Source organism: Hyperolius riggenbachi, chromosome 4, assembly GCF_040937935.1.
Source record: "Hyperolius riggenbachi isolate aHypRig1 chromosome 4, aHypRig1.pri, whole genome shotgun sequence".
Lineage (NCBI taxonomy): Eukaryota > Metazoa > Chordata > Amphibia > Anura > Hyperoliidae > Hyperolius > Hyperolius riggenbachi.
The window spans coordinates 263,609,994-263,754,172 of NC_090649.1; the positions used below are offsets into that span (position 1 = coordinate 263,609,994).

Below are 144,179 nucleotides of genomic sequence, written 5' to 3' on the forward strand. Positions count from 1 at the left end.
TGTATTCCTGTTTCCTGAATAAATAACGTAAACATTGGAAAAAGCCTGAGGAAGTCTATATCCGGTTTGCGGTGTGGAGAGTCAAGTGATCTCACAGTCTGTGAGACGATGGTGTCGAAGCAAGGTGATAAGAACAGTTTATAACAGTGGTGCCTGAAATCCTTCCCTGCCTAACTATACAGGCAGACGGGGCCGGGGCCGACGGAAAATGGTTTCAAGATATTCCACAGCAAAACAAGCGGAATAGACGGACGCGGACTGTAAAGCTTATCAAGCTGATACTGATAAGCTGGTGTGAGAGTGTGCATTGCGTGAGCCAAGCAAGCACACGACGGGCTGCTGCAATTCGTGGAAACCAGCGGCGAACCGCGTGGATGTTAAACTTTGACTGAAAGTGCACATCAGTCATAGCCAAAACCGGGTCGCAGGTGACTGGAAGCTCCGAGGCCGGCTGGCAGCTGCCGCTGGAGATCGATCCGCTGAGCCAGTGTGGGTACACAGAGATGGCTCAGTAATTCCAGGGGGTCCACTCAAGGTTCGTGAAGTTGCCACAAGCTGGGCGAATTGGCAGGCCTACGAAGTCCTCTGCTCAGGCAAGTTGGATTTACGTTGTTACGTTGTTATATGGCATTATATGTGTTGTATTTGGGTGTTATAACAAGGAGAGAATGATGTGTTAAGGTGTACAGTCTGTGTTAATTGCAGCGGGGAGGCTGCGTGCTTCATTTTTTTTTGTGTGTTGTTCCTTTTTCTGTGTTGGTTTTGTTTTTTTTTCTCCCCGTCCAGAGACTGGGAGTGATGCCAGCTGTGTTTTCGCTTAGCAGAGAGCTGCCCGCGGAAGAGATAAGGGGGGGCGGCTGTCGAGCAGGTGGAGGGGAGAGAAGAAAGAGAGAGAGGTAGCAGAGTAGACAGGAGAGAAGTAATTTTTTCCTTCGGTGAGCTGGCGTTTTTTCCCGAGCCCGATCAGGGTGTTTTTTTTCCCTCTCTGTCCATAATGGAAAGCGTAGAGAGATAAGTAGGCTTATCTCGTCCCAGTCAGAGCTGCTTCAAAGGCTTTAAATGTCGGTATCTGTTATGTTGTTTAGCCAGCTCGTCTGTTGTTCGTCTCAGTAATAGCGCTGTAATAGTTCTGAGTTATGGCTGAGATAAGCTGCAGATGAGTTGTGGAGAGAGGGGATAGAGGGAGAGAGATTCCTACGTCTCTGGGGATCCGTATGTCTGATTGCAGTTCGGATTACAGCTGAGACGTGAAGGAATGCTGAGGCTGATTTTTGTGCACTGTGGATAGATGCTGTGTGTGACTAGGCATGTTTGTTTGTATTTTGTTCTCTCTCCTAGGTCTATAGGACGAGAGGCTGCTATGGGAGCAGCCATCTTGGCTGGCAGTCCAGGACTCAAAATGGCGGCAGTGGAGAGAGCCCGCCCCCGTGAGTCATGGCTGGGGGGATCCACGTCACGTCAGGCTGTGCTCGCGGCTCCGGGCAGAGCAGCTGGAAGGAAGGGGGGTAGAAATACAGAGACGTTCTCCTGTGTGTCTCGGTTCTCAAAGTATTTCCCCAGAGTTTTTCCCAGAGTCCATGGACAGGAATACCAGAATAGGAAGTGTTTCCCAGCTCGGTGCAGGGACACACGTAGCAGTGCAGGTCAGGAAAGTGTCTGTACTGTGTTGCTTATGGGATTCTTCCTGTAAGTGGGGCACCTTAATGGGTGGTGCAGCATGAGTTCCCAATAGAGTATAGGGGGGGACAGTGCATCAGGGGGGTGCCGGAGGTGGAAAAAAAAGGGAGTTGACCAATACGGGTTTCCGTCGCCGCTGATGCAGAGCGGTAACGTTTTTTCCGGTTTTTGTCGTGGACAGGGCCAGAGCTTGACTGAGAGGTCTATGCTGGGCTGTTTTTTTGTGGGGTTTTTTTTTTGGTTGGTCAAATATGTTTCCAGCTCCTGTCAATTGTAGCACAAAGAACAAGGACTGACAGCAGTTCATGGGGCAATTATACAGATGATAGAATTGCCGTTTACAGAGTGACAGTGTATCAGTACGGTGTTTGCCAGGTGACTACCTCCCAAGTGGGCATTCAGGGATCTGCATACAGGCATGTGACGCTGGTATGCTTAGCCCTGCACCCTGTGTAGTTTAAGTGCAAAGCGCTCCTTCCTGCAGGGAGGCAGCCATTTTTTTTTGTGAAGTCTGGGGGTAGTGGCACGGCAAACATTGATCAGAGGGTAACTTCTAGCAGAGCTGGTATCGCGATGAAGTTCTAGACAAGTAAATGCGATAATGAGTAAGAGCATTGCAGGCTCACCTGCAAAGCAGCAACAGGTGTGGCATCCGTAATCTGTGCATGCGACGGCCGCGCATGGACAGATAGGGGGGGATGTGGAGTGAGCTGCAATGAGGTGAGAGCTTCCAAAGGGGAAGCGAGCTTCCAGAGGTGAAGTCCGCGGGAGCATATTTTAAACAGGTAAGTACTGAGGATAGTACTGAGGTAGGGGGGTGAAGTTTAACTCCAATCTACCAATAAGAGTAAACAGAGTTCATGAGAACCATAAAGCAACGAGATCAATTACGATATATATTGATCAATTTAAAGGGTAAAGAGTACAAGCCGCAGGGCGAATCCCAAATCATTAATAAGAATTGATTTGTTTGTATTTCGATTTCAGGTGTTTGGCAATATGGAATTGAGACAGCTGCAGTGCTGGCAGCAAAGATGGAGATGTCAGTCGGATAAGCGAAAGGTTCCAGATGCCAATCTAAGCTTGGAGGAACACGAGATTCCTGAAATCGGAAAGAGACTAAAACACGAGATTCCTGAAATTGGAAAGAGACTATACCGCGAGATTCCTGAAATCGGAAAGAGACTAACAAAACTGTCGGAGCAAAGCATAATGCAAAGTGCTAATGTTTTTCTTTCCCAGGGTGGTGCTTTTATAATGAGGAGTACCGTGCTGATGGCGATCCTAGGTTGCCATTTCGTCCTAGGAGAACGAAGAGAGGACATTCTCATGTATAATAAGGGGTTAATGAGAATGCAAGGCCCAAGCATGTTAATGTTGGGTGACAAAGGTACTGATCCTTTCACACCTCCCTCCGCTTGGCACAGATGGACCATGCAGGGACGGAGGAAAAGAGCACTTGTGCCAGGAGAAAGCAAATTTCATGGCACAAGGTGGGTGAAAGGTCTGAAGGGTCAAGTGTGCGGGCAGTGGGAATTTAATGGCAGTGTAAATCTGCTATTGAATGCCACACTCCCAGAATCAATGCACCGATCCAAAGGTTTGTTAAAAGGTACATTGCAGTATAATGGGTACATGCAAAAGGTGGAGTGTGTGATTCAGGGGTACCTTGTCTTGGTTATGCAGAGTGAGATGGTTCCAGATTGGAGAGGAACGAGCAGGAGGCGTCAATTCTCTTACCAGAGAGACGCAGGGGACAACATCACACTCTGGAGCTACCAACAGAGAGTGCCTCTGAAACAACTATACACACGTAAAGGCTGGAAAACCAAGGGTGGGTGGTTCTCGAAACAAGAAGTAACAATCGAGATCAAGCCACATTTCCAGGTGACAAAGAGGGTGGGGAGAGCGGTCCCGGGGGAGGGAAAGCCAACACAGGGAACCCATCCACACTACACGGGTCACAACAGGGGACGATATTACACAGTCCCTATGCAGCAGCTTATCCTCATGATAGTTGGGTAAGTGAAGAGGTACTCTTAATCGAAAGATTGCAGAGAGTACAGTCTTCCCGACCTCAGGTACATATTGTGCCTCAGGACGTAAGGGGGGAAGAGGTCCAATCAGGACAGCTGGGGACATATTTTGTCAGCGAGAGATTGGACAAGGGGAGGTATAGTAACTTTTCTGGAGAAGGATCTTTTGCATGGCATCTTCGAGATGTTTGGGTGAACAAATGGAAACGGTGCAACATTCCTTTAGGCACCGCCACTTCCTTAGTTCCCACCTCAACACATGTCTTACACCAGGACCTGAGAGGTCAACCTTTTTTGGTGCTAGACGGGGAGGTGAAGCAAGTAGAGTTGTCCTCATGCGGGCAATTCTTGCAGAAGTATCTGCGTTGGCCGGGGCAAGCCAAATTTAGTGAAGAAGCCTGCGGGTTCAATAACGCAGACTGCGAGGCTACCATTCAAAAGTTCCACCCTGAAGCCAAACCAATAGTTCCGGTGGCTGAAGGAAGGGTTTGGTTTTTTTAACATAAGGTCTAGTGATACATTCAAGGTATATTCTCATAATTGTTCCGATAAGGGGGAGTTTTCCAAGGGGAACATATTGTGTGAGTGGAGATCCCATATGGATCCTGTCATCCAGGCTGGATGACGTTGTTTCTCAAATTGTTACGAGAACTCTAAAGGTCAAAGTTTCACGAGTAGTTCCCGTCCTGAAAGAGAACACGACATGGGACAAAGGGGAACAGGGTTTGATCCAAGACGGCCACATGTTGTTACAAAGGTTAAACAAACAGTACACTAAGTTAGAGGTAAGATTTCACCATGATACAGGTGATCTTAACGAGGTAGAACACAAAAATGAGCAGGTGAGTTCCAGTCTGCCCTGGTGGACAAAGGTTCCGGTGATGTTCCAGGGACACTCGGACGGGGCATCTGCAGTTCCAAAGTTCTTTCTACACCCACTGGTCGTCTGGATGGGGATGACAACTTTAGGCATCGTTATCCAGGTGAGGTTGCGGGTTAAAATTACGTAAAATAAATTAACCTGGTCCAGAGATTGGTGCCTCATAAACAATCTCCGGAACCAATAGTTTAAATTAAGGGATATACAGGGTTATGGGTATAGGTTTAGTAGTACCTAGGAGCTGATTGTATAAAGGCGCTCTTTTAGAAGGCACCTGGCACTGCTCCGTTTTGTAACAACCAAACGAGTTTCACTTTTCTGTGGTCATGCAAGTTTGTGAGTGATACGCAAGTGACGCAAATGCTGAGCATGTGGTGTTGAGGGACTTAGAAGTAGGGCTTTCCCAGAGAGCCTGGTTACAGGAAGACCAAGAGGTCTTGCTCTCTCTCTTCCAGGGGTAACCACCGAGAGCAGAGAAGTTGTGTGAGCACGAACATCGAAAAGTGAAACATAAACGAAAGAAACCAGGTACTGGGAGGTTCAGACGCTGGGATCTGCGGGTCAAGCCGTTTTAGGGGGGATTGTTATAATTTAAGTAGGCCTCAGTTATTTGGACTGAGTTAGTCAAAAAGGCTTGATGAGCAGACCTGCCCTTTAAGGGGATTTTCTCTGAAGAGAGAAAATCTGCAGTTCTGTCAGCAGAACTAGAACATACCAAGAAGCTGTTCTGAACAAGGCCGCGGGTCTCTCTGACCTGGGCATGTACCACCACCAGAACAGAAAACATTGGCCATGTTTACAAAACATCCACATTCCTGTAAGTAAAGGAAAGGTGACATTAAATATTAATCGAGTAGGCGTGTAGGATGACACCACGAGTAGGGTCCACCAATAAACTGGTTTAGGGGGTGGCGAAGGTGATGTCATATTTAACTCTTTCCTAGTCGCTATTAAAGGTGGAGGGAGCTATGAGAGCTCACTTCTGCTCTTGACTTTCACGCTAGCTCGCCAGGCTGACTGGGACTTCTAAGCATGTTATTCCTTTCTGTAATCTGATATAATGTATGCTGTACATAGTTAGTCTAGATGTAACATAGAGTAGATACAAGAAGACCTGGGTATCTTCAGTAGGATAGATACTCAAGTAGCTGTAACGCAACATGGAAGTCTGCTTTGCCAGGAGATGAATGTATCTATCTGTATTCCTGTTTCCTGAATAAATAACGTAAACATTGGAAAAAGCCTGAGGAAGTCTATATCCGGTTTGCGGTGTGGAGAGTCAAGTGATCTCACAGTCTGTGAGACGATGGTGTCGAAGCAAGGTGATAAGAACAGTTTATAACACTGGGGACAGCCATGTGACACGGCTGTACCCCTGGGGCACAAAAGATCGAACGGCAGTGATAGGCTGAAGCCTACCACAGCCGATTGCTGTGATAGGCTGGCTGGGAGAGGGAGGGAGATTGGCTGGGGGAGGCAGAGGAAAGTTTTTTTTTTTAATATAAAATAGCAACATAAATATTTATTTACAAAAAAATAAACAACTGGGGACGATCAGATTTTAGCTAAAATGGCCACTGCAGCTTTAAGGCCAAGCTGCAGGGCCGCACAACACAGCACACGAGTGATCCCCTCTTTTCCCCCCACCAACAGAGATCTCTGTTGGTGGGGGGAAAAGGGGGGGATCACTCGTGTGCTGTGTTGTGCGGCCCTGCAGCTTGGCCTTAAAGCTGCAGTGGCCATTTTAGCTAAAATTGGCCTGATCTTTAGGGGGGATATAATTTAAATGTTGCAATAAATGGGACAAATGGGTAAATAAAATGTGTGGCTTTTATCCACAGTTTTTACATTTTATTTTAAGAATATAATAGCCACAAACTGAGAAATAATGACTTTTTTAATTGTTCTTATTATTCCTATTAAAATGTATTTAGAATAAAATAATATTTAGCATAATGTACCACCCAAAGAAAGCCTAATTATTGGCGGAAAAAACAAGGTATAGATCATTTTGTTGTGATAAGTAGTAATAAAGTTATTGGGGAATGAAAGGGAGAAGCGCTGAAATGTGAAAACTCCTCTCCTCCATAAGGTAAAAACAACCCGCGGGCTGAAATGGATAACACAGAATCTGATTCTTACATGGGAATGACTCACTTGTAATGTTTGACTCATGTCTTTTCAGGAAATGCTGCACAACTGAAGGTCATTTTATAGGAGATAGTGAATGTAGTATTTACAGTATGAATCAAATAATTTGTGTGCAGATCATAATGTGGGCTCTGCCAGTGTTGCCAACCTTTACGTTATTTTTTACTGACAAAGACCTAAAAATTTACTGACAAAGGATTTTTTTTACTGACAAAATCCGCCTAAAAATGGGCATGGTCAAGCAACAGAATGTGGGCGTGGTCATGGGTGGGGCCGAATGTACATGACTTTACTAATGCTTTAAAAAGTCTGCCGGGGAAGTTTTTGCTCTGCCATAGTGTTTCTCCCCAAAATACATGTAATCTTACAGCATTTCACCAAAAATACACATAATCTAGCAGAGGTTCTTCCAAAATACAGATAATATGACAGCAGCGGTTCCCCAAAAATAGGTAGCCAGGTGTATAGGTGTCCCCAGAATAGATAGCCAGGTGTATAGATGTCCCCTGAATAGGTAGCAAGATGTATAGATGTCCCCAGTACAGGTGACCAGGGGTATAGATGTCCCCAGAACAGGTAGCCAGGGGTATAGATGTCCCCAGAACAGGTAGCCAGGGGTATAGATGTCCTTAGACAGGGGCGTCGCTAGCCCTATTTTGGGGGGCACGTGCCCCCAATCTGTCCCTGGGGTGCCCCAGATCTCTTCCCCAGGGGTGCCCGGCACTGCCCGCTGTCCCCTCCTGGTCGCCACTGTCCCCCCCCGGCTGTCCCCGCGCCAGAGCTTCAGACCTCGATCAGCGGCGACCAGATACAGCGGGCGCTAGGACCTAGTGTACACCGCTGATATGCGGAAGTGACATCACTTCCGCATATACAGCGTGGTGCGTCCGGCGCCCGCTCTATCTGGTCGGGTGGCCCGCGGCGCCGATCGAGGTCTGCTGGCTGTGAGGTAAGGGAGGGGGGGCGTGCCTGTCACACACTAGCTAACGGGGGTCCCTGTCACTCACTATCTATCGGGGGTCCCTGTCACTCACTATCTATCGGGGGTCCCTGTCACTCACTAGCTAATGGGGGTCCCTGTCACTCACTATCTATTAGGGGTCCCTGTTACTCACTATCAGGGTCCCTGTCACTCACTATCTATCGGGGGTCCCTGTCACTCACTAGCTAACGGGGGTTCCTGTCACTCACTATCAGGGGTCCCTGTCAGTCACTATCTATCGGGGGTCCCTGTCACTCACTATCTATCGGGGGTCCCTGTCACTCACTATCTATCGGGGGTCCCTGTCACTCACTATCTATCGGGGGTCCCTGTCACTCACTATCAAGGGTCCCTGTCACTCACTAGCTAACGGCGGTCCCTGTCACTCACTATCTATCGGGGGTCCCTGTCACTCACTAACTGGGGTCCCTGTCACTCACTAACTGGGGTCCATGTCACTCACTAACTGGGGTCCCTGTCACTCACTAACGTGGGGTCCCTGTCACTATCTAACGGGGGTCCCTGTCACTATCTATCGGGGATACCTATCACTCACTATCTAATAGGGGTCCCTGTTTCTCACTAGCTAACGGGGGTCCCTGTCACTCACTAACTGGGGTCCCTGTCACTCACTAGCTAACTGGGGTCCCTGTCATTCACTAACTGGGGTCCCTGTCACTCACTAACTGGGGTTCCTGTCACTCACTAACTGGGGTTCCTGTCACTATCTATCGGGGGTCCCTGTCACTCACTATCGGGGGTCCCTGTCACTCACTATCGGGGGTCCCTGTCACTCACTAGCTAACGGGCGTACCTTTCACTCACTAGCTAACGAGGGTACCTGTCACTCACTAGCTAACGGGGGTCCCGGTCGCTCACTATCTAACGGGGGTCCCTGTCACTCACTATCGGGGGTCCCTGTCACTCACTAACTGGGGTCCCTGTCACTCACTACCTAACTGGAGGCGCCTGTCACTCACTACCTAACTGGAGGCGCCTGTCATTCACTAGCTAACCTGGGGGTCCCTGTCACTCACTACCTAACTTAGGGGGCTACCATATTAAGGGGGCATTCTGCCTATTTATGTGAAATGCTGTCTATTTACGTGCCTCATGATTGCTGAATTTGTCTTGTTGAGAGCCTTATGATTTGTTGGGGGCCTCAAGATTGCTGAATTTGTCTTGTTGGGGGCCTCATGATTTGTTGGAGGCCTCATGATTGCTGAATTTGTCTTGTTGGGGCCTCATGATTTGTTGGGGGCCTCATGATTGCTGAATTTGTCATGTTGGGGGCCTCATGATTGCTGAATTTGTCATGTTGGGGGCCTCACGATTGCTGAATTTGTCATGTCGGGGGCCTCACGATTGCTGAATTTGTCATGTCCGGGGCCTCACGATTGCTAAATTCGTCATGATGGGGGGCCTCACAATTGCTGAATTTGTCTTGTTGGGGGTCACATGATTGCTAACTGCGAGACTATGGGAAAAGCTGAATCCTTATCATATGAGACAATAGCATTAAACCTACTTTTTTAGCTTTTTAAAACAGAAAATAAAACTGGGAGGTTCTAAAAAATTGAATACATTTTTCAGGAGTAGGATGGATGAAATTGTTTATCTTCACAGTTTATTTTCAACTTGGATTTTCCATAATGTTCATGTATGAGTTAAAACGTTTGTACAGTATTTAGTTTAAACTGCTGTTGCTACTTTGCGATAGATAAGTGACTTTTGTTTGCATGGTTTGCAGTTTGGCACTCTGCCTCCAAAAGGTTCGCCACCACTGTCCTAATCTAATGGCCCACCATTGCTAGGTTCATGTAAATTTGTCTCCACCCGTTACCACACCTACATTCTGGTCCATGGCCCACCCATTTTTCGGTGCGGCGCGATAAGCGTGCCGCACAACGTGATCCTCATATTTTTGGCATGCTAGCTGCAGTGTGCTGAATTCTGCTGCCTACAGTATGTACAGTATATGCTGTTCTCTAGTGCCTGCACTGTGTGCTGATCTACCTCCAGTGTGTACAGTGTAAGGTGTTACTCTGTGCCTTTACTGTAAACCAGCTGTATTGTATGCTGATCCCTGCTACTTTCAGTATGTACAGTATTAGCTGTAAAGCCTGGTACACACATACAATTTTGATTAGCCAATTTTAGCTCTGTTCATCAAATTCATTGTCTGTTGGCCCACTTACTGCACGGGGGTGGTAAAATTGGTGGTCAGTGATTGACCAATCAAAATTGTATGTGCGTATACATCTTTAATCTATGCCTATACTGATTGTAAATTATCTAAATAAAGGACAGGGGGCTCCATCCAATATTTCGATGGGCAGGCCCGTTATCTGTAGCTTACACCGCTGCTAAGTTCATGTACATTTGGCCCCACCCATGGTCACGCCCATTTTTTCGCCATATACCTCCCCACCTGGTGCCCACAGGTGCCCCCAATCTCCAAGGACCCTAGAAACGCCCCTGTCCTCAGAACAGGTTGACAGGGGTATAGATGTCCCCAGAACAGTAGCCAGGTGTCCCCCCAGCAGGAGGAGAGCAGTGCAGAGAAAAGGGAGCAATCATGGGCAAAGCAGTGGGGAAGGGGGGATGTCTCCCCCCCTTCCCTCACCTTAGGGCTCCCCCTCCCTCGCTCCCCCCTCCAGAACTATGTATTGTGTGGCAGCTGGCAGCGGGCGGGGACTTGCCTCTGTCTCGTTACAAAGGCACGGGATGGTCTCTGCATTGGCGCTAGTCTGGTCTGGTCTAGACCAGAGCAGTGGCACCAGAACTTCTGGCGCTTGGAACGAGACGGAGGTAAGTCCCGCCCGCTTCCAGCCACCGCACAATACTTACCGTAGTTCTGGAGGGAGGAGCGAGGGAAGGGGAGCCCTAAGGTGAGGCAAGGGTGAGGGAGACGTTCCCCCTTCCCCACCATTGTGCCCACTGCTCTCCCTATTCTCTGCGCTGCTCCCCTCCTGCTCACAGGGCGCCCTTATAGACGCTGCTGAATTCCTTACGGAATTCACGGGCAGCTGAATTTGTATTAAAATGTATGGTATGTCCGTAAATTTACGGGCTGTTGGCAACACTGGACTTTGCCATGGGCCACTGTGAAATGGCAGCACCAGGGAGGTCATTTGGACCCCTGAGTATAGATATAGCTAAACTTCAGCTTCCACAATTAGTTGCAGCAGTGACATTATTCAGTGGTGGGAGCACCGGTCATTTATTATGCAGTACTGCAACTATGTAGCCAAACTCCATTTGGTGGCAGAGTGGCAGTAGCTGGCGCAGTTCGTAAACAGACAATATCGATGAATGCTATAGGGGAAGGTAAGTGTTAGCTGTAGGTAGTGGGGGATTTGTGTAAAGGTGGCCACTAAAGCTGGCCACTAACGGTCCAATTTCTAGCGAAAAATCGTTCGAGCGATCAGAAATTCTAATCGGACGAAAAATCGTTCACTACACCATCAACTAACCAATCATTGCTTCCTATGTATCACGACCAACAAGAAAATCCAAATTTTGGTTCGACGACAATTCAATCAGACGAATTTTTTTATAATCGTTCATTATCGATTGTACCCATCAACTGAGATTATTTACAACCAATCCGATCAGAATTTCTGATCGCTCAAACGATTTTTCGCTGGAAATTGGACCGTTAGTGGCCAGCTTTAGGCATTTGTGGGAGGGTAATTAGTGTTAGGGAAAGGTAGGGGTGGAGGATAGTGTTAGGTGAAGGTAGGTAAAGGATAATGTGAGAAATAGGTTAGGGTAAGTGATAGTAGTATATCAGTAAAGTTACCAATATTCTTTTATCGTGTATATCTCACACTCAGTTTAACATGTAGTGATTTTAAATGTACGCTCTACAGTATGAGCAATGTTAGCAAAAGAATGTCTAAATGCAAGTTTTCTGTAACATGGCTGCATGCATACTGTAAATATATAACATATAAAAGCTGCACTCCAGGCCTGAAGAACAGTGTAATTGGTAACCTGACAAAGTGCACCACTATTGACAAAGTAGTTATTGTCGCTCCTGGGGCCTGCAGGTGCCTCTGTTACAATCCTTTTTCCCTGATGCTGTGCACATTGCCTAGCAACTGGGAGGGGTGATCAGCACACAGGACGGTTGGAACTGTGTCTCATGCTCGATGTCACCTCCTTTCAACCAAAAAGATGGCTGCCCTCATGAAATCAAACATTTGCCTTTTCTTTTAAAACAGAGTGAGTAAGAGATTATATTACCTACCTATTTAAATTAACATAACTAATGTAACTTAATGACAGTATGTTTGTTTAGGCTGAAGTTCCTCTTTAAAGAGAACCTGAACTGAAAATAAAAAGTCAAAATAACCATACACAGGTCATACTTACCTCCTGTGTATTCTACTATTCAATCTCTTTCTCCTATCCTGCGTCCCATATGTCCACTGTGATCAATGAAATTCTCCGTCCTCCATTTTAAAAATGGCCATTACCCCCTAACATCTTCCTGGTCAGCACACTGATAAACTGTAAAATCGCCCACTTGAGCCATAGGGAAACATGGACACTACCTTGCACATCCAGTTATAACTGACAGCTGCTGATATATAACTGACAGCAACTGGTATATTTCAGTTCTGACAAAATATTGTCAGAACTGGAAGGGATCACTGTAAGAAGAAAATAGTTAGTTTCTTAGAGGAAATGACTATTAGGTTAGTATGTAATATTAATTTGAGCTACGTCATGTGTTTATTTTAAATAATTTTCCTCGCTTCAGGTTCCCTTTAAGCAGACTAGCAGAATTAGTTAGTGGTATCAATACTGAGGAAAGCAACGATAGCTAGGTATGGGGGAAGGTTAATGGTAACTACAGACATTGGTGGGAGGGTGTTAGGCATAGGTAGAGTAGGGGGATAACATTAGACGTAGGTAGGGGAGAGGTAATGTTAGAGTTAGGTTAGGGTAAAACAGAAGTTTGACGTCTTAAAACAGAAGGTATTTGCAATTATTCAGGTTGGAGTGAGCTCTGAGGTGTCCCACAATACATCACTGCTGAATATGCAAATCATCTTTGTTGTCCCTGATAGCTAAACACACCTCCAGAACTGATGGAATGCAATAATGAGACACCTTGCTGGGCCATCTGTAACTCCAGGTTCGGGTAATTGATAGTAGAAAATTGGTAAAATTACCAAAATGTCTGCTAAAAATTGCTCCTGAAATGATTTAAGAGTTAAGAATACATTTTGGTTTGTGCATGGATTCCATAATTTCTTTTTATAACTACAGTTGGATCTGGATCTAAGCTTTCACTTCAGACTACAATAATACACTGAACTGCCTCAATTTCAGTAATAAAAAAACTGTTAACATTGGGGTGTTTAAAAACTATTATATATATACTGTATATATATCCTCTGTAATAAAACCCCTGTGTTCCTGCGTCACGCTGTCCCTGTGTAGCTGGGTCAGTGCTTTTTGCTACTGCGCATGTGCGCAGCACGGACCCAGACAGCAGTTGGAACTGGAGGACGGGGCCAGTTAACCTGGGCAGGCGTGTGCGTGGGCAGACGGGCGCATGTGCACGAGCGGAGAATGCGCGCTTCGGTGTGGCGGGTGCATGCATGCGCGCGCGAAGTAAAAAAAAAAAAAAAAAGACCAAGAGCCTGCTTTTTAAAGATGGTGGCTCTTACTCAATTAACTTTTTCACCTGAGCATCCTCAGGAGATCATATTTCATCTTCTCTTTAAAATAAAAAAATACTTTCATAAAGGTATTGTTCTTGCTTGCTAGTGGTTTGAAAGGCATTTTATTGACAAGGTGTGAAATATCGCCTAGGAGAAAACTCAGGAGAAAGTGTTAATTTCAAATGGGCTGCTGTCATTTGTCATTTCTCTTTGTTTCAGTTAGAAAGCTAGTTAGAGCCAGGGGCGTTTCTAGGGTCCTTGGAGATCGGGGGCACCTGTGGGCACCAGGTGGGGAGGTATATGGCAAAAAATGGACGTGGCCATGATGTGAGTGGGCGTGGCCATGGGTGGGGCCAAATGTACATGAACTTAGCAGCGGTGTAAGCTACAGATAACGGGCCTGCCCATCGAAATATTGGATGGAGCCCCCGTCCTTTATTTAGATAATTTACAATCAATATAGGCATAGATCAAAGATGTATACGCATATACAATTTTGATTGGTCAATCACTGACCACCAATTTTACCACCCCCGTGCAGTAAGTGGGCCAACAGACAATGAATTTGATGAACAGAGCTAAAATTGGCTAATCAAAATTGTATGTGTGTACCAGGCTTTACAGCTAATACTGTACATACTGAAAGTAGCAGGGATCAGCATACAATACAGCTGGTTTACAGTAAAGGCACAGAGTAACACCTTACACTGTACACACTGGAGGTAAATCAGCACACAGTGCAGGCACTTGAGAACAGCTTATACTGTACATACTGTAGGCAGCAGAATTCAGCACACTGCAGCTAGCATGCCAAAAATATGAGGATCACGTTGTGTGGCGCGCTTATCGCGCCGCACCGAACAATGGGTGGGCCATGGACCAGAATGTAGGTGTGGTAACGGATGGAGACAAATTTACATGAACCTAGCAATGGTGGGACATTAGATTAGGACAGTGGTGGCGAACCTTTTGGAGGCAGAGTGCCAAACTGCAACCCAAAAGTCATCTTATCTATAGTCTTATCTATCGCAAAGTGGCAACAGCAATTTAAACTAAATACTGTACAAACGTTTTAACTCATACATGAACATTATGGAAAATCCAAGTTGAAAATAAACTGTGAAGATAAACAATTTCATCCATCCTACTCCTGAAAAATGTATTCAATTTTTTAGAACCTCACAGTTTTATTTTCTGTTTTAAAAAGCTAAAAAAGTAGGTTTAATGCTATTGTCTCATATGATAAGGATTCAGCTTTTCCCATAGTCTCGCAGTTAGCAATCATGTGACCCCCAACAAGACAAATTCAGCAATCATGAAGCCCCCAACAAGACAAATTCAGCAATCGTGAGGCACCCGTCATGACAAATTCAGAAATCGTGAGGCCCCCAACATGACAAATTCAGCAATCGTGAGACCCCCGACATGACAAATTCAGCAATCGTGAGGTCCCCAACATGACAAATTCAGCAATCATGAGACCTCCAACATGACAAATTCAGCAATCATGGGGCCCCCAACAAATCACAAGGCCCCCAACAAGACAAATTCAGCAATCATGAGGCCTCCAACAAATCATGAGGCCCCCAACAAGACAAATTCAGCAATCTTGAGGCCCCCAACAAATCATAAGTCTCTCAACAAGACAAATTCAGCAGTCATGAGGCACATAAATAGACAGCATTTCACATAAATAGGCAGAATGCCCCCTTAATATGGTTGCCCCCTAAGTTAGGTAGTGAGTGACAGGGACCCCCAGGTTAGCTAGTGAGTGACAGGCGCCTCCAGTTAGGTAGTGAGTGACAGGCGCCTCCAGTTAGGTAGTGAGTGACAGGGACCCCAGTTAGTGAGTGACAGGGACCCCCGATAGTGAGTGACAGGGACCCCCATTAGATAGTGAGCGACAGGGACCCCCGTTAGCTAGTGAGTGACAGGTACCCTCGTTAGCTAGTGAGTGAAAGGTACGCCCGTTAGCTAGTGAGTGACAGGGACCCCCGATAGTGAGTGACAGGGACCCCCGATAGTGAATGACAGGGACCCCCGATAGATAGTGACAGGAACCCCAGTTAGTGAGTGACAGGAACCCCAGTTAGTGAGTGACAGGGAGCCCAGTTAGTGAGTGACAGGGACCCCAGTTAGCTAGTGAGTGACAGGGACCCCAGTAGTTAGTGAGTGACAGGGACCCCCGTTAGCTAGTGAGAAACAGGGATCCCCATTAGATAGTGAGTGACAGGGACCCCCGATAGATAGTGACAGGGACCCCCGTTAGATAGTGACAGGGACCCCCGTTATATAGTGACAGGGACCCCACGTTAGTGAGTGACAGGGACCCCAGTTAGTGAGTGACATGGACCCCAGTTAGTGAGTGACAGGGACCCCAGTTAGCTAGTGAGTGACAGGGACCCCCGATAGTGAGGGACAGGGACCCCCGATAGATAGTGAGTGACAGGGATCCCCGTTAGCTAGTGAGTGGCAGGGACCCCCGATAGTGAGTGACAGGGACCCCCGATAGATAGTGAGTGACAGGGACCCCCGATAGATAGTGAGTGACAGGGACCCCCATTAGCTAGTGAGTGACAGGGACCCCCGATAGTGAGTGACAGGAACCCCCGTTAGCTAGTGAGTGACAGGGACCCCCGATAGATAGTGAGTGACAGGGACCCCCGATAGATAGTGAGTGACAGGGACCCTGATAGTGAGTAACAGGGACCCCGAAGAGATAGTGAGTGACAGGGACCCCCGTTAGCTAGTGAGTGACAGGGACCCCCGATAGATAGTGAGTGACAGGGACCCCCGATAGATAGTGAGTGACAGGGACCCCCGATAGATAGTGAGTGACAGGGACCCTGATAGTGAGTAACACGCGTTATTATGCGTAAAACCTCATTGGGTTGCACTCACGCGTATTGTTATGCGTATTCTTGCGTAAAGATACTGAATGACTATTAAAGTGTAGAGATGCACATATTTAACCTTTTAAGAACTAAATAGCAACAAGTATACTAAACTCAGCAATCATCTTAAGAGATACTAGCCATTGATTTATAAGGGAAAGTTATTATACACTGTTTATGTATAACTGAAACTGAATGTATATTTGAAAAATCAACAGTATATTTCTCATTGGACTGCTGTAATGTAAAAAGTAAGTTTATTTTTATATTGTTTTAATATGTCTTGGCATATTGTTAAAACATTTTTGGAAATTCCAATAAAAAATATTGAAAATGATAGTGAGTAACAGGGACCCCCAATAGATAGTGAGTGACAGGGACCCCCGTTAGCTAGTGAGTGACAGGGACCCCCGATAGATAGTGAGTGACAGGGACCCCCGATAGATAGTGAGTGACAGGGACCCCCGTTAGCTAGTGAGTGACAGGGACCCCCGTTAGCTAGTGAGTGACAGGGACCCCCGATAGTGAGTGACAGGGACCCCCAATAGATAGTGAGTGACGGCGACCCCCGTTAGCTAGTGAGTGACAGGGACCCCCGTTAGCTAGTGAGTGACAGGGACCCCCGTTAGCTAGTGAGTGACAGGGACCCCCGATAGTGAGTGACAGGGACCCCCGTTAGCTAGTGAGTGACAGGCGCGCCCCCCCCCTCCCTTACCTCACAGCCAGCAGACCTCGATCAGCGCCGCGGGCCACCCGACCAGATAGAGCGGGCGCCGGACGCACCACGCTGTATATGCGGAAGTGATGTCACGTCCGCATATCAGCGGTGTACACTAGGTCCTAGCGCCCGCTGTATCTGGTTGCCGCTGATCGAGGTCTGAAGCTCTGGCGCGGGGACAGCTGGGGGGGGGGGGGGGGGGCAGCGGCGACCAGGAGGGGACAGCGGGCAGTGCCGGGCACCCCTGGGGAAGAGATCCGGGGCACCCCAGGGACAGATTGGGGGCACGTGCCCCCCAAAATAGGGCTAGCGACGCCCCTGGTTAGAGCCAATCTATATATAGCTTCAACTGTCCTTTTGCTATTTGGTTCCTGCAGTATTTGCTCTATGTCTATGTGTAATAGATTAGCAAATAGGTAGTAGGTCATAATCTCTCAAGTACAGCACATGACTTCTGTATTTATATACATATGAGGAGGAGTAAGGTATGTCTAGTTATAGAATGATTAATTCAATTTTAGTAAATTTTATCATCTGCCTATTTTCAGAAAAAAAAAGTTTCTTCCCCACTTTAGCCAGTGTGGCATCATGGTTTGGTAGGATTATATTGCATGTGCATACTTTAAGAGTAATATACTACAGAAAACAAATGTGCTGTACATTGAGAAGGCAGTGATGGGGGGGGGAGGGGATGGAAGAGCAGAAACACCTACTTAGTGCATCCATTACTATGGTGCCCCCATTTGTTGCTCCCTAGTGTCCTTCATTAGTTACTCCCTCATTATGCTTACCCTCATTAGTTACTCCCTCATTAGGTACCCGCCTAATTTGAGTGCTCTCCATTAGAGCTCTATATTATACTGCATCACTCATAGTACACACACACACACACACACACACACACACACACACACACACACACACACACACACACACACACACACACACACAGACACACACACACACTCTCTCTCTCTCTCTCACACACACACACACACACACACACACACACACACACACACACACACACACACACACACACACTCACACACACACAGACAGACACACACACACACACACACACACACAGACACACAGACACACGCACACAAACACACACACAGACAGACACACACACACACACACACACACACACACACACACACACACACACACACACACACTGTACACACACACAGACAGACACACAGACAGACAGACACACACACACACACACACACACACACACACACAGACACACACACAGACACACACACACACACACACACACACACACGCACGCACGCACGCACACACACAGACACACACACACACACACACACACACACACACACACACACACACACACACACACATACACACACACACACACACACATACACACACACACACACACACACAGACACACACACACACACACACACACACGCACGCATGCACGCACGCACACACACAGACACAGACACAGACACACACACACACACACACACACACACACACACACATACACACACACACACACACACACACATACACACACACACACACACACACACACACACACACACTACACTCCTGTATTTCTCAGCATTGAGAACGCCATTTATCCTAACTAATCTCCAACTCCATCTGACAAACATTGAGGAACCTGCAGACACTCATTGTTGTACTGCTCTCCAGCCCTTTGATGCACACACTGCCTTCTGCTGCTGCCAAATATTTCAAATTTTGACTCATCAGTCCAGAGCACCTGCTGCCATTTTTTTCTGCACCACAGTTCCTAGGTTTACGTGTATACTTGAATTGCTTGGCCTTATTTACACGTTGGAGGTATGGCTTTTTGGTTTTAAATCTACCAAGAAGTCCACTTCTGGCCAGACTTCTCTGGACAGTAGATGGGTGTACCTGGGTCCCACGTGTTTCTGACATTTTGGAGCTAATGGCACTGCTGGACATCTTACGATTTCGTAGGGTAATAAGCTTGATGTGTCTTTCATCTGCTGCACTAAATTTCCTTTGTGCTTCATCAAAAGAGCTACCTATGAGAGTTGATGCTGGTTTGAAGGCAGAAGGTAGTAACACCAAATATTGATTTGATTAAGATTATACTTTTGTTCACTCACTTTTAATTTTGTAAATTGATAACAATAAACAATCATTATTAATATTTCTGAAAGCATTCTTTGTTTACAGCATTTTTTCACACCTGCCTAAAACTTTTGTATAGTACTGTGTGTTTTATAGTACTGTGTAATTATTATTTATATAGAGCCAACATCATCTGCAGCACCTCACAGAGTATATAGTTATGTCATTAACTGTCCCTCAGAGGGGCTCACAATATAATCCCTACCATAGTCATATGTCCATTTTAGGGGGAAGCCAATTAACTTATCTGCACTTTTTGGGATGTGGGAGGAAACCAGTGCGCCTGGAGAAAAACTCATGCAGACAAAGGAAGAAGATACAATCTCCTTGCAAATAGGCTGGGTTTCAAACCAGGGACCCAGCACCGCAAGGCGAAAGGGCTATTCACTATGCCACCTTACAGCCCAGAATGGAAGCTAGTGAGAAATACAAGAGAACATAGAATGTAAAATGGAATACAATAGAAGATAGATTGTAGCACAGAAGGAATAGATAGTAGAATACATTTAGAAAAAGATAAAAATAGGTTATGGCATGTACAGAGGATGAAACTGAAAACATTGAATTTCAAATAAAAAAAGAGGAGAATTTAGAATAGAAAATACAATATAATGTAGAATGGTAAAAGAAAATTATATAGAACTGTCAACAGAATATAGAACAGAATGGAAGAACATAGCAACATGTAGAATATAACACAGTATTATATATACAATAGAGCATAGACTAGAATAAAATACAGAAAAAATAACCAGAATATTGAATATAATAGAATATAGAGAGGTGAAGAGAATATAAGTAGAACAAAACAACACATACATAGACTATAATTAAAAATATGCAATGAAATATACAAAAGAGTATATATAATCATGATAGGTATTTACCATTATAACCTTAGAGCAGTTATCCAGAGCCTTTCGTCAGAATCTTTGATTAAGCTACCAGCTGAAACCTGAGTGGTGGAAACACGGTGTTCCACTTTAGCTCCAGTCTTCATTGCACCTGTCCTGATAAATCTTCTACACAGAGTAGAACAAAATATAGAATGGAGAAGTAAACATAGAACAGAAAAATAAATATGCAATAGAGAGACATGGTTTGAAATACAGAATATAATGTGGAACAAAACAGATTGCAGAATAAAATATACAATAAAGACTAAAAATAAATATGCCCTGGATAATAGAATATTGAATGATAAGAAGAATACAGAATGGAGAAAATCATGCTTAAAAGTGGTTGCAAGATGGCATCGTGTCAACTCGTTTCAAGTGTTTAAGCACAGATTTCCAGTTCCTGCTTCGTGAACTCATCTTCTACTCAGTAATAAAATAAACAAAACCCCTGTGTCTGGCATCAGTCCTGGCATAGGACGAATGCCTGCCTGTACTGTTGCTAAATCAAAGTATTCAAAGTCTGTACTCCAAATACTTTGAATGGTGACCGTGGCCGGGCCCAATCCTTCTGCAGGATTAAATAATCTCACAGTGCAGGGGCGTACTCCTACGTAGAGATGTCCCGAATGGTTCATACTCGAACTTATTTGCGCGAACAATGCGGGCATCAAATCGTGAACTTTATGCAGGTTCGACCCGCCCACTATACTACATCATTTGGCTAAACTTTGACGCTCTACATCACAGTCAGCACAGACGCATTGCAGCCAATCAGGCTGCACTCCCTCCTGGAGCCCCCCACCCTTATATAAGGCAACAGCATTAGCCATTGTCTCACTCTGTGTGCTGCTGTGCTGTATTAGTGAGAGAAGGGTGAGACATTGGAGAGATAGGGAAAGTGATAGTTAGGAGGTCTGTTAGCTTGCCCTTTGCTGATATTTGTTGCTGAAAAGCACCCCCCAAAACAGCTCTTTTGAGAGCTAATGTTCTTGTGATTTTATTTTTTTTGTGTGGCCCACTGACACTGCATATACAGCCCTGTCTGTCACAGCTGGCCCTAGCTAATTGATATACTGTGCCAGGCCCAGCACATTCAGTGCCTAGTGTGACTGCTGCACATTGTATTCTAATGCCAGTCCATGCATACCTTTCACTGCACCTGTGAGACCAACCGCACGTTGTTTTATATACCAGTCCGTGCATACCTTTTCACTGCACCTGTGCGACCACACGCTGTTTTATATACCAGTCCGTGCATACCTTTCACTGCACCTGTGCGACCGCACGCTGTTTTATATAGCAGTCACTGCATACATTTCACTGAATCTGTGTGACCGCACGCTGTTTTATATACCAGACACTACATACCTTTCACTGCACCTGTGTGACTGCACATTGTATTAGTCAAGTCAGTGCATACCTTTCACTTCATCCCACCAAATATGGACAAAACAATAGGCAGAGGCAGATCCAGAGGCAAGCCACCCGGCAGGTCCTGCTGTCGTGATTTTGTGCAGCCCTCGACCAAAGTACAGTGTTCAGAAGAAGGCACGTGCCATCAACCTCCAATATTGTCAGGACGTAGTTGACCATTTAACACAGAACACCTGATCTTCCTCAGCTTCTGCACGGAAGCGTGACATATCTTCCTCCTCCTGCTCTGATTCTGACACCCCACCTAACACTCCGTCGGCAGCCATCATCAAAGTGCCATCATCCCAGGGCTCAGCGGTGTGGAAATTTTTTTGTGTGTCTGCCTCAGATGAGAGCAATGCCATCTGTACTCTATGCCAGTGAAAATTGAACTGGGGAAAGACCAAAACCCGTGTAGGGACAACAACCTTACGAACACACATGATGAAAAAGCACAAACTGCAATGGGATGACGGGATGACCACCTGAGGAAAAGCAGCACACAAAAGCAAAGCCACACACAGCAGTGGAAGATACCAGGCCACAATTATTTCTCAAAAAAGGCGATACCCAAACTGTACCGTGATGTTGAAAGGCAAGTGGTGTCATCTCTGGCACACAGCATTGGGTCAAGGGTCCATCTGACCACGGATGCCTGGTCTGCAAAGCAAGGTCAGGCCTGCCTGAAGACTAAGTCAGTCCCCACACACAGCTTTTCTGCCTGCAGGCCGCTTTACTGCCTTCTTTGCCACCACCAACAGGGTCCAGGACTCCAGGAGGATTCCTGAATATTTAAGGCCGCTGCTAGCAGCGGCCGCTATAATAATTTTTGTGGTGTATATACATGCCTGTCTAATAAGGCATGTACATGTGTCAATTCCCCTTCGTGATCGTTACCTTGCTGTGGAGAAGGGGCTTGCGTATCATAATGAAGCAATGACCGGCTATATGAGTGTGTTGGGGGGTACACCTGACCCAAGTTAATAAGGTTGTTGCTTCATTGTGGACAGACCAAATTCATTCAGCTAGTCACTCAGTTACTGTTGTTCTGTCATTGAGCTATCTCAGCCCTACCATATGAGCCTGAAAACCGCCATCGCCTGCACTCTCGCCATGGTGCACACCAGTCCAGCACGGCCATCACTACACAAAGAGCTGTTTGCGGTGCGTTACACAGTGAGTTTGGTCTGTCAGTGTGAAGCAGTACACTAATTACACTACCTGATTGATGAATACACACGGAAGATGTTTTAAAACACTTTATGTCTCCAATTTAGCAATGCAATGTGATTTCTTTCCTTAAAACCCTGCTGTGCGTCAAATCCGGATTTTTCCCCGTGACTTTTGGTGTGTATCCCACTCCTCCAAGCCCCCTCCAGGTGTTAGAACCCTTGAAACATCTTTTACATCACTTTTGTGGCCAGAATTAGTGTTTGTAGTTTTGAAAGTTCGCCTGCCCATTGAAGTCTATTGCGGTTCGCGATGTTTGTTGGTTCGCGAACTTTTTCACAAGTTCGCGTTCGCGGTTCATGAACCAAAATCCATGCGTTTGCGACATCTCTTCTCCTGCATGCTGTGTCTGTCTACAGTGTTGAGTTCTAGGGATATGTACTGCATCATATCACCCAACACTGGCAGCTGGCTGATGATGCCTCTCTTTTTTTTCTGGCACCACTCAATACTAAAGACTTTGGGACACACTGCTTAATTATGTATGGAGGACGCTCAGCCTAATAATTTAATGGAGGGTCACATTGCCTAGTTTTGTAAATTGGGGGTTACATAATGCCTAATTATATTATTTGGTGGTTACACAATGCCTGATTGTTGAGACTACCTGCCTAATCACGTCTTTTGGGGGTCACACAATACCTAATGGTTATATGCGAGGATGACACACTGTCTAATTATGTAAATTGTGAGTTACATATTGTCTAATTACATTATTTGAGGGCTACACACTGCCTAATTTTGGTTTCAGACTATACACTGCCTAGTTATGTTATTTGGGGGCCACATCATTTCCAATGGTTATGTGTCAGGTACTCCCTATTTATGTTATCTGAGAGGATATTCTGCCTTATTAAATTGCTTTGGAGGAAGGGGTACTTTGGTTAGTTTTTTTTTTTTTTTTGGGGGGGGGGGGGGGGGTATGCTGCCTATGTATGCTTTTTTTGAGGGACTTGCTATCTAATTATGTTGTTTAAGGGCTCGCTCTACATCATTATGTTTTTTGGAACATACTTTACCTAATTATGTTGTTGCAGGGACATGCTGACTAATTGCCTAATTATGTTGTTTGGGTATATGGTGCATAACTATGTTATTTTAGTGGATTTTATGGTGTTAAGAGGATATGCCTCTTAAAATATGCTAACATTTGGAAATGGCTGTATATATATTACATATACTGATTGCTGTCTAGTTTATGAAGAGTCAAATGGCTGTCTGTATGGAGTTTGGACCTATTTTTCTTTCTTTATTTTTTTTGGGGGGGGGGGGGGGGAGGAGGAGGGGGGACTTCATCCAGTTTTTTTTTTCTGTGAGAGTAGTGGGGTGCTACTGATTTTTATCTATATCCTTGCTAAGTTCACAGATATTATTTGGCTATATCCCCCTTATGTCTGACTCTTGACCATAACCAGGATCTTCTGCGGGCCCTTCTGGTACCACTTTTCAGTTACCGTTCAATTTTTTTTCTGACTACATTTTAGACCTTTATACTAATATCAAATGTTAAAATCCACTTCAATTTATTATTGATTAGACATTTTGTCTAATCAAGTGCCTAATTAGCCGAAACATTTGTTCATTGTATGGCTAGCTTTAGTGTCAGCAGTTTCTGGCTGTCAGTAGAACATAAGTATAAGCATCTGGAACTACTACCTTTTCTTTAAAGTGAACTTGAGATAAGGGTGGGGCACTATTTTACTTATCTGAAGCTTCCTCCATCCCCCTGTGGTCTTACAGGTCCCTCGATTTCTTCCTCTGTTGTACCACTGTGCCCCTCCAAAAGCTCGCCAGTCACGGCCTAGTGGACATGCGTTGCCCCATCTGCGTTCCTCCTCGACCATGTTCCTGGCTATGTGACCTACCACACATTTGCAGTAACCCGCTACTGGTAATTTTTTGGAGGGGCACAATGGAGTGAATCAGGAGGAATCCAAGGGACCTGTAATGCCGCGGGGGGCTGGAAGAAGCCCCAGGTAGGTATGATTGAATTTGTTCCCCCTGTCTCAGGTACACTTCAATAAATTCATGACAGTTCTTGCTGCTAATGCGGTGCACATGTCTGCAATTTTGCAAACTCCATAACCTTTCAGCAATACTCACAAAGCATTATTGTCCATATGACTATGTATACCCTGTAAAAACATTGTGGACGATGTTGGCGCTATATAAATACTAAATAATAATAATATTATGAGGGATGCATATATTTTACAACTAAAACTAGATCATTTTTTTTAGAAAACCAGACCAGGTTGCAGGGTGAGTGACTTATATTCTTTTTCATCTTGGGAAAACCTTACTAATTTAGTCCTAGCGTCAGTTTTTGGAAAATACTACATCTTTTTTGCATGATGTCAATCATCATCTACTAAAACTAAGCAAGCAGAAACCATGGCAGTTCCATTTACATGCTTTTAAGCCACACTTTATTCTGCATGTGTAAAGGTCCAGTAAGCTAAACAGCATTCAGCTATTTCCTGGCATATTTAAGCTAAAGATATACAAATGTTTCATGTTAAATGAAGCTGAAACTGCTACTTAAATTAAATGTAGCAAAGTGGCAATGTAATTACATAAGAATTTGCAAAGAAGTTAGAGAAAGCAGAGAACAGAAAATGCTCATTTTCACTAACCACCTACGAGGTATCTTCCCATGGTGTATGAGTCTATATACTTACTTTTAGGGATGATAGGGTTTCTGTTTCAGCTTAAAGTGACACTGAAGCGAAAACAAAAAACATATGATATTGATATAATGAATTGTATGGATAATTAATAGAACATTAGTAGCAAAGAACGACTCTCATATTTTTATTTTCAGGTATATAGTTTTTTTTTAATAACATTTCATCATTCTCTTATATTTGCAGCTTACAAACTATACTCTGCATTTTAAACTATGAAACAGAGCAGAACTAATGACCCTTTGAACTTCTATGCAGTGAAATCTTATCTGAAGTTTTCATTCACTGTTTCTTTGATGTATAAGTGCTTCAGAAAATAGCATTGCTCTCTGACTAAATTAGTTGGAGAGCTCAGAGACGCTCTTTTGCATAGATAACAACTGAAGTTTCTTAACTCTTCCTGTACTGGAAACAATATGAGACCCATATCTTTGCTACTAAAGTTCTATTTCATAGCTGTTGGGTTTGAAGCGAATAAGGATCTTACTGGCAGTCTCCAAGCTATTTCCACAGCTTTAGTCTCAGTGTTAGGACACAACTATAAAAAGCAAATTACTGTTTTTGTTTCAAATTCCTTCATTCATCCTAATCTTAGCTTTCACTTAGATGTCGATCTATAAAGCCTTTTTTAGGCTTTCAAAAAACAAAATAGCCATACAAGAGGCTGCAGATGAAAGCTGCCATTCGCTAACTGTACTGTGTATCAGTTCAGTTCCAGGGCAATGAATCTGAACCTACTCAGCTTTGTTGCAAAAGAGGTCATTGGTCCAGAATTGCTTTACAATGTGTAGGTCAGAGAAGCTGAGAGGATAGATTTAAACTTAACTGTGTATGCTCCTGTAAACATAAATTGTTTAAGTACAGCTTGTATATACACAGGTATATTTTGGCAATAAAAAGACACTTAAGCGCAACACAGTCCTTTCCATGGGATGACAATCCTCCTTATACAAACTCCAGGTATATAACGATTTTAACCTCCACCCCACCCAGTAGGAATACGACTCACCCTCTAGGGAGACCAACAGATTGGTCTATACACGCCTTGGGATTATTCCCTGGCCACTCCCGACCACCACGATCTTAACTGCTTCTGCAGGGTTTATCACTGGGATCCTCCTTTAGGATTATCCTCTTCTAGTCAAAGTTATGTGGATACCTCCAAAGAGATGCTCAATATAGCGTGATACTGTATGTAAAAACGTTATTGCTAAAACATATTGCACTTACAATTTCCTGACGTTTTCAAAAGCATGAGTTAGTCAGACGGGCTCTCCCCCATTTGTGTTGGCCACTGGGGGGCTGTTCCAAGTTCTTTGAGGCTGGTACCGGCTGTTGCGCGCACAGCCGCCCCACTCCTCCTTCACATTCGCTCAGATCCCCGCACTCCATTGCCACTTCCGGGTACCGCCCGACTAGTTTTGTCTGTCGACTCACCAGGAGCTGGCACCCAGAGTGGCCAAAAGTGCTTATGACGAGATGACTTCCCTCCCTTCCTGTTTCCGCCTTCCAATTGGAATGCCGCATTCTCGAGTGTCGGCCGCCCAATCAGAATGCTGCATTCTCGTGCATACACTTAATCACTGTATGCTATCATGCTCTGCGCCTTCTCCGATAATTTTAATTGCCAGTGGCCTCAATACATAGTGTACCTGAATCTAGTTTATGTCTGCCCACATCAATGCCCTCAGATCCCTACATTGCTATACCATCCCCGTACCACAATCTGGATCCATCTAGCATATACATTCTGATCAGCACCCTACACATACAATTTCAGTCCGGCCACAGGCGATCTCAGAATTTCAGCCCCACACTGGCAATATTGGTGAGAGTCCGTTTACATCAGTTTGACACATTACATCAGAATTAAAAATAGTAAAACATAAAAGTATAATAAAAAACCAGTATACACATTCTTGCATTACAATTTAAATCACATTATCAGCTACATCTCTGCCAACTACTCCATACCCCCACGTTATTCCCTCAGGAAACATACCAGATCGATGTTTATGTTCAATCTCCCCGGTCTAAATGTGCCTGCCCCCTCTTATAGATATATTTTGTCTTCTCCTGTGATATCTTTCTAACCATGTCTGTATCCCTCCACGCTGACCTTATCTTTTTCAGTGCACAAAAGGACATTAATTTAGGATCAGTGGATCACATGCATGTGTTTGTGTATAATGTGTGGGGACACTATGATTGTTTTTCCCTTTTTGTATATTCCTAGAATGCTCCCCCAGACACTTCTTAAGTTGTCTGGCCGTACTACCTATATATTGGTATCCACAAGGACACCATAAAATATAAATCACATATTTGTCATTACATGCTATAAACTGCATTATTTGGATTTTTTTCCCATTGGCAAATGACGCTACCGATTTAGTTTTAATTGGGTTGCAGTCCCTACATGCTTTGCATTTACGGCGTGGGAAGAAACCTTCCTCCTGCCATCCCTGCCTATCCCTTTGCTTTTTTTTTTTTGGGGGGGGGGGGGGGGGTGAGGTCTACACAGCTAGGTACCATTAGGTCCCTTAAATTGGGGGCCCTGCGATATATGATGAACCCTGGATGGTCAGGTATGAGGTCCCTTAGTACACGATCTGTGCCTAGTATGCCCCAGTGCTTTTTTATGATTCTTTGAAAGTACCTGTACTGTGAGTTATAATTAGTTATAACAGATAGTTGGTTCTCTTTATTCTCCTCCCTTCTACCCACACCATGAACTAAGTCCCTCCTATCCCTTTTTTTTCTATCCTTTCTATTTCTTTATCCAATTCCTCCTCTGCATACCCCCTTTTCACAAACCGATCCTTCAGAATGTTACTCTGTACCTTATAGTCCTCCTGTGTTGCACAGTTTCTCCTCATATGAAGAAACTGTCCCCTGGGTACACTTCTTATCCAATTTGGATGGTGGTTCCTATTGGTGGGTATATACCCATTTCTATCAGTAGGCTTAAAGAGGAACTGTAACGAAAAAATGTCCCCTGGGGGGTACTCACCTCAGGTGGGGGAAGCCTCCGGATCCTAATGAGGCTTCCCACACCGTCCTCCATCCCTCAGGGGTCTCGCTGCAGCCCTCCGTGCAGCGGTGACATCAATATTTACCTTCCCGGCTACTGCGCAGGCGCTCTGACGGGTGTCGGCTCCGAAGTAGGCGGAAATACCCGATCGCCGTCAGGTCTGCTCTACTGCGCAGGCGCAAGTTTCCGGCGCCTGCGCAGTAGAGCGGACCCGATGGAGATCGGGTATTTCCGTGCCGAAAGCAGCCACAGCGCCCCCGCTGGAGCCAGCAAAGGTAAATATTGAAGCTACAGTCGGCTCTGTCGCCGGCTGTTCGGAGGGCTGCAGCGAGACCCCCGTGGGACAGAGGACGGCGTGGGAAGCCTCATTAGGATCCGGAGGCTTCCCCCACCCGAGGTGAGTACCCCCCAGGGGAGGTTTTTGATTTTACAGAGTCTCTTTAAAGAAGCTTTTCTGAGATCATTTCATTACCATTTTTTATCAGTTCTAAATCCTGGAAGTGGATTTCCCTGGGATCAAATTCCACAGTGAGTGTTATATTTTGGTTATTCATATTCAGTTTAGTGATAAACATGCTCAGTCCCTCCTCCCCTCCCCCCCAAATTATAAACAAATAATCTATAAATCTTACCCATGTTTTTAGATTCCCCTTCCCCCCCATTGATAAAAGATTCTTCTCCCATAAACAGGTTCACCAAACTTGGGGCATAGCTAGCCCCCATGGCACATCCTTTATGCTGCTTATAAAACACCCCCTGGTGCCAAAAGTATTTTTTTTCCAACGCGAACCCCAATAGTTTAATTATATATTCAATCTGATCCCTGGGTATATCCCCATCCTTTTCCATATAATATCTAACTGCCTCTTTTGCCTGGTCATGTTTAATATTTGTGTACAGTGACGCTACGTCAGCTGTCACCATTAGGTCTCCATCTTCAATCTTAATATTTTCTATTACCCTTAACATGTGCTTTGTGTCCTTTAATACACATGGTAACTTAGCCACCAGGGGTTGCAGAAATTGGTCTATGTATTGGCCTAGTTTGTGGGTAACAGAGCCTGTTCAAGTGTCCAAAAGTTACATTTAATACACATATAATTAATTAATGTATTCAAGTATTACATTTGATTACATTGAAAAACAATATTAACCACTTGAGGACCGTAGGCTTAAACCCCCCTAAGGACCAGGCCATTTATTACAAAATAGACCACTGCACACAAGTGATTCCCCCCCCCCCTTTTCTGCCCACCAAAAGAGATTTCTGTTGGTGGGCTTTGATGGCTCCCAGGATGTTTATTTTTTGTTAAATATTTTTGTTATTTATTTTTAATACATTTCTGCCTTTTTTTAAATTTTACAACCCTCCCTCCCCCTGCCAGCCAATCAGTGCGATTGGCTGTCAAAGGCTTCAGCCTTTGGCAGCGGATTGCCTTTGTGCCTCTGGAGGGGACAGCCGAGTGACACTTCCCCAGTCCCCAGCACAGTGCCTTAGATCGCAGCGCTGTACACTGTTGTTAGACGGCGCGTTTCGCTCTCTAACAGTCTCCTAGCGTCGAATTGCCGCTGAGAGACTGATGGCGGAGTGGAGCTCCGTCATTCATGTAGAGATGCGCGCGCATTGGTGCGCTCGGTTACCTGCAAAACACACCCCCAGGTCTGCAGACCGATCAGCAATAGGCGGTCCTGGGGCTGCCGCTTCACCCACGCCAATTGGCGTGGAGCGGTCTTTATCAAGTTAATGTCTGGGCTAATTGTCAGGGAATCATGCCGTCGTTGACACTGGCTTCAGTTGCAATACTTTTCTTAGTCTTAGAGGGATTGAAAATGGCCCAGTCTAGCATGCGATCAGTCACTCCCTGATCTAAAATTGATCAGGTAGGACTAATACTATAATCTCTTCCACTCAATATCAGTTTGATTTCAGCAGAAAATATGATTGACAATTAGTGAACAGTGATGAGCAAAAGTGCCAATATTATTTTCTCATTAATTTCCGCAACAATAATGTTGAAGGGATACTGTCGGGGGGTCGGGGGAAAATGAGTTAAAGTTACCTGGGGCTTCTAATGGTCCCCCACAGACATCCTGTGCCCGCGCAGCCACTCACCGATGCTCCGGCCCCACCTCCGATTTACTTCTGGAATTTCAGACTTTAAAGTCTGAAAACCACTGTGCCTGCGTTGCCATGTCCTCGCTTCCCCTGATGTCACCAGGAGCGCATGGTGCAGGCACAGACCATACTGGGCCCGTGCAGTATGCTCCTGGTGCCATCAGCGGTAGTGAGGACACGGCAATGCAGGCGCAGTGGTTTTCAGACTTTAAAGTCTGAAAATCCAGAAGTGAACTAGAGGCGGGGCCGGAGCATTGGGGAGTGGCTGCGCAGGCACAGGATGTCTGTGGGGGATCATTAGAAGTCCCGGGTAACTTCAACTCATTTTGCCCTGACCCCCTTACAGTGTCCCTTCAAATTAGATTTTTGTGCGAAAACGCCATCAAAAATAAGTTTTATTTTTTTGTGTTTTTCGCACTTTTCACAAATGTTCATGGTAAAAATATAGTTGTTGTTTTTTTTTGTTTTTTTTTTGCGGTAAACTTTTCATGGTAAAAATATAATTTCCTACATTTCTGCTGTAAAATATTGATTTTTTGTGTTTTCATAAAAAATGCTAAATTACAAGAACGTTTTTTGTGAAAATTTTCTCAAAATCAAAAATAGTATATTTTATACGTAAATTTGCAAACAACACTGTTAGTGAAATTGCTAGCTTTGTATCGCTATCGCTAATTGCTTAATACAGTAGAAAAGCTATAGGCCATTGAAGCCAGCTTGACCTGGATATTATAATGTGCTTGCTGTCCAACCTTTTAATCAATAAAGTAATAAAAATGAATTAACAGTTTAAAAATCAGGCATGTTGGGTGCAATATCTCACTGGCAAATTAGATCAAAATAATTGACTCAACCAGAGGTCTAGAAACACTTATATCTATGCTAAATGTCATTTTGCCTTCTTATAGGGGCTCTATGGTGAAAAATGGTAAAATTTAAAATATGTGCAAACATAGATAAATAAGAAGTACATTTTTCCAGAGTTAAATGAGCCATAAATTACTTTTCTCCTATGTTGCTGTCACTTACAGTAGGTAGTAGTAATCTGACAGAAGCGACAGGTTTTGGCCTAGTCCATCTCTTCATGGGGGGATTCTCAGGGATTTATGTATTTCCAAAAGCACTTAGTGAATGGCAGTTGCTCTGTGACAGCAACATAGGAGGAAAGTAATTTGTGGCTCACTCTACTCTGGAAAAAACGTACTTCTTATTTGTCTGTCTGCACATATTTTAAATTTTACAATTTTTCGCCATAGTGCACCTTTAAATCAGAAGGTATTTGTGATGATTCAGCACTCAGCTGGGCAGCGTGTGTGTGTGTGTGTGGGGGGGGGGGGGGGACAAGCAGCTTGTTCTTAGATTAACAGGGGAAGGGCTGTCCCTTGCAGGAGAGGCACTCCTGCAAAACACCCCCTCTGGCATTAGGAATGCAGCTTTCCCACCTGTCAATGGCCCGGCTCTGCCTCTCCTCCACCCCTTCCACACACAGAGCCAGAGCTGTATTGTCGTGACCCCAGGGTTGCTGATTTTTTTTTAACCAATCAAAACTTGCCATTGTGGGATGCAGTGCAGTGTGTTTTTTCTTATGAAAATTTGCTCGGATTTACTTTAAGTGAGCAAGTGTCTTTTCCCACGATGCATCAACCCTGAATATGCAAATCATCTCTTTATTCCCCTGGAAGCAAGGCTGCACATCCAGAACTGCAGATGTTTATTGAGCCTGCAGCTAAAAAAATGTCCTATATCCATATGCAGAGGTGCTTGGATACCCCTAATCACAAATTCGAGTGATCATGAATTCGACTCTGCCCACTTACAAATTGACTCGTGATCACGCGTAGAAAGGGATATCTGACTCGAGTGCGGTTTTGAGTCGAATAATCGCATGTAATCACAAATCACGAGTGGTATTCGTGATTAAAAACCTGCCGACTTTAACGGTTAATAGCAAAGCCTCCTTACATGCCAGAAACACCAAATTTGCCAGAACCGTGAGAACAAGAGGAAAAAAAATGTCTCAAAAGACCTTATAGTTTTTGAGAAAATCGATTTTAAAGTTTCAAAGGAAAAAAATTATACATTTAAATGCGGTAAATACATTAACTGTCATTTACCACATTTACATGTATACTTTTTTACTTTTTCCTCTTGTTTCCACTGTTCTTCTTAACATATCTGGCAAATTTGGTGTTTCTGGCATGCAAGTCGTCTAGTTTTTAATCACGAATACCGACTTGTGATCTTGAGTAACTAGTGATCATGAGTCGGGTAATGAGTGCAATCACGAGTGCATTTTTGATCAGCATTCGTGTTCGAGAGCCAATCACTAATGCTGATTACGACCCTGTGATCGCAAAAAACGGAGTTACTCGTGTTCACAAACTCATGATGAGCATCCCTGTCCATATGATGCTTTATGTTGGTATGTAACCCTGCTCTTCCAGAACTGCTGTGGTGTCACACTGCCTTCTTCCCTATAACATTCTGGAAAACCAGTTGTTTATTCTGCTCACTACAGAACACACAACAAACATTCTGCAGTGATTCACCTTGTCAGCAGTAAAAATGTCACCGTCTGTGATAAATTTAAAAAAAAGTAAACCATGAGGCCCTCCTATCAAAATTTTACGGGGTTTGGATTTTTAAGAATATTCTGCAGTTGTCAACATTTTTAAACTCTTGCTTGGGTCCTGTCATGCAAGGATTGCTTAAAAACATATATAAAAATGTTTTAAACGCTTGCAGGGAGAAAACCGCTTGGCTAATGAAAGTGAATGGGATGGTGCACACCAGGGCGGGTCGTTTTTTCCACAAATGCAAACTCAGGGGCGGCAGCATTTTTTAGATTTCTGAGGCATTTCTGCCTCAATGTTAAAGTATAGGAAAGTGGAAAACCGCTCTGAAAAACACTAGATCAGAGCAGTTTTCCAGGCGTTTTTGTTACAGAAGCTGTTCAGTAACAGCTTTACTGTAACAATATTTGAAATGTGCTACACAAAAACGCTCCAAAAAATGCTAGGCATGTTTAGAAAACATGCCTAGAATCGCTCTGAAATCTGCTTCAAAAATCTCTAGCGGTTTGCAGATCTGCTAGAGGTTTTTGGTGTGCACTGGGCCACATACAGATATGACTATGATAGGAATTAGATTGTGAACCCCTCTGAGGAACAGCTGAGTGAAGAGCCAATACACTCTGTATAGCACCACGGAAGATGTCGGCGCTATATAAATATTTTTTTGACTGACATGAATCACAATGTAATGCTGTTTTAGGATCCTGAAAAAAATATAATTCTCAAAATGACCTGACAGAAAAAAATGTCATGTGACTCATATCTAAAAATAATCATGCACCTAAAATAAGAATGCAGAGCATTAACAAAGTCAATCAAACTCTTGGGAGCAATTATTTTTTGAAAAGTAATAAAAATAAGATGTATGGTTCCATCTTTTTAAATGTTTTCAACCAAAATCAGGAGTCATGAACTCTACATCTTACATGTTTTTTTTATTAGCAATAAGAAAATGAAAGGTCCTCGTGTATTTTATTACTGGTGTGTGTGTGTACACAGCATTGGTGAATTATGTGAACATCATCATATATATATGAAATCATCATGAAGAGAGTTCTCCCACTGAGGTGAAGAGACTCCCCTTTCTTTAATAACTTGAACTTATTTACAATGCTGATAACATTTTTGCTTGGTTGTAAAATTCTCTTCTAAACTATACTGATTGTAGCAGTATGCTATACTGGAATTTAGCCACTAGGTGTCACACCACTGTTATTAAGGATATAGTTTTATGTTGCGTTTTTCATCAGCGGGTACTACTGTGAGATCAACATACAATGCGAACTCTTTGCATTGCTTCCATACTTATTCCAGATGAGATGAACTCACACTGATAACAGCTAAAGATATCTGTTTTTATTTATTTATTTGGAAAAAAGCACAGACAAAGAAAACATTGCAATATGTGAAATTTTAAGAATTTATTGTGTTTCTGACTTGCACAACATTTATTCAACACCTTTCATAAATTCCAGGAATTCTGCAAAACATAAAAAAATAATATTATTTAAAGGCATGTAAGTTGAAAACAAATTACTTGACATGTGAAACTACAATGGCCCAGATAACAGATGAAAGGGAAAACTTGTCATTTTTACATGTAAACAATAGGCCATATAGAGAAGAAAACCACTAGGCTAGGTTCACACTGAATCTGTTACAATGTGCATGTGGAGTATTAAAACGGTTTCCAAAATTATTTTCTTCCTGTAACGCACGCATCACAAAGCATGGTACGTCTCATCATTAATTTGTAATGCAGGCATTACGTGCCTGTTGTCTAGTAGAGCAAAGCTCGATTCCCGTTATTATGATGGAACCAGAAGCACCGTGCAGCCAGTGACATAACTAAGAAGCTTGGGGCCCCAGTGTGAGTTTAACATGGGTCCCAACCACAATATTGATATGGAGCCCCAAAATCTACTTAGGACAGTTTCAATGTCAGAGAGGTGTAATCAGACAGTAGGGATGGTCGCTGGATTCCGCAGAATTATAAATTCCGCGATCCCGGTCGGAATTTGGTGATTCCGGTTCCGATGCAACGGAACGGAATTGCTATAGCTCTAAGACGAAATTTCCGCTGAAAAATATGAAATTCCGTGGAATTCAAATTTTTTTCCCCACCGAACTGATTTCTGCCTAATAAGAAGAATTTCTCCTCGATATACTTCCTCTCTTCCTCCCGGAGGGAGGAGGGTCTCATCTTCCAGGGAATTGTAGGATTTCAAAAGCCAGCTTACATACCTTGGCTGGGAATTTAACCCCGGTCTAGTGCTTGGTATGCTTGGTAGGTAGCTCTCTTCACCACTATACCACCACCAACACTACATGCTGAAGCCAGCCTAGCATGTACCATTATGATATATCCAAGAGAAAAATTAGCTTGCTTAGGGATTTGTAGGATGTCCAAAGCCAACTTACATACGTTGGCCAGGCCCAGGAATTTAACCCAGGCCTACCGCTCTGTAGGCTGCTATCCTAACCATTAGACCACCAACACAACACACTACAATGCTACATGCTGAAGCCAGCCTAGCATGTACCATTGTGATATACACAAGAGAAAAATGAGCTCTCTCTCTCTCTCTAGGACTTGATGCCATTGAACTTAATTTTCGCGTACCACAGGTTGAAAAGCCCTGCCCTAGGCCATGTTCACAGTGGCCTTTGCATTCCCTGTGACAGCAGGAATGCAACATAAGGAACTGGAACAGAGGCAGTTCATGTTATGCTTGCATCAGGTATGGTGAAGCATACAGTAAAAGAAATATATGCTCCACTCCTATTGTTAATGTGCATGTTAACTGGTAACACACTGCATGCAGTGCGTTACCATTTGCACGCTGCTGTACTGCAATGCAACAGCTGCACTGTGACTGTCGCTATAGGTGGTACATTTATGGCCAGCGTTACTAAGCAACCATTATGCAGCAAGTCTGAAGGAGGCTTAACAGTACAATCCATTTTTAAAGAGGGTCTAGATACTCTTTAAAGTGTACCTGGGATGGGGCAAAATAAAACATTTATATATATCTTGGGCTTCCTCCAATGCTCCTGGCCATGGGAGCGCAACGGGGGTGCGTGCATGTGTGCAGTATGCCCTGGACCAGAGGACTTTCCAGGACAATTTGCAGAGGCTGCAGGCAGCAGAGGATGGCAGCTAGGGAGCGATCAGGCCCCAGGTATGCATACATCTTTTTGTTTTGCCCTATCTCAGTTTCTCTTTAACTGTAAGTTTTTAAACTTTATTTTAAAGACACAGTTGGAAAACAAATTATTAAAATACAAACAACAGTCTGTGAAATTCCTGAAAAATGTCTCTTTTATCCTTTTTTCTCTCTAAGGACCATAATATTCAGCAGAACAGCATTGCTTTCCACAGAATAGCCTCAGCATCGCGGTGTGATCATAAGCTCATGGCTAGCCCCCTTTCAGCACAACAAAGAATTAAGTGGAAATATATGACTCTTCCAGCAACAAGTGCTTGGCACAGTAATACTCAAGAGAAACAAGATTTTTTTTTTAAAAAAGTGCTGTAGATTTGTTTATTTTGCTGTATGATACATGAGAAACAAAAACAGCTCATGCATTCAGTCACAGCACAAACAGTTGCTTAGCAACAAAGACATCCCTTCATGATTTGGGGAAGTAATATGTAATTATGAGTACAGAACAAAAATATGAACAAGATGAACTTATACTGCTTTTGTACCATTTTGTTCTGTTTCATATTTTCTAGATGAAGCACTGTTACAACTTAGCGTCTTAGAATAACACCAGAAACAAGCATGTGGCTAATCCTGTCAGATCTGACAATAATGTCAGAAACACCTGATCTGCATATGCTGGTTCGGGGTGTATGGCTAAAAGTAGAGGCAGTCAGGCAGAGGATCGGCAGGATAGCCAGTTAACTGGTATTATTAAATAAATATGGCAGCCTCCATATCCCTCTCATTACAGTTGTCCTTTAAGGCAAAATAAAAAATGAGTTTAACTTACCTGAGGCTTCTTGCAGTCCCCTGGACTCATCCTGTGCCCAGGATGTCCCACAAAGATGGTAGGTTGGCTCCAGTCGGTGGCTACTGTCCATGCACGGCCCTGAGCCTGATTATGCATATGCGGTCGGGAATGCTCTGCACATGGGTACTAGCGATTTCCGCTTACTGCACATGTGCAGAACGCTACCGACCGAGATAGCGTGGTGAGGATAAATGTGTCTGGCTAGCTGGAGGGACTAGGATGGATGTTGAGGGCAAAGGATGGGTCCAGGTGGCTGCCTGCAAGAAACTCCACATAAATGAATCTGCTTTTTTAAATCTTGGAAACTAGCACTTAAGCTAAGTACGCACTATGTGAGTTGCTTAAAGGACACCTAAAGTGAGAGAGATATGGAGGCTGCCATACTTATTGTCTTTTAAAAATTTCAAATTGCCTGGCTGTCCTGCTGATCCTTTGCTTCTGTTACTTTTAGCCAGAGAATTACAAACTGATCACATATTTCCCCAAGAATTTGTCCCAATATTAAATTATGTAAATACACTAATTACCTCTGCTCAGCACCAGTAACACTTTAGCCCCATACACACATTCAACAGCGGTCTTTTATGCTTTCACAACTTTTGTTGTGAAACAAGTTGAAACACCTAAAAAAAAGTATTTTGTTATTGGTCAAAGAGCTGACCGCAGAGGCCTGCTACTGACGGTCTGACCAGGGGCGGGGAGGCATCCGCATGTGCAGATAGCGGTGCGCCTCACCCCGTGTGCAGGCCAGCAAAGACATTGCAAAACATGACTGGTGTGGCTGGGACTGATAGTCCACACAGGTTCAGAATGACGCGCGCGCGCGCTGAGAGGCAGAGTTTATATGACAGCCAGAAGAAGGTCAGCTGACCAAGCTGGTCAGCTGACATCCCCACCACTTTTCATTGGTCCAGCACTTTAGGGTGGCGCTGGAGAACGCTTTAGTATATATACTGGGTGCTGGTCATTCTCTGGTTGTCTGTTGTTGCGATCACTACGTGGTAGCACTCAGGCCTTGTCTGTTTCTGTGTTCTAGCATAGTTTCCAAAGGTGTTGACATCAAGGAGTTCACACCTTAGCATTAGGAATATTGAATTGTATTATTTGTTATGACCTTCTGCCTGCCTGACTATTCCTCTGAACTCCGATCCTGTACTTTGCTATTTCTGATATCCTGTTGCCAATCTCTGCTTGTTCCTGGACTCTGTACCTGCCTCCTGATTCTGTACCTCATTATTATGATTCTCCGTTGCCTGACCCTGCCTGTTATTGGATTCCGTATCTGCCTTCTGATTCTGTACTTTATCTATCTGTGTGTTGACGACCTGGCTTAGCCGACCTCGAGAACTAGCCTTACTGTTAGAGGCAGTTCCCAGATCTGTTAGTGACACCCGCTCATTGGTGTCACTCACGCTCTGTCCTTCCCACATTCTGCTTAGCTCCTCCCCGGGAGAGTCTAGGCTTACGGAAGGAGCATACTACTGTGCAGTATTCCTTACTGCCTCTGTACCTACTCCTTAGGTACAGTCTAATGTGTTACTGTTACACCCAATCACTCACTTCTCTCTCAGGTGTCCAGAGGTTAGTAGATATATCTGATTATCGGTGATACTGCAGATCATCAATAATCGGGTATATTCTGCATTCTCGGTGATACTGCAGATCACCGGTAATCAGACCCTCTCTGTGTTACACCGATCGTTACATTATGCTACTGTTCTCGATGCCTAGCAACTGGGAGAGGTGATCAGGACACAGGACAGTTGGAACTGTGTCTCATGCTCGCGGTCACCTCCTTTGAACCAAAAACATGGCTGCCCTCATGAAATCAAACGTTTGCCTGTTCTTTTAAAACAGGGTGGGTAAGAGATTACCTATCTATTTTAATTAACATAACTAATGTAACTTAATGACAGAATGTTTGTTTAGGCTGAAGTTCCGAATCCTCTTTAACTGTTTTTACTTGCTTCTTTTAGCCCACACAATAATATTTTACATAAGCTATGTGTTCGGTATAAGGGTAAAGTAATTACTCACCATCATAATCAATTCTTTCATCATTGTTTTTATCTCCATCGAACATTAGTTCTTCAATGTCATCATTTGTAATGGTTTCTCCGGTTGATTCTAGCATAGCTTTGAGCTCCTCCAGATCAATAAAACCATCTGAGTTTCTAAAAAAAAAAGTGTAGAGATCCTTATTTTATGTATTTTGCCTCCTGTTCTTTACATAAGAAACTAACTTTTTAATGATAAAGCAACGGAGGAAACATGTACCATTTTTGCTGACAATTTCTACCTGATCTGGTATTTGACATGAGCATTAGGGATGGTCATTCAGATTCCGCAAATGTGAAATTTCCGCATTTCCGATCGGAAATTGGCATTTCCCTTCAAAAATTGGAAAACAGCAATCGGATTTCTGTGGAAATACTGCATTACCGCAACTCAGTAATTTTTGCCCAGTCATAGAACTGCACTGGACCAATCAGAGAATGAAGAATTTTACCACGCAAATCTGATTACCGCGGTAATACTAAACCAATCACCAGACTCTGAGTATTCCCCAGTCTTGGGATTAGCCTAAAATTTCTGAGGTATTCTAATTACTGGGGGAAAACATCTGCATTCTCTGATTTTTCCAATACTTCTGCGTCAACTCGAAAGTATTTGGCCAATCAGGGAATGCAAAAAAATTAAATGGAATGGAATCGGAAATCCGTAGAATCAGTAATTGGCATTGGTGGAATTGGGAATTTCTGTGGAATCGAAAATCGGCATTTCCAACCATCCCTATTGAGGATATATTCTCTAAACTGCAGTAAGCAGAAAAACATATGTAGAGTCGATTAGTAGAGTGTAATGTTGACAACTTGGCAATTGTAATTGAGTCAGGCCCAGTGAGAGTTGCACTATCCAAAATGTAACTGGCCCCACTGTCACTCTCCTTAGACCTCTAAGGAAAGGGGTTCAGTAGCAGAGCAGACACATGCCCTGCGACATCCTGATTATGAGGGGTGGTGGTGAATGACAGCTAAACCATGTATCCCAGCTAACCGGCAGTGTGGCTCAGCCTTGCTGAAAAACCCACAGGGCAGCTGCTGTCATGTGCTCACAATTTTCTGATAGCATTTCTGAACATGTTTACCTCTAGTGGTAATGCAGTAGTGGGGTATTAACCCATAGCATTAATTAAACTTTTACCTGGAGAGGGGCTTTAATCACCATACTGTATATTACTGAGAAAAGGTTTACATTTTGTTACAATTATTTCATTTAATGCCAGTTAGAAAATATTATTTATTCTTGCCTTTTTTTATTTTTAAAATTAGCATTCTTGAGAATCTCAAAAATGGCAGCGCTTATTTCATTGACTGACTAATAACTATTCCTATAAGAAAACAGAGTTCTGAACATTTAAAAGCTTCAACACAACTGAACTGGGACAGCTTAAGCCCAATGCTTGCCCACCAACATTTATAAACATAATCATTCATTATGACTCTCCATGTCAGAAGATGGGGGTAGTTTTCTCAAGTCTCCCCTTACTTGTCAATTATCCGGAATATTTCCATTAATTCTTCTTCTGATCTTCCAGGTTTCTCGTCTTTCATACATCGGACCATCATAACCAGGAATTCATCAAAGTCCACAGTGCCACTTCCTGCATATAAAATATTAAGCTATTTAAATGCCAAGTGCAGCTTCTACACATACTGCATGTTTTTGCAGCACAAATGATTGAATTACTTAATTACCATGATCAAGAGTTTGGGAACATTAAAATGCAAAGCAAACACCGCACCAATCATTTACGTTAGCAATTTTAATTCTGGCAGCATAGAACATAGTGTCTGACAGGAAAGCTAAAAAAAAGGTTTACACTTGCCTGACTGTATTATATTATTATAAAGCAACAAGCAATTCTGAAAGATGCTCTTCAATGGAGTTCACATACAGGATAAATCTACAGGAATTAGATTGTGAGCCCCTCCGAGGGACAGTTAAGTGACAAGACAATATACTCTGTACAGCGCTGTAGAAGATGTCGGTGCTATATAAATACTAAATAATAATAATACAGAGAGCTGTTAATCTGCGCAGCCTGTCATACTTGTCACCCACTGATCAATGGCATGCATGTTGGCTATAACAGTGCCCGTATAGTGCTTCTTCTCAGAAATGTCACCCTAGCAATTGAGGCGGTGTTCCCACTACACATTACAGGTGGTGGTGCATTGTATTGCAGTGCACATCACCTGTACGGCTGTGTCAACCCTTCCTTAGGAGATGGGCCCTCTGCCCATGGGGATCCCACAGATAAGTGGGTTTAAATGAAATTGTTTGCTGGGGAACCTAATGGTTTATAGTTATACTGCTGTTCCTGTGCTCTGTAGCCTTCCTACAAGTACTAATTCCCCCAAAGTACCTTCTGCAGATACTCTGTGACATGCATAATTTTGGGGGGTAAAGAAGACCCTTCCAAAGCCTGTATAATTGTTTTAAACAGAACAGTTCATGGACATACTATCTACAGGATCTTCTCAAAAAATTAGCATATTGTGATAAAGTTCATTATTTTCTGTAATGTACTGATAAACATTAGACTTTCATATATTTTAGATTCAAATACACACAACTGAAGTAGTTCAAGCCTTTTATTGTTTTAATATTGATGATTTTGGCATACAGCTCATGAAAACCCAAATTTCCTAACTCAAAAAATTAGCATATTTCATCCGACCAATAAAAGAAAAGTGTTTTTAAAACAAAAAAAGTCAACCTTCAAATAATTATGTTCAGTTATGCACTCAATACTTGGTTGGGAATCCTTTTGCAGAAATGACTGCTTCAATGCGGCGTGGCATGGAGGCAATCAGCCTGTGGCACTGTTCAGGTGTTATGGAGGCCCAGGATGCTTCGATAGCGGCCTTATGCTCATCCAGAGTGTTGGGTCTTGCGTCTCTCAACTTTCTCTTCACAATATCCCACAGATTCTGTATGGGGTTCAGGTCAGGAGAGTTGGCAGGCCAATTGAGCACAGTAATACCATGGTCAGTAAACCATTTACCAGTGGTTTGGGCACTGTGAGCAGGTGCCAAGTCGTGCTGAAAAATGAAATCCTCATCTCCATAAAGCTTTTCAGCAGATGGAAGCATGAAGTGCTCCAAAATCTCCTGATAGCTAGCTGCATTGACCCTGTCCTTGATCAAACACAGTGAACCAACACCAGCTGCTGACATGGCACCCCAGACCTTCACTGACTGTGGGTACTTGACACTGGACTTCAGGCATTTTGGCATTTCCCTCTCCCCAGTCTTCCTCCAGACTCTGGCACCTTGATTTCCGAATGACATGTAACAGTTGCTTTCATCCGAAAAAAGTACTTTGGACCACTGAGCAACAGTGCACTGCTGCTTCTCTGTAGCTCAGGTCAGGCGCTTCTGCCGCTGTTTCTGGTTCAAAAGTGGGTTCATGCTTCCATCTGCTGAAAAGCTTTATGGAGATGAAGATTTCATTTTTCAGCACGACCTGGCACCTGCTCACAGTGCCAAAACCACTGGTAAATGGTTTGCTGACCATGGTATTACTGTGCTTAATTGGCCTGCCAAATCTCCTGACCTGAACCCCATAGAGAATCTGTGGGATATTGTGAAGAGTAAGTTTAGAGACGCAAGAGACAACACTCTGGATGAGCTTAAGGCCGCTATTGAAGCATCCTGGGCCTCCACAACACCTGAGCAGTGCCACAGGCTGATTGCCTCCATGCCACGCCGCATTGAAGCAGTCATTTCTGCAAAAGGATTCCCAACCAAGTATTGAGTGCATAACTGATCATAATTATTTGAAGGTTGACTTTTTTTTGTTTTAAAAACACTTTTCTTTTATTGGTCGGATGAAATATGCTAATTTTTTGAGATAGGAAATTTGGGTTTTCATGAGCTGTATGCCAAAATCATCAATATTAAAACAATAAAAGGTTTGAACTACTTCAGTTGTGTGTATTTGAATCTAAAATATATGAAAGTCTAATGTTTATCAGTACATTACAGAAAAGAATGAACTTTATCACAATATGCTAATTTTTTGAGAAGATCCTGTATAGGTGTAGACTATTTTTTAGAGAGACAACTTCTAGACAAGAGTCTTCTGCTTGTGTTCTGTGAACATCTTAATTTTTAAATACCCCTCTTTGGCCTTCTTCCTCTATTCTGAGTCTGGTATAATTTCATAATAAGAACAATTGAGGGACTTTCTACGTCTAGGCATTGCCTATCAAAACCACTTCAGGAGTCTTCTGCCTTTGCCTTTGTAACTTGTCTAATTCTTGGTTAAGAGGACATATGAAGGACTTCTGCCTTTACTCAGAGTCCTGTACATTTTTTATTCAAAAACAAATTAAAATATCTTCTGCATCTGCAGAACCCAAATAAGCTGTAAATTGAAGGATTGGTGCCTTTTCCATGTTGCCCTCCAAGCTTCTCCCAGTGTATATAAAGACTCTCCCTTTCCTTTTATTACACATTGTCCTGCACACATGTTGTTGTCTTTCTGAGCAGCATTTTTAGTTACCTTTGGCTGCTATACAGGCTCTCCAGAAAATAGACAAAAAAATGAAAATAGGCATAGAAAATAAACACAAACCAGAATGAGATTTGAATTTAACTCCTTAATGAACTTTGAGTTCAATTTGAGTGAACTGTTCTCCTCCCATCACCCTATCAGTGAGTATCACAGGGGCACAATGCTAGGTCCTCTTCTGCGCTCCATGTTTCTTTGCAAACACCGAGTACTGATTTATGGGGCTTGCCTTCACATTAATACAGTGTCCCTGTATTTAGGTGTTTTTTTGGATATTCTGAAAAGTACTGTATCTAGCTATGCATGGATACACTTCTTACCTGTATTTCAGTGCTCCTCTCCATTCTTGTAGTGAAAACTGGTAACATACAGTATACTGGTAACATACCTTAAAAAATAAAATCTGGAACTCACCATCTTCATCCACCTCATCTATCATCTCCTGCAGCTCCTCAGGGGTTGGATTTTGTCCAAGCATTCTCACTACTTTGCCCAATTCCTTTGTACTGATGCACCCGTCCTCTGCATCTTGTACAAAGATGTCAAAAGCTGCTCTGAATTCTGTGAAAAGTAACACAAGGCATTGTCACATAGTTAGCTTTACAGCAAATGATAGCAGTTTAGCCTTGTTGGCTTTTAAGTTGATAGAGTATAAAGTTGGTTACTTGATTTACAATATATACCCCGGTTTGGCAAAACTATGAGTTGGTGGAGTTGGGTGGGTTAGATATCGGCCAAATATGGAAGGATCTGGGAGTGGAAAAATTGTCAATGGCATGGGTGGGAGATGGTCTCGTGCCTCTAAATTCAATAACACAAATGCTTCACTCTGTTCCTAAGGGTGCTCTTCAGTTCCAATACTTAAGATTTAAACTTGCAATTAAGAAACAGGCAGAGACATATACGTTTAGTTTTTAATCATCCCCAGTATTTAATATGGTGGCCCAAGCAACAACTAAACAAAGTCTTATTTCCCAATGTTATATTATGCTACTTGATGATTTCTACTGGAAATTTCCTCTGAAGTGTAAAGATCTGTGGGGACAGGATATCCCGAATCTTTCGGATCAAGACTGGCTGGAGGCTCTACAGGCTATACCTCTGCTATCAGTAAACGCTACCCAAAAGTTCACACAGCTCCAGATAATCCATAGGACACACTACACACCTAAACATTTATTTAGATTTGGATTGCTTCCCTCGCCAGTCTGTCCTAGATGTGCTAGAGACCACGGAGATCTGCTTCATATGCTATGGAACTGTCTCAAACTTAGAAGGTACTGGGACGATATTCTGAATGCTATAGATCAAGTCTTTAATATAAAGATCCCACGTAGGGCTGTGGTCTGTGTGTTAGGTTTGTTTGAGGATGGTACTATATCTGATCATACCAGAACTGCAATTTTAAGATCGTTATTTGTGGCTGGAAAATTAATTCTTCAAATGTGGAAAAACCCCAATCCTCCTACTTTAAATATGTGGATATTGCAACTAAATGCCTCTATAAAACTAGAAAAAAATATTTATATGCATAGAGGAGCTGTTGGAAAGTTTGAAAAATATATGGTGCAACTGGCTGGCTGCACATGATTATGTAGACCCTGATCTTGTCAGGCATCAGATCTTGGCACGTATTGGTTTATCTAGAAATTCTAATGTAAATACAAGATGATTACTGTTCGTATTTATCGGATTACTATGTATTTTATACTTCGTGTATGGAAGCCCTTACCTTCTACTGTTGCACTTGACCTGTGAGACCTCAATAAACTGAGATTTGTTTATAAAAAAAAAAAAGAGTATAAAGTTTCTCTGCTCTACTCAGGGCCATTTCTTGTAATAATGGGGCCCCTGGATAAAGTAAACCCAGGGGCCCCATCACAGACACTTCACTTCCCCCCTCCTGACCATAACAGCATTAGGGCCCCTTTCTTGCAGCCACATTTCCCCACAGGGCCATTGAGCTGGCAGTGCCCCCTCCCCACTCACCCCAACTTAATTGTAGTCCTCAGGGCCCCACAATGTCTTTGACATAGTAGCAACTCACCTGTCCCAGTGGGCATGCTCCTCTGCCACCCACTCCTGCGAGGACAGGTGAAATGCTACTCTGTCAAAGATGTGGCAGGGAAGCACAGTTAAGTTGGTGGGGAGACACTTTAGGGGCCCCTACAGGCTCTGGGGCCTTGGGGAAATTGTCCCCTTTGCCTCTATGGTAGCGCCGACCCTGGCTCTACAGTAAATATCACATGGGATATTTATTTACTGCATTCAACTCTTACTACAGTTGAGGATTTTTATATGCTGTTGTGAGAAAATAAAGACAATTTTACAAGAAAACAAAGGCCATTCTATACTTATAATTATTTTAGGTAGCAAATATTTGAAATATGTGATGTTTTGATAAAGTAGAGGGAATTTAAGACAAAAAAGCTGTATATGTAAGGAGATCATTTTAACAATTACCATTTTTTTGCTCCTCTGTAAGTTGCTCTACCTACAAGAAAGGAAAAGTGATGTTAAAATAAAAACACATTTTCTTGCCTAAGTTCATATATTAACACTATTATATTCAAATGGGTCAGACACCTTGAATGTTAGTTTCAAATTGTTCACAGGATTGGTAGATGCTCTAGGTTCCAGTCAGTATACCATAAATGCAAACAGGTCTATAGTGCAAGTTCATGTGTGCCAGAATGCTGCTATCTGTTCTGCTGGAAGGCCGGAGTAAACAGAAGTGAGACACAACAGAGTCATAGAATCAGAGTCATTTACTAAAGCTGGAAAAATTAGCAATAGGGATGAAGTTTCTGAAGTCTATGAAACTGCAGAATATATTGCAATTGGCAGCGATTGCAAGCCCCTCCCACTTAGATGGCTTACCTCAAGCAAATGCTAGCTATCAATTACAGGCATTTCTTTCAACATGAGGCTGGATGTTCTCCTGTGCTTTCACTGGTCACCTGGGTCACAAATACGCAAAAACAGCGCTGGGAAATTTGGGCGCAGGGCAAAGCTGAAAAATGGCTCACCCTGCTCCTGCAAAAGTCCCAGCGATATTAATTATTATTCTCCCTCCAGGACACCATGGACTCAGGGGAGAGGCGTAATTTGGCTGCCAGCTATTGCTGGCAGCCGGATTACGCTGTTTTTATATTAATTTGGGTTTCATCTTTTGACGGCACCCAAATAACTGGCTGAGTGCCGCTATAGCTGTAATTCAAGGACCACTATTGCGAAAAAAGTAGACTGTTAAAATCTGACCGAACTGACTGGCTTTGGGCCAGTCCACCTCTTCATGGGGGATTCTCAGGGTTTTCTTTGTTTTCAACAGCATTTCCTGAACAGCAGTTGCATAGTTTAACTGACAGAATAGTGTGTGAGTGAGTAGGGAGTCTGGCTGGTATCTTACTATTTTGGCAGTTTAACTGCTTATTCAGGAAATGCTGTTGAAAACAAAGAAAACCCTGAGAATCCCCAATGAAGGGATGGATGGGCCCAAAACCTGTCAGTTCTGTCAGATTTTAACTGCCTACTTTTTTTGCGATAGTGGTCCTTTCATATTGCGCCATTAGTGCCTGTCTCGACCTGGGCCATATGACATTTCTGTTGTAGTGTGATCCACATCAGATGTTTATAAATAGACTCATGTTTCTTTTTGTGATGCATTATGATTAAATATGGAGTATGAAGCACAGAGTGGTGCTACACCTATTACAGCAGAGTCCCCGTTATCCGGAATTCAGGGAACCAGAAGTCTCAATTAACCGGCATAACCGGCAATTAACCAGCAACATCTAGCAGCCTTACTGCACCTCCTTGTGGGCTTCTAGCGGCTTCCAGCGTCCATGTACGGAAGCCAGCGTGTCACCTGACCCAGGTGTTGTTTCAATAATTTACATTAACTTCATCGTGTTTAAAAAAAGTGAAATTGTCACTGTAATGTTCATCTTGTAATATTTGTTAGGTATTTTCATATTTTCTTGATATTTTCAAATAAATATTTTTTTTATTTGCCTTCTGAGTTGGTGTCATCTGGACCACTGTTATAATAGCATTTGGGAGTAAAACAAGAATTCCACCTGTTGTCCACCCATGGGATGAATAGAATCAGCTGTGCTGTAGTTTATTGTGTTGTACTAGCCTTGCAGTCAGATGCCTTCAGTAGACACTGAGACTCAAAGTTCAGAAGACATATGCTGCTTGTTAGTGGTTTTGTATGTTAAGTAACATAATCCTTATTGCTTGTGTCCTATTTCTGTCTTAGCTATTTCTGGGGGAAGGCGGAAGATAACACATTTGATTGTTACTACTTCTAGCAGTAGTCACAATGGCATTTAACCTTAGGCCTTCTTTCAGGCCTGCACATAGAAACTTCGACCAAATTTAGCTCAGCATTTGCATTGCCTTAAGTAGACATGAAGTTACAGGTACCAAGCTTACTGATCTATTTCTGATTTATATCACTGGTGAAAATATATTAAGTTTTTAATAATGTAATACTTGGAGCATGCAAAGACCATCTAATGCAGGAATAGAAAATAGAAAAATATAGCATCAGAGATAAGCTCAATCACTGTTGCAAAAGTATTTAAACATGATCATATCTGATCTATTTTCTCAGTTGCAGCGAAGAGCTGAAATGAATCATCATACATTTATTTCTAAAATTATGTGTTAGTTATTGTCACCATTAGCAAATGGCCACAGTAACCTTTTCTCAAAACAAGGCAAATAACGAACTTCACATTTTATGTATTCAGTGTAAATCAGGATAGCAAATTAAGGAACTTCTCACAGTGAGGCTATAGACAGAAATAAAAACATACAGATAGTCTATTTTCAATTCTTCTCCTTATTGCTTTTCCTGTCTGAGGCAGGGGCAGGGGCGGACTGACAATTCATGGGGCCCCCGTGGAATAGGAGATTATGGGGCCCCCATACCAGTGTTTCCCACCTTTCACGTTATATTTTTACAGACTAAGATATAATAATTTACTGACAACAGTAAATATGTTATATTGTGATATTTTATACTGATAAAAACCCTTGCGGCGCGCCAAAAATGGGTGTGGTCACGCAACAGAATATGGGTGGGGCAAAATATACATGACCTTAGCAGTGGTGTAAAAGGTCTGCCGGGGAAGTTTGAACTCTGCCATAGTGTTTCTCCCCAAAATACATGTAATCTGACAGCATTTCATCAAAAAGCCATGCAATTTTGCAGAGGTTCCTCCAAAATACAGATAATATGGCAGTCATTCCCCCAAAATAGACGTTATCTGGCAGCAGCGGTTCCCCCAAATACACATAATTTGGCAGCGGCTCCCCAAAATATGCATAATCTGGCAGCGGATCACCGAAAATACATGTAGCAGCAGTGGTTCCCCCAAAATACACAGAATCTGGAAGCAGCAGTTCCCCCATTATACACAATCTGGCAGCGGTTCCCCAAAAATACACATAATCTGGCAGCTGTTTCTCAAAATACACTTAATCTGGCAGCAGCAGTTCCCCAAAAATAGTTAATCTGGCAGCAGTTCCTCCAAAATAGGTGCCCCCAGTATAGGTAACCAGGTCAAAATGTATCCCCAGTGGAAGTAACCAGGTCTATAGGTTTTCCCAGTGCAGGTATCCAGGTCTATAGGTGTCCCCAGTATAAGTAGCCTAGTCTACAGGTGTCCCCAGAATAGATAACCAGGTCTATAGATGTCCCCATTTAAGATAGCCAGGTCTATAGATGTCCCCAGTTAAGATAGGCAGGTCTATAGGTGTCCCCAGTATAGGTAGCCAGGTTTACAGGTGTCTCCAGAATAGGTAGCCAGGCCTATAGGTGTCCCCAGTACAGATAGCCAGGTCTATAGGTGTCTCCTGTATAGATAGCCAGGTCTATAGGTGTCTCCTGTATAGATAGCCAGGTCTTTAGGTGTCTCCAGTATATGTAGCCAGGTATATAGGTGTCCCCAGTATATACAGCCAGGTCTATAGGTGCCCCAGTGTATGTAGTCAGGTGTATAAGTGCCCCCAGTATATGCAGCCAGGTGTATAGGTCTCCCCAGTATATGCAGCCAGGTGTATAGGTGTCCCCAGTAAAGCCAGGTCTATAGGTGCCCCCAGTATATGTAGCTAGGTCTATAAGTGCCCCCAGTATATGTAGTCAGGTGTATAAGTGCCCCCAGTATATGCAGCCAGGTGTATAGGTCTCCCCAGTATATGCAGCCAGGTGTATAGGTGTCCCCAGTAAAGCCAGGTCTATAGGTGCCCCCAGTATATGTAGCTAGGTCTATAAGTGCCCCCAGTATATGTAGTCAGGTGAATAAGTGCCCCCAGTATATGCAGCCAGGTGTATAGGTCTCCCCAGTATATGCAGCCAGGTGTATAGGTGTCCCCAGTATAGCCAGGTCTATAGGTGCCCCCAGTATATGTAGCTAGGTCTATAAGTGCCCCCAGTATATGTAGTCAGATGTATAAGTGCCCCCAGTATATGCATCCAGGCGTATTGGTCTCCCCAGTATATGCAGCCAGGTGTATAGGTCTCCCCAGTATAGCTAGGTCTATAGGTGCCCCCAGTATATGTAGCTAGGTCTATAAGTGCACCCAGTATATGCAGCCAGGCTTGTAGGTGTCTTCAGTAGGGGAGACAGCCAGCGAAGGAGGGCGATTTGCATAGCAGCGGAGAAGGGGGGAGGCTCCCCCTCCCCCTTCCCTCACCTTGGGGCCCCCCTTCCTGGCTCTCCCCTCCCCGCTCCCCTCCCCGCTGTCAGCCGCTGCGCCGACACTTTACAGATTCTGGAGGGGAAAGCCAGGAAGGGGGGCCCCAAGGTGAGGGAAGGGGGGGGGGGAACTCCCCCCTTCTCCGCTGCTATGCAAATCGCCCTCCTTCGCTTGCTGTCTCCCCTCGTGCTCAGGGTTCTGTCGGGCGGCGGGCCCCCCCCCTGACCACAGGCCCTATGGTCAGTCCGCCCCTGAGCAGGGGTCACACTTGGGGGAAGCGCAGATTATTTCACACAATGCCAAATCCCAAAGCAAAATGCAAGTGATGTACAGGTGAAACTTGAAAAATTAGAATATTGTGTAAAAGTCCATTTATTTCAGTAATTCAGCTTAAAATGTGAAACTAATATATGAAATAGATTCATTGCATGCAAAGTGAGATATTTCAAGCCTTTATTTGTTATAATATTGATGATTATGACTTACAGCTTATGAAAACCCCCAAATCAAACTCTCAGACCATTCGAATATTGTGAAAATGTTCAATATTCTTCCTATTTCATATGTATTAGTTTCACCTTTGAAGTTGAATTGCTGAATTAAATGGACTTTTATGCTAATATGCTAATTTTTGGAGTTTCACCTGTATGATCTATGGGCCTGTTGCAATTTCTGGAAGCATCTGCAATGCAGCTAATGATTGGTAATGGAAATCACATGCAGTAAAGTAGTAAATGTACTTAGGTTTTGTTGCTGATGCTTCTGGAAATCACGGTAGGCCCATAGAGGTACATCATGTGCATTTTCACATGTGATTTTTGGGAAAAAAGCATGTGGTTCTCCCAAGTGTGACCTTTGCCTGAGAGAAATGATCTAGTCACTGGAACAGGAAGTACAAATATCCCCAACTGGGTCCAGACAGTAGGACTTACAGTATCTGATAGAGATCTAATATAGTGTCCTACTTTAAACTAAACTTAAAAAAATGCAATTTCCTAATAAACATTACATTATACAACAGAAGTTTGAAAGTCAGCAGATATTGCATCATTTGGAAAGCTCTGATCTCTCTCTCTCTCTGTGCAGTAGATTTTACCTTGTTTTCTGGAGCTGTTAATATTTTGCCTTTTTGGTAAGGTAATAAGCAGTTTCCTATTAGCTCAGCGTTTGCAGAAGATCATAGAAATCCAGCATTTCAGGACAAGGTTGGAATTGTTATAAGCAAAGTACATGGCTGTATGTTCTGATCAGGTAGCTACAGAAAATGGGCTTTTGTGTATCTAGTCTTCTGTGCTATTTGTAATGCTTTGCTCTACAGAAAGGTACAGACTAACCAGCAAGCTCATGGTGACCCAGAACTCATTGGAGTGTGTGAGGGGCTACAATGGTTCTAAAAGCCCCCTTACTAAAATACTAAGGAAAACAAGAGTTTGCTTTCTTAAAACAGAAAGAATTTGCGATAATTCAGGTTGGAGTGAGCTTGAGATGTCTCCCAGTGCATCACTGCTGAATATATGCAAATTAACCATTGTTGCCCTTAGAAGCTAAACACACCTCCAGAACCGCTGGAATGCAATGATGTGTCAGCTTGTTAATATGTACAGAGCCATAATAATCCAATATGCATACAGACTGTTTCGGATTGTTTGATCCTCATCAGTGCATGGCATGGATTAATTTGGCTCAATGGAGTAGGGTTTGTAACACCGAGAGGTACAGACTAACCAGCAAGCTCATGGTGAACTCACAGAAAGGCATACATTAAAGAAAAACCGCACCTATGCTTGTAAGTACATTATTTATTTCCCCTACAAAGTACATTACAACACTACATTACAATGTCTACCCAGGATGTCTTGGTACAGAGATCTGATGACCATAGCCTAGTAGCCCTTCAGTCCATGGTGAGAGTTGTAAACAATTGATGTAATATCCTGTCTAACCAAAGAAGCTAAGCGGTAGACAAGACACTGGGTTTCCACTGGTTAGAGGCAAGTCTTTGTTATCACAGCCTTGCCTAACTCCTACCTTGTACTTGAAGTGACATGTGACATATAGTACTAGTTCTACTAAAGGGGCCCATACACTTAGCGATTTTTTCACCGATATACAGCAGATTCGATCACTGTGATCGAATCTGCTTTGAAATCGCTGCGCAAACGCTGACCAAACGATCGACTTCCGCCCAAAATCCGTCCGTGCGGAAGATTTCGCTCGATCGCTAGCGGGTCGGGAGTGTGTCAATAGCGGCGTTCGAATGTCCGATGACCGACGCTATCGGCAATACATTACCTGATCCGGCCGGCGCGTATCCCTGCTTTCACCGCTGCTCCTTTTCCGCTGGGCTCCGGCAGGCTTCACTTCTTCCTGTGCCGACAGAAAGTTTAAACAGTAGAGCGCCCTCTACTGTTTAAACTTCCCCGGACAGGAAGTAAAGTGAAGCTGCAGCCCTGGAGCCCAGAGCGGAGAAGAAGACAGCGGACACCGGGGGACTCGTGCCGGCCGGATCAGGTAATGTATGCATTTCCTGACAAGTACATAGAAAGCAAACACATTTTATCTGCTGATAACATTTCAGAGCTTAAAAGGGTCAAATGGTCATTACTTCTGTTGTTCAATTGATCAACAAAGCACATTTTACATTAGCCTGTAATGACTGCTGTTAGAATGCAGTCTTAAAATGAAACCCTAATTAAACTGAATATAAAAACAACAACAACAAAAACAAGACTTATGCTGGGTACACACAATGGCGTCAATTCACCAGAGAGGATTTACTAAGAGAAAAAAGGTAGGTAGTTTATCTCATGAGGTATTTTAACACTCTGGAGTCAATTCACCAGTGTGAGAGGACAGAGAGAAAAGTGTTCGATAGCAGGGGATAATGGAGAGATATGCATGAGGAAAGTGTGAGAAAGCAGAGAGTTAGGTAATCGGTATTAATTATTTACATGGGATACTTTTCCTCTCTGTAAGCTTGAAAGTGAAGCATTGTGGGTAGGAGGCGGAGTTTTACCACTACGTGACCAGAGTATTCCCGCCTTTTACTGCCGGATCATATCATAAATCATATCACGAGTGAGTCTGAACTTCTTCACCACCTCTGTCTCAGTAAAATTATCAAGAACTGTTCTCTCACGAAAAATACGAGGGGCTATTAAACAGACCCTCCTCCTGCGCCTTCGTCTCCTCATAATAGAAGCAAGCTCTAAGGCCTAGTGCACACCAGAGCGGTTCGGCTGCGTTTTGCGATCCGCTTGCGGCTGCGGATACGCTTGGATAATATATTTCAATGGGCTGGTGCACACCAGAGCGGGAGGCGTTTTGCAGAAACGCATACTCCCGGGCTGCTGCAGATTTTGGATTGAGGAGGCGTTTCTCCCTCAATGTTAAGTATAGGAAAAACGCAAACCGCTCTGAAAAACGGCACTTCAGAGCAGTTTGCCAGGCGGTTTTTGTTACAGTAGCTGTTCAGTAACAGCTTTACTGTAACAATATATGAAATCTACTACACCAAAAACGCTTCACAAAACTGCAAAATGCTAGCTGAAACGCTACAGAAAAATAAGAACAAGCGTTTTAAAATCTGCTAGCATTTTGCGGATCTGCTAGCGGTTTTTGGTGTGCACCAGGCCTAACAGAGTAAGCTCAAAAGGCTCCATCTTCCACAGCAGCAGCTGCTGTGTGACAACCACGATATCTCCAGGTTCATTCAGGGGATAAACAGATGAAAAAATAACAAATGGCCACACCCCCTTTCTTCCCTGGTGAATTGTGATTTGGAGAAAAACTAACTACTATCACTTATTTATCTCATACTTATCTCACATTTATCTCTTGCATTTCTCTCTGTCGATATTTTCCCCTATACTTCTGGAGAATTGCTATTTGGAGATATCACAGGAGGTAAATTACCTCCCAAGAGATAAATAGGTTGGTAATCTCTGGTGAATTGACGCCAATGTGTTTTTTCGGTCGATTTGCCGTCCGATCGATTTCCGATTCAATCTTCCGGTCGATTTCCGATTCGATTCTGTTATCTTTTTTTTTTAATCTATTTCCATTCACTTCTATGAGAAATCAACCAGAAAAACAATCGAAAATAAGATTGAACATGATGGAAATTATCTATCTAACCATCTATCTAACACCAAATTGTATGGTGTGTACCTAGCATTAAATAGAGTACATACATTGATCCCCAATGGTATTCAGTTCAGGATTGCAACCTCCATTCCCCCTGCAAACCTCCATTTCTCCGAAATTTGGCTACCCCGGCAATGCTCCCATCTTCACATACACTGCTGATAGTGCTGTGAGCATGTAAGGGTACATACACACATCAGACCATAGTCTTTGGAAAATGAAAGATCACAGACCGATTCTACCCCCTTCCATGTAGTATGAGAGTCATACCTACATAGTCTATTCTATTGAGCTGAACTCCCCATCAGATACAAATCTTTGCTAGTTGCTGCACGCAAAGATGCTGTGCACATGCAACAGATCAGTATCTGCAAAAGATCTGTTCCTGCAAAAGATCCGTTCCTGCAAAATGCATTCATAGTCTATGATATCTGCAGATCCTCATACACACCTCGTTTAACAGACATTTATCTGCAGATCAGATCCACCAGTATGGATCTTCAGATCTGCAGATGATTGTCTGATCTGCAGATGAATGTCTGTTAACCACTTAAGGACCACGTGATTTTCTTCTGATCGGTGCTGCGTGGACTCTCCAGCCCGCAGCACCGATCAGGAAATAGCCAGGGCGATCAGACTTCCCCCCTTTTTTCCCCACTAGGGGGATGTCCTGCTGGGGGGGTCTGATCGCCGCCGGCTGCCCGCACTTTCCGGGGGGGGGGGGACTCTTCAAAGCCCCCCTCCGCAGCGCTTTCCGCCCTCCCCGGCTTTCCCTCCCTCTCCCTTACCATGTGAGCTGCGCAGGACGGAGTTCCGTCCTGCGCCGGATAGGATAGGCTTCTGCCTATCAGATGCCGGTGATCCCCGGCCAATCAGAGGCCGGGGATCGCCGATCTACGTCACGGCGCTGCTGCGCAGCAGCGCCGTGTGATGTAAACAGCGGGGATTTCTTCCCCGGATGTTTACATTATGCGTGCGAGCCGCGATCGGCGGCTCGCACACTGTTCACGGAGACAGTCTCCGTGAACTAGCATGGAAAGGCCGCTCGATTGAGCGGCCGTTTCCATGCTATACCACTAACGACCCGCCGACGCCTATGGACGTTAGGTGGTCGTTAAGTGGACAAGGTGTGCATGAGGATCTGCAGATATCATAGACTATGAATGCATTTTGCAGGAACGGATCATTTGCAGGAACAGATCTTTTGCAGATACTGATCTGTTGCATGTGTGCAGCATCTTTGTGTGCAGCATCTTGTAAAGATTTGTGTCTGATGGGGAGTTCAGCTCCATAGAATAGACTGTGTAGGTATGGCTCTCATACTACATGGAAGGGGGTAAAATTGGTCTGTGATCTTTCATTTTCCAAAGACTATGGACTGATGTGTGTATGTACCCTAAGAAAGCTACCAAGAGTTCGGTCACAGACAGAGCAGCGTCTAGAATCCAACTGCGCATGCCCAACAGCTAGTATACCTGGATCAAAGGTCCCGACCAATGTTGCTTGCAAATTTTCGCCAAAGCAATTTTCGCATGGAAAATGCTATTTTTGATTTTGAGAAAATATTCACGAAAATACATTGTATTTTCACCAAATGGTCAAAGAAAATTAATTTGTGTAAATTTGCAAAAAAATATTTTTACTGCAAAAATTCAGGAAAAGCACAAAATAGTTTTTTTTTAGTGTGAAAGTTAACGAAAAATCATAAACGTTATAAAATGATTTTCGATGGCATTTTAGCTCGAAAGTCAAATTTAACATTATTTTTGCAAAAATTAATGCGAAAAGAATATCGGCATGTAGGGTGGGATTGAGGACACAGTCTTGGATTGGATTCAATTGTGGATCAATGTATATACTCTCTTTTTCTCTGTTTTTTTTTTTTTTTTACAGATATTCTGTAACCAATAGTAAAACCAACAATTAATGATATCATAAGTTTATTTTCACTACAGTTTTGCTTTAAGTAAACAGGAGATAACATGTAGGAGGTCTTGGACACAGGGATGCTCGGATACCCCTTTTTTATTATTCGAGTTAGGTCGAATTCGAATAGTAAATTATTCGAGGTCGGTCGAATATTCGAGTCGAATATTTTTTACTATTCGATTCGACCTCGAAATTGGAGCTCACTATTCGAGTCGGTATTCGAGCTCATTATTCGAGCTGACTATTCGAATTGGCCTTAAATAGCTTCCAACACTTGTTTTGGGGGTGAATGATGCAAGAAAGATCTTTTTTTTCCAAGTAACAACAGCAAGTGATTATGTGGGGATGTTCCTTTAAAAAAAAAAAAAAGGTGGAAAGAGAAGAGAAGTTGTGTCCAAAATTCTGTTCAGTACTGTATACTTCTTCTTCTTCTTCTTCTTCTTCTTCTTCTATATCTTCTTCTTCTATATCTTCTTCTTCTTCTTCTTCTATATCTTCTTCTTCTTCTTCATCATCTTCTTCTTCTCCTTCTCCTTCTTCTTCTTCTTCATCATCATTATCATCTTCTTCTTCTTCTTCTTCTTCTTCTTCTTCTTCTTCTTCTTCTTCATCATCATCTTCTTTTTCTTCTTCTTTTTCTATATCTTCTTCTTCTTCTCCTTCTTCTTTTTCTTCTTCTTTTTCTATATCTTCTTCTTCTTCTATTTCGTCTTCTTCTTCTTCACTTATTTCTCTTAAATTTTTATTTTTTTAAAGAAATGCAGCTATTTTTGAGCGTAATAAATAGCTGGTGGCGCATGGTGGAAGCGCCATTGTATGTGCTCTCTGGCAGTGGAAACACACAGACAGCAGGAGGTAAATTCAGCAGCAGCAGCAGGAGGAGGATGATTGTGTGGCAGCAGGCAGTCAATGAGGCAGGCAGCGAGACATAATAGGCTGTGGTACCTAGCGGTGGTACCAGGCCGTAAATACACAGCATGAGGTTCCAGACAGCGGTCGTGAAGCCCACATCGTGTCCAATACACAACTGGGACAACACAGTTTTCAACCCGAACACCTCAGAAAAATTAAACCTTTTTTTTTTTAATGGTTTATTTTTTTTTATTTTTTTACAGCAAATTACACTTATAGCTATTGTTTGACGTAATAGCTGGTGGCAGAGTGGCAGCAGAAGGTAAATCTGTGTACCCTGGCAGTGGGAAACACAGCAGACAGACAGCAGCAGGAGGAATGGAGGAGTAGTGTGAGTGTGGCAGCAGGTGGGTAGGCAGCGTGACATAATAGCCATGGTACCTAGCGGTGATACCAGGGCTGTAAATAAACACAGCAGGAGGTCCCAGACAGCGGTCGTGCAGCCCACATCGTGTCCAATACACAACTGGGACAACACAGTTTTCAACCCGGGCACCTCAGAAAAATTAAACCCCCTTTTTTTTTAATGGTTTATTTTTTTTTATTTTTTTTTACAGCAAATTACACATATAGCTATTGTTAGACGTAATAGCTGGTGGCAGAGTGGCAGCAGAAGGTAAATCTGTGTACCCTGGCAGTGGGAAACACAGCAAACAGACAGCAGCAGCAGCAGGAGGAATAGAGGAGTAGTGTGAGTGTGGCAGCAGGTAGGTAGGCAGCGTGACATAATAGCCCTGGTACCTAGCGGTGATACCAGGGCTGTAAATAAACACAGCAGGAGGTCCCAGACAGCGGTCGTGCAGCCCACATCGTGTCCAATACACAACTGGGACAACACAGTTTTCAACCCGGGCACCTCAGAAAAATTAAACCTTTTTTTTTTTTAATGGTTTATTTTTTTTAATTTTTTTTACAGCAAATTACACATATAGCTATTGTTGGACGTAATAGCCGGTGGCAGAGTAGCAGCAGAAGGTAAATCTGTGTACCCTGGCAGTAGGAAACACAGCAGACAGACAGCAGCAGCAGCAGGAGGAATGGAAGGAATGGAGGAGTAGTGTGAGTGTGGCAGCAGGTAGGTAGGCAGCGTGACATAATAGCCCTGGTACCTAGCGGTGATACCAGGGCTGTAAATAAACACAGCAGGAGGTCCCAGACAGCGGTCGTGCAGCCCACATCGTGTCCAATACACAGCTGGGACAACACAGTTTTCAACCCGGGCACCTCAGAAAAATTAAACCTTTTTTTTTTTAATGGTTTATTTTTTTTAATTTTTTTTACAGCAAATTACACATATAGCTATTGTTGGACGTAATAGCTGGTGGCAGAGTGGCAGCAGAAGGTAAATCTGTGTACCCTGGCAGTGGGAAACACAGCAGACAGACAGCAGCAGCAGCAGGAGGAATGGAGGAGTAGTGTTAGTGTGGCAGCAGGTAGGTAGGCAGCGTGACATAATAGCCCTGGTACCTAGCGGTGATACCAGGGCTGTAAATAAACACAGCAGGAGGTCCCAGACAGCGGTCGTGCAGCCCACATCGTGTCCAATACACAGCTGGGACAACACAGTTTTCAACCCGGACAACCAATTACACAGATATAGCTATTTTTTGACGTAATAGCTGGTGGCAGAGTGGCAGCAGAAGGTAAATCTGTGTACCCTGACAGTGGGAAACACAGATAGACAGCAGAAGGGCAGTACACAGCAGCCCACTGTAGGTGGAAAATGTGTGACTACAGGCGACGTAATAGTCAAACTGAACCAGGCTGGCTTAGTAGTGAGCAGGAGCCAGGAGGTGGTAAAGAGTGGTAAGGCATATTAACGATGGTTCCGGCAGCCAGTTCATGTCCCCCTCTCGCCGACAACAGGGGCCAGGAACTCGCCTTCCACCCACGCCTGGTTCATCTTGAGAAACGTCAGTCTGTCCACAGACTTGTGAGACAGACGTGAGCGTTTCTCGGTGACCACGCCACCAGCTGCACTGAAGCAGCGCTCGGACAGCACGCTGGAAGGGGGACAGGACAGCACTTCCAGGGCGTACTGCGCCAGCTCGCTCCAGATCTCCAGGCGCTTGACCCAATACTCCATGGGATCAACAGGGGCATCGCTGTCAAGCCCGCTGTAGGACCCCATGTAGTCAGCCACCATGCGGGTCAGGCGCTGGCTGTGACCGGAGGAGGATGCTGCTGCATGCACCTCCTCTCTAGTCACTGCTGGAGCCTCTACAGTCCTGTAGAGCTCGTTGCTGAGAGACAGCAGGTCTGTGGGGCGCTTGCTGCTGGATGCAGGCACCTGCTGCTGCCTCTGTGGTGCCTGGACAGTGGGGGTGGAAGGCTGGGGGAAGGCTTCCTCCAAGCGCTCAACAAGGGCCTGCTGCAAGCTCCTTATTTGTTGCGCTGGGTCTCCTCCTGCAGGAGGCAGGAACTGGCTCAACTTCCCCTTGAGGCGCGGGTCCAACATCATGCTGATCCAGATGTCCTCCCTCTGCTTCATCTGGATCACCCTGGGGTCCTTGCGCAGGCACGTCAGCATGTGCGCTGCCATTGGGAAGAGACGGGCCACGTGTGCTGGCACATAGACGGCAGTGCTGTCCTCATCCTCCTCCTCTGCCGCCTCATCCTCTCTCCACCCCAGCACCAACTCAGCTGCACTGTGCTGATCCCCCTCATCAGCAGCAAGGTCAGGGACCTCCACCAAGTCCTCCTCCCCCTCCCCCTCAGAGGTGGACTGTGCAGCTGCATGCCGCTCCTGCTGGGCCAAGGCTGCCGCTCCCTGTTCCAGCAAAGCATCGAGGGCCCTGTTCAGCAGACAAACCAGGGGCACCCACTCGCACACCATAGCATGGTCCCTGCTCACCATGTTGGTGGCCTGCAGAAAGGGAGCCAGCACTAAGCACACCTGCTGCATGTGCCCCCAGTCGTCATCGGGGACGATGGACGGGATGTTGCTGGTCTTGTCCCTTTTCTGAGCAGCGGACACAGTGGCCAGGGCAAGGTACTGGTTGACAGCGTGCTTCTGTTCAACCAGACGCTCCAACATCGCCAGGGTGGAGTTCCAGCGAGTTGGAACATCAAGGATCAGCCGATGGCGTGGCAGCTCCAGCTCCTTTTGCACGTCTTCCAGGCTCGCAGAGGCTGCAGGCGAGCGTCGGAAGTGTCGCACAACATTCCTTGCCATTTCCAGCAGTTCGCCCATCCCCTGGTAGGTGCGCAAGAACTTCTGCACCACCAGGTTCAGCACGTGGGCAAGACAGGGGATGTGGGTCAGGTTTCCCCTGTCGATTGTGGTAACCAGATTGGCCCCATTGTCGGCCACCACCTCTCTGACTCTGAGGCCTCTGGGGGTCAGCCAAATCCTCTCCTGCTCCTGGAGTTTGGCCAACACATGGGTTGCCGTCAGTTTGGTCTTCCCAAGGCTGACCAACTGCAGCAGCGCTTGGCAGTGGCGTGGCTTCACGCTGCTGCTGAGGCGGGGGGTTTGGCCAGGTGTGCCGGAGGATGGCAGAGGATCGGAGGAACCTGCTGCAGTTCCCCTGACCCTGCGGGGTGGCACCACCCACTGTGTTGCTGCTGCTGTGCCCGCTGCTGCTCTCCCATCCTCACCCCCTTCCACCAAGCTGACCCAGTGGACAGTGAAGGACAGGTAGCGGCCTGTCCCGAAGCGGCTGCTCCAGGAGTCCATGGTGACGTGGACCCTTTCACCAACCGCGTGCTCCAGCCCTCGCTCCACATTGGCCATGACAAAGCGGTGCAGTGCAGGCATGACCTGGCGGGCAAAGAAGTGTCTGCTGGGGAGCTGCCAGTCTGGGGCTGCACAAGCAAGCAGCGCACGCATGTCGCTCCCCTCCTGCACGAGCGTGTACGGCAGAAGTTTGGAGCACATGGCCCGTGCCAGCAAGCCGTTCAGCTGCCGCACGCGACGGCTGCTGGGAGGCAGAGCCCTAACCACCCCCTGGAAGGACTCGCTCAAAAGGCTCTGGCGTTGCCTTTTGCTAGCACGGGAATCAGCGGAGACAGCAGAGGAGGCCACTGAGGACTGGCTGCCAGAACAGGCCTCAGTGTCGGCGGCAGGAGTTGCAGAGAGGGGGAGGAGCAGTGCGTTTCCGCACTCCTGCTGGTGGTGCTGGAGGAGCAGGAGGGCGGGTGGCTGCTGTTGCTGCTGCTGCTGCTGAAGGCTGTGCAGTGATGGGTGTGGTGCCACTGCCAGCACCAGATGCCTTCAGCCTCTGGAACTCCTCATGCTGGTGGTAATGTTTAGCAGCAAGATGGTTGATCAGAGAGCTGGTGCTGAACTTTAAGGGGTCTGCACCTCTGCTCAACTTCCGCTGACAGTGGTTGCAAGTGGCGTACTTGCTGTCAACTGTGGGCATGGTGAAAAATTGCCAGATTGGTGACAAGAAAACCCCCCTACGGCCTGGAGCCGCTGCTGCCTGTCTCCCTGTGGTGGTTGGGGGGGGGGGGGGGGGGGCTTGGGTGCGGCTGGTGGTGGTACTGGCAGATGCTGCTGCAGCTGCTGCTGAGCCTGAGACACCAGCAGGCTGTGGGACCTGCCTACTGCTGCCAATGCTTGCAATGATGCGCCTCCTTGCAAGGCCCACAAGCGCATCCTCCTCCTTCTCCTCAGAGCTGCTGATGATGACATCCCGAGGTGCTGGTGGTGGCGGCACCCAGTCTTTGTCTGTCACCCCGTCATCATCATCATCATCATCCTCCCCCTCCTGAAACATGTCCTGCTGGGATGATGACCCCCCAAACTCCTCTCCTGATGCATGGATGGGCTGCTTGACTGTCGCCACAGTCTTGCTGTCCAATCCCTCCTCCCCCAAAGTGCCCATCAGCATCTCCTCCTCAAAATCGCCAACAACAGCAGACAATTGACTCATGATGCTTTGGGTCAAAAGACTGCTGAATGACAGATCGCCAACTGACGGTGAACTGGCCTCCTCCCCAGGCCCTGCTGGGCGGCTGCTGCGAACAGGGGTGGTGGTGGTGGTGAGGGTGGAGGCCTCGGATGCAGAGCTGATGGCGGGCTGCTCATCCTCCGTCATCAGTTGCACCACAGTGGCTGCATCCTTTTCCTCAATGGGACGTTTCCGACCTGGCTGGAGGAAAATAGGAGCAGGTACTACATGCTGCTGCTGCTGCTGTGTCTCTGCAGCGTGAGTTGCAGATGCTCCTGCTGTGCGGCGCCCAAGGCGTCCACGGCCAGTGGCTATAGGCAGAATGTTAGCCACTGACGCAGCTGCTGCTGCTGCGGAACTGTGCATGGTGGCGCGGCCGCGGCTTGCCACAATGCTGCTCCCTCTCCTCCTGATTCCCTTGCTGCCCTTCCCCTTGCCCAAACCGCGCTGGCTGCCATTTCCAGACATCTTAGATGTTTTGGGCGTAAACAAAAAAGTTTTTTAAAAGGACGGGTGAAAAAGTGGGGTACTTTAATGGAGTGGGTTAGTGGGTGAGGTGACACTAATCACTAAGTGATTAGATCGCTAAGTGATTACTAGTACAGTACAAATACAAAATACAATAATTCAGTAATCAGTAAGTGTGAACAGTGAACAGTGAGTGTGAATACAATAATCAGTAGTAATCAGATTCAGTAGAAGGAAATAGAGTGTGTACACTACAGACAGTGCACGCACACACACGCAGGAGCTATGAACAGTAACAGTGAGTGTCCCTAGTACAGTAGTATAACTACAAAATACAAGAATCACTCAGTAAGTAAAGGACAAGACAGGGTAGAATACACAGCAGAAACACTGGTATAGATGAGAAATAAACTAACAGAGGACAGGAGGACAGCTGCCCACACAGGCAAGGCCCTGAGGCCTAAAGCTATGTAAGCTTGCCTGCAGAAGCAGCTGTCTCTATGTAACACACAAGCTACTAACTAAAATACAATCTCTATCTAGCTAACAACAATATAGGTGTATATAGCAGGTGTATGTGAGCAAAAACGCTAGGTAATTGACCACTATAGAGCACTTGCTAAGCCAAAGCACAAAGGAACAGATCTCTCTCTGTACAAGTCAGGCAAGGACGGAAAAACCGAACATGGCGGCCGCTATTTATAGGGTAGGGGCTGGCCAGGGTCCCCCTCTTTGATTGGCTGCCGTCAGAGGGCCTGGGAGCCTTCTGATTGGCTCTAAGGACATCAATCTGGGCTATGACGCTATTCGAGCTCGGTATTCGAGCTCGAATAGCGCTGTTTGCTCGAATAGTGAGTGGGCTATTCGAGTTCACTCGAATAGCCCGTTCGAATAGCTGAAAAAGAGCTCGAATATTAGAGCTACTCGAATATTCGAGCTCTGCTGAACATCACTGCTTGGACATGCTATTCGGATGTGATGATGTTGTTGGTGAGGAAGTAGTAGTTTACTGCACACACTTACTGGAGGCGGGGTCCAATGAGTTTTTCACTGAAGGGCCCTGCTGGTTTGTTGCTGTAATCTAATATAAACCTCGGACATGTTTCAATATTGATTCTGGGACATTAAAGAGACTCTGTAACATCAGAAACTTCCCCTGGGGGGTACTCACCTCGGGTGGGGGAAGCCTCCGGAACCTAATGAGGCTTCCCACACCGTCCTCTGTCCCACGGAGGTCTTGCTGCAGCCCTCCGAACAGCCGGCGACAGACCCGACTGTCAAATCAATATTTACCTTTGCAGGCTCCAGCGGGGGCGCTGTGGCTGCTTTCGGCTCGGAAATAGACGGAAATACCCGATCTCCGTCGGGTCCACTCTACTGCGCAGGCGCCAGAGACTTGCGCCTGCGCAGTAGAGCAGACCCGACGGCGATCAGGTATTTACGCCTACTTCAGAGCCGACAGCCACCAGAGCGCCTGCGCAGGAGCCGGGAAGGTAAATATTTACGTCGTCGCTGTACGGAGGGCTGCAGCGAGACCCCTGAGGGACCGAGGACGACGTGGGAAGCCTCATTAGGATCCGGAGGCCTCCCCCACCCGAGATGAGTACCCCCCAGGGGACGTTTTGACGTTACAGATCCTCTTTAAGGGGATATGCAGCATATTTGTGCAGGGCAGGCTATCCGGTCTTTTCAATTTTGCACACAACTCACTATGTGCTGTCTGCAATCATCTCTGACATTTCCTGCACTGAATAAATGTATGAAAGTTCCTGTGGTCTTTGTGCCCAAGGAATATCTAGGATGGGAAGAAGGAGAGACCAGGAGCCAAATGGTGCAGCATCATTATGGTAGAGTGTAGCGGTAGTAGAAGAAAATAATATATACTCACAAAGGTGGGTTGATCAAACTTGCAACCACTGTTAGAGAGCCTACGGGAAATTGTCCTTTCCTGTTTGGTTCTTCAGGTTTGTTCACAGGAACTGGATGGTTGCTCTATACTTTAGGCCATGCTAACCAAAATGGTGGAAAAATGTCAACAATCTCAAGGTTAAAAGTCCATCTCCAGAGATCTAGATTTTTCTTTGTCCACAGTGCGGAACATTATCAAGAAGTTTGCAACCCATGGCACTGTAGCTAACCTCCCTGGTCATGAACGGAAGAGAAAAATTGATGAAAGGTTGCAATGCAGAATAGGTTGGATGGTGGATAAGTAGCCCCAAACAAGTTCCAAAGAAATTGAAGCTGTCCTGAAGGCTCAAGGAGCATCAGTGTCAGCGCTAACTATCCGTCAACATTTAAATGAAATGAAATCCTATGACAGGAGACCCAGGTGAACTCCACTGCTGACACAGAGACACAAAAGCAAGACTACAGTTTGCCAAAATGTACTTGAGTAAGCCAAAATCCTTCTGTGAAAACGTCTTGTGGACAGATGAGACCAAAATAGAGCTTTTTGGTGACTATACCTAGTGCCTATTATTAGAACTTTTTTCAACGTTCACCTAAATCATTTTGGATCTTTGAGAGAACTGCTGAGAGGTTAGTATACTAGCAGTCATGTGAGTGGAGACTTAAAGGACAACTGAAGTGAGAAGAATATGGAAGTAATATAAATATTACTGGTTGAAAAGATTGCAGTCCATAAGGGGCAGGATGTAGACAGTGTCTGGGCTGTATAACACTGTAAATTATTTGTTTAAAAAAGGCTTAAACATGTCATACATGAATTGTTTTTTCCAATTTTCAGAGTGATCACATCTGCCAGAAATCTAGAACACAACAAGCTGCATATATCATAATTTCAATAGTTTTGTAGCAAAAATAAATCAAAATGATGATTGGACTGGATGGAAAATGTTGGTCAATCAGATGTGGATGGGGAGCAGCGGTAGACCCATAGTGTTGCATGGTGTAGAACAGTGCAATGCTGCAGTGTGATAGACTTTCACTAGATTTCATGGTAAAACTCTATGGAGAATCAATCTACTGTAAAAAGACATTACGCTGTTTTTATAGTAATTTGGGCTCCGTTTTTTGACGGCAACCAAATTACTGTCCGAGCGTCCCTATAGCTGCAATTCACATTACGGCCTATGGCGGCGCATGGTGCACCCAAATTTTCTGAGCCCTTTTTGCCTGTCTTGTCTACAGGGATCTAAAAACAGCAACAGCAAAAAATGTCCCCCCTTTAAGATCTTAGCTCATCCTGACACTTATTGTGTGGTCACTGATGAGATAAAAATTGTGATGTGATTATATTTTAATAGTTTGTTAATCTGTACATTAGTGGTGACGTGTTTCTCAGTATACAGTGGAGTGTTTTCGATATCCAGTGGTATGAAAGAGAAACTTCTTAAAACGTTTCTGGCCATTGAGTTTTTTTTAAATTAATCATTACAGACATTCCAATTGTAAGCCTCAATAAAGCAGATATTGAACATTAATGTGAATGAAATGTAGAACATTTTGTACATAACTGAGATATCTGCTTTGGTGGAGTTGGACATTGAGGTTTTGCTATGTTCAGCATTTTACAATGTGCTGTTGAACACTTGTGGCATTTCAAGACAGGATTCCATGACATTTGGGAAGTGTACATCTCTGTGCTCAGTTCCTTACGTGCAAGTCATAGTCAAAGACATATTTCAAGGTCAATGCCCTGCTTCAGTGCTTTGCATGCCTATGGCTAAGTGTTTATCTATGGGCTTTTCAGCCACAGACATTCTCACTGAGCTCATTTGGTGGAGCATAACAACAATAATTCAATGTAAAATAGCTATTCTTAATCATCAGTTTTATAAATGTACTTAATGTGTAACAGTGGCATTTAAAGGGGCACTATGGCGAAAAATTGTAATATTTAAAATATATACAAACATAAACAAATAAGTTGTTTTTTTCCAGAGTAAAATGAGCCATAAATTACTTTTCTCCTTTGTTGCTATCACTTACAGTAGGTAGGAGAAATCTGACAGAAGTGACAGGTTTTCGACTAGTCCATCTCTTCATAGGGTACTCTCAGCAAGGCTTTTATTCGTTATAAAGATATTCCCTAAAAAGGGTTTAAACAATGATGCTGGCCAGCTTCCCTGCTCACTACACAGTTTTTTATCAGTTAGACAGAGCAACTGCCATTCACTAAGTGCTTTTGAAAATAAATAAATCCCTGACAATCCCCCATGAAGAGATGGACTAGTCCAAAACCTGTCGCTTCTGTCAGATTTCTACTACCTACTGTAAGTGACAGCAACATAGAAGAGAAGTAATTTATGGCTCATTTTACTCTGGAAAAAACATACTTCTTATTTGTATATGTTTGCACATATTTAAAATTTTACAATTTTTCACCATAGTGCCCCTTTAAATGTAGACCACAGTTTTGAAAGGGAAGATTGCAGCAATGCAAAAAAATGTTTTACATGTCTTAAGGTGGGTACACACATCAGATAAAAGTCTTTGGAAAATGTAAGATCACAGACCAATTTTACCCCCTTCCATTTAGTATGAGAGCATCCCTACACAGTCTATTCTATTGAGCTGAACTCCCTATCAGATAAAAATCTTTGCAAGATGCTGCACACACAGATGTTGTACACATTCAACAGATCAGTATCTGCAAAAGATCAGTTCCTGCAAAAGATCCATTCCTGCAAAATGCATTCAAAGTCTATGATATCTACAGATCTCATGCACACCGTGTTTAAGAGACATATATCTGCAGATCAGACAATCATCTGCAGATCTGAAAATCCATCCTGGTGGATCTGATCTGCAGATGAATGTCCATTAAGGTGTGTACACACATCAGATAAAGTCTTTGGAAAATGAAAGAGCACAGACCAATTTTACCCTCTTCCATGTAGTATGAGAGCCATACCTACACAGTCTATTCTATGGAGCTGAACTTCCCATCAGATAAAAATCTTTGCAAGATGCTGTACACAAAGATGCTGTACACATTCAAAAGATCAGTATCTGCAAAAGATCTATTCCTGCAAAAGATCAGTTCCTGCAAAATGCATTCATGGTCTATGATATCTGCAGATCATACACACCTTGTTTAACAGACATTCATCTGCAAATCAGATCCACCAGGATGGATCTTCAGATCTGCAGATAATTGTCAGATCTGCAGATGGTTGTCTGTTAAACAAGGTGTGTATGAGGATCTGCAGATATCATAGACTATGAATGCAATTTACAGGAACGGATCTTTTGCAGGAACTGACCTTTTGCAGATACTGATCTTTTGCATGTGTACAGCATCTTTGCAAAGATTTGTGTCTGATGGGGAGTTCAGCTCAATAGAATAGACTGTGTAGGTATGGCTCTCATACTACATGGAGGGGAGGTAAAATTGGTCTGTGATCTTTCATTTTCCAAAGACTTTTATCTGATGTGTGTACCCACCTTTAGTAGTAGCAATAGTAGCTAATTGTAATATATAGTATTCTACTGGCCACAAATAGCAGAAGAGAAGAAAATAAAAGTTATCGTAGATAATACCTGTGGTTGGCCTACAAAATATATTTTCAAGTATAGAACTATCTGAGTTAAACTGTGTAGCATTGTGTAATAACACATGGACTCTATTTCATACAACCATATGAGCATATTCATATATCTAGATTGTTCCAAGCTATATAACTTTGCATCAGATTTGCATCAACTCAGAATTCATAGTATTTCATTGATTACAGTTATTCACTCTTTATAAAAGTGTCAACTTTTATCAGGGCTCTTGCACACAGGTGGTTTCTGATTGTCGACCACTGAGCACCTAATGGCTTCAGTGTAATGTAGCCAAATTGCAGCATTAGTAAATCTGTGTGTCAACATTTGATTCTCAGTGTGGGAACATGACAGCAAAGGACGGCCACATGACATATCTGAGTGCAGCTGCAAACACACTCAGATGTTCTTCCATGAGACAAATTCCTCCAAACTGCTTGCACAGGATTCTTCCCAGAGCCCAGCAAGTGCACTGGAGCAGATGACAGGTGGGTGGCTGCCTGTGTGAAATGGGCCACAGTATGCCACAAATGATTTCCCCACTTTTTTTGTGAACTGTTGTCTTTGCATTTTCTATACATGTGACAATCAGAACAATTCAAACCAACCAAATGCAGTCCTGGCAGTAAACAAAGTAAGAGGCTAATACACAAAAGGGCAATATTTTGACCTTATGGGCAATTTTATCAATGTAATAATGAAAAATGAAATTTTTTACACACAAAAAAAACAAACAAACATCCATAACTTGTGCTCATAAACTAATTTCCCCCAGTACACTACAGGCTCCATTAAAAAAAACCCTGTATTCTTAAATGTACAAGTTCCCAGCCTTAGTAACAAGGATTGTGCATTAAGGGCTCTTTCACACCAGGACGTTACAGGCGCACGTTAGTGCAGCCTGTAACGCAGCCCACCGTACAGCACTACACAGTCAATGAGGCTGTTCACACTGCCCACGTTGCGTTACACAGTAACGCTGCACGTTCGGGCAAAGTGCAGCGTACTGTACGTTCTGAGCGGCTTAAGCCGTGTTAGACTGTTTGCACATGCTCAGTGGGGGACGAGAGGAGGCGGAGAGATGCCGCTACAGTAGCCGCGCACATGGCTACTTAATATGCACTGCACTGGCGGCTGCTGATTGGCCGGCGGGACCACGTGATGCGGAGTGTCTCACTCCGCATCACGAGGTCCTGCCGGCCAATCAGCGCACTCCGGTAGACCTTATGCGGATAGAGCCGCCTAACGCGGCTCACTCTAACGTCCTCTCCCGCACCACCATACGTTGAGTTAGGTGCACGTTATGCGACCTTAACGTAGCACCTAACGCAACGTCTTAGTGTGTAAGTAGCCTAAAGGAACTTGTCTATAAAATGTAAGCATTTACTGTGATGTGATACAATGCAATGCACTATGTGTGAATGGGGCCCCCACAGGACTTTCAATAGTGGTTTACTGGGCTTTGTATTACTAACATGTGACATTTATCAAAAACTTGTTTACAAAGTTTTACCTCATGCAGTTTATGGTTTAGGATTTCTGTAAGGGTAAAAGTGGAACTGAAATGAAAACTCTTTTTTTTGTACATTTTATGAATATGGATTTCCATTTTCTATTCCTGCCTTTGTTCAGGCTGGTGCACACCAAGAGTGCTTCTGAGCGCTTTTCAGATCGCCAGCGCTTTGAAAAGCGCTTGGCTACTGAAACCCTATGAGGGTGTTCCCACAGCAGCATTGTGATTTTTCTAAAGGACTATTGCAGTGAAAGTAAGTTTTGTAGGAGAGTGGGAACTAGGTCTTGGAACTTTTCATTTTCTTGTTGCCCAGTAGATTGGTACTACCTCAAAAGTAAGTGAAGCCAAATTCACACTTTATCTTAAAGGACACTCGAACTAAGATGGATATGGAACCTGCAATATTTATTACCTTTTGATTAGTACTAGTTGCCTGGCAGTCCTGCTAATTTCTTTGGCTGCAGTAGTGCCAGAATCACACACCAGGTTGCTAATCCAGTCACATTTCAGTCAGAAACACCTGATCTGCATGCTTTTTCGGGGGCTGTGGCTAAAAGTATTAGGGGCAGGGGGATCAGCAGGATAGCCAGGCAACCAGGGGAGTAATTAGAAATCACTGGGTCCCCTGCGAAACTTTGCATGGGATCCCCTTCCCCAGCTTTCTGCACAGGTAAACTGAGAACCAATGTTGTTCAATTGGCTAGTGTACACTTTAATATGTTTTCCCCATGCAGAGAAAAACAGGCAGCAGTAAAGCATTTTCTCTATCAATTACATTAGCTTCTGTGATAAAACGTGCATGTTTTCACACATACAGACACATGTGGTGTACAGAAAACACATACAGAAAACCAACAGACATGTATGCTCCCAGCCTCAGCTTATTACACTCACTCTGTCCACCTCTGATGGAGTAAAACTGGCTCTGCAGACTTCTCCATTATCATTACAGTACAGAGCACTTAGGGAGGGGGTGAAGAGGCTGGGGGCTGGTCACTGTACAAAAGAGCCTGCTGCATACGGAATACAAAACTTTGTATGATTCATTATCAGTGTCTGAGCAGATGCAGTCATTAGAACAATTGTGCAGAGAATAGAAAGCTTTTTCTCTCTGTGCCCAGACTCCTCAAGCATCACTACAGTACACAGCACTTGGGGAGGAGTAGAGAGGCTGAGGGTAGAACAGCTCTGTACACAAAAACTTGCTCAAAAGTGAATAGGGACTGTCTAAAAATCTTTGTCTGCAAAACTTTGTATGATTCCTTATCAGTGGCTGAGCAGATGCAGTCATTGGAACCATTGTGCAGAGAGCAGAAAGTTTTTTCTCTCAGTGCCCTTAGTTGTCAGTCTCTCAGGACAGGGAAAAGAAACTTCTTCCCCCACGGGGCCCCCTTTGGCTTCTGGGCCCCCCCTGCGGCTGCATGCCATGCAGGATCTATTGTTACGCCCCTGCAGGCAACTGTTATTGCTTAAAAGGAAATCAATATGTCAGTCTCCATATCCCTCTCAGTTCAGGTGTACTGCAACCTTGAGTTCCACTTTATTGGAGAACTACATGCAATCAAAATTTTCATTATAAGCTGTAAGACTGGAATCGATACACCTCAGTCACTAAACCGTGTAGCACTAAGCTGCAGAACTGAGCTCTCCATGCTCCTCAGGTTTTTCTTTTATTACCTGACTTCTGGAGCTTGAGAGAGGTTCTTCATGCAATGAAGTTTGCGTTGTGCTGCATTAGCACATGTGAACACACCACCCATACAATTGCATGGACATGTTTACACCTCTGTGTGGTAATGGATCACACTATCCTAATATGCAATTGCTTTTCTGGGTAACCTGTGTGAAAATGTGTGTAGAGTGCATGGATTGAGGAATATGAGTGGCATGGAAATGGACACAGCAATTTTTTATTTTTATGCTGTTAAAGTAATAAGTGCGTTTTGATGCATAAATTTGTGCGCTGCATTTTGCATGCCTTATATTACATTATTTAACACCATCCACATAGTGTATCTTAGCTAAAACCATAGCTGTGCCGTCTGAACATAGCACTGTTCTACCTATGAAATTAAACTGGCTATTATATTATTATGCAAGATGGCAACTTTCAGCACTAGCCGAAAATGACCAGAGGGGGAAGGGAAATTGTGATTTTTCATACATAAGTTTACCTTGGGCAAAAGGAAAGTAAAATAACTATATCTGGTGACAGCTAGGTTTTAAATAGTACGTTATGATAAACTGTATTTCTGCTTTAAGTGTAAATTTCAATTTTGTAGAGAAATAAAGGAATACTTTCAGTTAAGCTGTATATATTGCAAATATTAAGGGAACAATTGTTTCAGCTTTGTTTTATCTGCATACAAAATACAGCCATTTTCAGTTTCTACCAGAAACTGATAGAAAGATAGAGTTGACAAACTTTCCTGTCAGAATCCTTTGTAATCACATATTCAAAAAAGACAACTTCTACAGCACCTGTGTTTATAGCAATTCTGTACTTTCCCTGTAAAAACTCGACTACAAGAATTAGAATTAGTTGAACTAGACTAAATGTCAGAGGTAGAAAAAAATGAAAAGATTCCAATTCTCTGTGAAGTGCAGTAATTCACATTTACGTCAGTGGAAGTGCTGGAGATGCAAATAAATTGCAGCATAGAGAACTCCTACTCCTTTCAATCATAGGTCTCCTAGCTGATTTGCTTCTATTATTCTAATTGTCCATTAGAACACAGCACAAAAGTATAAAGTGAAGAAGAGGAACGTAATTTTAAAGCATGTCATATTCTAGTCACTGTAGCATTTATCATGCTCAGAAAACTCTGGCTTCTCTCAGGATTCTCCTAAGGAGTTTTGTTGAAGTCATACTGGATTGTCAGTCATACTTACAGTATAATACACAGTACACAACCAAACCAATTAAACAAGCTTCTACTTCATTTACAATTATAATTAAAAAAACAAAACAAAACTGAAAGTTAATGAAACCACCTACCCCTGCCTTATAAATATCATCCATGATAGCTGTGGTTGGGTCAGGAGATCAGCAGAGGTGAAGCAATGCAGCTTTGAATGACAATTGTAGGCTAAACATATATATAGGCCGGAGAGAGGCTCTTAAAGTGCCATTCAGTGTTACTCCTCCTAGACACAGCATCACACTCATATCATTTAACAGTTTCCATCCCATCCCCTTCAGAACACAAGACTAATATGTACTTCAGGCTCACCACACTATTTATTTATAAACTTGACTGAGGCAAAAGTGGAATAGATTTTTATTCCCTTTTCAGTCCTGCTAAGTGCTTAGGAAATAACATTATGAGAAATTAAACCATTAAATCAGGTATAATGGATTCTAGATTTGCAAAGTATTATCTGCTGTTTATTAATATGGTAAAATGAAATGCCTGCATTACGTAATGTAACTTAAAGGACTTTGACTACATTCATTGTAGTCTGTATTCACATGTGTTTATTGACTAGAAAAAGGAGAACCTATTTGCACAAATCATTATTGTTGTGTGTTCATATAGTGCTGACATCGTCTGTAGTTCTTTTTGGATTCTGTAGTTGTGTTGCTACACATATAGATTTACTTAATATAGATCACTGATTTGCTTTATATAGATAATTGTCCTCCAAAATGTCTGTGCTGATTTTACTTTCTGGCAACATTTGGTAGACTGACCATAAAGCTGTATTCACACTAATATACAATGGCCCTTATGTATATTTTTTTTCTCCTAGGTTTTCTCCTAGGTGATGTTTTTGCACCTTATCAATAAAATGTCTAATACAGTGGCTTGCAAAAGTATTCGCCCCCCCCTTGAAGTTTTCCCCATTTTGTAACATTACTGCCACAAACATCAATCAATTTTATTGGAATTTCACATGAAAGACCAACACAAAGTGGTATACACGTCAGAAGTAGAATGAAAATCATACATGATTCCAAACATTTTTTACAAATAAATAACAGCAAAGTGGGGTGTGCGTAATTATTCAGCCCCTTTTGGTCTGAGTGCAGTCAGTTGCCCATAGTCTGCACTATGCATGTTACAGGGCCAGAGTTAGGACACCTATGTTTACCTGGGTACTCTTGCGCAGTATAGGTGACTAAGCATAAGAATGCATTCTTCTGTGAACTAAGACCCCGGCTTTTAACTTAGCTGTAGGGATAACAGTTGTGCCTGGATGAGTGAATCTGTGAATGCATTTGTTTGAACATTTGCATGCAAGAGTGCGAAGGGTTAATAGATTTTTGCTGTTTTCTAGCCACACCCCCTTCAGCACCTGCCTTTCCTTAATAACTTATTTAATGTCCTAACTAGATGCGATGTGCCTGGATATATGTATTTTGTTCTTGTTACTGACCCCTGTGGCTAGGGTCTAATTCAGTGCACTCCCTACTTCCCCTGTATGTGTTTGTCAACATGCACACAGCTTATGCTGGTGTATGTGCATGGTGCACATGGATACATTACGTTAGCTCCCTTGTGCGATTGGTAAGATGCACTATCTGTCCCAGGAGAGGACGTCAGGATGTGTGCTCCTAATCACTAGATAGGTTTGATGCAATGAATGTGTTTGCATGTCTGCACTATGCATGTTACAGGGCCAGAGTTAGGACACCTATGTTTACCTGGGTACTTCTGCGCAGTATAGGTGACTAAGCATAAGAATGCATTCTTCTGTGAACTAAGACCCCGGATTTTAACTTAACTGTAGGGATAACAGTTGTGCCTGGATGAGTGAATCTGTGAATGCATTTGTTTGAACATTTGCATGCAAGAGTGCGAAGGGTTAATAGATTTTTGCTGTTTTCTAGCCACACCCCCTTCAGCACCTGCCTTTCCTTAATAACTTATTTAATGTCCTAACTAGATGCGAAGTGCCTGGATATATGTATTTTTTTCTAGTTGCCCATAGTTATTGCCTGATGAGTGCTAATGACTAAATAGAGTGCACCTGTGTGTAATCTAACGTCAGTACAAATACAGCTGCTCTGTGACGGCCTCAGAGGTTGTCTAAGAGAATGTTGGGAGCAACAACACCATGAAGTCCAAAGAACACACCAGACAGGTCAGGGATAAGGTTATTGAGAAATTTAAAGCAGGCTTAGGCTACAAAAAGATTTCCAAAGCCTTGAACATCCCACGGAGCACTGTTCAAGCGATCATTCAGAAATGGAAGGAGTATGGCACAACTGTAAACCTACCAAGACAAGGCCGTCCGCCTAAACTCACAGGCCAAACAAGGAGAGCGCTGATCAGAAATGCAGTCAAGAGGCCCATGATGACTCTGGACGAGCGGCAGAGATCTACAGCTCAGGTGGGAGAATCTGTCTATAGGACAACGATTAGTCGTGCACTGCACAAAGTTTGCCTTTCTGGAATAGTGTCGAGAAGAAAGCCATTGGTAACGGAAAAGCATAAAAAGTCCCGTTTTCAGTTTGCCACAAGCCATGTGGAGAACACCGCAAACATGGAAGAAGGCTCTCTTGTCAGATGAGACCAAAATTGAACTTTTTGGCCAAAATACAAAACACTATGTGTGGCGGAAAACTAACATTGCACATCACTCTGAACACACCATCCCCACTGTCAAATATGGTGGTGGTAGCATCATGCTCTGGGGGTGCTTCTCTTCAGTAGGGACAGGGAAGCTGGTCAGAGTTGATGGGAAGATGGATGGAGCCAAATACAGGGCAATCTTGGAAAAAAACCTCTTGGAGTCTGCAAAAGATTTGAGACTGGGGCAGAGGTTCACCTTCCAGCAGGACAACGACCCTAAACATAAAGCCAGGGCAACAATGGAATGGTTTACAACAAAACATACACATGTGTTAGAATGGCCCAGCCAAAGTCCAGATCTAAATCCAATCGAGAATCTGTGGCAAGATCTAAAAACTGCTGTTCACAAATGCTGTCCATCTAATCTGACTGAGCTGGAGCTGTTTTGCAAAGAAGAATTGGCAAGGATTTCAGTCTCTAGATGTGCAAAGCTGGTAGAGACATACCCTAAAAGACTGGCAGCTGTAATTGCAGCAAGAGGTGGTTCTACAAAGTATTGACTCAGGGGGCTGAATAATTATGCACACCCCCACTTTGCAGTTATTTATTTGTAAAAAATGTTTGGACTCATGTATGATTTTCATTCCACTTCTCACGTGTACACCACTGTAACGATCCGATCAGCTGCCTGCGCAGGTAGGCAGCCTTTTGATCATTATTCAGGTCTGCATGCTGCAGGACTCTGGAAAGAAGGCCTTCTGTCAGTTTTGCAGCTTGTGCTTGCTGAGGAATTTGCATACGTTGTCATGCAAATTGCCTGGCCACATTCATTGGAGGCGTGTACTATAAGTACTATGTGTGTCCCACAATGCTTCGCTGCTCATAGAGGTTTGTTCCTGCTGGACTCACCTGGAGTGTCAGCCACTGCTATCTTAGTATAGTTAATTCTTGGGGAGTGCTCCTTGCATTCCTAGTTAGTGCAGTCAGTTTGTGTATAATTTGTACTGCCTATTCTGTCCTGTCTGTCGCGATTGCGCTGTCACCAGCGGCGGTTGATAGTGAATCGCTCTGTCTTGTTTGGATCGCACTAGCCTCTAGCGGTAGCGGCTGTGGATCCTTCTGATCTAGTTCCTGGAGTGTAAGCTGGAGCAGCGGTTGCTACCAGCTACCTCATCTGATCTGTCTTGTTTAGATCGCACTAGCCGCTAGCGTTAGCGGCTGTGGATCTTTCTGATCTGTGTTCCTGCTTGGATCACACTTGCTCTGGCGGAAGAGCGGTGGATCCTTTCTGCCTAGTTCCTGTTTCTCGTTTGTCTGTCTTGTCTGATACGGGCGCTTGCTGTAGGCTCGATGAGGTAACCGTTAAGCAAGCGTTCACGTTCTTTGTTTCGTGTTTGTCTGTTGATGGTTAGTTAGGCGTGCTTGTCTCTATTGTGCTTATCACGTGGAGACCGCGCATAACCGCGTGCACTGTTGCGAATGAGTGCGGTGTTCGCGGTTAGCTAGCGTTTATTATTTTCCGTATCTTCTCATTGTATGATTTGCTGTGCCTTTGCTATCCTCGTATTCTGTTCTGATCTGCCTTGTGTCACTTCTGGCAATCGCCGTTCTTGGCGGTTGCGTTTCTGTTTCGCACCTGCTGTTGTGTGTGCGCGGTCGCGGGGTGGCGACTAGATTGGCGCACACACATACAACCTGTCCCTTTGCTCGTTCTCATTCGCAATCGCTTCTCTTGCGATTGCGTTCTGCGCTTCGTGCAATTCCTGTCTGGCATTTGTGGAGGTGCAGGGGATTGGTTCCTCTGCGCTCCCCAGCGCCCTCTGCCGACAGGAATTTCCCTCTACTGGTGCTTGCACCAAAAGCTGGGTTCTAGTATCTTGACACGCTTGTGGAGGACCTCCGCAGTGTCAGCGCACATCTTTGTGCGCTGAACACGGAGATATCCCACAATCGTTACATTATGAGCAGCCCAACCCAAAACCCCAGTGTAGAGGGAATTTCTGATTTGTACGATTTTGCTGAGTATGGTTCCTGTGTCTTTAAGAGTTTCAAAAGATTAAATTCAGAGACGAAAGAGGATTTTCTCTCTGAATGCGTAAAATTTTGTCTGAATCCTACTTTTCAAATTACTGATCCGTCCACGTCTGCTCTCCAATTAGCTTATGTGCTTTTGAAAGACGATCTGTTTGTATGGGCTCATGAAATCTTGCAAGACAATTCTTGGAATGATAATCTATATCAGTTTCTTACATTTACATTCTCCTACTGGTTTGAGTTGCCTTGCTTGCCACCTGCCCTGTATGAGTGTGTAGTTGCTAATGAGTCAGCTGCTCTACCTACTTCATGCAAAACCATTCAGTTTGAAAATGAATGCAGTAACTATTCCCCTGTGTCTAAACAGCAGCCACCTAAAGCAGCAAGGACTAAAAGCAGGAAAAAAAGGAAGACTTCTCAGTTGAAAAATCCGCTGCCCATAGCAACTACAAATAAAAAAATTGTTTCTGTAAAGTCTGAAATTTCTCAGTCTCAGGTTTCATTACCCCAAGAAAGGGCATTTGTGGATCCTTTGGTAGGCAGAATTATTTTCTATATTAAAGGAGTAAGAAAGTCTTTGCATGTTCCTGACCCCAACCCTTATGAGGGTTTCTTGGAAACCGAGTTGTTTGAACCCCCATTTGCTCCATGGGATATTGGAGCATTAATTGAGGAGTTCGAGATTGATTGGAAGGCGTTTTGCGATTTTTACATCGCAAAAAGCGCAGAGATTCTTTATGCTTGTCTTGATTCGGTGTACGCTTTGATTGACTCTGATGAGTGTGACGAATGTTTTGTGAATCCGGTGACTTATGTGTGGCAGACGATTTTGGATGAATTGCACACACACCAATCAATTGACTTCAATAAAGAGACATCGTTATCGGATGATTGTACCTGCCTTTCTGGGGTAAAGCATGTGAGTCTAGATATTGTGCGACCTGACATGAATGGGTGCACTACTGTGGTTGATTCTTGTGCGAATCTTGAAAGATTCTCTCCTGATTGCGTGAAGTTTGAATCTATGCGATGTAATGCCTGTTTCTCAGATGTTCCTGCAGATTGTGATCAACATGAATGTGCCAGTTTTCTCAAAGATATGTGTGATCCCTTGTCATCTAAGAACAGATCTTTAAGATCTTCCATCTATGATCCTGCTATGGGAAAAATTCCTAAACTATGCAGCATCAAAAGTGAAATTAATATGCCTAATAAAGTTTATTCTGTTGATGTCGCTATTTCTTCTGCAGATGAGTCTCTTTCTCACCCTGTTCACACCTGTAAGGGCCCATTGCCTGGGGACAATTGCTCCAGTGTTTCGACCTTAGATGTCTTGCAGTCTGCTCCGCAGATCGCGGAGATTTGCGCTATGGAAGCATCAGTTTCACAGCCTAAAGCGATCTTGGATTCGCAGGTTTTGCGTTCTGGCTCCTCGGATTTGACATTGTTAGCCGAATCTAAGAGTGAGACAGCGCTTCGGTTTTGCGAATCTGACTCTGAAACATCTTTGCTGGGTCCAGAGAAAGTTTCTCTGAGCCTGCCCTGTACCATGAATAACAATATGATGTCCAATCACACTGACATTTGTGAGTCCCTTTCTTGTTCTGAGGAAAGTGCTGATTCTGCACCCTGTACTCTGGATGAGTTAAGATGGCCTTGTTTAGAGTCTCCTGCAGTGTCCCTAGAGGCTCGTCTAGGTATTGCCACTATACTCACCTGTTTTTCTGCAGTTTTGGAGTTACAAGCTAGTTTGACTGCCACACAGAATTCTGGGTACAGTGAGAATGAAGTTAGGGAGTCAGTGTGTGTTCCAGTAAATATACCTGTACATTCCCCTCATGATGATGAGATCCAGTCTCAGGTTATGGTGGAACCATTCCTGGGACATCTGCCCTGTCCACAAAATAAAGTTCCAGTTTTGCCCTGTAACATGGATAGTTCAGAATCCTTCCGAGAAAACTTGAAAAATGATGTTCCTGAGGTCTTGTTTGATGTTCTGGAGGTCTCCGAGTTCCTCCCAAAGGGTGCAGAACTTGTAGGAGATGTCTCCTGCCCCCCAAGTCCTTCTGAGGTGTTACCCTCTTCCGTAGGCATTGCTGCCTTGCTGGCTACCTTTTCAGCTCTGATGGAGCTTCACTCATATGTAGTCAATGATGATATTATTGTCACAGAAATTTCTGAATTTGTATCCGAGTCTTCTTGTGAAAGTCCAGTGCCTGTGACCTCCACTCATGATGATTCTCTGTCCGGTACCGGTTTTGGTCTTGTCGTGCCGGACTCTGAGGTTGGCAGTTCCCCGACATGTACTGAGGTTTCTCCTGTGCTGGTGTACCCCAGTGTGCTCTGTGACCCAGAAAGCCCAAGGGTGCCTCGGTTACCAGCGTACTCAGATGCTTCCTCGGTGGAGACATGCTCTGATTTAGCCTGCCTGCTTGCATGCCCAGAAGTGGTCCCTGAAAGTCTTGATCTTGATGGGTGTCCTCGTAATTCTGAATCCGGAATTGTCATTGGTTCCATGGGGGTTCTTGGTAATTCTCCATGTGAGCCTGGTGATTGTTCTGCCCTCTTGGGATCTCTGTGGAGCTTCAAAAGGTTCTGGGAGATTCCGGGAGAGATTTTGCTTGGTCCCCTGGATAAGATCAACGGTGGCTTTTGTGTTGTAAGGGACACTTCGAACAGGTATTGTGGCAGGTTTGGTATTTTCGGACGCTCCTTGGAAGGTGGTGGGTATTGTCTGGAGGGTGTCGATGGCTTTTTCTCTGGTATCCACAGTCCTGATGGGTGTTACGCTAAGACTGGTAGTACTGATGGGCATGTTTCGGTGGCTTCTGTTTCCGATGAGGTCGGTTTCGGGTGGACTGACTCTGGAATTGGACCTTGTCGGGCTGCCCCGACCTTCATGAGTCTTCAGTTAGAGTTTTTTGGTAACGCCAGTTTTGAAAGACGTCTGGAATTCGTCCCTAGAGGGGGGGGTACTGTAACGATCCGATCAGCTGCCTGCGCAGGTAGGCAGCCTTTTGATCATTATTCAGGTCTGCATGCTGCAGGACTCTGGAAAGAAGGCCTTCTGTCAGTTTTGCAGCTTGTGCTTGCTGAGGAATTTGCATACGTTGTCATGCAAATTGCCTGGCCACATTCATTGGAGGCGTGTACTATAAGTACTATGTGTGTCCCACAATGCTTCGCTGCTCATAGAGGTTTGTTCCTGCTGGACTCACCTGGAGTGTCAGCCACTGCTATCTTAGTATAGTTAATTCTTGGGGAGTGCTCCTTGCATTCCTAGTTAGTGCAGTCAGTTTGTGTATAATTTGTACTGCCTATTCTGTCCTGTCTGTCGCGATTGCGCTGTCACCAGCGGCGGTTGATAGTGAATCGCTCTGTCTTGTTTGGATCGCACTAGCCTCTAGCGGTAGCGGCTGTGGATCCTTCTGATCTAGTTCCTGGAGTGTAAGCTGGAGCAGCGGTTGCTACCAGCTACCTCATCTGATCTGTCTTGTTTAGATCGCACTAGCCGCTAGCGTTAGCGGCTGTGGATCTTTCTGATCTGTGTTCCTGCTTGGATCACACTTGCTCTGGCGGAAGAGCGGTGGATCCTTTCTGCCTAGTTCCTGTTTCTCGTTTGTCTGTCTTGTCTGATACGGGCGCTTGCTGTAGGCTCGATGAGGTAACCGTTAAGCAAGCGTTCACGTTCTTTGTTTCGTGTTTGTCTGTTGATGGTTAGTTAGGCGTGCTTGTCTCTATTGTGCTTATCACGTGGAGACCGCGCATAACCGCGTGCACTGTTGCGAATGAGTGCGGTGTTCGCGGTTAGCTAGCGTTTATTATTTTCCGTATCTTCTCATTGTATGATTTGCTGTGCCTTTGCTATCCTCGTATTCTGTTCTGATCTGCCTTGTGTCACTTCTGGCAATCGCCGTTCTTGGCGGTTGCGTTTCTGTTTCGCACCTGCTGTTGTGTGTGCGCGGTCGCGGGGTGGCGACTAGATTGGCGCACACACATACAACCTGTCCCTTTGCTCGTTCTCATTCGCAATCGCTTCTCTTGCGATTGCGTTCTGCGCTTCGTGCAATTCCTGTCTGGCATTTGTGGAGGTGCAGGGGATTGGTTCCTCTGCGCTCCCCAGCGCCCTCTGCCGACAGGAATTTCCCTCTACTGGTGCTTGCACCAAAAGCTGGGTTCTAGTATCTTGACACGCTTGTGGAGGACCTCCGCAGTGTCAGCGCACATCTTTGTGCGCTGAACACGGAGATATCCCACAATCGTTACAACCACTTTGTATTGGTCTTTCACGTGGAATTCCAATAACATTGATTCATGTTTGTGGCAGTAATGTTACAAAATTCTTCAAGGAGGCCGAATACTTTTGCAAGCCATTGTAAGCCACCAGCAAGCAAGATAATACTTTTTTAATTGAAAAGTGCTAAAAATGTATTTTAACCACTTCCCCACCACAGGTTATTCCCCCTTAAAGGAGTCATCAGGGGGATATGAGGACAATAAGAGCTACTTACCCAGGGCTTCATCCAGCCCCAAGCTCCCAGCATGTCCCTCGCTGCAGCTCCTCGGTGAGCCGTTCGCCTGTGAAACTTCCCGGTCGCCAGTGATAACGTCAGGCCGACCTAGAGGTCGGCCTGTACTACGCCTGCATGAGCAGCACTGTTAATCACCTAATGACTCCTTTAAAAACCAGAGCAATTTTCACCCATCCTCCCATAACTTTATCGCTACTTATCCCACCAAAATGATCTATATTTTTTTTTCCCCCCACAAATTAGGCTTTCTTTGTGCAGTACTTTTTGCTAAAAATTATTTTATTTTATATGCATTTTAAAGGAAGTAGGAAGAAATCAAATGAAAGAAAAATAACTAAAACAAAATGTGCTATGTTGCCTGGCAACATAGCACCCACACATTTAATTTGCCCATTTGTCCCCGTTATTACAACATTTAAATTATGTTCCTAGCACAATGACAATATTTTATTGGAAATAAAGGTGTATTTTTCTGTTTTATGTTTCTTCATACCATATCAATAATTACAAGCCCTAATTTGCAAAAATAATAGTGATATACTCTTATGACATACATATATAAAAAAGTCCCTAAGGTATGATATGTAAGGTTATGAAATGTATTTTTTAATGCTTTCACCTTTTTTAAACAAGTGCTTTATTTTTTAACTATTGGGGAGGGGTAAATAAGGGGTTAAAATAAATAGGGGATTTTTTTTAAATTTACTTAAATTCATGTAACTGTATTTTTAATTTTTGGGCACTAGATGTCCCCACACTAAGTAGTGTAAAACTGTGTACAGTAAACTTTCACTTTGTAAATGACCACAGGCATCTTATTGCTTGCCAGCAGTAGTGCAGAAAGTGTAGACGGGAACTCCAGCGCCTGGAACCGTGATGAGGAGAGTCTATGTGCGCTGCCTTTATTCCTCCCCGCTGCATTCTGTAATTCTGCAGGGAGGAGAGTGGATGCCGAGGGGGGATGTGGGAAATAAGGGAGGAAATAACATCAGGATTGACTTCAGCTTGTGGGAGCCAAGATGGGAACTGCCAAGAACAGAATTCTCTTAATTTACTATATAAAATTCACTGAAAATGGACTGTACAACACATCTGTTATGTAAATAGATGTGTTTTTCCTGGCATAGTATGGCTAATAGTTCCTCTTTAAAAATCTTTAACTTTAACATTTGAAATCAAGTTTAGACTATGGGATACCAGAAAACTCCCATTTAGGATTTAGGATTAGGACTATAGATACAATTGTTTATCTCATCAGCTTATTTTCACTTTTAAATCTTTAGGTCCTTAGACTTAGGTCGCATTCACAGTAGGACGTTATGGCCGCGCGTTATAAAGTCTTTTAATGCATCTTACCGCACTGCAATGCTAATCCCATCTGCAGTTCACAGTGCGACGTTAAAAATGTTGCGTTCTGGTAACTCACTGCTTGCAGTGCATTACCTCTTGATGCAGACACGTTGCAACTTTAACGTCGCATTACAACACAACTTCCCACTGTGAATATGCCCTTAAAGAGGAACTGTTGCGAAAATCTTAACATTTAAAACACATACACATAAGAAGTACATTTCTCCCAGAGTATAATGAGCCATAAATTACTTCTCTCCTATGTTGCTGTCACTCACAGTAGGTAGTAGAAATCTGACATTACCGACAGGTTTTGGGCTAGTCCATCTCTCCATAGGGGATTCTCAGCATGGCCTTGATTCGTTATTAAGACATTTCCTGAAAAAGATTTATAAAAAAGATGCTGGCCAGCCTCACTGCTCGCTGCACACTATTTTGCCAGTTGGATGGAGCAACTGACAATCACTAAGTGCTTTTAAAAATAAAGAAAACCCTGAGAACCTTCCTATCAGAAGATGGGCTAGTCCAAAATCTGTCTGTAATGACAGATTTCTGCTTCTTATTGTAAGTGACAGGAACATAGGAGTAAAGTAATTTATGGCTCATTTTACTCTGGGAGAAATGTACTTCTTATTTGTATGTGTTTTAAATTTTAAGATTTTCCCGACAGTTCCTCTTTAACCACTTGAGGACCCACCCTTTACCCCCCCTTAAGGACCAGCGCAGTATTCTGTGATCTGTGCTGGGTGGGCTCTGCAGCCCCCAGCACAGATCAGGCAGCATGCAGAGCGATCAGATGGCCCCCCCTTTTTCCCCCCTATGGGGATGGTGTGCAGGGGGGGTCTGATCGCTCCTCTTGGCTGGCATGTTGCGGGGGGGGCACCTCAAAGCCCCCCTCCGCGGCGAAATTCCCCCCCTCCCTCTCCTACCTGTCATCCCCGGTGATCGGGGCTGCACAGGACGCTATCCGTCCTGTGCAGCCAGTGACAGGACGTCCCCTGTCACATAGCGGCGATCCCCGGCCGCTGATTGGCCAGGGATCGCCGATCTGCCTTACGGCGCTGCTGCGCAGCAGCGCCGTACAATGTAAACAAAGCGGATTATTTCCGCTTGTGTTTACATTTAGCCTGCGAGCCGCCATCGGCGGCCTGCAGGCTATTCACGGAGCCCCCCGCCGTGAATCGACAGGAAGCAGCCGCTCGCGCGAGCGGCTGCTTCCTGATTAATTAGCCTGCAGCTGGCGACGCAATACTGTGTCGCTGGTCCTGCAGCTACCACTTTGCCGACGCGCGTTATGAGTGCGCGGTCGGCAAGTGGTTAAGCAAATGTACATCATGCAGCCTGACAAAATATGACAGCAATCCAATATACAGTAATATATCAATAATTGAATGTGTAAAATAAAATGTATTTCCTATTTCAGAAGCACTGCCATCTGTTCCGTGTGCTGATATGGGCAATTCAAGCAAATAAGTAAAAAAAAAATAAAAAATTTCTGCATAGGCTTTTTCTTCCATCCTCTCCAGAGGTCTGAATCATAGTTGCGGAGGTTGTTTGACTGAGGTTTTGCCAATAAAGAGGTTCCTTTATTTCCTAAGCAAAAGGTTTCACATACTTTAAACATTGATGACCTTATCCTTGACACCATTTGTTCAATACGTATATGGCAGAGTTATTTCTGTTGTTTGCTACATGTTTTTTTCTTTGTTTATTGTTATTATGAAATATCAATGCTCACAGGACAATTCTGGCTGTGTTATAAAAATTACCATACATGTAAATCAGAGCTCCACTGGGTCTTCAGCTAGTTCTGTTCGTAAAAATGATCTTTGTATTTAAAACTGCAGCCAACTAGTTACACAGTTGCCTAGGTGAAGAGAAAATATGTTCATTAACATTATTCTTTTGATCCTTACTGCACCTCAATCCTCAGGAAAGAAAAAACAAAAGTGAAGAAACTACAACCTCCTAACCCTTTGGGGACCGACGTAGTCCGAATCTGCGTTCAGCAGGTGGTGCTGCTGCCCTGACTGGACATAGATTCAACGTCCACGATAATGAACTGTTCCGACGCCATCGTGCGCACCAGAGAGGGGAGATTAAGCTGTCAAATGACAGCTGACATCTCCCCTCCGTTATCAGAAGCCATTGCATATGGTTTCTGATCACGTGATTACTATGATCGCCGGCGGACCATAGTGATCACTTACAGAGCTGCGGCAATAGGGGGGGAAGAAGAGGATCCACTCACCTTCCTGCCATTACCTCGACAATCGGCACTCCACTCTGGCCGGCATCCACGCTGTATTGATGCTAAGTGCCGGGTCCTGGCTTGATGATGTCATCAAGCCGCAACCCGGAACTTAGCGTCAGTACGAGCGGGGAAGCCAGCGAGAGCAAAGGTGTCCACAGCTGCTTATTGCTGGAGCCTGGGAGGTGAGTAAAGGCTGCTGGCGAAAGGGGGGACATCTGGAGGCAGGGGGGACACACAGCCCAGCAAACCCCAGCATGGATCCGGCTGCCTGACCTCCCCAAACGTGCCCCCCCCCCCCCCGCATGTGAAAATGCCTGGTCCTTAGGGGGTGGTAGGCAGCCGGGCCCGAAGGGGTTAAATATATGGAATCTCTGCTCTTGGTATATGTTGTCAGTATGTCAGTTGTTTCACTTTATATTTTATATTTTTCACTTTAAAAAACAAAACAAAAACAGCTCTGAAACAAACGTTTGGGAGTGCCATTGTTTACCTATGGGTGCTGTTAGTGTAACCCCCATACCTGTGAAGATTGCCGTTTCATCTGCACTTCAAAGAACCCACCTCTGGAGCTCGCTTCCAGCTGCATGCATGCTGGGCAATGCATGCTGGGAGATGAATGCCAGGAGCTGTAGTCCATAGATCTGCCTGGCAGGATATGTACACACATCTGGAGACTTCAGTTCCCTGCATGCATTGTGGCATACATCTCCTGGCATGCATTTGGGCCAGGAGAAAGCTTCCAAGGAGGATTCCTTGAAGCGTGGATGGGTGCGGACAGGATGGCGACTTTCATATGGATGAGGGGCTACAGGAGCAGCCCCGGGTAGGTAACCAATGGCGATTCTCCTAACCCCCAGCCCACCAAGGCATACATGTACAGTCCTTTTGCTAAGGAACTGTTGCACTTGGCTGATTGACAATGACAGTAAATATGGCTCCAATTAGAGATCTGTCAGCTGAAACAATGGAAAGGATTATAAAGTTCCTTCAAGGAGGTAACTCAACAGAGAGTTTGCCCAGCCTCCACCTATTACCCAGAACCCTTTTCCACTTCATGGACAAGGGGCTCTCCTCACCTCTGGTGCCCAGAAGGAGGTGGAGGGCCTGCACCATTCTTGGTGGAATCTGGGGGTCTCCTTTAACAAGGGAACCTCCCCCAGATGCTCACCATCCAAGTGAAATGGGAATAGGGGTATGAGTATACCCCCTTACTCATTTTCACAAAAAGTTAGAAATGAAATGAAAACACAATGACAAAAAAGTATTGTAAAATTCTTAATTAACCATAAATAGCTTGGGGGGGGGGGGGGGGGGATCTGTGCCCCCGAGTGCTGGGTCCCTAAGGGCGCCCAGCCGTGACGTTTTTTCAAAAATGTATATTTATTTTTCTCTCAGTGAGAGGGGTGAGTGCGGAGAAGGGGGAGCGGTAGGCACGTCTCCCCCACCCCTCACCTTAGGGCTCGCCCTTCCTCGCTCCCCACCTAGATATGGCGGAGCAGAGAGATCTGTGCGCTGCTACTCTGGTCTAGACTAGGCCAGAGTAGCGGCGCAACAGATCTCTCTGCTCCGCTGGAAATAGAGTAAGTGTTCTGCTGGCCCGACACTCATATCTGGAGGGGGGAGCGAGGGAGGGGGAGCCCTAAGGTGAGGGAAGGGGGGAGACATCCCCCCTTCCCCATCGCTGTGCCTACCGCTCCCCCTTCTCCATGCTCGCCCCTCCCGCTAGGGGTGGGGACACCTGGCTACATATACTGGGGACACATATACCCCTGGCTACATATAATGGGCACATATACCCTTGACTACATATACTGGGCACATATACCCCTGGCTACATATATTGGGGACAGCTATACACCTGGCTACATATACTGGGCACAAATACTCCTGGCTACATATACTGGGCACATATACCCCTGGCTACATATATTGGGGACAGCTATACACCTAGCTACATATACTGGGCACATATACCCCTGGCTACATATACTGGGCACATATACACCTGGCTACATATATTAGGGACAGCTATACCCCTGGCTACATATACTGAGCACATATATCCCTGGCTATATACTGGGCACATATACCCCTGGCTACATATACTGGCGACATATACCCATGGCTACATACACTGGGGACACCTATACCCCTGGCTACATATACTGGGCACATACACCCCTGGCTACATATACTGGGAACATCTATACCCCTGGCTACATATACTAGGCACATATACCCCTGGCTACATATACTGGGGACACCTATACCCCTGGCTACATATACTGGGAGCATATACCCCTGGCTTCATATACTGGGGACATATACCCCTGGCTACATATACTGGGGACAGCTATACCCCTGGCTACCTATACTGGGGACAGTTATACATCTGGCTTCCTATTCTGGGGACTACTATAGACCTGCCTACTTTTTTGGGGACACCTATACCCCTGGCTACATATACTGGGGGCATATACACCTGGCTACATATACTGGGGACACATATACACCTGGCTACATATACTGGAAGCACATATACACCTGGCTACCTATTCTGGGGACACCTATAGGCCTGGTCACTTCCACTGGGGACACCTATAGGCCTGGTTACCTATACTGGGGAAACAGCTTCCAGATTATATGCATGTTGGGGGAACCACTGCTGCCAGATTGTCTATTTTGGGGGAACCATTGCCATACTATCTGTATTTTGGAGGAACCTTTGCCAAATTACATGTATTTTTGATGAAATGCTGTCAGATTACATGTATTTTGGGGGGAACACTATGGCAGAGCTCAAACTTCCCTGGCAGACCTTTTACACCACTGCTAAGGTCATGTAAACTTTGCCCCACCCATTACCACACCCACATTCTGTTGGGTGGTCACTCCCCCTTTTGGGCACTGTGCACAACGCGTGCCACAGGTCCCTCCTTGGAGGGCACATTAATAATCTTTGTCCCCGGGCTCTGAAAGCCCTAGCTACGCCTCTACTCCCTAATTAGTCATTTAACAGGCCAATGGAAACTCTCCTTGAACACGATTCTCATTAATCAGTACAACCAGAGAAAATAATGGTCAAATCACAGCACCACTTGATGGAAAGTGTTTCAATGTTACAGACTACCCAGCATGCTCATGGTGAATGAGAACTCATTGGAGTGTGTAAGGGGCTACAAAGGACCAAAAAGCCCTCTTACCTCTTACTAAAATGCTATGGAAAACAAAAGTTCGCCTTCTTGATACAGAAGTTATTTGCGATTATTCAGGTTGAAGTTAGCATATGATGTCTCTTACAATGCATCACTGCAGAATATGCAAATCATCCAGTGTTGTCCCTGTAAGCTAAACACACTTCCAGAACTGCTGGAATACAATTATGTGTCAGCTTATTTATTCTACAGAGCCACAATAATACAACATTCAAAGTGTTTCAATTACAGGTTTATTTTCAAGATATTTTAACCACATAAAACAAATAAACACATAAAAACAGGAATAATAAACCTCCTCTTTGGCCTTCCTTATCAAAGTTTATATATATATATATATATATATATATATATATATATATATATATATATATATATATATGATATCCATCCATTATAATTGAACTGTTTCAATAGGATCCGGGTTCAAAGTGCTTAAATTAGAGGAAGTAAAACCTATAGAGCCAAAACAATATTGGCGCAAACAGTAAAAAACATTTTGTACAAAAGGGAAATCACCAAATACATATAATTCTTAAAGTGTACCAGATACGTTTTAAAATAAAAGTTTAATACATGTCTGAGCACAGATCACTCCCACGCTGCTGTCCTCAGCCTTCTAAATTGCCAGTACCGGGCCCAGTAAAAAAAAGTGCGCACTCTACGTATCTCTCAGGCGGCTGCCACTTTGGTTCAAAGTGGTGGAAAAAGACTTGAATAAGGACAAAAACTTTTTATATTGGTATGAGGCTGAGGATATTTAATTGCAAAACTATTTCTCAGCCTTTATAGATAAACTTGTGAACTCAGAATTTACGATGCCTCTGCGACAGTCCAACTCCCAGGTCTGGTAGCATGGTGTAAACAAGGATTTATTCTTATCTCCGCTAACAACCTCCCACTCAATTTGAATGTTCTGTTTCACTTAAGGCATCTTAATGACATGTATTTATGCTTGAAAAAAAATGCTGTATCCCTTTTGATGTTGCATGTATAAAGCTGTCTGTACCATCAGCCTGCAAGCGAACAGGATTTAAGCCCGACGAAGGTTGCAAAGCCAAAAGCTCGCTTATTCTTATTCTTTTTAGTTAGCCAATAAATGGTATCATCCTGATTTAAAACGTCTTGCTCTGTGCCCAGTATATGTAGCCAGGGGTATATGTGCCCAGTATATATAGTAGCCAGGTGTATAGCTGTCCACAATATATGTAGCCAGGGGTATATGTGCCCAGTATATGTAGTCAGGAGTATATGTGCCCAGTATATGTAGCCAGGTGTATAACTTTCCCCAATATATGTAGCCAGGGGTATATGTGCCCAGTATATGTAGTCAAGAGCATATGCTGTTAAGTAGTGGGACAGGGGGAGAGACGCTGTCTCTCTCACACCCTGCACCCCAATCTGTCAATCAACTGTGTTTGTCAAGTGGTGGGCCACGGGGGGGGGGGGGGGGAAACATCATCTGTTTGTTCTGCCTGCTGTACCTGGCTGGAGTGAATCAATGCCTTTTCGGCTGCTGCTCCCGGGTCGGGTGTGTCCACGTGGCGTGGCGGCCTAACGGTTGTTCTCTGGGCAGTTCCTCCACCTCGTGGCTTGACTTGCTTGCTGCTTGCTGTGCCACACATGCATAAAAGCAGCACGCTTAGGGCGGGGCCAGGTAGCCGCACAAATCAATTTGTGGCAGGGTTGCAGGGAGAGAGGGTAGAGCCGATGGACCAGGGCAGATCCGAGGGTGGAGGAGACGGGGAACACAGGCATAGCCAGAGTCCCGTGGCCCGGGACGTCCTGCATTCAAAAACAGGCCATTATTCGGGGACCCTGAATCCAGGATGTGTCTTGGATTTGAAAGACACTACATTTTTTACTTTTTTTTTTGTTAATATGACGTTTTTTTCTCTTATCTTAAAGTGAATCTGTAGTTTAAATAAAAAGAAAAAACATACCTAAGGAGAGGGAAGGCTCTGGGTCCTACAGAGCCTTCCCGTTCTCCTGCTGACCTCCTCGTTCCCACGCAGGTGGTTCTGTTTGAAACTCCCGAAGACTTCGGCAGTCTTTAGAAGCACTCAGGCTTCTGAAGACCCGTGGCTTTGTACGTGCATGAGAAAGAGCTCGCGTGTGCGCAGTACGGAGCAGTCTGTCTTCGGAAGGCTGAGTGCTTTCAAAGACTGCTGAAGTGGAAGCAGGAAAATAGGCGCATATGGCTAATGGACAAAAAGGGCGCTGTCATAGGCTGCAATGCAAAATATCAGCTATTGGTCGCCCAACAGGAAATTAGGGTGCCCGAGAAATAGCGGTTGCAGGGATCATGTTAACAAAAGTTTTTGTTTACAGAATAAGGTTTGTTACAAATATCGTTTACAAATTCATTTTGACTTTTGCAGTGACAGATGCAGTGAAAGGTATGCAGTGACTGCAAACAGCTGTTTGTGTAGTGACGGCCATGCTGGACTGGTGCGCACCATTACAAGAGTGCAGGTGATGGCGGCCTTCCAGCCTATATGGTCGCCGGGCTGAGGTAGCTGAGTGACAGAACAGTGACTGTCCAGCTGATCAAATTTGCTCTGTCCACAATGAAGCAACGACCTTATTATCATGGGTGTTCCCCCCCCCCCCCCCCCGAGACATTCATATAGCCGGTGGTCATTGCTTCATTGTGACACGCAAGCCCCTTCACCGCGGCAAGGTAATGATTACGAAGGGAAATTGGCACATGTACATGCCTTTTGTTCTGTTGTTGCAGCTGCAGTGCAGCCATAAAAATGAGGCAGGCATGTACATGTGCCAGAAAAAATCATATATCGGCTGCTGCTAGCAACGGCCTTAAAAATTCAGGAATCCACCTGGAGTCCTGGACCCTGTTGGCGGTGGTGGAGAAGGCAGTCAAGCGGCCTGCGGGCGGAGGTGCTGTGTGGGGAGCGACTTAGTGTTGAGGAAGGCAGTCACACGGCATGCAGGCAGAGATGCTGTGTATGGGGACGGACTTAGTCTTGGGGCAGGCAGTAGCCCTCCGGGATCCATGCCTAATTAATTTTGATAAAGGTGAGGTACTGAACACTTTTGTGACTTAGGTGACTTCTCTTCTCAGTGACAATGCCTCCAGCTGCGCTGAAGATCCTATCTGACAGGATGCTTGAGGCAGGGCAAGACAGAAGTTGGATGGCAAATTGGGACAGCTCTGGCCACAGGTTAAGCCTGTGCACCCAGTAGTCCAAGGATTTATCGCTGATCACAGTGTCTACATCCACACTTAAGGCCAGGTAGTCGGTTACCTGCCAGTCCAGGCATTGGTGGAGGGTGGATCTGGAAGCGCTAAGGCGAGGCGTTTGACTAAAGAATGTCTGCATGTCCGACATCACTATGAGATCGCTGGAGCATCCTGTCCTTGCCTGCGTGGACATGGGAGAAGGATTACTGGCAGTGGTACCTTTATTGCGTTGTGCTGTGACATCACCCTTAAACACATTGTAAAGCATAGTTGCCACTTGCCAGCTTGTTCTGCATGTGCTGCATCCTTTCTGCCTTCAGGTGAGTTGGTAACATGTCCGCCACTTTGTGCCTATACGAGCATCTAGTAGCATGGCCCCCCAGTACAGCTCATTCCCCTTGAGTTTTTTATATTGGGTCCCTCAACAGGCTGGACAGCATGAAAGATGCCCACACAACTTCCTGGCCTGCTTCAGGATGTCCTCTAAGCCTGGGTACTGTGACACAAATCTTTGAATGACTAGATTCAGCACATGTGCCATGCAGGGTACATGTGTCAGCTTTCCCAAATTCAGCGCACACACCACGTTGCAGATCTCCAGCTGGTGCGGGGTGAGCTACTGATCCACCAGTTTGTTAAGAGCAGCCAGGAGAGCTGGTCCAGTGTGACTCTCCGCTTTGAGGCAAGACATGTCTAAAATGGCGTGACACCGTCATACCTGGCATGCATCATAGGCCCTGGGGAGCTGGGGCTGTGTAGCTGGAGAGGAGATAGCAGCACCAGTAGAGTTGAACTGCCACTCAGCCAACGAGGAGGAGAATTATGACAGCGTAAAGGATGTAGCAGGAGGAGAGGAGGCGGCAGGAGACTTGCCTGCAAGCCGTGGAGGTGTCACAAGTTGGTCCGCTGCACAGCCACGTACTCCCCGCTTGCCATCGGTCACCAGGCTGACCCAATGGGCTGTGTAAGTAATGTACCTGCCCTGAACGAGCTTAGCAGACCAGGTATCCATGGTCAGTGATGCTCATCCGAGCTAGGATATCCGAGATACACGGATATCCTAGCTCTTTTTTCACTATTCGAGCTTGAATACCGAGCTCGAATAGTATTAGCTATCCGGGCTGTGCTATCCGAGCGCACTCGGATAGCAATCACCTATCTGGAGATATCCTAGCTATCCGAGTTGGGATAGCATCAACAGCTCGGATAGCGTCTCGTCAGACGTCACCTCGAGTCCTCACAAGCGAATCAGAGGGTTCCCAGCCCTCTGACTGCAGCCATTCACAGAGGGGGAGCCTGGCCAAGCCCCCCTCTATAAATAGCGGGCGCCATGTTGCCTCACTCGTCCTGCTTGCGACTTACTGACTGACTGTACTGAGAAACTGCTCCAGTGCTTTTTGTCTGTGCAAGTGCATTTATTGCTCAAAACACCTAGCGTTTTTACACTCCAACACTTGATATTCGCCTGTATTGCTTTGTATTGTAGATAGATTGTATTTTAGGCAGTTTAGTTTGTGTGATTAGGGACTAGGGAGGGAGACTGTCACTGGTGCTGCTGCTGAACCCCAGATAGCCAGGTAGATTAATCTCTCTCTCTCTCTCTCTCTCTCTCTCTCTCTCTCTCTCTCTCTCTCTCTCTCTTGTGGGGATGGTCACCGCTTTCCGCGGAATTGTATTTTTGAGCATAAATAGATTGAGCATAAATGGTACATGCTAGGCTGGCTTCAGCATGTAGTGTTGGTGAGAGAGAGAGAGAGAGAGAGAGAGAGAGAGAGAGAGAGAGAGAGATGAATCTATCTGGCTATCTGGGGTTCTCTTTGGACAACTGTTGAACACAAAATACAAGGCCATGTCTGGCTACATCTCTGTAAGCAGTGGCTGCATGGTATAATGGTTAAGGGCTCTGCCTCTGACACAGGAGACCAGAATTCGAATCTCGTCTCTGTCTGTTCAGTAAGCCAGCACCTATTCAGTAGGAGACCTTAGGCAAGTCTTCCTAACACTGCTATCTTGTCTAATTTTTCTCTTGACAACTGTTGAACACAAAATACAAGGCCATGTCTGGCTACATCTCTGTAAGCAGTGGCTGCATGGTGTAATGGTTAAGGGCTCGGCCTCTGACACAGGAGACCAGAATTCGAATCTCGTCTCTGTCTGTTCAGTAAGCCAGCACCTATTCAGTAGGAGACCTTAGGCAAGTCTTCCTAACGTTGCTATCTTGTCTAATTGTTCTCTTGGATTGAGCATAAATGGTAAATGCTAGGCCAGCTTCAGTTAGTACTGTTGTGGTACATCGGTTAAGGTACTTGCCCACCACACAGTGAGACCTGGGTTCATTTCTCAGCTATGGTATGTAAAGTGGCTTTTGAAATAATATAATCCTTTGGCAGATGAGACCCTCCTCCCTCCGGTAGGAGGTAGGAAGGAGGAGGGAATAGGTAGAAGGGTAGGAGGGTAGGGTAGGGTAGAGGGTGTCCTGAGTCCTAAAATAGGGGTCTGTGTGAAACCTATATGTTAGCTTGGGACATTTGATGTGTATTTCACGCAATCATGTCTGCCTCTAGGTATTAGAGCCTTTGAAACATGTTTTCTATCATTTTTCTAGACGTTCAAATTTTTTCTATTTTTCAGAGTTCGCCTCCCCATTGAAGTCTATTGCGGTTCGCGAACTTTTTCGCGAACCGAACCTTTCGCGGAGGTTCGTGAACCAAAAATCGGAGGATCGCGACATCTCTACTGAATGGCTTGCTGGCACGAACCGAACCTTTCGCGGAGGTTCGCGAACCAAAAATCGGAGGATCGCGACATCTCTACTGAACGGCTTGCTGGCACGGGCCATGTGCTCCCAACTCCTGCCTTATTCCCTTGTGCAGGAGGGGAGCGACATGCGTGCGCTCCTGATGTGTGCAGCCCCCGATTGGCCAATCCCAGCAGACTTTTTTTGCACGCACGGCCATTCCTGCACTTCACCGCTCTGTGATGGCCAATGTCGGGAGAGGGCTGGATCACGCGGTGGGTCAACGGGTCCACGTCACCATGGACTCGTGGAGCAGCCGGTTTGGGACAGGCCGCTATCTGTCCTTCTCCGCGCATTGAGTCAGCTTGGTGGAAGGGGGTGAGGAGGGGGGAGCAGCATCGGGCACTGTCAGAGCAGCAGCAGCAGCAACAACGCTGTGGGTGGTGCCACCATGCAGGGTCAGCGGAATTGCAGCAGGTTCCTCTGATCCGCTTCCATCCTCCGGCACACCAGCCCAAACCCCCCGCCTCAGCAGCAGCATGAAGCCCCGCCACTGCCAAGCGAAGCTGGAATTGGTCAGCCTGGGGAAGACCAAACTGACGGCGAACCATGTCCTGGCCAAACTCTGAGAGCAGGAGAGGAATTGGCTGACCCCTAGAGGCCTCAGAGTCGGAAAGGTGGTGTCCGACAATGGGGCAAACCTGGTTGCTGCAATCAGCAGGGGAGACCTGACCCCCATCCCCTGCCTGAACCTGGTAGTCCAAAAGTTCCTGCGGACCTACCAGGGGATGGACCGACTCTTTGAGGCGGCAAGGAAGGTTGTGCGTCATTTCCGGCACTCGCCTGCAGCCGTAGCGAGCCTGGAAGAGGTGCAGAAGGAGGTGCACCTGCCACAGCACCGGCTCATGATCGATGTTCCAACTCACTGGAACTTCACCCTGGCGATGTTGGAGCGTCTGGTTGAACAGAGGCAGGCTGTCAGCCAGTACGTTGCACGAGCAACAGTTGCCGCCATCACTGCAACTGGGCGTGCCGCCACACACCTCCCATCCATCATCTCCACGGAGGACTGTGGGCACATGCAGCAGGTGTGCTCAGTGCTGGCACCCTTCCTGCAGGCCACCAACATGGTAAGCAGGGACCATGCAATGGTTTGCGAGTGGGTCCCCTTGATGTGTGTGCTGGACAGGGCCCTGTATGCACTGCTGGAAGAGGGAGCGGCAGCCTTGGACCAGCAGGAGCTGCAGGCAGCTTCACAGGCCACCTCTGAGGAGGAGGGCTTGGAGTTGGTGGAGGTCCCTGACCTTGCTGCTGATGAGGGGGAGCAGCAGAGCGCAGCTGGAGTGGTGCGGGGGTGGAGAGAGGATGAGGTGGAGGAGGCAGAGGATGAGGAGGACAGGACTGTCGGCTCTGGGGCTGCCGATCATGTGCCAGCAGACGTGGCCACACACATTACACCTGCTGTTGCTGCTGTATTTCTTCCTGCTGTCTGTGTCTCCACTGCCAGGGAACACATTAAAAGGTGCTGCTGCCCATGCGCCACCAGCTATTTACGGTCAAAAATAGCTGCATTTCTGAAAAAAAAATGTAATAATTTTGTGTTATTATTTTAGAGGTGTCCGGGTTCAAAACTGTGCTGTCCCAATTGTGTATTGGACACAATGGGGGCTTCACGACCGCTGTCTGGAACCTCATGGTGTTTATTTACGGCCCTGGTACCACCGCTAGGAACCAGGGCCTATTATGTCTCGCTGCCTGCCCTCCTGCTGCCTGCTGCCAGTCTGCCACACACTCATCCTCCTCACGCTGCCTGCTGCTGTATTTCCTCCTGCTGTCTGTGTCTCCACTGCCAGGGAACACATTAAAAGGTGCTGCTGCCCATGCGCCACCAGCTATTTACGCTCAAAAATAGCTGCATTTCTGAAAAAAAAATGTAATAATTTTGTGTTATTATTTTAGAGGTGTCCGGGTTGAAAACTTTGTTGTCCCAATTGTGTATTGGACACAATGTGGGCTTCACGACCGATGTCTGGAACCTCATGGTGTTTATTTACGGCCCTGGTACCACCGCTAGGAACCAGGGCCTATGTCTCGCTGCCTGCCCTCCTGCTGCCTGCTGCCAGTCTGCCACACACTCATCCTCCTCACGCTGCCTGCTGCTGTATTTTCTCCTGCTGTCTGTGTCTCCACTGCCAGGGAACACATTACAAGGTGCTGCTGCCCATGCGCCACCAGCTATGTCTCGCTGCCCACCTGCCTGCTGCCACTGCCACACACTCAACCTCCTCACGCTGCCTGATGCTGTATTTCCTCCTGCTGTCTGTATGTTTCCACTGCCAGGGAACACATTACAAGGTGCTGCTGCCCATGCGCCACCAGCTATTTACGCTCACAAATAGCTGCATTATTTTGAAAAAAAAAATTAAATTATTTTAGAGGTGTCCGGGTTGAAAACTGTGCTGTCCCAATTGTGTATTGGACACAATGTGGGCTTCACGACCACTGTCTGGAACCTCATGATGTTCATTTACAGCCCTGGTACCACCACTAGGAACCAGGGCCTATTATGTCAGCAGTCACATCACACTGCCTGACACACACTACTCCTCCTCCTGTAGCTGCATTGAGCTTCTGCTGTCTGTGTGCTGCTACCACTGCCAGGGAGAGCAGAAGAAGAACTATTTTCTGCTGCCACCCACTCTCCTACCAGCTATTACCACACTACAATAGCTGCCAGCAACTACTTCCTCCTCCTGCTGATGTCTGTGTTTTACCACCGCCAGGGTACACAGAAAAAGGCGCTGTGGCTTGCAATGTGCCACTAGTACCTATTATGCCATCAACACAAATATAACGATGGTGTTATTAAAATAAAATATTTCCACAAATAAAGTAAAAAAAAAATATTACTAAAGAAAGGAAAACCAAGACACATAATATAATGATAGAGAAGAAGGGGAAGAAGAAGAAGAAGAAAGAAGAAGAAGATATAGAAGAAGAAGATATAGAAGAAGAAGAAGATATAGAAGAAGAAGATATAGAAGAAGAAGAAGATATAGAAGAAGAAGATATAGAAGAAGATATAGAAGAAGAAGATGAAGAAGATATAGAAGAAGAAGATGAAGAAGATATAGAAGAAGAAGAAGAAGATATAGAAAAAGAAGCTGAAGAAGAAGATATAGAAGAAGAAGATATAGAAGAAGAAGAAGAAGAAGAAGAAGAAGAAGAAGAAGAAGATATAGAAGAAGAAGATGAAGAAGAAGAAGATATAGAAGAAGACGAAGAAGAAGAAGATATAGAAGAAGAAGAAGATACAGAAGAAGATATAGAAGAATAAGAAGATATAGAAGAAGAAGATATAGAAGAAGAAAAAGATAATTGAAGAAGATACAAGAAGTAGAAGATGAAGAAGATTCGAGTAGAAGAAGATATAGAAGAAGAAGAAAAAGAAGAAGATATAGAAGAAGAAGATATAGAAGAAGATGAAGACGTAAATGAAGACTTCCAACTTACAACCATTTTGGACACACCTTCTCATGCAAACACTTTTCATGAAGTTAATTTACTATTTTTTATACCTTTTTTATAACTACTACATCACCACATAATCACTTGATGTTTTTCTTCATAAAAAAGGTGGTTTCATGCATCATTGACCTCCAATACAAGTTTTAAAAGCTATTTAAGGCCAGCTCAAATATTTTACTCGAATACAGACTCGGATAGTGACGTCGGATATCCGAGGTCGAATCGGATATTCGATTAACACGAATATCGAACTTTGAGTGAATTCGGATAGTTTACTATCCGAATTCGACCAAACTCGAATAGGATAATGAGGTATCCGATCAACACTGTCCATGGTCAGGTGGACCCTTGACCCAATGCTGTGTGCCAGAGATGACACCACTTGTCTCTCAACTTCACGGTACAGTTTGGATATCGCCTTTTTAGAGAAATAATTGCGGTCTGGCATCTTCCACTGCGGTGTCCCAATGGCCACAAATTTACGGAAGTCCTCAGAGTCCACCAGCTGGTATGGTAACAGCTGGCGAGCTAAAAGTTCCGCCAAGCCTGCTGTCAGATGCTAGGGGGTGACTGGCAGAAATTGGCTTCTTCCGCTCAAAGATTTCCTTCACAGACACCTGGCTGCTGTGGGCAGAGGAGCAGGAACCGCTCAAGGTCAGAGGCGGAGTGGAGGAGGGTGGCTGTGAAGGTTCAAGGTAGAAAGTGGCTAAAGATGCTGCACCTGAAGGAGGAAGAGGAGAAGGAGGGTGGCTTTTCTTTTGTGTGCTGATTTTGCTCAGGTGCTCTTCCCATTGCAGTTTGTGCCTTTTCTCCATGTGCCTACATAAGGCACTTGTCCCTACGTGGGTGTTGGCCTTTCCACAGCTCAATTTTTGGAGGCAGAGAGAACAGATGGCATTGCTCCGATCTGAGGCAGACACATTACAAAATTTCCAAACTGCTGAGCCCCCCTGGGTGATGGCACTATGTTGGCATCAGCAGCTGACATTGAAGGGCATGTTGGCTGGATGTACATAGGTTGCGATACATGGCGCCGGACACTGCCACCAGCTGTTTCTGACGACAGGCTCCCCCTGCTTCTTTCAGGAACTCGTCTCCTCCTACTCCTCTCTGTCTCCCCCTCTGAACTGTCCCCCTGTTCATCTCCTCTATTGGGAACATAAGTGGGATTCGTATCATCGTCATCATCATAATCATCCTGCCCAGCTTCATTTGCCTCAGACACCTCCAAAACTGTACCAACAGCAGGTACTTCATCATCCCCCTCCGCACACATTACGTCCATAGTGTCGCCTAACTCAGACATATGAGGTGGTGTAACTTGCTTAGCGCCTTCATCTGGTTGTAACAATAATGGCTGTGCATCAGTGATTTCCCCACCAGATAACTCCTGCGAACTGTCAAATGTAGCGGATGTGGTACTTGGAGTAGCGTTGGTGGCTGCAGAAGATGAGGTGTTCTGTGTTAAATAGTCAACCACGTCCTGACAATCTTTAGAGTTGATGATACGTGCCTTCTTCTGAGCACTGTACTTTGGTCCAGGGCCGCACGAAATCACTTCACCATGACCTCGCAGAGACCTGCCGGGTGGTCTTCCTCTGGGTCTGCCTCTACCTCTGACTCTACCTGTTTTGTCCGTTTTGTCCATATCGGGGGATGAAGTGAAAGGTATGCACTGACTTGAGTAATACAATGTGCAGTCACACAGTTGAAGTTAACAGGTATGCACAGAGTGGTATATTACACTGCGTGTGCTCATGTAGGTGGGTGGGTGCACCGAAGTGAACAAAAGGTAGTAGTAGGTATTTGCAGTGATGGGTATTACAATGTGCACCTGTCACACACAGACAGGTACCGGACAGGCACAGTGACACTGCGTGCGCTCACGTAGGTGGGTGGGTGCACAGTGAACAACAGGTAGGTATATGCAGTGGGTATTACAATGTGCACCTGTCACACACAGACAGGTACCAGACAGGCACAGTGACACTGCGTGCGCTCACGTAGGTGGGTGGGTGCACAGTGAACAACAGGTAGGTATATGCAGTGGGTATTACAATGTGTACCTGTCACACACAGACAGGTACCGGACAGGCACAGTGACACTGCATGCGCTCACGTAGGTGGGTGGGTGCACAGTGAACAACAGGTAGGTATATGCAGTGATGGGTATTATGATGTGCACCTGTCACACACAGACAGGTACCGGACAGGCACAGTGACACTGCGTACGCTCACGTAGGTAGGTGGGTGCACTGAAGTGAACAACAGGTAGGTATATGCAGTGGGTATTACAATGTGCACCTGTCACACACACAGGTAGTAGTCACTGAATGTACTGGACCTGGCAGTGGCACACACAGTAGGAATTACCAAGGCTGTCTATGCAATACAAGCGTCAGTGGGACACACACACACACACACACACACACAAATAGATCACCAGAACAAGATTAGCTCTCAAAAGAGCTTTTGTGGGGTGCTTTTTTTTAGCAATAATAATTATCAAGGAGCAAGCTAAAAAGCCTACAAGAGCCTAACTAAGCTTTCCCTGAGAGTCCGCAGCAGCTATCCCTTCACTAATTACTGCAGGCACACGAGTGAGTGAAAAGCCTGACGCTGTCTACCTTTTATAAGGTGGGGGGGGGGGGTAGGGCTCCAGGAGGAAGTGTAGCCTAATTGGCTACAATGTGCCTGCTGACTGTGATGTAGAGGGTCAAAGTTGACCCTCATGATGCACTATGGGGGCGAATCGAACTTCCAGAAAAGTTTGCGGTTCTCCGCAATCGCGAACCCCGGAAGTTCGCCGGGAACCGTTCGGGCCATCTCTAGTGTTAATATCGTTTTTTGTTATAGATGGTATTTTGCCATTTTGTTTCCATTAATTCAACATATTTAGCACTTGATTTTCGTTTAAAAGCTATAAACGAAAAATATTGTTTTAGATAAAAGCGTATAATTTTGGCTAAATCCTGTGCCCTTTTTTCCAGGCGCCCTTTTTGTATGTGAGCTGCCGAAGTATCCCCAACCCAGAAGAGAGGTGTTCATGACTGCCATGGCCGGCCTTTGACCTGAGCGACCGGAGCGGTTGCTCAGGGCGCCGGCTTCCAGGGGGCGCAATCCCCTGGAGTCACTTAAGGCATCTCTTCCCTCCCTCCGATAAGTGCTTTACCGCCGCACAGCTTCCCTTCCCTCCGATGTAGAGGCCAGTGCTGGCAGTGGCTCACCGTCCATCTCAAAAACACCTGCATTGTTCAGCTCCCGGGGCATTCTTCTGAATTAGAAGGGCTTTGCTTGATGACCTCATCAAGCGAGGACCCTTAAAGCCACAGTTCAGAAGAATGCCCGAGAGCTGAGCAAAGCAGGTGTTTTCGAGATGGATAGTGAGCCACTGCCAGCACTGGTCTCTACATCGGAAGGAGGGCTACAATAAAGGTAAATGGGGTAAATGCCCCAGGGTCTGAAGAGGCTCCCAGGCTTCCACATTGCCCCTTTTAAAATTGAATCTAGGCAGAGTAATATAACCGGAGTGCATGTGTGTCGGTAGGAGACAGGCAGCAGCAGCAGCAGGCAGGGGAAGCAGGGGGAAGATTCTCTGTGTGTATCAGCTTATTTTGCAGCATTGCCTTTCTGTCCTGCCTCCCGACCCGACCTGATCCGGCCACGGTTCCCTCCTTGAGAGCAAAGCAGGCACATGATGTAATTTAAGAAAGAAGGTGCCGTGCTGAAGTAGGAAGCAAACGGAATGTGTCCTTGGCAGCTGCATCCATGGTAAGAGATGCTGCTGTACTTCCACACTGCACGCTTGGGTAAGGGAGGGGTGTATGGAGAAGGAAGAGAGAGCTGCCTGTAATTTACGATCAGTGACCATGGCCCCCTCCACACACACACACACACACACACACACACACACACACACACACACACACACACACACACACACACACGGCAAAAGCAGCAGGAAAGGGGGATGGGGGTTGGACGGACTGAGGAACGAAGAGAGAGAGCTGCCTTCATGCTGGGAGGGGGGTAGGGGCAGAGGGACCACCATATACAAGGCTGAAACGATGTACAGGAGGCTGCAAACCTGAGCAGGACCCTCATTCAGATAAGGGACTGGCTGCAGATCTCCTGCACTCCCCTGGAGGTGTGTAAAATCTGTCGTGACTCTATTTGTGGATTCTCTGCAGTCTCTTCCTGTTTTACATCCCCCTTTCTTTGCATTGGATGGGACACCACAGCTGCACTACATGTAGTGGTGAGCATTGTGGCTGCCCTTCATGTAATAGGGACATTATGAAAGCATGTGTTACATGAAAGACATAATGCTCACACAATTGCACGCAGCTGCCCTTCCCCCGACTTGTGCACCCTGGGGCCCCTGCAAAGTTTTTGACAACATAGCAAAAACTCGCCTGTCCCGACTGGCACTGCTTCATTAGTCCCTGCTACATGTCTTCATCCTCATTAGATGCATCTTCTCAGTGACCTGGCACATGTCATTATGTAATAATATGTGCCAGGCCATTGAGAAGAGGCGTCCCTGCGAGGATGAAGACGAGAGCTCGGACTAATAGAGCAGCACACCTACAGGGACAAGTGAGTTGCTGTGTTGCCAAAAACTTTGCAGTGGGCCCTGGGATCAGAAGGCCTGGAGAGTGGGCACTTTGACAGCCAGTTTGGGGACCCTGGGGGGTGAAATTGCTGCCGGGAAGGCGGGGGTCAGGGGCCCCCCCGGTTACTTTTGCCCCAGGGCCCCATTGTAGCTAGAACCGGCCCTGATCGGAGGGAGGGAGGGAAGGGAACTTAGAGGAGCTCAGAGCGGGGGACATTAATCGGAGGGAGGGAAGCTGTGCGGTGGGGAAGACACTTTTATTGGAGGAAGGGAAGCTGAGTCGCTGGGGGACAGTTTTATCGGAGGGAAGGAAGCTGTGTGCCAGGGGGAGATATTTTAATTGGAGGGAGGGAAGCGGTGCAGTAGGTGCCTCTTATTTGACTCCAGGGAGACGTTCTGCGAGAGGGGAGGCCATGTGTGACCTGCATGTGTGTTTGTGTGTGTGATCTGCGTCTGTGTGTGTGATCTGCGTCTGTGTGTGTGATCTGCGTTTGTGTGTGTGTGATCTGCGTCTGTGTGTGTGTGATCTGCATCTGTGTGTGTATGATCTGCGTCTGTGTGTGTGATCTGCGTCTGTGTGTGTGATCTGCGTCTGTGTGTGTGATCTGCGTCTGTGTGTGTGATCTGTGTCTGTGTGTGTGATCTGCGTCTGTGTGTGTGATCTGCGTCTGTGTGTGTGATCTGCGCCTGTGTGTGTGATCTGCGTCTGTGTGTGTGGTCTGTGTGTGTGATCTGCGTCTGTGTGTGTGAGGTCTGCGTCTGTGTGTGTGAGGTCTGCGTCTGTGTGTGTGAGGTCTGCGTCTGTGTGTGTGAGGTCTGCGTCTGTGTGTGTGTGTGAGGTCTGCGTCTGTGTGTGTGTGAGGTCTGCGTCTGTGTGTGTGTGTGAGGTCTGCGTCTGTGTGTGTGTGAGGTCTGCGTCTGTGTATGTGTGAGGTCTGCGTCTGTGTGTGTGTGAGGTCTGCGTCTGTGTGTGTGTGTGTGGTCTGCGTCTGTGTGTGTGTGTGTGTGTGGTCTGCGTCTGTGTGTGTGTGGTCTGCGTCTGTGTGTGTGTGGTCTGCGTCTGTGTGTGTGTGGTCTGCGTCTGTGTGTGTGTGTGGTCTGCGTCTGTGTGTGTGGTCTGCGTCTGTATGTGTGGTCTGCGTCTGTGTGTGTGGTCTGCGTCTGTGTGTGTGGTCTGCGTCTGTGTGTGTGGTCTGCGTCTGTGTGTGTGTGTGGTCTGCGTCTGTGTGATCTGAGTGTGTAATTGGTGTGTCTCACACACACACACACTAAAGGGGGAACTGCTTTTATACACTAAAGGGGGAAATCTGCCCATATACACCAAAAGGGGGGCTCTGCCTATATACACTAAAGGGGATCGGGTGTGTGTGTGTGTGTGCGTGCGTGCGTGCGTGCGCGCGCGTGAAGAGGATGAATGGGGGGGCACCAAAACCTGGTTACGCTCAGGGCGCTGTGAAACCTAAGGCCGGCCCTGATGACTGCTAATGGGGGAGCCTGCTTTCTGTGGGGGAACGCGGACACCGGGAGGAGAATGGGAATGCTCTATAGGACCAAGGGCCTTCCCTCTCCTTAGGTGAGTATCTGTTTTTTATTTTTATTTACGCTTTAAACTCCCTGTAACCTCCTTGGCGGTAACCCCGTGTGGGCTGCTCAGGCCCTGTTGGGGCGATTTACGTAATTTTTTTTTTGCTACACGCAGCTAGCACTTTACTAGCTGCGTGTGCATAACGATCGCCGCCGCTACCCGCTGATTCGCTGCTATCCGTCGCGCCGCCCCACCCCCCAGACCCCTTTCGCTGCCTAGCCAATCAGTGCCAGGCAGCGCTGAGGGGTGGATTGGAACACCCGCTGACGCCACGACGTCGATGACGTTGGTGAAGTCATCGCGATCGGGGAAGCCCATACAGGGAATCCCGTTCAGAACGGGATTCCCTGCAGGGTAAAAGCGCCAGCGGCGATCGGAGGGGTGGGAGGGATAGCGAAGGGAGGGGGGAAGCATGTAGCTAGTGCTAGGCTAGCTACATGCTTTAAAAAAAAAAAAAATTTAAAAGTGCTGCGCTGCCCCCTGGCGGATTTATTGTACCACCAGGGAGGTTAAAGCTTACTTGTCATATTGGATTTTTTTTTTCCTGCCAAAAAGGTGAATTAGGTGAATCATCAGTTCAACAATGACTGTATAAAGCTGTCCAGGATTCAATTACACGCAATGAGGTCTTCTGTCAAATACTCTGCCTCTGATAAATTACACAGTCAGTCACTGCCCTTTCATTCTGTTGAAGGTAGATTCATTAAGTTCAACTAGTTTAGAGAGAACCTGGACCAGCTCCGTGATTCATTGACCTGTATCTCCTTCTGTTTGGTTATCAGTGACTCAACATGGATTTCTGCTCATTCAATTTCTCTCTTGCAGACAGAGACAGTTGGTATCAGATCACAGACATGCTGGAGGAGTTTTTAAACCTCTCCATCCATCAACATGTAGTGGACTAAATGGTTTTCACTGAAAGCTTACACTTATGTAAACTGAAAATTTCATTCAAAGCTACTGTAACAGCGGAAATTTATATGATATTTAAGTTCAGTTTTTTTTTTTTTCATGTTTTGTATTAATGTGAAAAACCCTTGAATAGTCAGTCTGGTTTAGTGAAACAATAAATGATGGCAATTCCCATCACATCATGGTATCTATGAAAAGCATGATCTTGTATTTATATGAGACTGCATGAAGCTGGTCCCCTACAATCCACACAAATTCAAATTTCCATCATGTTTGATTATAGCAATCAGTTTTCTTCCAGACGATGATGCCACTCAGCCCCCTCCAACCAGGCACGTGCAGAGGGGGGTGCTCTGGGTGCCCAGGCACCCCCCCCTTTTTTAAATCAGCAAAAAAGGCCCATCTGATCGCGCAAAATAAGCCCCGCCCCTACCGCGGTAAGCCCCGCCCACCCGCGAGAAGCTCCGCCTTTGGCACTTTCAGGTGAAGAGGCCTGGATAGGAATCCTAGTGTGGCATACTGACCTCACCCTCCACCTAGGACCCATACTGACCTCTACCTCCCCAAGCACCCACAGTGACTTCTCCCTCCCCAGCACCCACAGTGACCTCTCCATCCACCTAGCACCCACAGTGACCTCTCCCTCCACCTAGCACCCACAGTGACCTCTCCCTCCACCTAGCACCCACAGTGACCTCTCCCTCCACCCAGCACCCACAGTGACCTCTCCATCCACCTAGCACCCACAGTGACCTCTCCCTCCACCTAGCACCCACAGTGACCTCTCCCTCCACCAAGCACCCACAGTGACCTCTCCATCCACCTAGCACCCATAGTGACCTCTCCCTCCACCCAGCACCCACAGTGACCTCTCCATCCACCTAGCACCCACAGTGACCTCTCCATCCACCTAGCACTCACAGTGACCTCTCCTTCCACCTAGCACCCACAGTGACCTCTCCCTCCACCTAGCACCCACAGTGACCTCTCCCTCCCCCAGCACCCACAGTGACCTCTCCCTCCCACAGTGACCTCTCCCTCCACCTAGCACCCACAGTGACCTCTCCCTGCACCCTTGCACCCACAGTGACCTCTCCCTCCACCTGGGACCCATAGTGACCTCTCCCTCCCACCGTGACCTCTCCCTCCCACAGTGACCTCTCCCTCCACCTAGCACCCACAGTGACATCTCCTTCCCCAGCACCCACAGTGACCTCTCCCTCCACCTAGCACCCACAGTGACCTCTCCCTCCACCAGCACCCACAATGACCTCTCCCTCCCACAATGACCTCTCCCTTCACCTACCACCCACAATCACCTCTCCTTCTCCAAATCTAGCAGTGATCCTGCCTATCCCAGCACCCACACTGACCTATCCTTCCCGCAGCACCCACAGTGATCTTTCCCTCCCCCAGAGGCTACCCTCCTGTCCCCTGCAGCACTTACAGCGACCTCCCATCTCAAAAGCAGCTCCCACACTGATCTTTCCTAACACACAGCATCCACAACTACTCCATCCTCCAATAACTACAATGACCTCTCCCAGCACCCACAGTGACCTCCCCTTCCTCCAGCACTCATACTGACCTCTTCCTTCCACAGAACCCACAGTGACCTACCCTTCCACCAGCACCCACACTGACCTCTACCTCCCCCAGCAACCACACTGACCTCTACCTCCCCTAGCAGCAACTATGCCATTCATAGCAGTACCCACAGTGACCTCCCACTCCCTGCACCCACCGCAATCCCACCAATATTCAGCACCCACATTACACTCAACCAGTAACCCCCCACTATAGCAAGCACCCAGTACTTGCACCAAGCAACTTTCACCCAATACTTATATCCGACCTCCATATGGCACTTAGTACTTGCATCATTCACCCTATAGCTGGCACCCAGTACACTTGGCACAGTACTTGCACATTATCTGAACTCACATAAACCAGTACTAGCACCCAAAGTACCTGCACTCAGAATCCACATGGCACACAATGCCCACCCATAGCTAGCACCTAGTGCAGGCAATGCACCAAGTATTCGCACCAATGTACCTGCACCCAACACCCACATGTTTCATCTGCAGTAGTTCCAGTTGCACTAAGCCTCCACTTAGTGCCCAGCACCTACACCAAGCACTCACATATGACATCCAGTACTTGCACCCAGAACTCACAAGGGCTTGAGTAACTGCAATCAACACCTACATCATGCTTGACACCAACCCATACAGCCAGAATGCACATGACACCCTGTGCCAGCACCCAGAACCCACATGGCACCCAGCTTCTGCCTTTAGCACTCACATGACAACAAATACCCCACTAGCCATCACCCATTACCCAGATGTTACCATGTACTCGCTCCCAGTACCCACTTGGCACTCAGTATTAGCACCTAAGACCCACATGATACCCTATAACCCCCATAATCAACACCCACACGGCATAGTACTCACACAGCACAAAGTTCCAAAGCCATTATATGCACCTAGTACCCATCCATGGCCAGCACCCATATAGCACGCAGTACCCATCCTTGGTCTGAACCCATATGAGACTCAGCTCTCTCCCATGGCACACATCCAGACCACACATGGCACTCCCTACTCACTCATGTCCAACACTCACATGGCTCCCTGTACCAATTAGCACTCACATGGCACCCACTATTGTTTATCGCCTTCTGCTACTCATTCAGCACCCAATACAGCATAGCATCCACTCCAAATAAACACCCAATACAAACTGGACCTTGGTACCCACAGCAGCTTGACACGGACTGTACTTTTGCACATCGGCACCCACTGCAACTTAGCACAAACTGGACCTTTGCGTCTTACCACCCACTGCATCTGTGCACCCACTGCACCTTGGCACTTACTGCAGTTTTGTATCTACTAATGCTTAGCAACCACTGCATATTGGCAACCACTGCTTCTTTGCCTGAAAAGAGGCTTGGGTGCTGATCTAGAGGGACAGAGGTCCCAGTAATGAAAGGTGAATCCATGCCTACATCAGGCTCCACTGTGCCCACTCTAATAGTGAGCACCTATGACTGCTGATTTGAGGTTGGTGGCACCAAAGAAGTTGGTTGGAAGAAGACACAAAGTCTGCCTGATACTTCTATAAAGGTGTGTGTGTGTGTGTGTGTGTGCGTGCGTGCGTGCGTGTTGGGGGGGGTTAAGACTGCCTAGTGCTTTCTGGAGAAGGGGTATTACATACACAATTTAGCACGATTTATCGATTAGGGCCCCTTTTTCAAATTTGAGCACCCCCCCTTGAGAATCCTCTGCACGGCCCTGCCTCCAACTGCGCATGGACAAGAAACTGGCATGATTGGGTAGTGTTACGTACGTGCCCAAGTGTGTTGCAAAATTATTTGTTCTATTTAGAGATAAAAAGTTCACTCAGCCCCCCTCCACCCCCACACCACCACCACCACCACAATAATGTACAGCTGGGTAAACTTTTGGCCTTTACAAAAACTTAATTATCTTAAAAACTATCATAGCTTGAACAATATTTGTTTGCAGCAAAAATGCAGCACTACCAGCCACGCTGGTTTCATGTCCATGTGCTGTTATACTGGGGCTGGGTAATATCATCATCTGGATAAAGGATAACTGTTATTATCTTCAAAACAAAAACAGCACATATCTCAATTTTTGTCACACAAATGGGCACAAATGGAGCTGCGGGAAGTGGAGGACGGCGGCATGGGAGCAATCCAGGCGGATGGGGCTGGAGGAAGCCCCAGGTATGAATACAATCGTTTTCATCTTTCATCTCTGAGTCCCTTTAAGGCATTATTGTGAGAAAATGTAGAATACTAAAAAATAATCCTTGCTTACAAGTTAACCATTAGTTCATGGGGAAGGGGGGGGGAGGGTTGGTGTACTATTTATCTGCTGGAAGGGAAAAGAGGATGGGCTTTGCTGCTTTATTCAAGTTGATACAATGCAGGAGTACTTTTATTTTAAAATGTATGTGCCGTACAAATAAGTGACATAATAATATCACACTCTCCTGGGTTGTATTATGGAATATTATGTCACTATATAAATAACAATACTAATATTATTAACTGTTCTTTTGTTTGTTTGAAAACTGTAAGGTGAATTGTGTTACAGCACAGGCAAAATACAACTTGCGCTCTGCACATTATACTGACACACATTATCCTGGAATGCACTGTACAAAGTGTGTTTATATAACAACGTCCATCAGCGATGTGAACATGCCCATACAATTGTATGAGCAGAGCATTCACAATGAATTAATGAACTATATCAACTTTAATATCACACCATCTGTACCTGCATATGTCTGTGGTTTAAACACTTGCCTGTGAATCTGTCTCAGAATGTGCTTCTGATTGGGGCACTAACTCTGGTGAATTGCTTGTTGCTCCTGGGGCTTGCGGATGTGTCAGGCTTGCTGTGAATATAAAAAATTTTTTTGTTTACTAGCCCGAAGTGCTTGCCACATACAGTGTGTGCCTATCAATCTACCTCTGTGCACCTGGCCATTGTTATAGCTCATAAATGAGACAGCTTGCCTGACCTGTGGACCTGCACATCAATTATTTTGTGATAACATATGCAGTAAGACCACCTATTGTGATGGATTGAATCTCTCTATCAGCCGTTATTCAGCCTTTTGATCCTGCAAATCACTGGAAATATTATAGCAACACAGCCGGAATCTGATACACCTGTGCTTTTTCTACTAGGATGTCTTTTTCCATTTAGGTCCTGGACACTTGGCCCCTAAAACCAATAAAACAGTGCAGCAACACACCTGTGCTTTTCTACTAGGATGTCTTTTTCCATTTAGGTCCTGGACACTTGGCCCTTAAAACCAATGAAACATTGCAGCAACACAGCCAGTATCTGATACACCTGTGCTTTTCTACTAGGATATCTTTTTCCATTTAGGTCCTGGACACTTGGCCTTTAAAACCAATGATATATTTTTCTCCAAGGTCTTTTGTTTCAATGTTACCTGCTAGGAGTCGCTTCCCCCTTTTTTGCATTAAGATATTTGATGGATTGCGCACTATCAATATTTTTTAGGGGATCCCCTACATTTTTCCATCTGGCCTAGACATGGTGGCCCACCTGTGTTCTGGTCAATTTTAAATAGATTTACATATATGTGTGTTTGTATTTTGGTCATTAATAAAATTTGTACTTTTATATATAATTTATTTCCTCCTGCTTCCTTAGTCTTACATTGATCATATTGAGAAGTCTCAGACTTGTGGAGGATTATCTGTGATAGGAATTTTTAGGACCCATTTGTCTAAATTATTTTACTATTACACACACTAACCTGCGCGCTAAGCTTATCACGGCTGTGATAGCATTTATCATGGGCGGCTTTGTGAATCGAGCCCCCTGTGTGAACATGCTCTGAGACTAATTTGAACATGAGATACTAAGCAAATATCAAACTGGATGTACGGTGTAGCTAAAAATATATGAACATTGGTATAATTAGTCCACCATTTCCCCCTTTCCTTCACAGACAAAGAAAAAGCTCTAAGCTAGTGAACAATTTTCTCAGCAGCACTATCTAACTACCCATCTACAGTGCAGCAGTGCAATGGATGCTGGGGGTCACATGTCTGCTCTTTTTTATGAGGTCTGGGTGGGCCTATACCAGATGATCAAGATGTCCATGAAAAGGCTTGTTACCAAGTTACCCTGCTTGTCCCTGGTTCCTGATTCAGGCCCAGGACAAGGTTCTCCAGCACTGGAGGTGGAGAATACAAAGTGAGCCCCCCCACCCCCGAACGGTGCCCTCTCCAGTAGCAAACTTACACACAGTATTTTCTCCCTCCCCAGTACAATAGCCAGATGTGCCCTCATACAGTAAAAGACAGCCCTCCCGGTTTAATACCCAAATGTACTCCAATAAAGTATTAGGAAGCCCCCTCCCAGTATCATAGCTAGATGTCCCCCCTGCCCAATATAGAAGTCACTTGTGTCTGTGTCCCCCTGTATCCCTTCACCTCACATCTTTCTTCTCTGTAGGGCACTGCTCTGCATTTTCTGCTTTCACATTGGGTACCAGAACCCAAACTGAGGAGCAGGAATGCAGAGCACCAACACTACAGAGAAAACAGATGGGAATAGCACCTGGAACCCGGAGGAGGTGAGTGCCTGTAATCCTCCCCGCTGTGCACTGCTCTCTGCAGGGAGGTGTTAGGGGGTTCAAGAGCACAAGGGGAGTGCTGCTGCACACACCTTAGGAGGAGGGACAGAGGAAAGGAAGGGAGGATAGATTTGAACCTCCCGCCCTGGGTCCTTGCAATCAAGCGCCTAGAGGCTGGAGCCTATCCAGCTTAAGCCCGACTCATCCCTGATTGATAGCCCAGAAAATAATGGGATAACCTGCTAAGCCCACACATTTTCATTTTATGTTGCTGCTATTATGTTTGGATCAAAACAAACATAATATGTATTATTCATGGCCAAATTAAGGGTAACCTGAATGTGAAAAAAAAACTATTTTCCTCCCTGGCGGTATGCCCGACACAGTGTCGGGCTAGCCGCCGTAGGGGATCGCATGGCCCCGGGAGGATTTTTGCCTATAAAATGTTATTTATAGTGTTCAGCTAGCACTTCACTAGCTAAGTGTGCCCCCAAAGTGCCTCTGTACCCCTCCGATCGCCGTCGATTGCTGCCGGTATATGTACTCCCCAGGGATCCCGCGATGGCGCAGCCTCCCAATCAGCTCCTGGCTTCATTATGGGGAGGATCGGAATTGCGCATGACGTCATGACGTCATCACCATAGCGACAGTGAAGCTGCATGGAGAGGCTGCGGCTCTCACGGGATGACGGACGGGTAAATATTACCGGCAGTGAATGGGGGGATCAGAGGGGACAGGAGGCACTTGGGGGGCACACTTAGCTAGCAAAGTGCTAGCTGAACACTATAAATAACATTTTATAGGCAAAAATCCTCCCGCGGACGCAGACATTGAAACTGCGTAACGCCAGGGAGGTTAAGATTGACAAACTGTTAACCACTTGAGGACCGCAGTGTTAAACCCCCCTAAAAACCGGGCCATTTTTTAACAAATAGGCCACTGTAGCTTTAAGGCCTCGCTGCAGGGCCGTCCAACTCAGTACACAAGTGATTCCCCTCCCCTTTTCTCCCCACCAACAAACAAGCATGCAGCTAATTCAGTCAGATCTGACAATAATGTCAGACACATCTGATCTGCTGCATGCTTGTTCAGGGTATGTGGCTAAAAGTATTAGAGAAAAAGGATCAGCAGGATAGCCAGACAACTGGTATTGCTTAAAGAGAACCCGAGGTGTGTTTAAAGAATGTTACCTGCATACAGAGGCTGGATCTGCCTATACAGCCCAGCCTCTGTTGCTATCCCAAACCCCACTAAGGTCCCCCTGCACTCTGCAATCCCTCATAAATCACAGCCATGCTGTGAGGCTGTGTTTACATCTGTAGTGTCAGTCTCAGCTACTCCCCCGCCTCCTGCATAGCTCCGGTCCCTGCCCCCATCCCTTCCCTCCAATCAGCAGGGAGGGAAGGGATGCAGGCGGGGACTGGAGTTCTGCAGGAGGCGGGGAGAGCAGCACACTGACACTATAGAGATAAACACAGACAGCTCTGACAAGCTGTTTGTCAGCAGCGTGGCTGTGATTTATGAGGGATTGCAGAGTGCAGGGGGACCTTAGGGGGGTTTGGGATAGCAACAGAGGCTGGGCTGTATAGGCAGATCCAGCCTCTGTATGCAGATAATATTCTTCAAACCCACCTCGGGTTCTCTTTAAAAGAAAATAACTATGGCAGCTTCCACATTCCTCTCACTTCAGTTGTCCTTTATGTAGTTCCTGAAATATAGCCTGAGTGCGGAACCTTCCTTTTGACCGACTGATACTTTTACTGCATGGGTCCAGCACCCGCTCACTACTGGTGTGCGATTCGTTTGATTGGATACTAAGTCCATGACATATTACGTCCCTGGAATACCAGTCTAAGGCTCAGATCACAGACGCGTCCCGCAGTGTCTCAGTCAAATTATTTTTGGTACTTATCCCTTAGCCCGGGCGCTTATGGCAGGTGGCGCTGTTGTTGCTAATTTCATTCATACTTACTTCACGTAGTAGTGTCAATGTAACCTCCGCAGGTGGCGCTAATTACATTTCTAGTGAACGTAACAATACAGTGTTAATGTAAAGTAATATATTGTGTTTGAAGTGGTCGGAAACTGCCACTTAATGGAATTAAAATAAGGGCAGCGGCAATGTAACAGATGAAGCTGCCGGCTTTGTCTGTTGTTCTTCTCCCCCTTTGCCCTCTCGCTTCTATACAATGCTGGCAGCCTGCGGGGACATGTGTGTCCCCCCAGAGTCGTTTGTCGCGGCAGGGAATCCTGCTTGTTTGCTTGCGACGAACGACTGTGGGGGGACACGCGTGCCCCCCCACCCCCCCCCCAGCTGGCAGTGTGTCCCCCCCAGCTGGCAGAGGGCAAAGGGGGAGAAGAACAACAGACGAAGCCGGCGGCTTCATCCGTTACATTGCCGCTGCCTTCATTTTAATTCCATTAAGTGACAGTTTCCGGCCACTTCAAACACAATCTATTAGCTTACATTAGCACTGTATTGTTACGTTCACTAGAAATGTAATTAGCGCCACCTGCGGCGGTTCCATTCACACACTACTACGTGAAGTAAGTATGAATGAAATTAGCAACAACAGCGCCACCTGCCGGATGTGCCCGGCTAACGCATAAGTACCTAAAAGCATTTGACAGATTTCACCTGAGATCAGTGATTTTCACTCTTGCAGAGGGACATGGAGGTGCAGCAGTAAACAATTCTGGAAGCAAGCTGTTGCTTGCAGAGTCACCTCGAGCATGTCATTTGTGCAAGTGGCAGTGAACAGCAGGAAACGGTGCTACCAGCACTGCCCATTTATTCAGACGTTACTAAATCTCTTAGGGTGGCTGGATGTCATTAGAAAGCTTGAGTTTGAAACAAGCTTTCCATTATGGAACCGATGTATTGAATTGGGGATCATTCAACACATTCTGCAAGTTTGCATTACAAACCAGACATTACATTTGGAAAATAAAGATTTCAGAGTCAGGTTTGTTGGTTTATTAATTTTGCTAAAGAAGCGTTAGTGCCACTCCAGAATCTATAAGTATTGCTTACTTCCTGTGGCTGGTACACATTCTGAGCATTTATGGCCTTTTTAAACATTTCAAACATTGCATCCCCTTGTTTCCCTTCTTTGACATTCATTGCCAGATCGCACTGTGCCAGCTTAATCTGCTGTGCCTGATAAAGGATTACTAAGATGTAATACTATCTGATTAATTTGCCCTATTTTTGCATATATATTGAACTGCTTTTGTGACCTTCCTATTGGAATGGTTTGAAAACACTATAAAGGAATGATTTGCTTTTGTTCTCAGGCTGAGCATAGCTGTTAGCATTACAGATTTGTATTGTGATATTAATTCAATTTACTTTACTCATTACACGAGTTCTTGTTCCAATGAATATTCATGCAAAATATGAAAATGGTACTAATCCGTTAGCCGGGCGCATCCTCTAGGTAGCGACAAAACTCCACCAGAGTTACATCTTTCCCTACTATCTATGTCGGCCTGGAGGGGGAATAGTAATTAGCGCCACCTGCCGAATGCGCCCGGCTAACGGATAAGTACCATGGAAACTTATCAATACATCATTACCCTATCCTCAGAATCCTTTATATTGTTATATACTGATTCGAATTTTATTCAGGACATATCCAGCATCACATAAAAGCTGACATGTTTCGGACGCAGCAGCCCATTGGAAATATGCTCTGAGGCAGAGCTCACACTGATAAACTCGCAATCCTTTTCACATATGCAAATTTACATTTGAACTTAAAACCAATGTAAAACAATGGGAGTGATCACACTTAAATGTGAATGTCACATAAGGGAAAAAAGCTCACAGCAATGCAGCATAGTTTCACACACTATGTGTATGTTGTTATTGACAATCATTAGTTACGGTGGCAAACTGCGCACATTGTAACACACACAAAACGCACAGTGTCCAAAAATTCACATGCAAGTGTGAACCCTCCCTAATGCTCCAATGCCTAAATGAGTAGCTGCACACATTTGGAACAGGGATGAGCAGAAACTACGCCAGTGCGAATTTACACATCGTAGTTTGCATCTATGCATCGTAGTTCGTAGGTGAAGTTTCAAAATTACGCTTATGAATTTACGCGTAGCGAAGTACTGCTACGTGTAGCTTACGCCCACTATGCGTGGTTAACAAGTGTATTGCGTAGTGAACTATGAATGCGTTACTACTACAAATTTTCCGCATGCGATTGTATGCTTACAAATTTACGCATTGGAAAGGGGAATGTACGCATAGAAGAGTTCCCGTTGTATGCATTCACAGAAGAATTAATGCGTAAAATTTTCTGCATACGGGCATAAGCATCTACATACAATACGCTTCGCACTATGCATGATTGCGTATTTTAACGCGTAGTCTACACAATGCATATGAAACGAATATTTGATTTCAAAGCCGTAGTTTGGCGAAGCGTAATTTCGTAAAACTACGCGTAGTTCCAGCGTAGCGAAGTTGGCTGACTACGACCATCCCTGATTTGGAATAAATGCTTTAGATAATGTTAGCTGTTTATATCCTGTTATTGTTATATTAATTGTATTCATTAACCCTCCTGGCGGTTTAAGAAAATCCACCAGGGGGCAGCAAAGTAGTGTTTTTTTAAAAAAAAAAATTTCTTCATGTAGCGAGACAAAGTCTCGCTACATGATAGCCGCTGCTCAGCGGCATCCCCCCAGCTCCTCCGATCGCCGCCGGCGATCGGAGAGCAGGAGATCCCGTTCAAAGAACGGGATCTCCTGGAGGGCTTCCCCCGTCGCCATGGCGACGGGCGGGATGATGTCACCGACGTCATCGACGTCGTGACGTCAAAGGGGACTCCCATCCACCCCACAGCGCTGCCTGGCACTGATTGGCCAGGCAGCGCACGGGGTCTAGGGGGTGGGGGCGGCCTCGGCGCAAGGAATAATGGCGGATCGGCGGGTAGCGGCGGCGATCGGATGCTACACGCAGCTAGCAAAGTGCTAGCTGTGTGTAGCAAAAAAAAAAAATTATGCAAATCGGCCCAGCGGGGCCTGAGCGGTTAAGCAATTGCCAAATTCTTACTAAATGTAAACTTACCTTTGTCAGTAAAATCTGATTCTTAAAGCGGATCCGAGATGAAAAACTAACTATAACAAGTAACTTGTCTATATATCTTATCTAAAGTTTAGATGGTTTACATAGCAAATATAGCTTGTAATGTTTGCGGGATCGTTTTCGTGGTCAGCGCACAAGATGCGCACTGACACAACGAAAACCCTCCACACGCGTATAATTAGGTGAACCCAGGCTAGGTGCAATGCACCAGCAGAGGGCAATTCCCACCGGCAGATGGCGCTGTGGAGTGCAGACGAGCACAGCTTCTGCACGGCCACAAATGCCATATGGGAATTGTACAGATCTAAGACAATACGGGGCTGAACATCCCTTAAAGAGAAGAGCACAGAGATAGACTAAATGTGTGTTTCCAAAACTAGTCGCCACCCAGCGACGGTGAACACACATTCGCAGAAACAAAGTATGAACGCGATCGCGAGAGAGGCGATCGCCAGAAGTGACACAAGAATGATCAGAACAGAATACAAAAGTAGCAAAGGCACAGCAAACGACAATGAGAAAATAACAAAAATAACAAACGCTAACTAAACGCAAACACCGCACTCATTCGCAACAGCGAACGCGTTTACAACGCGATCTCCGCACGTTAAGCGCAACAGAGACAAGCACGCCTAACCAACCACCGACAGACAAACACGAAACAGAGGACGTGAGCGCTTGCTTAACGGATACCTCACCGAGCCTACAGCAAGCGTTCGTATCAGACAAGACAGACAAACGGAAAACAGGAATAAGAGAGGAAAGATCCACTGTTCTTTCCGTCAGAGCGAGTGCGATCTGGGTTCAGGAACAGGCTAGGGAAGATCCACTGCTCTTTCCGCCAGAGCGAGTGCGATCCGGGTACAGGAACAGGAACACAGATCAGAAGGATCCACAGCCGCTACCGCCAGGGGCTAGTGCGATCCAAGCAAGACAGGCAGATAAACAAACTATGCAGGAGCTCAGGGATGCCCTCACTTCTGCTAAGCAGTCTTATTTCTCCTCGCTCATTTCCTCACAGTCTCACAACCCAAAACAATTATTCAACACCTTTAACTCCCTACTTCGTCCCCCACCTCCTCCCCCTACCACATGTCTGTCAGCCGACAACTTTGCATCATACTTTACAAGCAAGATTGATGCAATACGTAATAGCTTTAACGCGCAACCATTTTTACCAGCACAGCCGTCACCTATAAATTCCTTCTGTCCGCCTGCACCCTCACCCACCACTAACTGCCTCCCCCCCGCTCCACAAGACCAGTCTCCCACTCTAACATCTTTCACCACACTAACTGATCAGTGTCTTTCCTCACTAATCTCCAAAGCGCATCTCACTACCTGTGCCCTGGACCCCATTCCCTCTCATCTAATCCCCCAGCTTTCCTCCTCCTTTAATCCCGCTCTAACAACTCTATTCAACCTTTCTATCTCCACTGGCACTTTTCCTTCCTTATTCAAACAAGCTATCATCACACCACTAATCAAAAAACTCTCTCTTGATCCAACTTCTCTATCCAACTACCGTCCTGTCTCGCTCCTCCCCTTTGCTTCTAAACTGCTGGAACGTCACATCCATTCAGAATTGTCTGCCTTTCTCTCTACCAACTCCTTACTTGACCCCTTTCAATCTGGATTCCGCACACACCATTCCACTGAAACTGCCCTCACGAAAGTTGCTAATGACCTACTGGTAGCTAAATCCAAAGGCCAGTTCTCCATTCTAATACTCCTTGACCTTTCCTCTGCCTTTGACACGGTTGATCATGCTCTGCTTCTGCAGACACTGTCATCTTTAGGAATCAAGGGACAAGCACATTCCTGGATCTCCTCTTATCTCTCTGGACGCTCTTACACTGTCCCACACCCACTGTCTGTTGGTGTACCTCAAGGCTCTGTTCTTGGGCCACTTCTTTTCTCAATCTACACCCGTGGCCTGGGACAACTAATTAACTCTTTTGGCTTCCAGTATCACCTTTATGCGGATGACACCCAAATCTATCTCTCAGCTCCTGACCTGTCCTCACTACTATCCAGAGTCCCCGACTGTCTACGTGCCGTTTCTGCATTCATGTCCTCCCGCTTCCTCAAACTCAACATGACTAAAACGGAAATTGTGATTTTTCCACCATTGCTATCTACACCCCCACCAATTGCAACCATAACGGTAGACAACACCCCAATAACCTCAACCACTAAGGCCCGCTGCTTGGGGGTTATACTTGACTCAGAGCTCTCCTTTAAACCTCACATTGCCTCATTAACCACCACCTGCTATTTCCAGCTCAAAAATATATTCCGTATCCGTCCCTTCCTCACACAAGAGGCCACCAAAATGCTTGTTCATGCCTTAATCATCTCCCGCCTAGACTACTGCAACACCCTGCTCTGTGGCCTACCAAAAAACAGGCTAGCTCCTCTCCAATCCCTTCTAAATGCAGCGGCCCGCCTCATTCACCTTTCCACACGCTCTTCTGATGCAGCCCCACTGTGCCATTCTCTCCACTGGTTACCCATTACCCAGAGGATCCAGTTCAAACTCCTGACTCTAACATACAAAGCCCTCCACGAGTTGTCTCCTCCATACATCTCCTCACTAATCTCAAGATATTGTCCCTCCCGCAACCTTCGCTCCTCCCAAGAAATTCTCCTGGCCTCTAAGCTGATCACCTCCTCTCATGCTCGCATCCAGGACTTTACACGAGCATCAGCCCTTATCTGGAACTCTCTTCCACAGCCTGTACGTCATGCTCCAAACCTGGACATCTTCAAACGCACTCTTAAAACACACCTTTTCAGACAAGCTTATAACATTCTATAGCCCTTTATTTACTTATTTGTCACAATGTAATCAGAGGCAAAGAATCACTGCCTCATCCATCCTCCACCCCCTTACCTAGTGTGTCCCCCACTACCCATTAGATTGTAAGCTCGCAAGGGCAGGGTCATCCTCCTAATGTTTACTGTTTTTGTAACAATATTTGTGCTGCTTGGAACTCTGCTGTATATTTGTTAGTTGTATCTATGTTCCCCCTTGTCGTCTTATTGTGCTTTGTAAAGCGCTGCGGAATATGTTGGCGCTATATAAATAAAAAAATAATAATAATAATAATAATAAATAGCCGGTAGCAACCACTGCTCCAGCTATACTCCAAGAAAGCAGATCAGAAGGATCCACAGCCACTACCGCTAGAGACTAGTGCGATCCCAACACGACAGACAGATGAGGTAGCCGGTAGCAACCGCTGCTCCAGCTTACACTCCAAGAACATAGATCAGAAGGATCCACAGCCGCTACTGCTAGAGGCTACTGCGATCCAAACAAGACAAACAGATGAGGTAGCCGGTAGCCACCGCTGCTCCAGATTACACTCCAAGAACATAGATCAGAAGGATCCACAGCCGCTACCGCTAGAGGCTAGTGCGATCCAAACAAGACAGACAGATGAACAGAAGGGGCTACCAGTAGCAACCACTGCTCTGGTTAGTACCACCAGACAGACAGAACGATTTCCTGACGACCACCGTTGGCGACAGGACAATCGCAGCAGAGAGGCAACACAGACAAAACAGATAGCAACCTAACTGCACTAGGGAAGCTGCAATAGCACGGCTGACACTCTAGGAGTGTTTCAACAAACCATGAAGGATGCCCAGCAAAGGACTCTGGGAAAACATGGCTTTTATACTGCCAGCCTACAAAGGAGGCAGCTAGGTGATTTGCATAACCAATGTATGCAAATTCCTCAGCAGCAGAGCAGATCAGAAACTTGCAAAGGAAAGACAGGTCTCTCTTCCAGAGACCTGCAGCCCACAGACTAGAGGAATGGTCAAACAGCTGTCTGCCTGTGCAGCCAGCTGAGCGGATCATTACATAGCTGCAAACAGTTTTAATAGAATATGATTATTTATTCCTGTGATACAATGTCAGCAGCCATGTTGTTTGTAAACATTACACAGAGGCAGGCTTATACAGATAAGCCATCAGCCTAATCCCCTCTCCCCCTCCCTCCTCCCCTCTGCCTCTGAAATCAATGGCTAGTAACACCTCCCCCTCCTCCTGCCCAGACTGAGCTCCCATGAGCCCTTGCTACTGCCAAGGCTCTCTGAAAGCCTGTGGGTGTGGCTTTTTTAGTTTATAGGGAATTAAAATATTAAAACAAAAACAAAAAAAGTATTTGGCTTGAGGAATGCCCTATAAACAATAGGAAAGGAACACAATTATGCAATGTGTAAAAGTTCACCTCGGATCCACTTTAAGGTAGCCACTAGCCACACACTATACATTATTTTTTTTATTATTTGATTCAAGAATTACAATCATTGTATCCGATTGTAACTTTTGAAATCTCTGACCAATGTATCACACACATTTGATTTTCCCCAATCATGGAAAAAATGATGGAAACTCTGAAAAGAATTGGTTAAGTCTATAAATTAAGACATTTACACTCTACCTTACACCATTCCATTTTCTGGAAAATTTGAGAGCAATGTTCCACCACAGAGGATTGAGAAATATTGGACAAAACTGGAAATTTGTTCACATTTTTCAAATGAAATAAAAACATACTATTTGATGTTTCTATGGACCAATCGATTTTGTTGAAAAATGTGAGGATTTAACATTTTGATTGTTTTGTGTGTGACCACCTTTACTCTAATATCAGTAGCACTGGGTTCCCCTTCCAGGTTTGTATGAATTATTCAGAATGTTAGAATGGCATTAAGGGGGAGGCAGGTGCCTATTATAGTCTAGGGCAGTGGTCCTCAAACTAAAGCCCACAGGCCGAATGTGGCCCCCTGAGGCTTTTTTACTGGCCCCCCACACACAAAATGTATTACTTATAGATGCGGTCAGCTACATCTTTAATTATTGGTACGCATATAGAATAGCAGTGCTGGCACCACCCATCCACATGGAAGCCAGAAAGCAGTAATTCGCTGGTTCCTCATCAAATTCCACATCAGGTGACACTGCTGTCCAATTGGACTGCAGGTTGTCACCTGGGTATGCTTCACTAACTGGTCCGCAAAGACTTCTACATCATTTTATGAATACTCCAGCCCCCCCAGTAGTCTGAAGAATGTGGACCCAGCCCTCGACCCAAAATGTTTGGGGACCCCTGGTCTAGGGAGTGGAGTTGTTCATTAAATTGAGGAGGATGTCACAGTCAGAGCCCCAATAGTGGTTGCTGTATATGCAGGGGCGTAGCTTGGGGTGGGCAGGGTAGGACACGTGCCCCTGGGCACTGGGTCCCTAGGGGCGCCCAGCCATGACCTGTGTTTTTTTTAATTTATTTTCCCCCCAGTGGGAGCGCAGAGAAGAGGGCGAGCTGTGGACACAGTGGTGGGGAAAAGGGGAAGTCTCCCCCCCTTCCCTCACCTTAGGGCTTACCCTCTCTCTCGCTCCCCCTGCAGAAATGAGCAGCGGGCAGGCGGCAGAACACTTACTCCATTTGCGCGGAGTAGACAGATCTGTCTTTTCTGCGCGACCTTTTACACCACTGCTAAGGTCATGTATATTTGGCCCCACCCATTACCATGCCCACATTCTGTTGCATGGCCATGCCCCTTTTTTGGCGAGTCCCTCCTTACAGGGTGCATTAATAGTCTTTGTCCCCGGGTGCTGAATGCCCTAGCTACGCCTCTGTATGAAGAAGAGGTGATAGAAAATGAAACAAGACATATTTTGTTGCTCCTGAAAACTTAGTGCATCTTATTCAATTAATTTTCTTCTGAGAGATCATTTTCATCTTCCCTTTAAAATAAATTTTCAGCACTAAACAATTGAAAAAGCACTAAAAAGTAGGTGAATAGTACTGTCAAAATAATTTTCTTGCTTGCTGGTGGCTTAAAAGGCATATTTTGATAAAGGATTAAAATATCCTGCCATGCAGCACTGGATCCCCAGTTCGAATCCCAGCCAGGGTACTAGGCCTCTTTCCCACCAAGACGTTGTGTTTTAGGGGACGTTAAGGTCGCATAACGTGCCCCTAACACAACGCATGGTGGTGTTGAAGTTGGACGTCAGATTGAGCCGCATTATGTGGCTCTCAAAGCAGCCGCTCCAGGATAGTGATGGGAAGCAGTGGTGCATATCCGAGCTAGGATATCCGAGATACTCGGATATCCTAGCTCTTTTTTCACTATTCGAGCTCGAATACTGAGCTCGATTATTATTAGCTATCCGGGCTGTGCTATCCGAGCGCACTCGGATAGCAAGCAGCTATCCGGAGATATCCTAGCTATCCGAGCTCGGATAGCGTCACCAGCTCAGATAGCGTCACGTCAGACGTCACCTCGAGTCCTCACAAGCGAATCAGAGGGCTCCCAGCCCTCTGACTGCAGCCAATCACAGAGGGGAAGCCTGGCCAAGCCCCCCCTCTATAAATAGCGGGCACCATGTTGCCTCACTCGTCCTGCTTGCGACTTACTGACTGACTGTACTGAGAGATTGCTCCAGTGTTTTTTGTGTGTGCAAGTGCATTTATTGTGTTCTAAACCAAGCGTTTTTACACTCCAACACTTGATATTCAACTGTATTGCTTTGTATTGTTGATAGATTGTATTTTAGGCAGTTTAGTTTGTGTGATTAGGGACTAGGGAGGGAGACTGTCACTGGTGCTGCTGCAGCTGCAGCAGCCAGCTAGGCCCTGTGCCTAGGCAAGGCAGCCTGCCCTTCTCTGTGCTCTAGTCTCTAGTTACCTGTGCTCTCACCTGTCCTACTCTACTGTACTACTTCTGTGTTAGATAGATTTGTACTATTTTGTAGTTAGCAAGGCCCAGCTTTACTGCTATATACCTGTCCTGTATCTGCTCTCTGTAATCTAGTCACACCTGTTCTATTATTTCGCTAGTTTCTTCTATTGTTTAGTTAGTACTGTAGTGTTCTCTAGTCTGTGTATAGGGACCGTCTGTCACCGCGTTACCTAGGGTCCTTGTGGGCGCAGTGCACGTCTGCGCTGTCCACACCCTCTCGTTAGTGCTACACCTGTCTTATTTGTTTATATTACTTCTATTGTGTATTCGCTGACTTGTACTGTACTGTAGTCTGTGCATAGGGACACCGTCAGTCAGCGTCAGCTAGGCTCTTTGTGTGCACAGTGCACGTCTGCGCTGTCTTCACCCTCTCATTAGTGCTAAACCCGTCCTATTTGTTTATATTACTTCTATTGTGTATTTGCTGACTTGTACTGTACTGTAGTCTGTGTATAGGGACACCGTCAGTCAGCTTCAGCTAGGGTCTTTGTGTGCGCAGTGCACGTCTGCGCTGTCCGCACCCTCTCGTTAGTGCTACACCCGTCCTATTTGTTTATATTACTTCTATTGTGTATTCACTGACTTGTACTGTACTGTAGTCTGTGTATAGGGACACCGTCAGTCAGCGTCAGCTAGGGTCTTTGTGTGCGCACTGCGCACTCTCTCGTTAGCGCTACACCGATCTCTGCTGTAGAGTACACCTGTCCGTCACCTCACACACCCACCACCACCACCAGTCCCACCCCATTAAAGTACCCCACTTGTCCCACCCGCCTATGCATAACTTTTTTTTTCATTTGTATAATATTAAAAATATACGATGTCTGGCATTGGCAGCCGCGGTTTGGGCAGGGGCAGCAAGGGCAGCAAGGGCATCGGCAAGAGAGGAGGTCATGGGCGTGGCAGCCGCGCCACCACCACCACCATGCGCAGTTCTGCGTCTGCACCAGTGGCTATTCCGCCATTAGCCACTGGCCATGGACGCCTTGGCCGCCCAACAGCTGGGAGCATAGGCGGACTGGCCCGGGGGGACGGGTGGCATTCTCCCCCCGGGCCGCCGCCACCTCAAACAATCTGGGCCGTTGCGGGGGTGAAGAATTACTTTAAAAATCAGCAGCTCCGCAGCCACTGGATTCAGCCCCGCCCCCAGCTGTTCTCATGGGCTCAACTCAGCTCCGTGTGTCGGGCCAGGGAGCAGGGCATTGGCTGAGAGCTCCTGCTCCTCCCGGCATCCTCTCTGCTGCACTGTGTGTGTATGTGTGTAGGCTCCGCCCCCCTCAGCCTGTGTTGTGACCACGCTGGGACAGACTGCATGCCAGGCTGCTGCATGCACACATGGGGAGAAGCAGCCAAGGCTCTCAGTGCAGCCAGTTCCCCAGTGCAGAGAAGAGGATCAGGTGCCTGGCTGGGAATTCCTTCTGCTGCATGCCTGTGAGTTTGACACCCCTCCCCTACTCCACAGCATTAGGTAGCCCGTTTTGCCCTCCCTCTCTATAGAGTGAGACCCAGCAGGTCTCCTTCCCCAATAGAAGCACTATAGCTGCCAGCATGCCCTCTTCCTCTATAGAGGCACAGCTGCTCCCAGCATGTCCTTCCCCTCCATAGAGGTACCACAAGTCCAAGCATGCCCCTTTCCCTCAATATATGCACCAAAGCTCCCAGGAAGTATCCCCTCCAGAGGCACTAAAGCTGCCAGCATGCCCTTCTCCATAGAGGCACTTCTGCTCATATCATGCCCCTCCCCCCTTCTATAGAGTCACCACAGCCCCAGCAAGTCTTCCCCCTATAGAGCCACTACTGTTCTCAGCAGGCCCTTCTTATCCATAGAGGAATTCCTGTTCCCAGCATTCCATCCCCCTCCATAGAGACACCACAGCCCCAACAAGGTCCCGCCCTCCCCTATAGAGACACTAAAGCTACAAGCATGCCCTTCTCCGCCATAGAGGCACTACTGCTCCCAGCATGCCCATCCCTCTACATAGAGGCACCACAGCCCCAGCATGCCCCTTTCCCTCAATAGAGGGACCACAGCTCCCAGCAAGCCCCTCCCTAGAAGCACCACAGCTCCCATTGTGCTCCCTTCCTTCCAAAGAGGCACCACAAGTCCCAGCATACCGCTCCTTCTTATATTGTTGGGTTGTCCCCAGGGTCTCACAGCTGGTTGCTTGGCCCCCCTTGGTCTCCCCAAATTGAATAGTGGACCCCCGGAGCCTCTGCAGTGTATTCATAGCGGAGCGCACTCACTGGTCCAGCTGGCGCGCTCATCTGTGTGCTAACGTCTCCATCCTCACAGGCGGCTCATCTCAGTGACCCAGTGGCACATGGGTGTGTACATGTCACCAGGTCACGGAGATGAGATGCCTATGAGGATGAAGCACACGGATAGAGGGAGGACAGGTGAGTGCGCTACATGGAAAATACAGGGGCACCAGGGGACCATTATTCACATTGAAAAAAGCCTGGGGAGCCCTGGGGGACAATTTAATTCTATATGGATGAAGAGAAGCATGCTGGAAGCTGTGGCACTGCTATGAAGGGGAGGAGCATGATGACAGCTGTAGTGCCTCTATGGTGTGGAAGAAGCATGCTAGGAGCTGTAGTGCCTCTAGAGAAGGGGATGGGCATGCTGGCAGCTGTAGTGCCTCTATACAGAGCATGGGGGGCATGCTGGAAGCTGTTCGCAGTTTGCCCCTATGGTAACACTGGCCGTAGCTAGTCTGGTGTTGGGACTGTCTTTGGTTGAATAGGTTCCTTCAGTATATGAGCATGATGTGGGCGAGTGTATCTGTACCGGGCAAGCGCAAGTAACATCCACACATGCCCAGTCAAATGAAGTGCTTTTGCATAAGGGAAAAGAGCCATGCACAAGTGCCTTAGTTCTAATTGGGCATGTGTGGATCTCATTTGCCCATTCCCAGTATGGACACGCTTGCCCACAGTCAAGCTTGCACACTGAAGAAACCTTTTTGACCATCTTCCTGTACTATCATTGCTGTCAGATGGGGAATTGTGAAATACTGAAGGAAGGGGACAGACAGTGTGGCTGCATTAACCACCCTGGCGTTCTATTGAGATCGCCAGGTCGGCTGCGGGAGGGGTTTTTTTTAGTAAAAAAAAAAAACGATTTCATGCAGCCAACTGAAAGTTGGCTGCATGAAAGCCCACTAGAGGGCGCTCCGGATGCGTTCTTCTGATCGCCTCCGGCAATCAGAAGTAACAAGGAAGGCTGCAATGAGCAGCCTTCCTTGTTTTGCTTTCCTCGTCGCCATGGCGACGAGCGCAGTGACGTCATGGACGTCAGCCGACGTCCTGACGTCAGCCGCCTCCGATCCAGCCCTTAGCGCTGGCCGGAACTCTTTGTTCCGGCTGCGCAGGGCTCGGGCGGCTGGGGGGACCCTCTTTCGCCGCTGCACACGGCGGCGATCAGGTAGCACACGCGGCTGGCAAAGGGCCGGCTGTGTGTGCTGCTTTTTATTTTATCAAAATCGGCCCTGCAGGGCCTGAGCGGCACCCTCTGGCGGTGATGGACGAGCTGAGCTCGTCCATACCGCTAAGGTGGTTAAGGCTGGTACACACAATGCTATTTCCCATCAGATCCACAGGTCGAATTAATAATGTCTGGCATGTCTGATCTGCTCCCAATCAATTTTTTTGATCGGGAAGAGATCAGACAGGCCGTAAATTATCGATTTGACCCATCAATTTGACGGAAAATAGCATTGTGTGCAGCAACGCACTGCTCCTCCTCCCTCTGCAACTCCTGCCACCGACACTGAGGCCTGTTCTGGCAGCCAGTCCTCAGTGTCCTCCTCTGCTCCCTCAAGTGATTCCCTTGCCAGCAAAAGGCGTCGCCAGACCCTGCTTAGCGACACCTTCCAGGGGGTGGTCAGGGTTCTGCCTCCCAGCAGCCGTCGCGTGCGTCAGCTGAACGGCTTGCTGGCACGGGCCATGTGCTTCCAACTCCTGCCTTATTCCCTTGTGCAGGAGGGGAGCGACATGCGTGCACTCCTGATGTGTGCAGCCCCCGATTGGCCAATCCCTAGCCGCCATTATTTTGCACGCACGGCCATCCCTGCACTTCACCGCTCTGTGATGGCCAATGTCGGGAGAGGGCTGGATGTACTAGGCATTATGGAGCTTGTGGCACCTGCTTCATTTAGGGACTTAAGGGGAAGAGTTGGTGGTGGTTGCCTTATGCACCATGAGTGAGGGGACCCTGGCTGCACCCAACACTACACTGAGCAGAGGAGGAGACACTCACTGCTATACCACTGTGCTCCCCTGTATGCACAGCAGTCTCAGCTCATCCAGCTATACACCTGCTCTCTACGACCTGGTCATCCTGCATGTCGCCTGATTACACGTGTATGTGTAGGAGATGGAGATAGGCAGAAAGCAGACTGCCGCTGGCTGTGGAGGATGGAGCCACTGCTGGAGGAGGTAAGACTGTCAAGCACAACAACTGCATTCACTACTCTGTTTATACTGGAAGAGAGTAGGAGGGTGACCACTAAAGGAGCTAAATGAGGATAGGGGACCACTAAACAACCAAATCAGGGCTTTCTGTAAATGGGAGGCGGGACCACAAGATCACTAGGGAAAGCTATATGGAGATTGAGGGACCATAAGACCACCTGGGAATATTTTGAGGGAGATTTTTTTTAGTATTTATAAAGTGTCATCATTTTTTGCAGCACCCTTCTACAGAGTATATATTCACGTCACCGACTGCCCTCAGAGGAGTTCACAATCTAATCCTACCACAGTCATACTCGAATATCCTACCATATTATATAATGCATTTATACAGCACTGACATCTTCTGCAGCACTTTATAGAGTACATAGTCATGTTACTGACTGTCCTCAGATGAGCTCACAATATAATCCCTATCATAGCCTGTCTATTGTCCTCTCGTATTATTATGTATTTATATAGCACTGACATCTTCTGCAGTACTTTACAGAGTACATAGTCATGTCACCGACTGTCCTCAGAGGAGCTCACAATCTAATCCTACCATAGTCATAATATAATGTCCTACCATATTATTATGTATTTATATAGAACAGACATCTTCCGCAGCACATTATAGAGTACATAGTCATGTCAACAACTGTCCTCAGAGGAGCTCACAAGCTAATACCTACCATAGACATATGTCCATTGTAGTCTAGAGCCAATTTAGGGGTAAGCCTTTTAACTTATCTGTATTTTTTTTGTAATGTGGGAGGAAATTGAAGTGCTCAGAGGAAACCCACATAGACAAAGGGAGAACATACAAACGTAATACAGATTGTACCCTCAAAGGCCCAAAGTGCACCAAGTAAATGTCCCCCACGCAATTACACCCCCAGCCTAAAATGCTTAACGCAACTGCAAAATGTATCGTTGCGTTAAAATACCATTAAAAACATATCTTTATTGCATGCAAATGTATTTGGGCTGGGGATTCTGTGACCGGGCCTCTAGGTTGGGATTTCCCCCCAGGCCGAATCGTCCCAGCCCTCCCCTGGCTGGGAGTCACGCTGCAGAGACACAGCAGCAGCAGTGTGTGGCGCAGATGTTCCTCCCACCGCCAGGTCGTAGCTGTCCTATTGAGGAGAAGGATGCAGACTCTGTGGTGGAACTGATGGTGGATGAGCAGGCCACCATTAGCTCTGGAACCGAGTACTCCACCCTCGCCACCACTCCTGTTCGCAAGAGCAGCAGCAGCCACCCAGCACTGCCTGGGGGGAAGGAGGAGGAGTGCAGTTCTCCAACCCCAGCGGGCAACACCAGCACCCTGTCACTCAGCAGCACCTTCTTGTTATCCCCAAGCACAGCGGGGCTATGGAGTGCTGTTGCGGCAGAATTGGAGGAGGAAGAAATGCTGATGGGCACTTTGGGGGATGATGCTTTGGACAGTCAGACAGTGGTGAGTGTCCCTCAGCCCATGCATGCAGAAGGGGAGTTTGTGGGGTCATCCCAGCAGGACATGTTTGCGGAGGGGAGGATGATGATGACAGGGTGAAGGACAGAGACTGTGTGGCAGATCCTGAGGATGTCATCAGCTCTGAGGAGGAGGAGGAGGATGCATCTGTGGGCCTTGCTAGAAGGATCAGCATCGCAGGCATAGGCAGGATCAGAAGTGGGCGTGGTATGCAGGCCACACAGGGTGCTGATCCGGAGGTGGAGAGTTCTGCCAGTGCCACCAGCCGCACCAAGAACCCCCCCCCCCCCCAACCACCACAGGGAGACCAGCGGCAGCAGCACCTTCCAGCCGAAGGGGCAACTTCACCTCCCCAATTTGGAGTTTTTTCACCCTGCCATATGTGGAGTGCAAGTATGCCACCTGCAACCAGTGCCGCCAGCAGCTCAGCAGAGGGAAGGAGCCCTCTGCGTACGGCACCACCTCTCTGGTCAACCATCTGGCAGGGAAAAACTTCCATGAGCATAAGGAGTTCATGAAGTTGAAAGAAGCTGGCAGTGGCAGACCCGCCACCACTGCGAAGCTAGCAGCAGCCTCCACCTCCTCCAGCAGCACCAGCAGGAGTGCGTCAGCAACGCACTGCTCCTCCTCCCTCTGCAACTCCTGCCACCGACACTGAGGCCTGTTCTGGCAGCCAGTCCTCAGTGTCCTCCTCTGCTCCCTCAAGTGATTCCCTTGCCAGCAAAAGGCGTCGCCAGACCCTGCTTAGCGACACCTTCCAGGGGGTGGTCAGGGTTCTGCCTCCCAGCAGCCGTCGCGTGCGTCAGCTGAACGGCTTGCTGGCACGGGCCATGTGCTTCCAACTCCTGCCTTATTCCCTTGTGCAGGAGGGGAGCGACATGCGTGCACTCCTGATGTGTGCAGCCCCCGATTGGCCAATCCCTAGCCGCCATTATTTTGCACGCACGGCCATCCCTGCACTTCACCGCTCTGTGATGGCCAATGTCGGGAGAGGGCTGGATCACGCGGTGATCTGTCCTTCTGTCCTTCACCGCGCATTGGGTCAGATTGGTGGAAGGGGGTGAGGAGGGGGGAGCAGCATCGGCACTGTCAGAGCAGCAGCAGCAACAACACAGTGGGTGGTGCCACCATGCATGGTCAGCGGAATTGCAGCAGGTTCCTCTGATCCGCTTCCATCCTCCGGCACACAAGCCCAAACCCCCCGCCTCAGCAGCAGCGTGAAGCCCCGTCACTGCCAAGCGCTGCTGGAATTGGTCAGCCTGGGGAAGACCAAACTGACGGCAAACCATGTCCTGGCCAAACTTCGAGAGCAGGAGAGGAATTGGCTGACCCCCAGAGGCCTCAGAGTCGGAAAGGTGGTGTCCGACAATGGGGCAAACCTGGTTGCTGCAATCAGCAGGGGAGACCTGACCCACATCCCCTGCCTGGCGCACGTCCATAACCTGGTAGTCCAAAAGTTCCTGCGGACCTACCAGGGGATGGACCGACTCCTTGAGGCGGCAAGGAAGGTTGTGCGTCATTTCCGGCACTTGCCTGCAGCCGTAGCGAGCCTGGAAGAGGTGCAGAAGGAGCTGCACCTGCCACAGCACCGGCTCATGATCGATGTTCCAACTCGCTGGAACTCCACCCTGGCGATGTTGGAGCATCTGGTTGAACAGAGCCAGGCTGTCAGCTAGTACCTTGCACGAGCAACAGTTTCCTACATCACTGCAACTGGGCGTGCCCAGGGGCGGACTGACCATTAGGGCACTCAGGCACGGACCAAGGGCCCGTGGTCGGGGGGGGGGGGGGGCCTGCCGCCCGCCAGAGAACCCTGAGCAGGAGGGGAGACAGCCAGTGAAGGAGGGCGATTTGCATAGCAGCGAAGAAGGGGGGGAAATTTCCCCCCCCCCTTCCCTCACCTTGGGGCCCCCCTTCCTGGCTCTCCCCTCCAGAATCTGTAAAAGTGTCGGACTCACAGCGAGCAGCGGCTGACAGCAGGTGGATACTTACCGCTGTACAACCACCGGAGGGAGCGCTGATCTGTGTGCCACTAGTCTGGGCTTGAGAAGCCCAGACTAGTGGCACACAGATCAGCGCTCCCTCCGGTGGCTGTACAGCGGTAAGTCTCCGCCTGCTGTCAGCCGCTATGCGCTGTGCGACACTTTACAGATTCTAGAGGGGAGAGCCAGGAAGAGGGGCCCCAAGGTGAGGGAAGGGGGGGGGAACTTCCCTCCTTCTCCGCTGCTATGCAAATCGCCCTCCTTCACTGGCTGTCTCCCCTACTGAAGACACCTACAAGCCTGGCTGCATATACTGGGGGCACTTATAGACCTAGCTACATATACTGAGGGCACCTATAGACCTGGCAATGCTGGGGAGACCTATACACCTGGCTGCATATACTGGGGGCACTTATACACCTGACTACATATACTGGGGGCACTTATAGACCTAGCTACATATACTGGGGGCACCTATACACCTGGCTGTATGTACTTGGGACACCTATAGACCTGGCTATACTGGGGACACTTATACACCTGGCTACATATACTGGGGACACCTAAAGACCTGGCTATCTATACAGGAGACACCTATAGACCTGGCTATCTGTACTGGGGACATCTATAGACCTGGCTATCTTAAATGGGGACATCTATAGACCTGGTTATCTTTTCTGGGGACACCTGTAGACTAGACTACTTATACTGGGGACACCTATAGACCTGGATACATGCACTGGGAAAACCTATAGACCTGGTTACTTCCACTGGGGATACCTTTTGACCTGGTTACCTATACTGGGGGCACCTATTTTGGGGGAACTTCTGCCAGATTAACTATTTTTGGGGAACTGCTGCTGCCAGATTAAGTGTATTTTGAGAAACAGCTGGCAGATTATGTGTATTTTTGGGGAACCGCTGCCAGATTGTGTATAATGGGGGAACTGCTGCTTCCAGATTCTGTGTATTTTGGGGGAACCACTGCTGCTACATGTATTTTTGGTGATCCGCTGCCAGATTACGCATATTTTGGGGAGCCGCTGCCAAATTATGTGTATTTGGGGGAGCCTCTGCTGCCAGATAACGTCTATTTTGGGGGAACGACTGCCATATTATCTGTATTTTGGAGGAACCTCTGCCAAATTGCATGGATTTTTGGTGAAATGCTGTCAGATTACATGTATTTTGGGGGGAAACACTATGGCAGAGTTCAAACTTCCCCGGCAGACATTTTACACCACTGCTAAGGTCATGTATATTTTTCCCCACCCATGACCACACCCACATTCTGTTGCGTGACCACACCCATTTTTGGCGCCCGCGCTACGCGCGGCGCAGAGGTTTTTATCAGTATAAAATATCACAATATAACATATTTACTGTTGTCAGTAAATTATTATATCTTAGTATTTTTAGTGTAAAAATATAACGTGAAAGGTGGGAAACACTGGTATGGGGGCCCCATAATCTCCTATTGCCCGGGGGCCCCATGAGTTGTCAGTCCGCCCCTGGGCGTGCCGCCACCAACCTCCCATCCATCATCTCCGCAGAGGACTGGGGGCACATGCAGCAGGTGTGCTCAGTCCTAGCAGCCTTCCTGCAGGCCACCAACATGGTAAGCAGGGACCATGCAATGGTGTGCGAGTGGGTCCCCTTGGTGTGTGTGCTGGACAGGGCCCTGTATGCACTGCTGGAAGAGGGAGCAGCAGCCTTGGACCAGCAGGAGCTGCAGGCAGCTTCACAGGCCACCTCTGAGGAGGAGGGCTTGGAGTTGGTGGAGGTCCCTGACCTTGCTGCTGATGAGGAGGAGCAGCAGAGCGCAGCTGGACTGGTGCGGGGGTGGAGAGAGGATGAGGTGGAGGAGGCAGAGGAAGAGGAGGACAGCACTGTCGGCTCTGGGGCTGCCGATGATGTGCCAGCAGACGTGGCCAGACTCTTCCCAATGGCAGCGCACATGCTGAGGTGCCTGCGCAAGGACCCAAGGGTCATCCAGATGAAGCAGAGGGAGGACATCTGGATCTGCATGATGCTGGACCCACGTCTGAATCGGAAGCTCAGCCAGTTCCTGCCTGCAGGAGGAGACCGTGCGCAACAAATGAGGGATTTGCAGCTGTCCCTTGTTGAGCTCTTGGAGGAAGCCTTCCCTCAGACATCCACCCCCACTGTCCAGCCAGCACAGAGGCAGCAGTAAGTGCCTGCATCCACCAGCAGCAAGCGCACGCGCACCACAGACCTGCTGTCTCTGACCAACGAGCTCTACATGAGTGTAGAGCTGCCAAGGACTAGAAAGGAGGTGCCTGCAGCAGCATCCTTCTCCAGTCACAGGCAGCGCTTGACCCGCATGGTGGCTGACTACATGGGGTCCTTCAGCAGGCTTGACAGTGTTGCCCCTGTTGATCCCATAGAGTATTGGGTCAAGCACCTGCCGATCTGGAGCGAGCTTGCGCAGTACGCCCTGGAAGTGCTCTCCTGCCCCCCTTCCAGCGTACTGTCAGAGCGTTGCTTCAGTGCAGCCGGTGGAGTCGTCACTGAGACGTGATCTTGTCTGTCTCACAAGTCTGTGGACAGACTGACATTTCTCAAAATGAACCAGGCTTGGGTGGAAGGCGAATTCCTGGCCCCTGTTGTCGGCGAGAGGGGGACATGAAGTGGCGCACACACATTACACCTGCTGCTGCTGTATTTCTTCCTGCTGTCTGTGTCTCCACTGCCAGGGAACACATTACAAGGTGCTGCTGCCCATGCGCCACCAGCTATTACGCTCAAAAATAGCTGCCAGCCCTGCATTATTTTAAAAAAAAATTAAATATTTTAGAGGTGTCTGGATTGAAAACTGTGCTGTCCCAATTGTGTATTGGACACAATGTGGGCTTCACGACCGCTGTCTGGAACCTCATGCTGTTTATTTACGGCCCTGGAACCACCGCTAGGACCCAGGGCCTATTATGTCTCGCTGCCTGCCCTCCTGCCTGCTGCCAAATGCCAGTCTGCCACACACACATTACAATTGCTGCTGCTGCTGCTGCTGCTGCTGTATTTATTCCTGCTGTCTGTGTCTCCACTGCCAGGGAACACATTAAAAGGTGCTGCTGACCATGCGCCACCAGCTATTACGCTCAAAAATAGCTGCCTGCATTATTTTGAAAAAAAAATTGTAATTATTTTAGAGGTGTCCGGGTTGAAAACTGTGCTGTCCCAATTGTGTATTGGACACAATGTGGGCTTCACGGCCGCTGTCTGGAACCTCATGCTGTTTATTTACGGCCCTGGAACCACCGCTAGGACCCAGGGCCTATTATGTCTCACTGCCTGCCCTCCTGCCTGCTGCCAAATGCCAGTCTGCCACACACACATTACACCTGCTGCTGCTGTATTTCTTCCTGCTGTCTGTGTCTCCACTGCCAGGGAACACATTAAAAGGTGCTGCTGACCATGCGCCACCAGCTATTACGCTCAAAAATAGCTGCCTGCATTATTTAGAAAAAAAAAATTTGTATTTATTTTAGAGGAGTCCGGGTTGAAAACTGTGCTGTCCCAATTGTGTATTGGACACAATGTGGGCTTCACGACCACTGTCTGGAACCTCATGCTGTTTATTTATGGCCCTGGTACCACCGCTAGGAACCAGGGCCTATTATGTCTCGCTGCCTGCCCTCCTGTCTGCTGCCTGCTGCCTGCCAGTCTGCCACACACTCAACTTACTCACGCTGCCTGCTGCTGTATTTCTTCCTGCTGTCTGTGTCTCCACTGCCAGGGAACACATTAAAAGGTGCTGCTGCCCATGCGCCACCAGCTATTACGCTTAAAAATAGCTGCCTGCATTATTTTGAAAAAAAAAAGAAGAAGAAGATATAGAAGAAGAAGAAGATATAGAAGAAGAAGAAGAAGATATAGAAGAATAAAAAGATAATTGAAAAAGATACAAGAAGTAGAAGATGAAGAAGATTCGAGTAGAAGAAGATATAGAAGAAGAAGAAGAAGAAGAAGACGAAGAAGAAGAAGATATAGAAGAAGAAGAAGAAGAAGAAGAAGAAGAAGAAGATATAGAAGAAGAAGAAGAAGATACAGAAGAAGAAGAAGATATAGAAGAAGAAGATGATATAGAAGAAGAAGAAGAAGATAAAGAAGAAGAAAAAGATAATTGAAGAAGATACAAGAAGTAGAAGATGAAGAAGATTCGAGTAGAAGAAGATATAGAAGAAGAAGAAGAAAAAGAAGAAGATATAGAAGAAGGAGATATAGAAGAAGAAGATGAAGACGACGTAAATGAAGACTACCAACTTACAACCATTTTGGACACACCTTCTCATGCAAACACTTTTCATGAAGTTAATCGACTATTTTTGATACCTTTTTTAAAACTACTACATCACCACATAATCATTTGATGTTTTTCTTCATAAAAAAGGTGGTTTCATGCATCATTGACCTCCAATACAAGTTTTAAAAGCTATTTAAGGCTATTTAAGGCCAGCTCGAATATTTTACTCGAATACAGACTCGGATATCCGAGGTCGAATCGGATATTCGATTAACTCGTATATCGAACTTCGAGTGAATTCGGATAGTTTACTATCCGAATTCGACCAAACTCGAATAGGATAAGGAGGTATCCGATCAACACTGATGGGAAGTCCAGATCTTTTTAAGGATTCGGATCATTCGAATCAGATCATTGAAAAGATCCGGATCTTTGAACCAAATCATTTGAATCATTTTACTAGGGAAGCAGACTGGGGGTGAAATGACTAGCATGACAGGACTTTCCCTGCACTGTACATTCTGTATGTTCCTGTTTCTTCCAGACAGACATCCACTGTGAACCGAACTTTGTGATGATCCGGATGATTCGACTCACAAAAAAGATCCGGATCAAATGAACGATTTGTTCATGATCCGGACAACACTACAGTCCCACCACGAGTCACCACAGTGCAGTGAATATTAATTAGCCATGTGGCTGGCCGCGGAGGAGGAGGGGAGACCTCCTACTCCAACATTACTGAGCATGTGCAAACAGTCTAATCCCAGTCAACGTACAGCATGCAGCACTTTGTTTAAGCGTGCTGCGTTACAATGTAACGCAACGTGTGCACTGTGAACAGCACATTGATTTTACAGTGGTGTGAGTTAGGCTGCGTTACTGACTGCTGTAACGTGGGACTTTAACGTATCACTGTGAAACCAGCCTATCTGTACAGAGTTTATATGTTCTCCCGGTGTCTGTGTGGTTTTTTTTTATTCATGCAAAGAAAAAGGTTCCAGAGGGCACACTATCAAGAAACAATATCATTTAACTAATGGTTTTGATTACAGGTTACGAGTGATAATGTAGCATGCTCATATTGTAAACAATGGAGATGACATCACTGTTTTGCATCATTTGGGGTGGGGTTAATGGGGATTATGTTAGTTCATATAGGTGGTTTGAATTGCATGCATTTGTAACCATACGCCTTGAAGAAGGGGGACCCTGTGCGGCCCCCGAAACAATTGTCGGCTTTATACCTCTTTGGTAACGCGTGGCTCAATAAAAGAGTGTGAACTTAATGAAAACCGGTGTGCTGATACGCTTTTTCTATAGTTTTTTTTATTCAAACACTCCCCAAAAACATACAAAGAAGTTAAATAGCTTACCCCTAAATTGGCCCTAGACTACAATCCATACACTACACGATACATACATACATAGACATATGACTATGGTAGGGATTAGATTGGGAGCCCCTCTGAGGGACAGTTAAGTGACAAGACAATATACTCTGTACAGTGCTGCGGAAGATGTCGGTGTTATATAAATACTAAATAATAACAAAAGGGAACAGTGTGTCTTGGATTTTAACTCGTTTAGTTTTATGACTTTAATCAAGTCTGCAGTCATCTTCCTGGATTCCAGTCCCAACAGTCGAGATCAAACGAGACATAATGCATAAGATGTCATCTACATTCTCATTAAAGTTAAAGAGATTCTGTAACATGAAAAACATCCCCTGGGGGGTACTCACCTCGGGTGGGGGAAGCCTCGGGATCCTAATGAGGCTTCCCACGCCGTCCTCTGTCCCACGGGGGTCTCGCCACAGCCCTCCGAACAGCCGGCGACTGTGCCGACTGTCAGTTCAATATTTACCTTTGCTGGCTCCAGCAGGGGCGCTGTGGCGACTTTCGGCACGGAAATAGACGGAAATACCCGATCTCCGTCGGGTCCGCTCTACTGCGCAGGCGCCGGAAACTTGCGCCTGCGCAGTAGAGCAGACCCGATGGCGATCGGGTATTTCCGCCTACTTCGGCGCCGACAGCCATCAGAGCGCCTGCGCAGGAGCCAGGAAGGTAAATATTGCGTCACCGCTGTACGGAGGGCTACAGCGAGACCCCCGAGGGACGCAGGACGGCGTGGGAAACCTCATTAGGATCCTGAGGCTTCCCCCACCCGAGGTGAGTACCCCCCATGGGCCGTTTTGTCATTACAGTTCCTCTTTAAAGAGGCACTGAAGCGAAAAAAAATTATGATATTATGATTTGTATGTGTAGTACAGCTAAGAAATAAAACATTAAGATCAGATACATCAGTCTAATTGTTTCCAGTACAGGAAGAGTTAAGAAACTCCAGTTGTTATCTCTATGCAAACAAGCCATTAACTCTCCTTAGTCCTGGAGAGGGCTGTTATCTGACTTTTATTATCTCAACTGTTTACTTTTCCTCTGCCAGAGGAGAGTTCATTACTTCACAGACTGCTCTGAAAGACTCATTTTGAATGCTGAATGTTGTGTAATCTGCACATATTATAGCGTGATACCTGAAAATAAAAAGATGAGAATATTTTCTTTGCTGCTAATCTTCTAGTAATTATTCATAGTACACAACCAATTCACTATATCATATTTTTTTTTTCGCTTCAGTGTCTCTTTAAACATGTAACTTTCACTAAGCAATGCAATTTATTGTATGAAATTTGTTGTGACACTGTGTTTTCTCATTTATTCCTTGGGCACCATGTCCAGTGTAGAATCTTTTGTGATATAGTATTGAAATTACAACACTCTTTTAATGAGTTGCTCCTTACACCAAGCATAAGGAATAAACAGCAAATGGTGTAATAAAGTGTTATTGTCTGTCTTCCATGGTGTTTATTTCCCTGGGGATTCATTATTGAACGCATACAGCTTACAGAGATAACATCAGGATAGAATGCCTCTATTTACTGTGAAATAACATGATTGTATTCAAAATAGCTAAACAAAGAAAATCTATAGCATGTTGGTGTTTATATGGTGTCCAGAATGCTATGTTTTTCTAACACTACACATAATGACAAATGCAAGATCAAGCTATTAAGTTTTAGATAGTGTGGAAAGGAGTCAAATGTTTTGAGCGTATTGCTCTTTGTGCTTATTTTGGAAAACAGTAAAATATTAATAATTTCCTGTTTTGACAGGAAGCAGATAAACCCCTTGCAGAGTGGACAGGAATTAAAGTTTTTGCTGTTGCCCTTCATTTTAACTCAACTGGGCCACTAGGATTCATAATAAAGCCATGGAAGTCAAGGGTCAGAAAAGGAGGGATGATCTTCCTGGGGAGCATAGGCAGGGCTGGCCCTAGACTTTTTGCTGCCTGAGGCAAATTTAGGAGAAAGCTGCTGCCGCCTCCTCCCCCCCCCCACCCCCCGTGGGTGCAGGGGGCCTGGCTGCCGAGCCGGAGGGGTAGCGGGCAGGTCGGGGGTATTGGGCCTAGCTCCCTCGCCTGGGTCCCCCGATCTGCGCTCCCCTCCAGCCTGTAATTAGGAAGCAGCCGCTGCCCGATCGTAAGAGGCACGGGCGGGGAGGACTCACCTTATCCGCGTTCCATCGTGCGCTCCACTGACATCACTTCCTGCATCGCCGTCCACTTACAATACAGTGGGCGGCGATGCAGGAAGTGACATCAGTGGAGCGCTCGCTGGAACGCGGCAAAGGTGAGTCCTCCCCGCCCGTGCCTCTTACGATCTGGCAGCGGCTGCTTCCTAATTACAGGCTGGAGGGGAGCGCAGATCGGGGGACCCAGGCGAGGGAGGGGGGGTCCGACCCCCCTCCCCACCACTAGGCCCAATACCCCCGACCTGCCCGCTACCCCTCCGGCTCGGCGGCCGGCCCCCCCGGGCGGGTGCCGCCCCTAGAAGTTTGCCGCCTGAGGCAAATGTTTCACCCCGCCTCATGAGCGGGCCGGCCCTGAGCATAGGCATGAGTAAAATCCAACAAAATCCAAATAAAACAATATTTTTGTTTTGGTGCTGGGCTTTAACCCTTTCACCCAACTTTATGACATGCTGGCCCTTATGCAATTATCTTTTACTCCTGAGTTTTCTCGTAGGTGATATTTAACACAATGCCCTTTAAACCTCGAGCAAGGAAGAAAATACTCCATATCTTTTTGATTGTAATTTTTAACCTTTTTTGATGCTTTTTTCAGTTGCAAGGAGCTTAAAAAGTATTATATTGAGAAGGTGAATAATTCTCTCTTAAGAGAAAACCAAAGAGAAAAAGTTAATTGCATTCGGGTCATTATGTTCATCATGGCATTCTTAGGATTAAAAGCAAGCTTATGGCTGTGAAAGCAGTTCTAATTAATTTTTTGTGCATGAGTCCAGATCTTCCCTGTATTTAGTAGTGATCAGGGCCAGATTTCTGGGAAGGCCACAAAGGCCATGGCCTTTAGAGGTAAAAGCAGAAAGGTGATATAACTTGGTGTGATAAGAGGTGACATGTCAAAGTTAATCACCTCTACTGGTCCACAGTGCCCTGCTTTGCTCTGCTGCCTGAATTCAGAGTTCCAGATTTCCCTACATCTCCCTTTCTTCCTGGTGTGTGATGACAGCCAGCACCTGCTGTCACCTACTGGTCCCAACCTCTGTATGATGCGCATAAAACCTGTTGTGAGAAGTGCCAAGGGATTACAGTAGTGGGCAGAACTCCAAGTTTTCATGCACACATTCACATTCATGGATAGGATTTATCAGCTCTGCTAAGTTCCCTCTCTGCCTCATCACTGTCAAAAACTTTATTACTAGTCAGTGCTGTTAAAGACCTAAAACCTCTTAAATTTATGTGTGTGTTTTTCCTAGGGAATGTCTCTGTGTTACAGTTTAACTCTTTCTTGGCTCGTTTTAGTAGCAGTAGAGCATTTTTCCTGCTAGCCATCAGTGAAAGCAGGAAGTTTTGAAACAGGATGACATCTGAATCACATTTATTTATATTTGCAAAACACGCTATGTATCTCCTTCTGATATTGAATGTATATATAGCTGTGTGCTCTAACATCTTGTCAGTATACAGGACCAAAGTCTGAAGAAGGCTTAGTACAAATCTGGCCCTGGTAGTGATTCAGGTGACTGTAAAGTCCCCTTAACACATCTACCATGTGATACAATAGAGTGACTCCCTATCTATTCTTAGCCTGCCTTTCCCTATTACCGTTGGTCTTTGAGTGAAAGGCCTCGTTACCTCTTCTCTTTGGTGACCACAGCCATCACTTAGCTTTACCTTCGAAGTAGAAACAATGATGCAAATTATTTTCCAGATTCCACCATTAATCACTACTGCCTCGAAAACCATATACACTGTTGTGGGGTAGTTGTGAGAACCCCCATGTCGTGGACAATATGTGCTGGTATTGTTCAGGCAGTGGAACCCAACACTTTCAGGCTCAGCTGTTCTGGCAAAACTAGCATGTATGGGAGTCAAGGGGTAAAAAAGAGACCTGGCCTTGATGGGTTCTCTGATTTACGAAAATATATATTTGAAACAATATGCGGTAACTAAACTATATTTATTGAAGTCAATTAAGCATTGTGCTGAAACTGAAGTCAAACAAAAGCAATAGAGATTGCCAATCAATAAACTTAAAAGCAGCTTTTCAAAGCTCAAGTCAATTAGTTTAAAGTACTAGGTGATTTGAAAATTGCACAGGCATCACAAACACTAAATAAAAAATTGATTCAGCCAGTAAAGTGTGTGCAATGCAGCAATAGGAAACTAGCATGCAGCAATGTTTTTTTTACATCTGCAATTGAATCAAGTCTATGGAGCTGGAATCTGCATATTTCTTTGGACACGAGCTGCCGTTGAGTGCTATCGAACTAAAGTGCAATCAGTGTATTCAGTACCATTTTTGATAGCAAATGAAATCAGATGAGCTGATCATTAAGCCTGAAAATGTTGACTTCATAAACACTGTGATTTCTTGATTACCACCCACTTATAGAGACAATTCACAGGCTTCTACTGTATAGGACAGATGTTTTACACTTGTTTCTTACTTGAGCCGAAAACATGATTAACCACTTTACCCCCGCGCGTACGTATTTCTCCGCCCCTTTTTCCATCCTTTAAAAACCAGGGACGGAGAAACACGTACTTTCCGCGTTCCCGACGCTGTCCGCGCTCCCGCTCGTAAACACGCCGCCCGCCGCTAGTAAAACCGCCGCCGCCCGCTCGCCCGGAGATCAATGAACGGGAAAATCCATTCCCGTTCGTTGATCTAAGCCCCACAATGACCCGCTGCTCTCCTATGGGCAGCGCGATCATTGTGAGAAGAAACTCACGTGTCCAGCCTCCTTATTCTTCCTCCAAGCTTCCGGAAGGAGGCTTGGAGGTTGCAATAAAGCAAAAAGTTACTGTGGCCATCTTGTGGCCAAATAGTAAACTACACCCTACACATTTTTCACATACAAATAAATGACTTTTACACATTACTTTTTTTTTTTGTAATTAAAAAAAAATTCAAAAATTTACAATTAAAAAAAATACATAATTAGTTACCTTAGGGACTGAACTTTTTAAATATTTAAGTCAAGAGGGTATAACACTGTTACTTTATAAACTATGGGCTTGTAATTAGGGATGGACGCAAAACTGAAAAAAATGCACCTTTATTTCCAAATGAAATATTGGCGCCAAACATTGTGATAGGGACATAATTTAAACGGTTTTATAACCGGGACAAAAGGGCACATAAATTTCATGGGTTTTAATTACAGTAGCATGCATTATTTAAAAACTATAATGGCCGAAAACTGAAAAATAATTTTTTTTTTCCCCACATTTTTCCTATTTTCCCATTAAAACACATTTAGAAAAAAATAATTCTTGGCATAATGTCCCACCTAAAGAAAGCCTAATTGGTGGCGGAAAAAACAAGATATAGTTCATTTCATTGCGATAAGTAATGATAAAGTTATAGACGAATGAATGGAAGGAGCGCTGAAAGGTGAAAATTGCTCTGGTGGTCAGGGGGTAAAACCCCTCAGTGGTGAAGTGGTTAAGCAGTATCATTTTTTTCCTTTAATGTGCTGACCCACAAATCTTTATTTAGTATACTGTATTAATATTTCTCAGTTATAAAGCATCATTTTATATCTGCTCAACTCTTCATGCTGAAAATAGTTGGAAAACACCATGAGGATGACAAACTACCAATAAGATGCCCAATATAAATCATGAAAGATGATATACATTCTTTATGCTTTATTGTGCTACTATGGTGCGGAGTATCTTCCTATCACTAAAGACCACTGAATACTGTATATTTATGTCAGTGAGGAGCCCGTGACATATCAAAGGGAAACAGCATCTGCAGCAAATACGGAAACTGCATCTTAGGGGAGTGGGAGAGGAGGATGCCAGGGGTACACCCTTTATGAAATTTTAAGGTATCAAGTTTAAACTTGAATTGGTTGATTGTTAAAGTTGAAGTGAAGCGTGGGTGTGACCTGCAAGAATGAAGTACCAGTGTGTGTCTGTCCCTAAAATAACAGTTATACAGCGTGTATCCTCAAAAATGTAACAAGACAACATACTGCTAACCAATTAAAAAATAGGCAGCAGACAGGCGCATAACAATAGGGGATGCAGCCCATGTGCCCGCGCCCCCCTAGGGCCCGCTCGTGGCTGTTTTTGGGGGCTGGAGGGGTCGCAGCATGAGGGGAAAGCTATGGCCACACTCAGCGGGGAGGGGGGAAGGTCCCCTCTGTGCGCCCCTCCAGCTTCTAACTATACAAGGCAAGTGCAGTGAGCGGAGCGGCGCGCAGCGGCAGGCAAACAATACCTTCCGTGCGTTTCAGCGCAGACACTTCTCGCTCTAGTGACTGACGCGACTTCCTGTATAAAACAGGAAATCGCGTCAGTCACGAGAGCGAGAAGCGTTCGGACGCACGGAAGGTACGTTTGCCTGCCTTGCCCACCGCTCTGCTCGCTGCACTTGCCTTGTATAGTTAGAAGCTGGAGGGGCGCACAGAGGGGAAAGCCCGAGGTGAGGGAGGGAGGGGACCTTCCCTCCTCCCCGCCGAGTGTGGCCATAGCTTTCCCCTCATGGTGCAACCCCTCCAGCCCCCTAAAACAGCCACGTGCGGGCCCTAGGGGGGGGGAGGGGGGGCCCGCTCACAATTTCTGCAGGGGGGCCCGGGGGCTCTTAGTTACGCCCCTGGCAGCAGAATAAAAAAAATTAGGCTGGCTTTTTTCCCAGTCCAAATAGGCAAATTCATTGTAATAGGTGGCACAAATTCAACATTTGGAGATATCGTAGTACTGTAGTATTGCAGTATTGCTGCTGCCGCCTGACTGTGCACATTCACTAAGTCCCCAGGTGCACATTTCTTTGCATTGCTCTGGTTGAGATTTACTATCATACTTTGAAACGTTGGATATTTGGCAGATATTAACCACTTCAGCCTGCGGGTTGTTTTCACCTTATGGATGCGAGCAATTTTTACATTTCAGCGTACCTCAATTCATTCGTCAATATTTTCATCACAACTACTTGAAGGATCTACAGTATATTTTGTTTTGTTTTTTTTCACACATTAGGCTTTTTGGGGGTCATTTTCTTTAGTAATCAACTATAATTTTAAAATAAACAATGCTACCAAAGATAAAACCAACACA

General features: G+C 45.8%; 1 protein-coding gene across 1 annotated transcript; it reads right to left on the reverse strand.

Moving 5' to 3' along the window:
* Positions 1-34,546: 34,546 nt before the first annotated feature.
* Positions 34,547-72,983, reverse strand: LOC137570711 (troponin C, slow skeletal and cardiac muscles-like). The gene is made up of 6 exons (XM_068279419.1): positions 72,825-72,983; positions 46,206-46,232; positions 44,157-44,303; positions 40,710-40,824; positions 39,198-39,334; positions 34,547-34,620 (listed from the first exon to the last, which is right to left on the reverse strand). Exons 1-6 carry the CDS (start codon positions 72,850-72,852, stop codon positions 34,589-34,591), a joined length of 486 nt encoding a protein of 161 aa, XP_068135520.1. The 5' UTR covers positions 72,853-72,983; the 3' UTR covers positions 34,547-34,588.
* Positions 72,984-144,179: the final 71,196 nt, after the last annotated feature.

Excerpts from the sequence above, each read along its gene's own strand:
- LOC137570711 (XM_068279419.1), bottom strand. The coding sequence starts at position 72,852 with ATGGATGATATTTATAAGGCAGGGGTAG. Across the intron at positions 46,233-72,824 it reads TATTTATAAGGCAGGGGTAG|AGCAACTTACAGAGGAGCAA; the intron begins GTGGTTTCATTA and ends TCTTGTAGGTAG. Across the intron at positions 40,825-44,156 it reads AGATGAGGTGGATGAAGATG|GAAGTGGCACTGTGGACTTT; the intron begins GTGAGTTCCAGA and ends TTTTATATGCAG.